At 38.4% G+C, this 103,773-nt stretch overlaps 1 protein-coding gene and 1 non-coding gene across 4 annotated transcripts; one reads left to right on the forward strand and one right to left on the reverse strand.

Moving 5' to 3' along the window:
* Positions 1–3,151: 3,151 nt before the first annotated feature.
* LOC149080805 (uncharacterized) lies at positions 3,152–82,830 on the reverse strand. 3 transcript variants are annotated; one of them, XR_016193390.1, is made up of 13 exons: positions 82,360–82,805; positions 22,986–23,976; positions 22,701–22,887; positions 21,383–21,546; positions 21,153–21,178; positions 17,800–17,849; positions 17,537–17,666; positions 17,219–17,378; positions 16,875–16,927; positions 15,248–15,333; positions 8,001–8,044; positions 5,857–5,894; positions 3,152–3,895 (listed from the first exon to the last, which is right to left on the reverse strand). XR_016193390.1 is itself a non-coding variant. In XM_089237480.1 (12 exons), exons 2-12 carry the CDS (start codon positions 23,962–23,964, stop codon positions 3,873–3,875), a joined length of 1,854 nt encoding a protein of 617 aa, XP_089093606.1. In that variant the 5' UTR covers positions 23,965–23,976; positions 82,360–82,830; the 3' UTR covers positions 3,152–3,872. The 3 variants fall into 3 exon arrangements, 2 of the variants coding, with proteins under 2 accessions (XP_089093606.1, XP_089093607.1); XM_089237480.1 differs by lacking the exon at positions 15,248–15,333 and having other exon boundaries at positions 82,360–82,830; XM_089237481.1 differs by lacking the exon at positions 15,248–15,333 and having other exon boundaries at positions 17,537–17,645; positions 82,360–82,827.
* On the forward strand, positions 26,509–26,580 carry TRNAA-GGC (transfer RNA alanine (anticodon GGC)). Its single transcript has one exon. It is a non-coding gene; the product is annotated as a tRNA-Ala (tRNA).
* Positions 82,831–103,773: the final 20,943 nt, after the last annotated feature.

The raw sequence follows: 103,773 nt of genomic DNA on the forward strand, positions 1-103,773 counted from the left end.
TTCCCGGGCTCATGAACACTAAAAGCATTTAATTCGCCGATCATTTATTCTGATTTAAACAGTGTAAACAAATCTCAACAATGCATCATAGCAATCTACCCACATTGGATGTTTTCAAACGCCAGGATCACAGTATCATACGATTGTCTAATGTGATGCGTAACACTTGATTTTAGTTAGTGCCAGCTTGATTTCTGCGAATATGTGTTTCACGTTTTTCAGCTGGGTTTATGAGTGTTTGACGACGAGGAGGAGGAGAAAGAATAACTCGAGTATGGAGAGCAAAGCAGAAGACATTGGGAATATAGAGAGTCGTGTAGAAGAGATTATGAAGATCGATCTAGACAAGAAGAAATCTGGATGCGAGATCCAGTTGAATACAGGAATGGCAGTCGAATCTGAAGCTACCGCGGGACTTGTGAATCAAAGAGCATACGGAGTTGATTCGAATACAGAGGGTGGCCTTGAAGCGGAGACTTTCAGAGAAAACTTCCTGCAGAGGAAACGGCGATAAACGTCGCTTGACGATCGCCAAAGGCCTTTACTACGAGTTTCGTCAAGTCTTCAGCTTCGTTACGAGGACCGTCGCCTTCGAAAAATAACTGGCGAACGGACACCTTCTAGAGCTTTAGAAGGCATTGGAACGGACAGGCAAGATTTGGAAATAGGGGATTCGTCCAAGAACTCGAATCTCGATAAACCTGCCCCTACGAACAACTCAAACATGATCGGAGTCTCGATTCTTGAAGAAAATACACATGTACGGGAAACGATCGGAGCCACGAACCCGGAAAACCAACAGGACCTCGACTCCCAAAAAACGATCGCACACATCGGAAGGCACGAATTCCGAGTCAGTTGCTGTGCCTAGGATCCCACCCCCGCCGGATTTCAAACGTCGAAGGAGACATTGGCGAGACGAAAAAACTATCGAAACCGACGGAGAAGTGGCATCTGTAAACCGCGGGGTCCACGTGGCTACCGAAAGTGTCCCTCAGAGCAAAGACGCGACCCGTGCAGGGAGTAAGAACCGCGTCACCGGGAATGAGTTACCAGACGTTAAAAGCCTCGTAATCCAAGTCCTAGAAAGTTGTGAGGGAGCAGGGAGATTCGGATGAAGTCGATGCGTTTCTTCAATTTGAGGACGTTCTAAGTGAAATGTGGACTGGTGTAGGTGAAAGCACCATAAAATGACTGGAGAGATTTTCAGTCTTTCAAAACATGATTTGAATCTGATAGCCATCATTTTTATATGGTTTATTACCTATAATTTTTGTTTATTAGATTATAAAATAATGATCTATACCGATACAAGATTGGAAACGTTTCTCTTGTTTGTGCTGAATGCATTCAAGTAGTCGAATACAATGTATAAGGTGGCCATAATAGCCTCATCCTCACCATGCCGATTTACTACCGATCTAGTTGGGTCAGAAATTTTTCTCTGTAGAGTAAGTCATGTTCTACTTCTGTCCTCATCTTGAACGTATGAGATGTCCGGAGATGGTATATCAAAGCTGCATTAAGAGTCTTTCAAGCGGGGCATATTCAGGCACCATCTGCCGGTGGTAGCCTCAGAGGTTCAGTACACTTAGGAAAATAAGTTATCTCTGTCCTTCCCAGGAATCGGACCTCACAGTAGCCGGTGGTAGACGAGTATCTTGCCACTCACGTACTTCTTTTTTCGTGAAGGCGGCATATCTTAGTTCGCTAATATTTAGTTACATCTTTCACCAGGAATGCTAGGGTGGGTCGGAGGTGCATCTACCAGATTACCATAAATGTTTTTTATATATGTTTAAAAAATAGTAGTTATATACCAGTTATGATGTCAGTGTCATGCGAATTACGTGCTTCGGATGAATATAAAATGAAATACGCTCAAGAGAGATTCAATTAATGCCGAAGCACGCCACATTGACGTGACGTGATAATCACGTCACGTCAGTGTATTGTGTTTTGGCCTTAAGAGACATCACCTAGTGGTATACAAAAAGGGCGCCATGAGCAGCTCGTGACCATTACTGACATGCCGGAAATAAAGTGGTTGCTGAGCTCTTTACTCTGTCCGGTATGCATGCTCAACCCATGGCTGGCAGGCCGAATGTGGCCCTCGAAGTAATCTGATGTGGCTTGTAACCTTAAACATGATTTTGTGAGAATCAACTAAGCGGCACATTTCCAGATCGGTTAGGTGACCCGCAGCGCAGTTCCACATCACTTGGGTGGCAGGTGGAAAATTCCCAGATCCCTTGAGTGACTCTCGGCATATTTACAGATCACATAAGAAGCCCACGGCAAACTTGCATTTCACTGGAAAGGTCCACGGCACATTTACAGATCCTTCAATTAAGTTGCCCGCAACACGTTTTCAAATCAATAAAATGCCCCGCCCTCTCTTAAAGGTTGAACACTCTTGCTGTATGGGAACAGTCATAGTTAAATGCATCATGAGCAAGATGAAGGATCTAACGGCATTTGATCGCGGGCAGATTGCCGAGCATGACGTAGGGACCCCGGAACGCATATACCACTGCGTCATGGTCACTCTATCCTCGAAATCCTACAAGCACTGGGATTTTTACATGCCATGGCATCAACGGTCTGACGTGCGAAATCAAATTTTGCATATATACCAAACGGGACCCGACTTGAACAATAGGCTATTTCAAAAGATAGTCAGAGCTGGCCAAATGCCTGAAATGGAAAAAAAAAACTGTCGGGCAACGATGGTTTCTCAGCCTAAACAATCACTTTCGGAATATTTACTTTGGTTATAGTTTTTCCCTAGCACAATGCGTTTCAGACATTCATATACCTTTACAATGGTTTGTCACTTCTTTCATGCTACCCGTATTATGAATAATAGTTTATTCCTTTGCAATTGGTTTGTCACTTTTTCAATCCTCCCAGTAATTGAAGAAAACACGGGCAGCACCAGGAATTGTAGCTAGTAGATCAATAAAAATGTCCAGGGACATCAGAAGTGTTTCTAGCCTGTGAGTGCTCATCTTGAATTTCATGTAGGTGATATTGATTTCTCAAAACCTGGGAGCACTCAAGCAACTGCAACTTTGACGCCACTGAAAATGAGTAAAAGAATGTCCATAGACATTTAAGCATATGTGAATTAATCAATATCCTTCAAAAGTATCGAATAAAATTTTTATTTCTCATATATTTACTTGATCATAGATATAAATATCAATATAAAGTTATGTTGTTGTTAGACTAGAAAAATACAGCTGTATGCAACCAGAATATGGAAGATGTATGTAAACATTATTCAAAAAATACATCTCAAAAAAGAAATGTAGATTCAATAAACATGCAAAAACATGAATGTCAAATAAGGAAATTTTTGAATGTGCATACATGTGTATGATATCAATGTTTGCTTAAAATATGGAATCTATATGACATGTTGAATACACAGTGTACATTCATCAACATATTACATATTAAAAACCATGAAAATTTCAATTTTTGCAGAAATAACATTTAAAACTTCAATTTTTTCAAAACTTTATCACTTCTCTCCGAGAAGCCTCCACTTGATATTAGTTGCAATCATAAAATATTGCATTAAATGCACTTTACTACCATTTGAAGAACCAGCAAAACGAAGTTTGTACTTCAATTTCCATGTTACAGTAAAAAAAACACTCATTTCAAACAATAAATAAATTCAGAGACAACATATCAATGAAAAATATGCATCTTTCACTACAAAAATACATAGTTCGTACGTTTTAAAAACCGGAGAATCGACCATTCGTATAAATTTTTCTCGACTGTGGGGTAAGCAAAATATATTAAGCGATTCAATTTGTACAAGATGATGACTCGGGTATGAATTCAGCCTTTTCTTCTCAATATGTGGTTTCATAAATAGCTGAAAAGAAAATGAAAACAATTAGTAAAATGAGAAGAAGCTGATGTGCTCATAAAATACTGTAATGTGTTAACTTAGTTTTATACAGCGGAACTTGTTTAATTCAAATTTTGGGTAATTCATAATTTTATGAACTTCACTTGAAGTTTCTATCTAATGTAATGTTAAAATTTCCTGTTCAAAGCAAATTTTTTTCCAAATTTTTTGTATAGTTCAAAGTTTGGGGGGAAAATTTTGTGGTTTTTGTACGATCAAATTTAGTTTGGAAAAACTTTATAAGCAGTCAGACTGTTTCTCTCAACAAGTTGTAATACAACAAATCTTTGAAAACCAAAAAATACATAATTTGAAAATTCTGACAATTTCAGCATACTACGGACGCTGTTTTTTAGATCCTGACTTCTGTTACGAGCTGCCATGCTGCTAAGCTAAAGTGAAAAGAAATTTGGGGGTTAGTCCTGAAGATATGCTCAGGTTTCATGATAGACAAAAAATGAGTACTACTTTTTCTGAAAACTGCACCCTTTGTGTGCTAAAACGTATGTAAGAATTTAATTTGCATTTTGCATTCGATTTATCTCTTAGCAACTCAGTTTGACCAAAAAAAAACCACAATTGTTGATCGGAAAAAGGCAAAACTCTGTGATCTAATTTCATAAAAAGCCAATCTATGCTGAATGAATCAAAACGTGCTAAAATGACGAGTGAGCTATTTAAAATAAATGAATTGTCAGTACAGGAAATGACCAAAATGCTAATTTATAAATTTTAAGTGGTTTTTTTCTTTAATAATTTAAAAAATGCCCATTTTAACATTGTTCAACCTATGCCTCAAGGTGTTATATTCACAATCTGAAACTTTTATCATCATTTTAAATATTTAAAAGTACAAAAAAATTACAATTATCAATTACTAAAATTTGGGAAACAGTTTCGTAATTGATAATCAAATATTAATAATTGATAATTATTATCCTACGAGAATACTGATGCTTATACGGGGTGATTATAAAAAAAGTATCCCGACTTATGGGCCCCTAACTATCATACCATTCACAGAAACTGAATGAAATTTTGGCATAAAGTATTTTGAGGTATGCACTCAAGAATGATATGGAAAACAACAGTGTCACTCTAACAGTTACGGTTGCAGTGAGAAAATTTCGAAAATATCAAATGGCAACACCAAGTTTTTGTATTGGAATGTGATCTCCATTGTGAAAACCCCTAAATAGCGTTCAAACGGCAACTGTAGCATGAAAATCACCAGCGGTAGATAGGCTAAAAGTGAGGACAACCATAAGGACAGAGAAGCAGCATAAAATAAAGCATTTTATTGTGTTTCACAAATTTTCCACATGACCTTGTGGATCAGGCTGGGATCTCAGCCGAAGAAACGGTGTGACGAATGAAACGAACATTAATGCTCTGGTGCACGGCAAAGTCCTTTTTACTTTTTCCTTGCCTAGCTCCGTGGTTTTTCGTGCTACAGGTGCCATTCCAACGCTATTTAGTGTTTTTCAGTATGGAGATCGCATTCCAATACAAAAAACTTGGTGTTGCCATTTGATATTTTCGAAATTTTCTCACTGTAACCGTAACTGTTAGAGTGACACTGTTGTTTTCCATATCATTCTTGAGCGCATACCTCAAAATACCTTATGCCAAAATTTCATTCAGTTTCTGTGAATGGTATGATAGTTAGGGGCCCATATGTCGGGATAGTTTTTTTATAATCACCCTGTATATAAGTTGTGTTTTCATTTTCCATTTATAGCCATTTTACGCTTCCAGGTGACCTTTTTCGAGGTGACTTTGGACTTAGTTAATTCCAAGTTTAACTGTATAAGTATAGATATTACAGGAAGTGGAATAAACTTGGAATATCTCTACTATTTTTTAAATCGAAAAATTTGGTTTCATATAAAAGTTTTCTGTGATGAGAATTAAATGACACATACCTTCTTGTTCTGAATAGGCTTCACAATAAAGTTCCTCGCTGTTAAGAAAAGAAAAATATGAATCATTCATGATAACAGGAAATTATCAAAAAAATTTCTACCAAGTACAAACTCATTGAAATTTATCAACAAATTAGAATTGATGTAATAATAGCCTTGTTTAATTTGGAACATTGAAAAGGGGCCGTTCAAGTATTGCGTCATCATTGATGGGGGGGGGGGGTTCCGATTTGCTGACTTTTGATGACAAGGGGGAGGGGGGTTTGGATAATGCTTACGTCCTCAACCACCCTTTATGAAAATATGAGTTAGGATTCAGAGGGGCAGAGCTGATGACGAAATTTTGCTGACGGGGGGGGGGGGTCAAAAATGGCTAAAAATTTGCTTACGTAATACGGTCAAACCTCGTTAGTGCGTCACCCGGTTAACACGTCACTTCGCTTACCGGGTCACTTTCTGGAAGTCCCAATTGTCCTATGGCAGGAATTGGCACAGCTATGGCTTACTCCGTTTAACGAGTCACTCCGCTTACTAAGTCATATTTTTTTGCTCTCCCAAGAGTGATGCATTAACGAGGTTTGACTGTACTTGAATGGCCCCAAAGTGATAGCGATGTGATCAGTTCCATTTAGAAATTTATTTACAGTGTGCGTGGTTATGTATCACTTTTAATTTAAACCAAATGTTGAGAAAAATTTGAATTTCCAAAAACAAGGGTGGGTTTCGATGTAACAAAAGCATGTTTTCAGTCATGCATAACAAAGTAACTTTGACTGGTTTTTTTTAGCATGCAAATGCAATATTTGCAAAAGTGCATCACCATTCATAACATTGAACATTGAAGGGCTGGACACACCCTGCTTCCTATCTCAGAGATATATCAAAGCGTTCCTGGAGGTAGGGCAGAGGTGGATTTAATGGTGGGCACACCGGGTACTGCGCACTCAAGGCCTTGAAAAACCTGAAATCACACTTTTTTAATTTAAGGGGGCCCAACATTTGGGCCCTCAAAATTGACATTAACCCACCACTGAGGATGGGTGCATCATCATTCATGACAGTAAATAATGATGACCACCACTAATTAACAGTACATGCACCTCAAATAAACATTCCTCTACGGAATTTCTAACAAACTGGTACATGCCCAGCATGAACGTGCACAACCCTAACCTATTTATAATGTTGGCGGTTGTCCATGTTCTATTGGGGCTGGCCATCTGTCTTCCACAATAAAAGTGAAAAAGTCAGATACCTGAATTTTTGTGTTAAGTATTGTGTTGATGGTCAGCCTGCTTTCTACCGGAATCATGATGAAAGCAGAAATGTTAATTTTCACTTTGAAAAATTTGCTCAGTGAGTGAATATAAAAAATTACACTTAAAATAAGCAAACCAACCTATCTCAATCCTTAACTGGCATGGTGAGGTCGTTTCGTACCCCCACACATCTTGCCATCCCTTGAGAAAGAAATATATTTGGTACATCCTGCTATCAGTACCTTTCAAGCTAGTTGTTACTCGTGTTTGACAAATTTATGTGAGGTTCTTCTGGTTTGTCCTTCCTTTATAGCATTGGCCAAAGTTTCCCTAAGGTATGAAGTGACCCCACCTGACCAATTACATTAGCCTTTTTTTGCCTGACCATCTAAATATTCAGATCGGAATGGCATTTCGGAAGAGCATTAATTATTTTGGTAGCGATTTCAAATTAATTGTGAGACATTGGATATTAGAAGTTCAGTATAACGTTAGTGCTGTTAGTGAATCATATGCAAGATCTTTGTGACCAACTTGTCATGGTGTTGTTTGTGAGGACTGTATTTTAGACTTGAAATATGACTAACTTTGGTGCTAGTGAAAATATGGTAAATATTATTTAAATTTCTAAATTTTATTTTATGGGTAAATTTCAAACATATCTTTTAATAGTTTAATCATGAAAATTGCAGTCAAATGCTCAAAGAACTTAATGTGAAAGAAAAGTATGACGTCATATCCAATGTTCATGTTTCCAATTAAGTTTTTTCCGTCGCACCAGATGCCCTTTACCACAGACATAAGTACAATGATAGATTTTTTTATTCAGTTTGCAAAGATATTGTGCAAAATAATGCTCAATGCTAAATTTAAAAAAGTTAATACCTGTTACAAGAACTTATCACTGAGGCTCTTCGCTCAATCATCACCTGCAAAATAATTGGAATAATCAAATTATTAATAAAGTAAACATACTTTTTTATATAAATATTTGCAATGAAACCACTGATTGATTTTGAAGCTATAATTTATAGAATAATTTAAAAAAAAAATTGGTGGAATTCATGAATCGTGTGCAGCAAAACCTCTCATAAGGGTCATTACTCTCCGAATAATGGTAACCTTTGAACAGCAGCTGTATTTTCTTATACAAATACAAGGTCACAACAAGTAAAATGCCCAACAAGGTGGCTGAAAAAGATGCCTATAACAAATATGGATGTCATATATGTATTTCACAATACAGCAACCCAATTAAAAATTCAAACAATTTCCAAATAATGACGACTTTTGTAAATCAAAATGAGAGAAAAAGTATTCATTTTATCACATGAGAAAAATAACCCTCAAGCTTTGCCATGGATAAAAAAAAATAGCTGATTGCATCGGAGGATGAATCTGATCTGCAGAATGCATGTCCCAGAATACAAAAATTACAGCGTAGCTGTATGCATTTTTACTCATAAAATTTTGGAATTAAATTAACAATAGAAAATCAAATAGTTTATGAAAAATTCACATATATTCAATACAAAATATTGTTGTCTTGTGCTACAAAAACAGCTTTTTCTAATGAATTATATAGCAGGGATTTTTATAGTTTTACAAGCAACAAAAAAATTTAATCTGTTTCAGAAATATTAAACCTATTAACAACTGTAATTTCCCAATAATGGCCACATTTACTCAGTCCTGTTATTGGTCATTGTTGAGAGGTTTTACTGCATTAAATGTTTTGTGTTGTCACAAATTGATATGAAACATTTATTCAGATGCTGAATGCGAGAACATAAGGGAGTTAACTGTTGTTTGTGATAATATAGCAGTTGATTTTTTTAAATTTTGATTTCTAATACTTTAAACCTCAAACATTCAATTTTCAAGGAAGTTTTAATCATAATATATCTTTAGATAGTTCACATTAAAATTTATTGAAGCAATTTTTTCATATATTTCCTTGTTTCACACATTTAATTTGTATATCAAACTTTTAACCCTCTTATCTGGTATTCACTTACAGAGGGTCAACTATATATTCTTTTGATGAGCCGTAATTTAAAATGAGTTATTGCACACAATGCCATATCAACATTATATCACATAAAAGAATTAAATCAAAATGTGTGAAGTTTATCACGTTTTACTTCAATTGAAATTCATTGCAATTTATATACATAATGTCCGTATACATAACATAATACAATAAATAAATACAAAACATATAGTTTTACTCTAACCATGAGTATCTGGACGTCCCTGAAATTTAATGGATTGATCAGTGATTATACAATTGTTTTTCCTGGTATGGGCTCAACCCCTTGGTTCCTGGGCCATGAAACTTTCACTATAGTATCATATTGTGACATTATGAACAGCTCTGCTGTCAAGGAAACAGTTATTTTTCGGATATTACACTAAGGTGAACTCGGAAAGAAAAGTCATCATGTCTCCGCCAGGACTCGAACCCAGGCCCTCTTGCATACCGGGCAAGCACACTACCATCTAACCATCTACACCACTGGAGACATGACCCTGCCTTCCGTATTTCATGAACTGTGGCGTGAGGTGCTGAGATAGAGGCATTAGTACCCTCTCTTAACTTCAGGAAATGGCCCCCCCGGGGGGGGGGCAGTTTAGAGATAGCTTTTTCTCAGCTCGAGATATCAAGGAAACAGATAATTTCCGGATATTATGCTAAGGTGAACTTGGAAAGAAAAGTAACCATATCTCTGCCGGGACTCGAACCCAGGCCCTCTTGCATACCAGGCAAGCATACTACCATCTACAGCTCTGCTGTGCTCACACTATGGCAAACAGTTCCACATCAGCCTGTTTCTGTTCATCAGCCCATACCGCTCATGTCATACGAAGCTAGATTTCTTGAAAAATGGGTGTTTGGGAATTCGGTTGGCTTCATCGAAGACCGCACTCAAAATTCTATTCAGCACCTTCTAGATAAACTAATTACTTGGCTGTAATACTTAAATATACATTCCTCTACAGAATTTCTAACCAATTGGTACATGCTGCAATATGTCGTGTGCATATGAGTGGCCCTAATGTATTTATGTTGTTAGAGTTTTGCTAGTTTAGTGCTCTTGTTGCCACCATCTGTCCTCCATGATTTGAATTAAAGGTGGCAAATACTTGAATTTTTCATTTTATGCAAGTATTATGTTACTTACAGGTCTGCCTGTTCCTCTGCAGAAATTATTTTTTGATATGAACTCAACTGATAGCCAGACAACATCAGCCTAAGGTTCAAAATTGCATTAGGGATGGGAGCCTGGGTGCATCTGGTTGTTCAGGAATGGTGTGTGCATGTTCAGACTATATCAGCCAAAATCTGTGCCAGAAATATTGGCTATTTTTTAGGATTAACAGTGGTGTTCTTTGATTTCAACATTACAAAAAAAATTGTATGCATAATTTTATAAAAAAAATAAATAAAATGTATATTATAGCCTTCCTGAGTAAGAGGAAACTAACACTGTCATCAATTTTTGCTGTACGGGCCCTGAAACATCAAACTGTACAAATACTAATAATTAGATAGTGTAAAAAAAAGTATGGAGGAAAACCCTATAGGTACACTGAATTTTAAATTAACATAAATGCTGGAATTTTCTTTTTCTTTTAAAAAACATGAATATAGTCAAAAGGAGCATAAATTTTTTTTAAGTATTGTACATTCAATTTCATTTACTGAACTGTTTTTGCAGTTCAATACCATAACACAAAAGAAAAGTCACTATAAAATCTAGAATTACATAAACAGACTCCGCAAAGTGACAGTAGACAGAAGAAAGTGAAAGTGACAGAGTACAGACTCCATATTAACATAAGCAAAGCAGAGATGAAAATCCTTGAAAGCATGAATTAAACAAACTAGCCTTGATATCATTCACTTGATACAGAAGCCATACTTACACAATATACATGCAAAGTACTCTCATATTCCAACATAATAAATTTGCCAACTAATGCATTGGAAGTGCTGTATGAAAGAATAATTACGGATGCATCGATATTTTTGCGAATGAAGATATAAAGTATAAGGGTTATTCGGAAAGTAATGATGTATAATGTATGAGTAGAAAAGTAATATTTTATTGCATATGTTCGCAATGCTGATTTTGACTATGATCCTTTAGCATTTCCTTCATGGTGTTTTGCCATTGCTGACGAAAATTCCTTGCTAAAGTGGCAAGTTTATAATAGCAGTACAGAATCCTGCCAATTGCGAGTGTGCTCTGTCTCATGTTTCTTCAAATGCAAGACTCAGTGGATATTCACAAAGAAATTGTGTCTGTTTATGGTAACAAAATCTAACAATGTGGTGCTGTGAATTCTATGGAGGTGGGACTAGTGTTCATGAATCCAAGCAGTGATCATCAGTAATGGTGGCATACATGTTCACAAAAAGCCAAGAAGCTCAAAATTTCAATAAAAAAGAGACTTATGGAAGATGATTTCTGTTTTTGAGACAAAAGACATTATTCTCATTCACTTTGGATCTTCCATAAATCCCAATTAATATACAAGTGTTCCTTCTAACTTGGGTCCTGATGTAAATAAAAGCAGGTGTGGGATGCCCAAAATGATTGGTTGAAGAACATTTCACCTTTTCTTACTGCGCACATTGTCGTTTGCCCCTCATACCATAAAATACCTCATAATTTTTATTTTTTTTAAAATATTTATTCCATATTATTTCAAAGTTATCTGGAAGACAGGAAAAAATATTTTTTAAAAGATCGGTCAAAGCTTCTTGCTGCTATGCCTTCAGGGTGGGTGTTGACAGGATACACCTTTCTCATTCTCACTCAAACATTACCATCCCCTTCTTAAAGGGAGAAGTTTCATTTTATTATTATTATTCCTATTGGCACACAGATTTGATATACACTTGTATATGCTTCTTCAAGAGGTCTTGCAAGAAAAAGAGTTTTCTTCTTTATCTTTGATGACATAAATGAAATATGGGTGTCTATCTTTTTTGCAGAGCCATTTGAAAATGCATTTCTTTGCAGCTGCTCTGGACTCCTATAAACAAAGTTTCTGTCAACAAGATTTTTTTTCTCACCCACATGCTTTGACATACACTGAACGGGGGGGGGGGGTCACTTATCATTCCTGGTGAATGTACACATTTCAAAAGAATTCTCACTCCTGCTTGAGCAGCTTGTTGGGAGGAAGTAATATTGGTTTCATCTAAGGCCACCAGCCCAAGAATTCTGAGGATTATCATATAGACATAAAGGTAACCTTTTGAAAATCAAGGTCGAAAGAGTAATGCTCATTTTTGATTCAGTTAGCTTCATTATGACAGACACTTTAAAAAAAAAAAAAAAAAAAAGTGGATAGGAACTTTGAAATAATATGGAATAAATATTTAAAAAAAAATAAAAAGGCCTGGGGGACCCATTAAAGATTCCAGTCCAGGGGCTCCTGCTGCTGGATGTTGGGGTCATGGCTTGCAACCTACGCACGGATAAAAAACTGAAATTGTCAGCAAAAAACAGGATATCAACAACAGGTTGAAGTAAATGTGGATGACTCTCTCATCAAATTGGAACTTCTACAGCCCGTGGATTATTATGAAATATTATACAGACCCGCAAGAAAAATAAAAAAGCGGCAACACAATGGTAAGTTGCTCATAATTTGTTTCACGTTATAATAATTGGTAGCATATCCGGCCCAGGAAAATCATACGGCGTAAATTAGCTTGGAAATAAAATTGTAAAATTCTGAAGAAAAAAAAGTAATAAGAAAAAATGAGGATTTTTCTTTCTCACTATCTGCCATAAAATAATAAACAACTAGCACAAACTTTTGTAACGACCATGGCCCCACATCCTGCCGCAAGACCCCCCCCCCTCAGGCTGTGTCTGGGCTGGAGCCCTGTCATCCCAACTCTTGAGGAGTGTGCCATGATAATGACAGAATACGTTATCGAATTTTTTTTTTGGGAGATATATATATATATATACCTCTTTCTATTATAATTAGTGTTATCAACAGTTTTTATTTCAAAAAAATTTGGAGAACAGTGAAAAAAAAATTCCAGGAAAATTCTTCATAAATTAGAATCATGATTTACAATCTCGTGCTTGAGGAAAAAACGCACGTGTTCGGAACACATAATGAAGGGGGTGGGTAAAATTACAACCAATAGAGATAAAGGATGCGGAGTGATATCAAAAATTGGTACAGCGGTTTATTTACATCAGGACCCAAGTTAGAGCAAACAGAGTATAGATGCGTAATTCACAACCAAAATTCAATTTTACTACTTTAATTTTACTGAGGAGTATAAATACTCCTTCAAATTTTAGATAATTTTCTATAGAGTTTTATCTCTCTCTGTTTTTTTTATTTTAAAAAATACCCCTCCGTTTACAAAACTACCCTTTAAAATTTTAGAGTATAATTACTCAACAATATTATTTTTTTGGATAACACTTTGGTCCCCACATAGAGGGTGTTAGTGAACCAACCTCTGGGTGAGTATAAAGGAAAGGCTGCCGTTCGGAATTGGCAATAAATTGTAGGTCCTGGTCTAATTAGCCCTCGTGTGCAGAAAATGACAGTGGTGCAACAAGAATGATCAAATGATCACAATTAATACTACTGCATCATTGCTAAACCTTCCAATGGCTTTGACAAAGTAAGAAGATTTCAACAGCTGACTGATGCAAAGATGAATTCAGGAAAGAAAATTCAAACGCTCAAAATTCCTTTTATAAGGAATCAAATCCCCGCCTTCTCTCGTCTGGTGAGAGCGCTAGAACACTATGCTCTCCCCAGCATGACCCATCTCACACTATAAAAAAACACTAAGAAAAACACTATAACTAAATAAATTTTGAGACAATTGTAGCAATCGTATAGAAAAATAACATGAACTAGTGGGCCTAGGTCATGTCTGGTCTGACAGACCACTATGCTACAAAGTAAATGAACCTCTTTCCTTAAAGCTCAACAGGACCATACTGACAATCTGCTCAAGTCTGTATCTTTGCATCAGCCCTCTGCTGAAACTTTCATATGGATATTTGAGAATTACATCATCTTTGGATACTCATTGTTTACTTTGACTATCGGAATATGATGTCACTCTCATAGGGTATGTTGAATGGGTAATGTTGAAAAGTAATGTGTGTGTTCTACTGCTCTAGTTTTCCACAGCGAATGCCACCAATGTACTTCTCAAAAAGATTCAAGTAGGAAGTTTCAATCATACAGCCTCAAAATTGTGTTCACAGACTTCCATTTGTTTCATTAACTGGAGAAACAAACATCTTAAAGGGCAGACAAAACATCCATGACAATAAAAAGAAATGAAGTTACAATATGGTTCCGGTAGCCTGCTGCAGATTTACATGATAGTGAGGTACAGAAATTAGCACTATAACTAAATAAATTTTGAGACAATTGTAGCAATCGTATAGAAAAATAACATGAACTAGTGAATAATTTGTGATAGTTGCTTTGTTGAAAAAAATGTTTTGAACAAATCACACGCCTGGAAGAATACTGTCATAACTCGCAAATTCATGAAATTGAGTTAATTCCATACTCAAAACACCAATTTTTTTTCTCTACAAGTGGGTAATAGTGACATTCCTCTAGCTACAAATCTGGCCTCTAAACAGCAGAACTTTCATTCCAATAAGTAGCCTTGCGTATTAAAAAAGTGAAGTTAATTTTCGTTATTCTGTAGTTTCAGATTTTTTTGAGTTGTGACAGTATTAGTCTAGGTATGTGAAATATTGGCTGTTGTATCTACTTTCCGAACACCCCTCATATTTTGAAAGTCAGAATGAGAAACAGAAAAGAGATTTTGGTTGCTCAAGCAAATATATGAGTGAGATACACAGTTTGGATCAAACATAGCACATACACTGCCAAACTGTGACGCTAGCAGAATCAATATCACTGCAGGAGAAAATACACTTTTCAGCCACATAAATAGGGTTTTCTATACGCCACGAATGTGTTTCAAGCCATCACTAATGTCAGCACTATACAGATAATCAAGAATAAAAAAGCGCTGAAGCTATCTATATTTTTGGGCACCTAGTTAGCTTTCTCCATTCTCAGGAGCATTTAATGAAATAACTTGCCTCATACAAGAAGTGAATTTAGACAACCACGTTTCTCCTCTGTTTGTTTCGAGATTATTTTCAACAGAATCTGAAGAACTAAAAGACTAACAAACATAAAAAATTGTTAGTGGTTAAAAACAAAACAAAAGTTTTATATCCATCTAGTTTTCAATGATTGCATAGAAATGGAAGTCCCAGTCAAATGCTTGTAATTACAATGCACAAAATATAAATGAAAAGCGGTATACATTTAGACACTAATTTTGACATGCGTGGAAATAGGTAGTATGTTCTTCAGTATTCAGAATTAGTGAAAACATGCATTACATTGATTATTTGAGAGTCAAAAAATCTACACAATCAGCGTAAGTTCATTATGACCACCTCAGAATTTTGTGTTTATCAAATAAATCAGGGACCTTTCAGGAGCTTTGATAATAAGGATTTTTCATAACCAGGATCACATAACCAGGATTTTTTTGTGAGAAGAGGACAAACATGATTATTCTGCACTTTCCATTGTAACTCACCATAAAACCTGATTTTATGGGTTTTTTTTTTTTTTTGTTCTTTAAAATTTGCTGCCTTTGGGCAGTTCCCCCCCACCCTCCCAAGATCTAGCCCTATCTTCGTAATATACAAATTAATGTGTGTGTGTATTCATTTGTGTGTCTTTGTTTTAATATGCCTTTCTATTTCTAAAGTTTCATGTTTGTGTGTTTTTTAATGTATATCACTGTTTTAGTTCCATGTGAAGAAATAAGTAAAAATTTTGATTTCCAGGGCTGCAACTAGATGCTTGGTCAGCCAGGCCAAGCACACATTTTGGCATCCCCTTGTAATGTTGAATTAGAGGTTAAAGAGTGAAATTTGTGCCCTGTATAGTATGGTGCCTGGGTACCAGATCTGCCTGATACCCCCAGTTGCGGCCCTGGCAATTTCACTAATTTTGAAAATGGAATGACTGAAGTTATCACACAAGCATCAGTTGGAAAGGTTAACACGTGAAAGTGAGAGCAGCAATTATTTAAAGATAACGGAGTGATTTACTATATACATAACTATGGGTCTGAATGAAACGTGTGTTGTTAAATTAATAATCAAGACAGAAATGAAATTGTGAGATATTTCCACACAAAGAAAAAGACAAGGGTTTTCCAAACGTCCGAAAGATAACAGCTAAATCAGGAAAGAACTGTGATGGCCTTTCTGCTTCGTATATTAGAGCTGGAGGCAGGTGCAAAAGCCTTTGCAGCTAAGATCATGTGTCGTCAGTTCACCAAAAATCATAGGAGATGGATAGTTAATGATTTGAAGAAAGTGATATGGTACAATGTATCACAAATTACATAATGCAGATGACCAAGTGTGAATCTAACTAAAATAGCAAAAAAGCAGGAGCCCAATGTGCATTGCCACTGCACTTCAGAGTGGAGTAGGGAGCATTGAAATTTAGGAAATATTTTCCTGACATTGTTTGGTATTTCCCTTTAACTCAAATAGAACCACATCCGAGTATTCAACATTATGACCCCCCTCTACACCGAACATCAAAGCAGGTGGTCATAATAAATTTCCCACTTACTGTATAGTGTAATGTTAAATGGATATGCTTGTAGAATTTTAATATGAATGCAATACTCACAGATTTAACAGAGTCTGGATCAACTTCGATGTTGGTCAGCTCCACATAACCGACTATAAATAGAAAATAAGAAATTTTCATTACAAAAAAATAATAGAATATACATAATTATATACAGGGGCCTCTGAAGTTTTCTAGATACGGGTGCTTGACTTAAGATTTATGAAAGAAATTTCCAAATTAATTCTGTGGGTGTTTTACAAAATTGCATGGGTACTCAGCACTGTAATTATAAGCGCTGTACGTAATAGCTTATATGTTAGGCGTTGTATTTGTATTTGTATTTGTAAATATGAGAATATGAAAAATATTTTTCAGCAAAGAATTAGTTGAATGTCACTAACATTTGCCTTTGCTGTTTCTGACTAGCCATTTCCCAGCAGGATTGCCTTCAATTCTTAGTATATACACTTTCTCTCCTCTGCACACTTGGAGATCACATCTCCCACCTCTGCTGTCTGATTTGACGATTCCAGCATCAATTGGTATCTCATCTCCTAATATCTAAATGAGATGAAACATTCGTGAAAAGAATGTTCAAAGATCATTACATTGTGACGTCGTCAACAAAATGAAATAAGTACTTAAGAATTCTATGCATAATTTTTGAGATATACTCATTATTTTTAGGATATACTAGTATACTCAATATGCTCCATTACCCCAAATTTCTTTTTGACTTTCTCCATTTCTTTCTCTTTCTTCTCCTTCTCTTTGTTCTCCTTGCGAATCCTTTTCTGCTTCTCTCTTCTGAGTTTCTCGAGCTCTTTCCTGTTATTTATGTAATGATTCCTGCGTGAGCGAATATTTAAGAATTTTTTTCATGACAAAACTTGTAGCATGCATAACATTCATATGGTTCAGAAATTATTAACACAATAGCATTAAAATTTTATAACATATGTTGAAAACACAGGCAACTTACTCTTCAGGTAAGTCTGTGGGCATTTCTTCATAGAATTCTTCATCGGAAGCCTACATTAAATAATTAAAACAATAAGATGATGAGATTGGGATATAATTTATTGCTATCAATAAATATCAGGGAATTGTTTCAGAAGTTTCAATTATAATCAATGTCTATAATGAAAGTCATTAAATTATGAATTTTATAGTCCTAGTTTGAAATCTACGATCTTGGCTCAGACTTCAGTCACTACCACTTTGCGATAAGATAAGCCAATAGAATTATTGCTGGCCACTATGAAGAGATATCAGACTTCTGGCATGGAGACTGCAATATATGTATATGCAAGTAAATATGAAGGCTGAGTTATTGGCAAGTCATAATTTTTTTTTTCTGCCAGACTGAGTGAAATTTCAATACCTATGCATATGAAAGAGGTGTAGCATGGGCGCAGATTCAGGGCAATGTGTCTGAAAGGACGATTCATTGGACAGCCTGATCAATCGCTATATTTTACAGGACGAAATTTTCCCATATTATTCTGCACTTGGGAAAACTGAACGCTCCTCTGGATCTGGGTGTACTGTTGAATACAGATAAAACTATGTTTTCTGCATGCATAAGGGAATAAGTAAGGAAAAGAAAAAAAAGCCATAAAAAACATTTGTAATTGTTGTCTCAGAGTTCTACAAGATATATTTTTGTACCACTGCTGGGAGACAGTTTTGGACAAATAAGACAGAATAATTACCACGAGACTAAGAAAATGAGATATTAAATTAACCACTTTCAGGGTTCACAGGGTGATACATATGCAGTTCTTGTTATTGTGTTGTCAATAACTTGTCTTCTGAGACCAGAGAAAGCCATTTCAATATATGCCACACCTCAGCATGGTCTCTAGCAGTGTTAGAAGAAAATAAAATTTTTAAGAGCAATTTCACTCCTCTCCAAAATTTTAAGGGGTATTTTTTTATCAATAAGAAATAACTGTATACTTGAGTCAAAACTTGGAGTGTTTTGACTCAATGAAATTTGAGGGGAATATTGAGTTTTAATGAATCATGCATCTAAATGAGTGTTGGGAGGCACTGGTGTGGGGAGGTAAGTCATTTTGCAGGGGTAAGGCAATAATTACTTTGCTTAGCCAATTTAAATAAATTGTGACATGCGAGTAGGGGCCCCCGAATACTTTATTCCACCCAGGGATAAAAAAGCTAAAATGACAATGCTAAGAACTTAAATATGATCATTGCAAAATAATAAACTTTGATTTTCCTTTGATGCTTCCTTGCCCGAGAAACTTTCGCTTTCAACTTGTTCATATACACACAGTGTGTCCTATTAATGGTTAAATAGTTCAAAAATGCATAAAAAAGTTGAAATTGATATATTTGAGAATGTGTCTTGAAAAAAAGTTATTCTCACAAAGGGGGATCTTTTTATTTTGGTACAAAAAAAAAATTTAGTTAAAATTTTTGTCAACAGTAGACCAGAAAACCATTCTGGCACGAGTGATTGGCCCTGAACTAAACCTTTCCTCAATATCTTCTGTGACTGAAACGTTAGTAAAGTTTCAACTGGTGATTCTTGGCTGAAGTGAGCTTCACAAATAGTGCTTCATCAACATCTCAATGAAAAATTCTATGTTTGGATCAGAAACAGACAAATTCAGATACCAGGATGTATTTTTATTTGTGTGTATTGTTTTGCCTGGTTAACTGTGAGCCTTAACTTTTATCAAGCAAAGGAGAAGGGAGTAGGATTCTAAGAACATTTTCAAATAATAATTCTTCGTATGATTTTGATATTCTGCTCTCTTCATCTGCAAAGTTTTCATTTATTTGTACAATTGCACTGGATACTGTTGATAAAAAAATATTTTAGTTTCTAATGTGCATTAGAATTCCGTACAATGTTTCTAAATATAACCTAATATTCATTTTGGCTCTCAAACTTTTTTTGCATACAGTATTTTTTGCAAGGCTAGCCGGCACAAATGTCCAAATTGTCAAAAACAGCTAATTCATTAGCTGTTACATCGCAAATTTTTTAAAATAAGTTGCTCAATGAAAAAACAGTTTTTATAAATTTTAATTAGATTTTAATTTTTAACTGCCTTCAATTTTTACTTTTAATTTTTTATTAATTTTTAAATAATAACTTTTATATTTTAAGTATGTTTGGTGTCTGCGGACACTAGGTTGGGTCCCACTGATTGACACCTCACTGTAAAAAAGCGCCCCCAGATACACCCTGGATCTGCGCCTGACTTGAGCAGATATCAAGTTAGTGAGGTTTCATTTGATCTCTTCCTCCCAATTTTTGAACATTATTTGTGCCAAGTAAATGTACTTATACATATAGTTGAAAATTTTCATTCAATCACCTACTAATTAATAAAAAATAATTATCTGCATTTCTACAAAAAGTTTCAGAATATTCCCAAATGAGAGGGAAAAATACATGTGTCTCAAAAGAAGTATAATTGCAGAAAATTAGGAAAAACCTTTCTTTTTTTTTTTAACTTAAAAAAAGTCTTTTTTAGATCAAAAATTCTAACTCATTCAACTATCTCTCGCTCAAAAATTCCAAATATCTCATTCGTGCTTATTTATGGTTTTGGTCTATAGGTTGAGTTCTCAGGCTCCAAAAAATTGAATGTTTTGCATAAAATGGGAACCCTACCCCTAAGGTATGAGGAAGTATTTTCGATCAGCAAATGACAAAAAACAACGAAACAAAGAATTGAAATATACAAGAGAAATGTCATGAAAATTTATTAACTGGCCAATCCACAAGAAATTTTGAAAAATTAGTTGTGATAGAGCATCACAAATCATAGTCGACTTAAGTTGGGCTTAGCTACCTTGTATCGAGTTGAAGAGGTTTCTTCCCATTGAATCTAGTATTATGCCAGCAACAAGAATAACAATTGTTGAGTTATCCGTATCTTCAGTTATCAAGATTCTACTCTACTTTCATTTGTGTTGTGACAAGCTGTCAGGAATTATTGAACGGTTTTGAAAATTTCTCAAAGTTACTTTTTTTGTTTAACAAAAATTTTTGATAATGATTTATATATTTTATCTGGAAAAAAATTTTCCCAGTTTGAAACAAATTCGTAATATTTATGGCATAAAGTTTTTTAACGTCAGTTACTGATACCATCATTTCATGATATTTCACATCATTCTCGTTATTTATTGTTCATATCATTAAAAGACTTTGAAATACCATGATTTTTTTTATTGATGTCATTTTAAAATAATAATCATGCCATATTGACGTCAGGTGACTACTTGGGATACGTCTCAATCTTCCCATACTAACATCAGTAAAGCAAATTAATAAGAATTTCTTTTACTTACTTCAAAAGCATCCTGATAAAGTTCTTCTGAAAAATGAATGAAAATGGATTATTGATATAGATCTATTATGGAATATATCTTTTATGTTAAACTATTAATTTTGTAATTTCACATATCTGCAAATTAACTGTTAACCTGTGCAATCGTTTATAGAATTTCATCAAAATATTCAACATCATATTTATATTCAAATGCTGTATGTACATCAGTACAATAGTAGCACTACATACCATTTATAGCATTCCCAATAGGATCCAGATATAATGATGGCGGAGGAGGGGGTGGGTTCCTTGGCTTCGGGGGACATGGGGGAACACTTTCGAGCTCCCTACTGTCTATAGCATCATCGTACAGCTCTTCAAACTCTCCTTCTGCTTTTGTCGGACTAAATGATCTGCAAAATTTGAATATTTATGACATTTATAATTTTAATTTTTCAACAGCTACTATACTACGTTATATAGTACTATCCAAAGATGCGTGGTGTCGCTCTCCGCTGTTCATACAAAGGTCTCACAACAGCTGGCTGATGCCAAGGCGAGTTGAAAAAAAAATTCTACAATAGAACGCATTTCCTTTCACTTGCTTGAGCGCACTAGACTATAACACTACAAAGGCAACAAACCTCTTTCCTTAGAGCTTGTGTTCACTAAATAAAACTATACATGGACAGTCAGACATAACTCAGACCAAAGCAAGTGAGAGGACATGGGTTTGATTCCCCGTAGTGGCAGTTGATTTTTTCCCTTGAATTCATGTTCACATCAGTCAGCTGTTAAAACTTACATATACAGTACAGTAAAACCCCTCTTAACGGACATTCCTCAGATATGGTCACCTCTCTTTTGCGGCCAAATAAAGGCAAAGAAAGAATTTGGGTTCTCACTTCTCCAGAGTCTGGAGCGAGCACCAGAAACTCTTCACACTTCCCTAGTTTCCACCCTGGGATCCTTGAAATAGGTACGAGAATGAGAAAGAGGGAAAAAACTATCTTCGCTGTAATTTCTGCTGTGCGCACAATCTTATACTACCTAAAAGGTAAATCTCTCTCTCTCTTTTCCCTTTCGTTATCAGACTTTGAACAAAAGTTGACTCCACTTACTGCAGTTGATTGACAGGTTGGATGGGGGAAGGAAAATTTGTTATCAGGAAAAGAAAACTTACTATATTTGTGCTCGTTAATGCCAAAATGAGAGGGTTTTAAGAACCCAAGATATTTCAGGATTAACAAAGTAAAACGGATCAAGTTAGACGCAAAAATCCCCAGGATTGCCGTCATAAGGATTAAAATTTTTCATTGCAAAAAATTTCTCATATCTCACATGAATCGCTAAATGATAGTCATTACTACTTACAGACTTCAAATACACTTTTTAAACGTTCCTCTGAGGAAGTTCTAATGAATGTGCTGCTATCTAACTTTCCATATTGGAATTAACTTCAGATGATGCTTGAATTTTTGTGTTGTAGATATGCTACCTGCTCTCTTTGTAGAGATTTCATGAAATGTGCAAGAATGTAAGAATAAAAGCAAAGAATGTCTCTTACGTGTGAGATGTCTTCTCCCCGGTCCTGCCCAGCAAAGTATCCTCATACAGCTCCTCAATCTCTTCTACGAATGTTTTCTCATGCTTGATGTTTTCGAAATTCGTGGCACTGTTACTGAAGTGAGACTGTGATGATGATATTAGAGATGGCGGGACTGGAGGTGCTGTCGTGGGTCTTGGTGGGCAAGCTAGATAAAAGAAAAAATTAAACGTAAGAACAAATCTCACCACACACTTAATATTTTCAGCACAGCCTTCAGTCCTATTAAAAAAAAGACTAACGCACCAATGGTATTTCTTGGCTGAAAAATATTATTTCCATGAAATTGAGATGGTGTGTTTGGTTTATTCCTTGGAGGCAGATCCAAGATGGGTTTCTCGGACTCTTCCCTGGGCAAAAACGGAGATAGAATTGGCAGTAGCTTCAGATGTGGTGGCTTTAATGGCTTCAGAGGTGCTGGACCCAACTTATCTTTTGGTGGGAGTTTATTCCTGATCAGTTTACAGTTACTTTTACAGATGTAGTTGTCCGAATTTATGAGGCTCAGCTGACTCATTGCTTTGGCATCATTCTCAAACTTTGAGTCCTGATTATGGCCATTAAGATTTCCATTTACCTGGAATTTGTTCGTCGATGAATTACTGTGATTCAATGTATATCCTGGTGCACCACCATTCTGTATAGCACTTGCATTTGGAAGCCGGTCACTAATCACATGACCGTTGCTGTAAGGATGGTGGATTGCGAGAGATTCGATGCATTTCGATGCTGTGGAAGCTTCGTTCAGCTTCTTCAAGGGAGAGTTACGTTTAGGTTTAGGTGGAATTACCTTGTTCGATTTGACTTCAGTCACTGGTGGACTAGTGGTTGTGGTAGGAGTGACAGGTTCATGCTTAGTGTTCAACAAGGCATTCCGGCACTGTTGTCTTGCAAAAATGGGTTTCGGTCCTATCACTGGTTTCTGAGGTACTGTTCTCACGGAATCAACACCGTTGAGTTGGTCTTTGACCTGCACATCCCGTTGCTGTAAAAGCTTCAGGATGGCTGCTTGAGCGTTATGATTAATAGGTTGAACCTGCTGCTCTGTGCTAGACAGTGAAGTTTCAGGGCAGTCTTCACTAAGAGAGGACATAGATCTCTTCCAAGGACGGGATCCAATTCTGCTATTTGTTGAGGGCAGGAAGCCCATCACCGGACTGTCTTTCTGAGCGAACATGGCTCTTAGAGTTTGTACTTTTCCTAGAGAAGTGTCAGCCATCTTCATTGATTCAATCACCTGAGAAAACAAAACAAAAATAATTGAATCGATACCATAAATATCATCAATTACTGTACAAACAATTTCTGTTTCACACATTTATGCAGATGGTTTGAATTCTTATAACAAACCGAAGTGACCAGAGATTCAGAGCCATAGCCAGAAATTTCTTTTGAGGGGGGGGGGGAACAACTTCTATTTACCATGTTATATGATATTAATTTATGTGTCATTTTTTTCACATTTGCGGCCACGCCTCTCTTGTTATGGTCTTGCAGAGCGTTGTAATCTCGTTCTGTATTTATAGCGGTGGCATATTATCCAGAGCCATCTTAACAGCATCATAGGCCCTCAAGCAAAACGAGTTGCTGGCAGAGCCATCTTAAGAGCCTAATACGTCTCCGGACAAAGTGGTTATTTTACTGAGCCCCCTCTCCCCAACCTGGCTAGAAATGAATGCTTACCTTTTAACATGCTTACTCTCAAAAAATGGAACCTGATATCACTTTCACGATGCTTCTCTGCACTTGAGGTCCCCGGGTAGGCCCAAGCGTTAAGACGGCACTGGTTGCCTCTTAATGCATGGCCTCTGCCTGGTTAGAAATAATTTCTTACAAAATTTTCATAGTTACTTTCGAAAATTGTAACCAGGTCTCATTGTATTGAGCCCTCCTTCCGTCAGAATATACGGGTGGGTCCATGGCTCAAGACGACACTGATCTTGTAACCGAAGAGGACAGACAAACAGTGAGCCAACCAAAAAGTGACCATAGAATTCAAATGTTTTCCCCTTGTCCTCATACTTTCCGTGGTCATTTACTTCTCACACTTGTATGAACTAATTATTCGACATGCAAACATGATTAATTTGTTGTAAAATAGGTGTTTTGGACACCACTGCGGTGTTCACGGAGGCTCCGACAACTCATCGGCACCTTAATCGCAACAACTCAATTTAAGTCACCTTCAAGGATTAGCATCATATTGGTTTGACTTTACATACACGAATATCAGAACTACCATATGGATGACGCGTGTAGACTACTCACGTCGTCGAAGACGAATTGTAGTCGGGACCCCCATTTTTTCATGGGCAAGTGGGACATTTGCCGGGCCCTCCCCTAAAACCAGTGCCGTCTTATCGCATGGGCCCACCATCTCAAGAGGTGGGGGGAAGGGATAGGGCTTCACAAAAATGAGATCTAGTTGAAATTTCCGAAAATTTGGTAAGGGATTCAGAAAAAAAATCACTTGCCCCGGGATGGGGGGGGGGGGGGGGAGAGCTCATGATGCTTTGAAGACGATCCTGCCCAAAACAAACAAAATATACTCATCGACTCATATTTGACTCCAATCGCAGGGACCCGGGAAACTAGATAAATTTAATGCCAAGCCTTCATTTAAATGAAACTTGCTGCTATATTGCAATCTTAATTTTCATTAAATAGCTGTTTTTTATATATAATTTGAAGTATTTTTGAAAAAGTACAAGGTTGTGCATTTTGATTAGATGTGTGAAAAAATGTTTTGCATTTTTCAGGAGATATTAAGTTTCAAAATTAAAAATACGTATATTTTGATAATAAAAAAACGATCCCATTAAATATTTTCAACTTAAATTCTGCAAATAAAATGTTATTTATGTGTGTTCATAATTCACCATTTAAAATTAGAAACTAAAATTTATTTCACGGAAATTTTATAAAGAGGTGCAATAACAGTAAGACATTTTATAGCGTGTAATATTGCAAGAGAGTATGTATACTAGTACTATCCGATCATTATCATTTTCACACATCAATAAATTTGAACATTAAAAAAAATTTATGATAATTCTTAGAGCAGCAAACAATTTCCCTCTGAATTTGATTGATAATATGAATGTAGTTCAGTTAATAAAAAATATTTTAATGACATTGTTGTTTTTTATTTATTTTTGTACATTGCCTGTGTATCCTTTTATTTTAACAAACAAGTTAGACATACAAGATTAATCGAAAGACTGGTTATTTGTGGAGATGAAGATTACAAAAAAGACAATTCATCACTGCCCCCACGGGGACTCGAACCCCGGTTTCTCGCTTGCCGGACGAGTGCTCTACCATCTAAGCTATGGAAGCAGATATATATATGCTCCAAGGTTGAAATATTCTATGTTGAAAGGCACCGTACATGGACGGCGTCAACAATCAACTAATAGCTCGTGAATGACAAAGGCCAACCAGATGGCCATATGCATATAGAAACGTCCTCTCCACTTGTCAATACAAGATTAATCGAAAGACTGGTTATTTGTGGAGATGAAGATTACAAGGAAGAAAATTCATCACTGCCCCCACGGGGACTCGAACCCCGGTCTCTCGCTTGCCAGTCACAAATAACCAGTCTTTCGATTAATCTTGTATTGACAAGTGGAGCAGGACGTTTCTATATGCATATGGCCATCTGGTTGGCCTTTGTCATTCACGAGCTATTAGTTGATTGTTGACGCCGTCCATGTACGGTGCCTTTCAACATATATATACGCTCCAAGGTTGAAATATTCTATCTGCTTCCATAGCTTAGATGGTAGAGCACTCGTCCGGCAAGCGAGAGACCGGGGTTCGAGTCCCCGTGGGGGCAGTGATGAATTTTCTTCCTTGTAATCTTCATCTCCACAAATAACCAGTCTTTCGATTAATCTTGTATTGACAAGTGGAGAGGACGTTTCTATATGCAAGTTAGACATACTTCTTCAGGGATGCTGGAAATCAAAAATGTTTGGTATTGCTCCAGTAATGAACATAATGTTCACTTGGATATGTATAAAGACCGTACGGCACATTCAACAAAAATGTCCCGCTTTTGGTAGATCTCTCATCGCCCGAACTGGGGGAGGGGGGGGGGAAGCTATATTTGAATGATGATTGGTATTGCTTTAGAAACATGAGCATATATGTTCTGGCGTCCCTGTACATATTTTTGAATTCTTGAGAGAGATGATTAGAAAGAAATGGGCTGCCATAAATTTCCATCTCTCATATTTTAATTTTCTCAGCATCATGCAATCTATTTCTTTATAACTCTGGTCTTTAACAGTTGAAGGATATTAAAACTATTTCCTTGAATTTAAATTGTCATTTGATATGGCAATGAACAGCTTGTAAGTATAAATTTCAGTGTAATATAGAATAATTAAATTCTTATTCAGAAGGTAAGTGAATGCATGTAAAGTTTTTCATTTAATAAACAGTATATAGAAGTATTGGCATCAAATGAAAGTTTTATTGCAATGAATTAATGCACCATTTATCCTAGAATGTGTAATATAAACCACATTCTGTAACTAAGTGGTGGGAGTATCATATCTTTCTATGAAATTTTATAGCTACAATTTCTATAAGAATCCGAGTTTGTAATATAAAAACCTATACAAATAATACAGTCTAAAATAGGATCTTCTGCAGATTCTATGGGATTCTGTATAAAGTTTCTATAGAAAAATAAGCCATAATATTGAATCACTCTATAATAATGGAAACTATGAAGTTTCCATAGAAAATGCATCATTTTTTCGGAATTCCATAGAGCTTCTATAAGAATCTATAGAGCAGTTTTTTTTTTTTTAGAAAAATGAGCCATAATTCTAAAGAATTCTATAATACTTTTTTATTGAGTTCCTATAGGAATCTATAAAAGTTTCTACAGAAAACAGGCCTGAATGAACGCCAGAACTGGACTTATCCCGTTGCCGAGATCTCTTCCAGCTCAGCTTTGTGGCAGAGTCCAGAACACTTTATTTTGTACGAGGTACGAAAGCCTGGATAACCAGGCAGAGATAAAGAAGCTGAAAGAGTAGTTGTATAACTCTGTGCAGATAATCTGTCATCTAGCCCTGACAGTCCTTCCAGTACGATGCGCTGTGCGCAGATGTTATAGAAATGGCGCCCACATTTTGCAGCAGAATGGGCCCGATGACCATACAAGCATGAGCGGAGATACGCCCCCCCCCCCACCCAGCGTCAAAGGTGGAGTCAACTGATCTAATGTATATATGAATTGACATCATCGTGCCCCCCCCAGCAATAATGACCGTGCTCCCGACAGTGCCGTCTTAAGGCATGGGCCCACCCGGGCACGGCCCGGGGGCCTCACAAAAATGAGATCTGGTCTAAATTTTTGAGAATTTGTTTGGTAGGGCCTCTGAAAAATCAATTGGCCCGGGGCCCATGATTAAGACGGCCGTGACTCCCGAGACTTCCAAGTCTATCTCCGCCTATGTATACCAGAGAATAGCATAGGCATCGGAACCAGGGGGGGGCCGAGTCTTATTTCAGTCCCACCCCCCTCAAGGATCGGGAAAAATAATTTCGGTGGGCCGCAAAGCAGTTGATTTCGCACCGGGCCGCAAAGCTCGTAAGGAACATATTGAAGATTCCCTACTATAGGATAACGCAATAATCGGCTTCTCAAGCTCACGTTGAAAAAAATACTCGTATCAATAATCCCACGCCGTTTGAGCACTTATTTTCTTCTGATTCGTTCATATTATCGAAGAAAACCATCTTTGGTCGAGCTATGACTGACCCGGATATGACTCTCACGTGACCCCTTACCAACAGGATGTCCGTCTCGAACATTCAGGAGGGGAAAATAGAACAAGAAGTATTAATCTCATCGAGGGCGATCACGAGTTGGGCAACTACCCTCATATAGCCAGCAGCAACATACTATTATTGAATTAACGACACCACAGGAAGTAGAGGCCAGCCTAGACGAGAAAATTCACCAATTGACTCACCCCTCTTCCGAAACGAAATAGATTAGGCGTAATTGAATTCGTCGCCGTCGAGCTTCTTGTGAGAATCATCTTGAAGAGATGACGTCATTAGAAATGGGAAACGAAATATATATAATGCCCCCCCCCCCTCTCCGAGCCTGAATTTGGTTTCACCAATTACTCGGGAATTTACTGTATCAAAAAGTTCATGCCGCTTGTTGACCTTCAAGACCTTACTGGCTTTCTAAACGACTTTTTCCTAATGGGGACACTAATTATCCAATTTGTGATCTAGATTAGAATACTACTAAGCGTTAGCGCTCTCTCTCTCTGGTATGGCCGCAACTGGGGGGGGGGGGAGCACACAGGTCTGGTGTCCCAGGCTCTGGACTTGAGTGGACAGTTCCTATCGGCTACAGCCAATATCGGTTAAGTCCATGTCTCTGCTCCAGACCGACGTATAACTGAAGTAGCTTGCACCGAGCACAATCGAGTCAACAGAAGCTAGACGAGTCATTAGATGAGCAAGCGAGTCCCGAGAATAAATTGTGTAAAATGTCCTCAATAAGAGTAGGGCTGTCCAACAAAACCACATATGAAGGTTTTTACAACTGGCTGTTGCGAAGATGAATTTTTGGAAAGAGAAAATTCAACTGCCTTTGCGGGGAATCGAGCCCAGCTCCTTTCACTTGAACGCCCTAGACCACTAGACTACAAAGGCAACGAATCTCCCAATCTTTCCTTTAAGCTCGCGTGAACCATGGATCCCCATAATCATCCAGCACACGAAATTCTCAAACGGAAATGTAGTGTCGCCATCTATCGTTAGAAAAACGAAAGTAAAGAACGATAACATGGGATGTTGCATAGTTCAAAATGCCAGGCATGATGGGAACCACAAAACAAACCTTCTCAAAAAGAGTTCTCATCACAGAAAAAGGTTTATTAACCCATACCCCTTCCCACCGAAGAATTTCACATGTCGGTGTATCTTCAATTCATCAAGAAAAGGCCATAAGTCATCAAGCTGCAATTATCTCAAGTGGTGGGGTGGGGATGCACAGAGGCCACTGAGAAAATATCTGCAATTCAATGGCTTTCGGGTCACGTGACAAGGGCCATAACGAGTATGATGGAGTCATCAGCCTCGCACTCTTTTCCTTTCCTAATATAATATTCCCATCGTAACACATCGAGCATGAAATTCCATTCCCATTGTGTGAGTCCGGATGCGTTTCGCTACCTCCGACAAACACCAGACCCGTCTGTTTTTTTCCCCTAAACATATAAACCAGCGGCCTACTGACAGCTTAATTTTCCACCCTTAGATCAATGTTTTTAAACCAAGATCCCGCGGATCCCAGGGGGGTTTTCCGAAACGTCACGGGCAATAAAAATGAACTGCGGTGAAAATATTTGTGGTAACGTTGTAAAACAATATTCTCCAAACGCTAGTCAAGGAATGCGGAAATTTTCTCTCTCTCTCTCTGTCTGTCCGCAAAAAATGTCGCCTAATCTGTGTAGGCACTGCAGAATTCATACATAATCTCAAAATTTATTTTTGCCGTCAGCCAGTCTGCAAATTATTCTTCCGGCTTATTTGTTCTTGGTGGACCGCAAATTATTCCTCCTATTCGTTTATCTCCTGCCGGTCCACAAATTATAATTGTTATTTATTAATTTCAACCGGTCCGCAAATTGTATTTTTTTTTTTTTTTTTTGGTCTTTTACCGGTCCACAATTACCTTTCTACTTATTTTTCGCCGGTCCGAAAACCATTTTTCTTATTTATATACACTTTTGACGGTCTGAATTCGTTTTTCTATTCATTTTTTTTTCCAGTTTGCAAATTACTATTTACACTATTTATTACTCTTCATTTACCGTTTGTCAGTCCGCAAATTACTCTTTTCTATTCATTTTTTTTTCCAGTCCACAAGTTCTTTATTTCCTATTTATCTATATTTTGCCGGTCCGCAAATTATTTTCGTATTTATAATTCTTTGCTGGTCAGCAAATTACTTTTCTATTTACAAATTTTTATGCCGATCCGTAAAGTGTATTTCCCATTCCTTTATCGTTTGCCAGTCCAAAAATTACTCATTTTTATACACATTTATTTTTTATCGGTCCGTCCGCAAATTATTTCTCGCATTTCTGCCGGTCCGCGAAATTGTTTTCACAGTCCGAAGGTGTAAAAAAGAACATATAATCCTGAAAATATCTTATAAATGAAAAAAATGTTGAACAATTTTATGGAGAATAGGGATATTTTTTTTTTTTTGGCGGGATCCTCAGAACAGTGGTTCTCGGCTCCAGAACATAACCCGCCTCTGTCGCGCGGAGATATTTAAGCAGGTGGTCAAAGACCTGGCCCATTCCAGAAAATCTTAGCTGTGTCCCTCGCTGTTCTCGACCCCGGGGCAATCGAGATATTTTGAGAAAGAGTGGGGGGGGGGGACACACAGATGGAAAACGAGCAAAATTAGGAGCCATGAAACGAACGGAGCCATTAACGAACTTGCAGAAAGTTGCGATGTATAAATAATCAAGTAAAATATATAAATCAAATTTGGCAAAAGGAATTGTGACTACTTTCAAAACCCATTAATACCCCCCCCCCCCCCCACGCAGCATCCTCATGTAGGGAGGGGATTCCAGTCCAGGGTTCCGGAGATCTAAGTAAATTATGATGATGTACAGTGAAACCTCACTACAACGACACTCGATATAACGACAAATCCCTCTGCAACGATATTTTTTCGAATCTGTTTTGGAATTGCCTGTAGTCTAATGTTGCTCCTCTCGATACGAAGATATCCTTTGCTGCGATAAATCCCTCTATAAGGATATCTTTTGAGGGTATTTCGAAACTACTCTACAACGATATTTTTTATATCTCCCTTTAAAAGGAAAAAAACAAAAAAAGTCAAATATATTTTTTAAATGCCTCACCGGTGTTTTCTCAAAGAGTATAACAACATTGGTATTTTATACAAATACAACGCCACAACAGGCAAAATGCCCCAACGAGGTGGCTGAGAACATCGATCTACCCTTAAAAAGTGTTAATGAAGTGGCCGTGACGTTACTTTCTTTGTAGCAAACGAAGGTGTTGTAAGAGAAACTACTTTCAGCAACTGAATTTAATTCATTTAATTCATCAATTACTTAATCAATTAGGATTTTTTTTTCTTTGCTGCGAATAAATACTCATACGTTCATTTTACGTGGTACAAACAGCGCCAATTTAGAAGAGATGCCAACAACAACTACAATAACAACAGAATAACTTTTTCGCAAATCGCATTCAAATAAAGGAATTCCTACAATTTTTATGAACTATTCAAGATTATATGGGGCACCTATCCGCTCCCTACGAAACCCTCGAAATGATATCCGTATTCTTTACAACTGTTCCCATCCTTCTTCAAAACTGTAGCAAGGTCCCTGGTAAACCCCAGACCTAGGCCTACTTCATGGACGATGCAATTTTCGCTGCTTCTAATGACGGTACACGTAAAATCCTGAAAGAGGTCATTACTTTCAATACAAAAAAATAGAAGACATGGCCAACAAAACAACCTTTCCATATAATTTCATTTCTAACTAGATTTCATCATTCGAATAACTTTCCTGCTGGATGACCTTGACTGTAATGGCTACCGTGCGTGCAGATATGCGTCCCACATTATAACAAGAACTATACACAAAAGGCGTACTCAAAATACACACACGAATAACAATGCGCTGCTGCTGCTACTGCTTCCGCGTATTTGCGCAAGTTGATGTCATGGAAATCCGAATGAATAAGGGACAGAACCTATTATCTCCATCCATATACATTGTTCAATTTGTAGAAAATGGTATTTTAGAGTTCATGTTAATGTGTACGCAGTGGCGTTCAATTCAATTTCGATAACATGCGGGGGTCACTAAATGACCATTTTTCTTGGCTACCAGCCATTATCAACATCCTGTTTTCATTTCGGCTTTCAACGAAAATTCCATGTAAAAGTATATTTCGTAATATGCACGTGAAATAAAACAAATATACCATTAAGAAAGCCGCGAAAGTTAATTTACCAGTTCCTAATGGTCATAAGGTCATTATTGATGAAACACCAAAAATATTCACTAAATTGAATTCCGTTCTCTATAAAACGCGTTTCGTTCCACAGTAAGCGTATAGCTCAACGTACGGTGTATGGATTTAAATCAGGGGGGGGGGGTCTGCAATGCACGGCCCCGGAGCTTTTTTCCCGTGGCCCATGAGATTCACCAGTAGTGCTGTTCATTTGATAAATTATAAAGTTGGGATACCGCGAGGTCAAAACTGTATTTGGGGGGCTCCTGATCTCATACAGAAAACTAGAAACCTTGAGTAAAACCCCCCTATTACCCCCCTCTTTTACGGCCAAATAATAATTTTCCCCCTTGTATAATAAAAGTATACATTTCAAACCCCTCATTTACGAACGAATCCCCCTCCGGTGTTCACAAAAGAGAGGTTTTACTGCACTTTAAAACAGAAATATCGGCATCAAAAAACACAAAAATTGTAAAATACTTTAACGGAAAAAAAAAATAACTCAGAATAAATGAAAAAATATTTGTGGAATAATTACAATCATTTCGTAATCGATAAAAATCTTTAAATATTGGAAAAATAAATCTAGAATTAATGCGAGAAATAATATAAACCCAAATAAGAAATAATTTTAGAATTTTTCAAATAAATAAAAGAATTTTTGAAACAATTTCAGAATCGGTGAAATAAATGATTTGATATAAAAGGAAAAAATAATTTTTCGGCATCAGCGATAGATATTATTTCGCAATTAATAAAAAATAATAAATGCACAATTATTGAAAGAAATGTCTCATTGAATATTTAATAATTGTTATTGTCATAAATATTGAAGGAAGTAATTTCAGTATGTGGGGGAAAAAATTCAGAATTACCGAAACAAATAATTGCAGAATCATTAAAAGTGATTTTAGAATAATTAAAAGAGATTTTAGAATAATTAAAAGTGATTTTAGAATAATTAAAAGTGATTTTAGAATAATTAAAAGTGATTTTAGAATAATTAAAAGTAGTTAATTAATCAATAACTTTTTCGGAACTGGTGAGAGACGTTATTTCACAAGTAATTGGCATTGATAGCTATTAAAAGAAATAATTTCAGAACATATGAGCCTTCAATCATTGTTTCCCCCCGCATTTTGACCAGTGTTCCACATCCTCGATCGGTGCCCCTAGGTCATTTTTCGCGGACAACTTCTAATTTTTCTAAATTCATAACGTAAAAATTTCAACAAAAAGAAATCACAGTTAATGCTTATTCCAGGCCCAACAGGCTAGAACTCGGTCAACCTGCTTCTTGTAGGGGCATGCTTCATGTCTCATGGGATATTTAAATTTCATTATAATTTAGGTATCCCCGTGGCTCCCTTAAGGGTGGGCTGATATCGCTACACTCAAGACAACAAATTTGTGTGAAAAAAGATAATTATTGGCACGTGACAAATCTGATCAAGGGGACTGTCAAAGATCCTAGCCTTACAGTAAATGGGATCATGGATCCCTTATGTATCAGATGTTTTGTGGATTAAATATTTTTTTGCAGTATCAACATGAACAAACTTATAAGCTTGAATGTTCAACGCTTGAATATGGGTTCATGATAATTATGAGCCCTCGGTAGGTGCCCCACCCCCCGTTCATCCAGAAATCCGTTCAATCCAATAAAGCAATAATTAAATAATATGGGAGGGGGGAAGCTTACATTTTATTCATTTGTTTTCTCACTATAGTGAAGCATCGTTACAACTGGAGTGACCATATAACCAATATTTTTGACAGTATGGATTTTTTTCCCTTCAAATAAATGGCCAATGTCCCGTTTTTTCTCCAACAAAGTTTACTTGAACTCGTGATATCAACCGAAATCGTGAATGAAAGTAATTTTCTCATCGCATATAAATTACACTATTTGCCACATGAATTTTTAGTATCGGGAATTTTTTAAAATTTTGATATCTGGCTTAAGTTTCCTCCAAGGTTCACCCGCTTTCCTTGAACCCCCGCTTTAACCACGTGTGTAGTTCCAGACTGTCGTCATGCAAATGGCTGTTATCAACAAGATAATGGGCTCCCTTCACTACACGAACACCGTTGGCACACTGTGAAAGTGTATAGTCATTTCTTTAGCTAGCACACACCACACGGACCCTAGATACATTCCCCACCCCCTTCCAGTATAGGAGTATCTATGAACTTTGATGTTGTACGTGTTTCGAATTTCTTAAAAAGCGTTAAAATTTTTGAGGGGAAATTTACGGAAGAAAATATTCTAATAATTCTAGGGCTCCAGACGTATAAAAGATGGCATTTAGGCCGGTATTACACTGTAAAAGTTTGATAAAATCCCTTTTATAAAACTTGAAAAATCTGACCAATAAGGTTATTGGTTACATTCTAGAAAATGCAATCGGTGACTTTATTGGCTGCATTTTTCAAGTTTTATAAAAGGACTTTTACCAAACTTTTATAGTGTAATACCGGCCTTAGGAATGCGAAGGTGTTGGGCATCCGGTCGCCAAAGAAAATGATCGTTAAGGTTCTTCAACATTATTATCACATTATGTATCATCCACGAACCATATCTCTCATCCACGCAAATAAAAATTCCTTTCACAAGGAATCATCATTTCGTGCATCGCGATAAAAAAAAAAAGTGATGCATTTAAAGAATCCCGCCAACACTCGGCAAGAAAGTGCAATTAATTATCAACCCTTGGTCGCTCGGACGGAAAAAGAAAGCAAATATACAGGGGGAAAAAATGTTTTTGTATGTATGTGTGGTTATCCCACCTTTTCGGATGCCCACGTTTTTGTTATCCCAGGTCTTCGAACTCAACCCTTTCTGGAAGATTCTTTGGAAATGACCTCTAAGAAGGGCGGAGGAAATCGTTACATAAATTCTATGAGTTAATTTGATGTTTTACGAAAGTTATTAATTCTCTTTTCATGGATTTCTGAGTGTGCAATCAAACCCCTCTATAGTGAAATTGCAGATATAACGAACGAAATAATTTTGTCTCTTCTCGCATTATGTTCTTGAAATGAGATCGGATATTGTGATGATACAGATATACATTTTCGCTTACTGCGAGTTCGAAGTAACTATTAGTCCGACCGAATTTCATTCGAGGTAAATACGGGACATGCCCATTTCTCTCCGAACATTACTCAAAATAATGCAAATATGATTATTGTAATCAAGGAGTAGTAGCATAAAATATATGTACTAATTTGTAAGTGTGAAATTTAAATATATTCTCATATATACATTGTTTGCTATAGCTGTAAATAAATAATATTTTAACCTGACCTGAGGATGTAATGATTGATTCATGCATTGGTAGAAATTGGTATTACACGTATACGATCATGAGCCAGCCCAGGCACTGAGAGCAGCTCCGGGACAATGTAATTGCTAAAAAAATTGTCAATTGTCGCCAAAAGGGGAGTAAAGTGAATTAAAATGCAAAAAAAAAAAAATGTTGAATGTTCTGAGCGGGGGATATTGTAAGATATTTGAATTCCATGAAGGGAAAACAGGAAATTAAAAAATATAAAATAATAATAAATAAACGAGGGTTATATATTATATCAGTTAGAAATAACACTATCAAAAGAATTATCTAAAATCTGAAGGCGTATTTTCACTCGCGTGTGGATGCGTATTGGAGAACACTAGATGCTGTTGAGACGGCAGTAGGAGCACTTTCTTTTGGATAAATATTCAAAAATCTATTTCAGTTCCTGCAGAATAGCCTTATTATCATCAAGGGTTCCGTGAGAAACTTTACGTTGGAAAACCCCTGACTTGGAGTACTACCCTACCAGGCACTTTTAACGTCGACAATATTATAAAGAATTGCTTATTTGACACTTTAAAGTGAGAAACGGTGTATGGATTTTTCTTATGGCACTTTACCACCGCAGCATCGTTTACCACTTTCACCCTCCAATTATGGAAATACTTCCTTTTGAAAATAAGCTCCTCGTTTGCAATCATAATGGCTGCATCACGCTTTCGAGATATACCTTGACGGTGGAGATGCTGCAAAAAAACTTGAGGGAATAGACAGGGCCTACTCGTGATACCAGAAATAAGAATGCACTCTGTCCAGGGCCGCAACTACATATGAAGAATTATTCTTATCACCAGGAGCCAATTTAAATTTCAGGGCCCCCTTCCACCGTAATTTCGAACGAAAAAACAGTAAATTTAGATCCCATCCTGATCCCGCACCTGGGAAGCGAGAAACGCCTGCCCTCCCTTAGTTACGGATTAATCAATTCTAGATTTATATCAACTCTAGAATTATTTTCCTAATTACGCTTCGCATTAATATTCTGGAGTTATTTCTCTCATTGATTCTGGATTTCCCTAATTTTATTCTGGATTTTCGTCCATTTCTGGAAAAAAAAAATTTAAATAATTTTTCTGTTCGAAATTTTCATTCATTTCTGTGTTAATAGTTTTATGGGTATTTTCAGTATTCCTATATATTCTGTATTTATGTTTGAATGCTGATTCCCCACCTCCAGAAATATACAAAATCGGTGCTAAAGGTGCCCCCCCCCCCCGATATTCTTTAAACAACCCTGACCGAACAATTATTTTCGCACCAGGACCAGCGTATGATAGCGGCAGCCCTGGCTCTCATTGTTCGTTGGAAGACTTCTTGAATCCCCAAGGCAGATCGGTTGAAAACCACTACTCGATTGCATGTGGATTGGAAATCTCAATTCAACATTATGTATTTTATACTGGAAAAGAGAAGAGGAAATCGAAGACAAAAGAAAAATTCCCATCAACCCTTTCGATGGTGATGATTCATATCACAACGAAAAAACAAAAACCGGAATTCGAACCGCGAAAAAAGACCTCGTTTTATGTAAGAGTCGAGACAAGTTGCAATACAAGAGCCTTACTTTTATATATATATATATATATGAAGGTGTGGCCGTAGTATCGATCATTTCCATGGGCCCCTCCGGGGCAGTTGATGCTTCTGAAGACCCCATTACGGGGCCCTAGTTAAGGAGCTTTCTTTTTTGTTTTTGCTCTCTTCCTGCGTCATACCCGAAATAGGATTGACCTTGTGATGTTTATGCTGCTATATATCAAGTAACACGGATCCACGTTGTTCTCTGAAGAAACAATATCCGATTTTCACAGAATTTGGCTAGACAATTTCCTTTAGTTTCTTCAAAATTGTGAAATTTTTTTTCTTATCAGGGCGATGGAAAAAGTCATTATTTCATTATTTCGAATGAACGGTATTAACGCTGCATGTTCATGGACAAAAAATGTAATTAAAATTAATAGGTTGAAATAATTTCAACGAGTAATACTGATAGGTCAATAAATTTCCAATTAGAATATAATGAAGTAAAACCGAATTGGATTCAAAATAAAATAAGGTAAATGTGAAAAATGTTCGCATAAGATAAAGCTAAGATAAAATAATATAAGAAAAACATAAGTATAAAAAAACTATTTAAATCTATATATATATGCATATATATTTGTCTAATTGCATTCTGATATTACGGAAAAAAAACGTATTTTCAAGTGCAGTTTTTGGAAAACAAAATAATTTGATTTAAAATAGATAAAATTGGGGGGGGGGGAAAACTAGATGAATTGAAAGATATAAATGAAAAAAAAAATAATTCGCAGATAAAACTAAAAAATTACACAAAAATTTGGTGATAAAACAACTAAAGCTAGAGGAATTTTATTATTAATTTTTTCTAATTTATGGAACTGAAAACACTGGATAAATTTGGAGATCGAACTTAAAAATAAGTACAGTGAGATAAAATAATGTAGATAAATAATGTACATAAATAAGTGTCGATAAAATAAATCGAAACAAGGTAGGCCTACATTAAACTTTTTCTTTCTTACACTGTACTCTGTTACTATAACATAGCAAAATATACCTTTAAATGCAGAATAATAAAACAAAACTAGATAAAACAAAAAACAAGATAAACATTTTACCTAGTGTTTTTTTTTTTTTTAATATTATTCTATATAAAACTTTAATATAGCAAAAAACAAAACAAAAATATACATATTTCTAAATTTATATAATTTTATTTTGAATCATTTTAATAAATTTCATATTTTCTTCAAATTTTATCTAGATTTATTTCCCCTTCTATCTCAGTTTACTCATGAAACTGACCGTGACGCGTGTGACAATAAGTGTCTCTTGCTGTGACTTGGCATCCAATGTAAGGGGGGAAAAAAACACACCGATTTATATAATTATACAAATTTCCATGGAACTTGAAATGTCACATCGAAGATTGGTTGCCACAAATTTTTCGACAATTCTGTCTTTTCCACCGTCACAATCAAGTCTCACTCCATAACCAGAACAACGACTTAAACAAGCACGAGAGCATGAAATTACAATCATTACAGCTATCACAACAGCACACACGACTATGTCAAAAACTTAAAACTGCCTCAAATTGATCAATTCATGACAAAAAACCAGATTTCTATCAGCTCAATCGAACGCAAAATTTGTCGTCCTAATATCGAACAGATAACCTGATAAACACCACACACACACACGTGCCAAATCCCCAACTGTTATAGGATAAAAAAAAGACAAACAAAAAAATGCATGATCTGATTCTGGCTAAAATCCAAAAACACCATAATACCGTCTACATTAAAATTCACGGAACAAAACAGTTATTATAATGCCATACAAGTATCTCATTGAAAATTCAGCAGCCAGTCTTGAATCCATTGAAATTACCAGAAAACCACTTGAAGGCTAAACTACTCGGGCATAACAATTTCCAGTGACAGCGATAACGTCATACAACCCGTTAGATAATAATGGACAAGATTTCATTCGAAGAAAATAACAATAACCGAAAAGTCAGGTCTGGACGGAACCAAAAAAAAAAAAGTAACAAATACTTGAAAATACGTGTCATTTCGGTCTTGGCACCGAGGTAAAAATGGTTTTCGTAAGCGCCGAAAATATACCCGTGTTTTAATAGAAATATCCTTGTTGAAGAGAAAAGACAAACTCATGCCATCCTTGAAAAATATCCAATGTCCTTGGGGCCCAAAACAATATCATCAAGCAACATTACCCAGAATCGGAAACGGGAAGAAGTAGAAGAAAAAACGCAAAATTCTGCCGAAGTGGCGGATGTAAGTGGTATCCTCTCTTTGGCCTCAGTTCGTAACGGCTACGTGCCTTAAAGCCAAGTAACCGTGTTACGTGTGACGGGCCATTTTTATTTATTTTTACATATGTCCTCATTATTCACAATTCAATTCAAAACAAGTTAATAAATCCGAGTGCAAAAAATACAAAACAAATGTAAATAATAAATGTTTGTAGAGAGCCATCTGGTGGCCAATTTTCGCAAAATTCCATTACGATATCGAATTTTGATTTTAAAAACGATGACGAATGCATCAGAAATATAGAATGATGATCCGAAATCAATACAAAAGAACTAAAAATGACTATTTTTTTCGTGATTTTTATCGAAAATTATTTTTGTTCGAATAAATCATGGAATTTACATAACGAGGTTGTACCCAAATATACCGAATTTGAGTGCACGTTCCTATGAGAATATGGGGAGTGGATTTAACACAGTGGTGCACAACATTTCCAGTTTGCGGGCCAGACGTGCAGCATTTCTGCAGGTCAGAAACTAGTATACATTATATAAGGCGACCATATGATCCGTATTTTATGGGACATTCCCGTAATTTCGGCCATGTCAACTTTTTTTCTATAAAATATCCCCTTATTTTCAACGAGGTTCATATGCCCTACCTCACATCCTGGAGCTGGGACCTTTCGGCCAAAGGTCCTCAACCTCTATCATAAATTATATTATGATTATGACTATCAAAAGTAATTTTAGTCATATAAATAATATACTTAATATATTAGTATTAGTATAACATATTAGTCATATAATAATAATAATCTGCCTCCCGGTAGAGGCAGAGATGAGTTGTTTCCTTTCTTAAAAAATTAACATCTAAAATAATAAATATCTTCACAACATCCAGTCTTCCGTATATCTTGTATTAAGTGGAGAGCGACATTCATGTCATAAATAATATATATTCATCTCATTATATGCACCAACATTTTTTTTGGTCAAAACTGGTAACTTCACTTCCCTTTGGCAATTTTTTGGCTATAATTGAAAGGGTTAATTTAGATCAGGGGCTCTCAAATTTCTTCCACGGCGCACAGTTTGGGAACCCTTGTCTTGAACAGTTTTTTTTTTTTAACTTGGCTACTTTAATTCCATTTAAAATTTTTTTTTTGGCAATAATTGATAACTTTACTTGCATTTGACAATTTTTGGGCTGTAATTGGCTACGTCACTTGCATCTGATGATGTTTTTTTTCTTTTCTCTGTGATAATTGGCAATATCGCGTATTTTTTTATGAAGGAAATATGGTCAGCCTAATATTTATCGTGTTGTGTGCACCGATAATTTTCTAGCGGAAAACCTTTCGCGGTCCGGATGGAGCCCCTTGTCGGATGATATTTGGCCCGAAGCCTGAGGTTGTACACCCCTGATTTGATGGGTTAGGTATTATTTGACCCACTTAGTTGGCATTCCGTGGAATGAATAAAGTTCCCAATGAAATCTCCCAACAGCAGTGTTATAAAGCCGTTCCTACACCCAATCGTGGTCAGTGCACGGGACTTGATCAGCAGCGCTACACCGCTCCGAGCCGCGCAAATCCGATTATCGATGACAAAATCAGCTTAGCCACATCTTACAAACCGGTACTCGTGCGGAATAGCGCTGCGGGTGCAGATCAGGTCCCGTGCATGACCGCGCTCAACAATAACAGTTTTCACGCATACAGAGTATATGCCCCGCACAGAAGAAATTCACTATATGTTGTTTTGTTATCCCGAGAAGATGTGAAAATTCTGCAAGTAAATTGATAGGTGGTCCGTGCAGATAAAAAAAAAAGAAGTTAGAGGGCACTTGGAACTCCTGAATGTAGATGACCAGCTGAACATCAAAAACGAACATAATCATTGAGACAATAAGGCAATTTCGTTGCAATAAAATTTGAAATGAATACGTCTTCTACATTGGCTACCACACGAAACCGGCTTCATTTCCGACATATAGACTTTAAACGCTCGTATCTCGAGAAATATAACGCACATATACAGATATCTGATGTGTACTGATAGATCTCGGTCAGTCAAATTCAACGACACCCCATTGATGTGAAAAAAAAACTTATGGTATAGATACCATGCTCACCTTATTGAACTACGAGATGTAGAGGACGCAGTGTCTGTTTAACCCATGAAGCGGTTTTTAAAATTTTCCTGATCCGCATTGTAACTGCCACATTTGAAATTGCGAAACCTTTTTAAATTGCCCCGTTTTTTAAGAATTATTTTTCCGATTGTGAGCAGATAACTGCTTTTCACCCCAGTAAGAAAATTTACTCCGCCCATCGCTTTTATTTCCCTGACTATGATACAAAAACACCTGCCATGTGTTGTGGTATTCCAAGATGATGATGCTGCTTTTTTTTTGCATCATTTGTCCCGACCGTATATTTCTGTATTTTTCTCGCTCCTTATATAACGCTGAACAAGAGCTGACTCCACCCACTGACTGTTGATTGGTTGGGGGAGATGGAAAACATGTTTTATTGTAAAAACAGTTTCATTGCGTTTTTAGAAGGCGAAATATCTCGGGGTGAAAGAGAAAAAGCAGATCAAGTTTGATGAAATATATATAGATCGCCACTGAAATGGTTAAAACTTGTGTCAGGGAAGTCTGGCGAGCACGGTAGCGTCCGAGGGCACAGAGTTGTTGGATCAATACTATAATAAAATTGCCCATTTCGAAGGGATTTAAGGTATAGGGCCTACCCCTATATATATATATACAGTAATTAGGTTACTAATAAGGCTGCTTTCTCTTTTACTTTAAATAAATAAATATACATATTTTTCAAGGATTGTGAATGTTACTGTTGGAGAGTTGGGGTTGAACTCCCAAAGGTAAAAAAGAATATCTACAGCAAGAAAAAACGATTAAAAAACAATCCTCGCGTTTTCATTAGCTCTGGGTCTGAAGCTGTTATAGTGGAGCTCCTCGTTAACGGACACCGTGTCAAGCTACGACGGTCGTTAATATATGTCGAAATATATTGAGGCTCCATTTCCCAGACATCGAAAGTGTCCGTTATCGGGAGGTGTCTGCTAACAGAGTGTGTCCATTATGGAGGTTCCGCAGTATCTCATGAGTACGGATATTTCTCATAATTGCCAGAGATATGACATGGGCCTCAAAATTCTACATCTATTTAGACTCTATTAGACATCCATGATTAAGACTCTTAGGCGAACTAATCAACAAACAATAAGCAGCCGGATAAAGAAGGAAATGTGACGACGTGTGCTAAACTACGAAATCAGCAGATGTTTCCAGATACGGAATGGAAAGAAAACATTTCGCGTATAACATTGTACGCGTAAACATAGTATACAAAGCAACATGAGCAAACATTGCTCCTGTAGTTCAGTCTCAAGGTTCGTTTCTTGAGTCTGTAAATAGGATCTTGCATAAGACATTTTCTTTTCCGTTTTCAAGGAAGTTTAAACAAGTACTATGTAAACTCTAGGTTTACAAGAGAACCGCGCAATACAAATGAAAACAGACAGCGAGGCACTGCGTGATTTTATCTCGCGGTTGCCATTACGGTGGATTGATTGAGAAAAAATTGTGCAAATTTAAGTATCCGATGCGAATTTAAAAACCCTTGGATGAGACTATGCCTTGACAACTTTCAGGCGGCAGGTCAATATGTCGACCAGAAAATATCGGTATAGGTGCTGAAATTTTTTTGAGCATGATCAGAAAATAGGAGTCAAATCATCACAGCGTGTCTTCCATCATGAGTAGGGGTCATCAAGTCCTATCTAAAAATTAAAAAAAAAACTTATTTAGGACCGAAAAAAGTTATGCTTAGCTCCTTAGGAATTTCACCGACACCTAAACTGTTTTTGAATTTGTCCAACCCCGATATATAAGGTACGTATTTAACAAGGCTTCCAGTGTTTGTCTATGCAATGTTGAATCTATGCTACTCGTGTTCAGGTTTGTACATGGTTTGACTCGCTCAGCGCGACTGTAATATGGACGAGAGGAAAAATCACGAGGCAAGCAACGGTTGCCAGTCGAGTCTGTCAATAGCTTGAATTGCTTTCAGCATAGAGCCTAGGCTAATATTCTTCGAATTTTTTTTTATACTTACGGACTAGTGAAATTAAATAAACAATTTTGCGGACTAGCATTAATGGAAGAAATAATTTGCGAGAATGCGAAACATTAATACTATTTATTTAGGGAAAAAAATTTCCCAACCTTCTCACTGGTGTTATACATATATTTCATATAATATCTATATTGTACTATTGTGCAAGCGAGAAACAGCGTTGAGGTAGGTAGCATTTGGGGTTCTATCAAATAAAAACAAAACTGTGTGTTACGATTCCTGAAGGGAAATTGGTTATTGTGTCTAAAACCGGTATGAAGCATGAAAATGACCAGTACCTGGTATGATATCGGTGTAAATTTTGTACGCCGTAATACTCTGGTTATGATTTTATGTTCGCCGTAGGATTTCAGCAATTACTATTCGGTGTTCCGAATGTGAATAAAACTTAAACTAACGAGCAACAAGATATTTCACAGTAGACAACGCATTACGATGCTCATCTTTTTTTTTTTTATATATATGACAGCATGAATTCTAGCAATATGCTTAAAACATTATACAAGATAGAAAACTCTTAAGTTGGAACTTCTGTCATCTCTCGATTAAAAACAAAGCCATTTGATAATTCTTAAAGTAAAATTTAAGGTTTTAAACCGGAGTGAGGCTTGAAAATGAAAAAAGTATGGTATAATAGAATTATAATTTTGTGTGTTATAATACCAGTTACTATGTTTTTTTGTTTCTGAAGAATATAATCAATTACTTGATTTTAACAAAACGTTTCGTACACCGGTGATAATTACTACCTAGACCGTTTACGTTTAGACCGTAAATGGTATTCGTACACCCATGCCTATTTAACGAAATATTGATGTGCTAAATCATACGCGCTCAACCCATGGCCTGCGGCCTTCGGAGTCGCCTGATATGTGACGCGTGATAAACCTAATATTGTAAAAAATGAACAAAGCGGCACATTCCCTGATCTCTTGGCCCGCACACTCTTCTAAACGTAGAACATCCTTGTGCTGAACACTTATATTCTAGACGGCTATCGCAACGGCATCAAAAGACTAGGATATCACTTCCTAAAATCGTATTTTCGAGGTGTTAACAAGCCCTAGCAAAGCCCGTAACAAAAGATAATAAAAGCAAACACAACCAATTATAAACGTTGGATCTTCTACTTAAAGGATGGCGATGACCTTGTGAAAATTAAAAACCTTCTGTCTAGTCGATGAACTGCAAAAAAAACTGCGAATAAAACAACTCATGATTCCGTCTCGCTTAGACACCGGCCGCGCTCTTATTAGACGCAGTCAACGTACGCACCTGCTCCGACGACGACGACTAAGAACTCATGAATGTAACCTATTGCATCCTTACTACTACAACCGGCGCATGAGAAATGCCTGCAGTGACGACGAGATTTGTTTTTGCTTGCCATCCGTTGGGATCGTGATTCGAAATCCTTTTCCTAGAAGGAATTCCTCGCGATAGATAAATAAATAAATAAATATATAAGGCACGCAAATCGCCCCCAACCTCGGCACATAAAGCAAACATGCACTACGCGCAACATCTCCTGGAACTGGTAAATGTGATGACAATGCACAGCTGGATTGCGTAAAAAAAATTCCAAACATGTGTTTACCGGTTCAAGGAGCAGCGGAGCAAGACCCTCAACATTCCTCAAGACACGGAATCCGCTAAATCATCAGCTTGCATGTTTTTTTTGGCGGCGAATAATACATAGTAATGAAATGCTCGGAAATCGCTGCTTAACTGAGTAGCAGCGGGATTTTGTGATGTAACTTAAAGGTGAGGAATGATCTAATGAAACAAATATCCAGAAGGGGAACTCGGGTGTCTTTATCAAACCATAGTGTTGCAGATTGCGCAGCATAGGATAGCAAAGAGAAAATGTAGAGCAGTATTTCTTGTCGTTTTTTTTCCCGCAATCTTTGGACCACATTTCTTCTAGTGTGGACTCCTTTTATTCGGCTCCCCCTTACCCAATTCATCCAGGAACAAGATCATTTGAGTAAATTTGCAGTAAACAAAAATTTTATAAAAAGGTTAATCTCCGGACCCATGACTCAAAGTGAGTGTCTCCAAAGTGTATGTGCTCCAGTGCAGTGTTTCTCAAAGTGTACGTCGCCAACCTCTGTCAGGGGGATCGCAGTGAACCGGGGATATTGATTTGTGTGACTATAGCTTGTGTGCTTAGAGAAGTGGTTCTTTTATAGGTGAAAATATCTGGAAACTGAAATTTCATTTACTCACACACAGACATATAATAAAATACATAAAAACACAGATTAAATACAGCACGACACATATGCGAACATACACAAACAACATACATGGTCCACATTGTTGCGCCTGTATCAGTGCGATCAGTCCAAGGCAAACTATATAAAATATTTATGTTGACGGCAAACACACCCATAAAGCAGAGTGAATAAAGTAGCCTTAAACATGATTTTCACAATCAATCCAATCACGTTTAAATTTCAATTTTATTATAATTTCAAAATGGTTTCTTAAGCTAATTATTTTCCATTTAAAGTATAGAAGTTGTATTTTATTGGTTATTTATATAATGGGCAACAGATTTCCGAAAGGAGTTTTAAATTTTTATAATTTTTTAAATCACGGTTAAGTTGTAGTTTGTGGGGGCGAGATAATGAAACAGCTTTTGGAAAATGGTTTTCTTGAGTTTGTGAACGTCATAGGAAATTCCCCGTCTGCTTTCCGGGTTTCGCCCAGTTTTGATTTCAAACCAAGAGGGGTTTCTGTGTGTAAACATTAATATTTTAAACATATGTAATTTGCTGAGATTGAAAAGAAAATCAAAACGAGCTCTATTTATACAAATACAAATACAACGCCACAACAGGCAAATTGCCCAACGAGGTGGCTGACTTAAGAACATCATGGATCCCCGAGCCATTTTTTGGAGGCCCTACCTACTACTGCTACACCACACATGCACCCCCCCCCCGCGGAAACCCCCAACGAATCGGTACATGCGGGAATGTGCGTGTACGTGTAGTGAAACCTGACGAAGTTTTTTTGTTTCTCTGTAATGCTTGTTATGTGTAGTGCTGCCATCTGCCACCAGTTTTTCTAACTATGAGTGAAGTGTTATGATTGAATGATTTATCGTTGTAGGACTTGCTCTCTGTGGCGAGACTTTTTAACGGGGAGATCGGCTCGCATTTGCGCCTTGAAGTTGGGAACCACAGAAAACCAACTTCAGCCGACCACCGTTGAATGGAACATTGTACTTAATATTTTATTTAAAGAAATATTAATCGTATTTAAATTTGTTGCTCTCTGTGGCGAGACTTTTTAACGGGGAGATCGGCTCGCATTTGCGCCTTGAAGTTGGGAACCACAGAAAACCAACTTCAGCCGACCACCGTTGAATGGAACATTGTACTTAATATTTTATTTAAAGAAATATTAATCGTATTTAAATTTGATTCACACACAGTCTCCTCCCCAGACGCAAAGGACATACTGAATTAGCGAAAGTACCCAGGCATAATAAATTGTTAGGAGAAAATCCATAGAAACTATATTTTTTAAACCAAAAATTCGAATATTAATGTAGTTTAGTCTATTGCAGATCGTCAGGGGCATGGGTCTTCCATTTTAAATTTTTATCCATAGTTACACCAAGATATTTTATTTCTTCAGTTTCATAGATTATGGAACACAGGGAAGGTTCACTTGTAAACACTCCTTATTATGACAATGAATTATGATATCAGTATTGTTTTTATGGGTATAGAGTTGAAATTGTATATGTTACCGGCAAAGTATGAAATCCAGGCATTCTATAGAATGCCTAGGCATTGTATAGAATGCCTGGTCGTTTCAGGCAAAGTATGAAATACCGGTTTTATTCTATACTTTGCCTAGGCATTCTATAGAATGACTAGTCATTCTATAGAATGCCTAAACACAATCCAGGCAAAGTATGAAATATCTTCTTCCAACAAATCTCTTTAGGGGCGGTATAAAATATTACATAAAATTAAAATTTCATAGAATTTTCTTTTTTTCCCGGAAACGTTTCCCTTTCGCTCTCGTGAAAAAGGATCTGTTGAGGGGCGGTATAAAATATTACAATTTCTTCGAATTAAAATTTCGCAGAATTTTCGTCATTTTTTCCCGGAAACGTTTCCCTTTCGCTCTCGTGAAAAAGGATCTGTTGAGGGGCGGTATAAAATATTACAATTTCTTCGAATTAAAATTTCGCAGAATTTTCGTCATTTTTTCCCGGAAACGTTTCCCTTTCGCTCTCGTGAAAAAGGATCTGTTGAGGGGCGGTATAAAATATTACAATTTCTTCGAATTAAAATTTCGCAGAATTTTCGTCATTCTTTCCCGGAAACGTTTCCCTTTCGCTCTCGTGAAAAAGGATCTGTTGAGGGGCGGTATAAAATATTACAATTTCTTCGAATTAAAATTTCGCAGAATTTTCGTCATTTTTTCCCGGAAACGTTTCCCTTTCGCTCTCGTGAAAAAGGATCTGTTGAGGGGCGGTATAAAATATTACAATTTCTTCGAATTAAAATTTCGCAGAATTTTCGTCATTCTTTCCCGGAAACGTTTCCCTTTCGCTCTCGTGAAAAAGGATCTGTTGAGGGGCGGTATAAAATATTACAATTTCTTCGAATTAAAATTTCGCAGAATTTTCGTCATTTTTTCCCGGAAACGCTTCCCTTTCGCTCTCGTGAAAAAGGATCTGTTGAGGGGCGGTATAAAATATTACAATTTCTTCGAATTAAAATTTCGCAGAATTTTCGTCATTTTTTCCCGGAAACGCTTCCCTTTCGCTCTCGTGAAAAAGGATCTGTTGAGGGGCGGTATAAAATATTACAATTTCTTCGAATTAAAATTTCGCAGAATTTTCGTCATTTTTTCCCGGAAACGTTTCCCTTTCGCTCTCGTGAAAAAGGATCTGTTGAGGGGCGGTATAAAATATTACAATTTCTTCGAATTAAAATTTCGCAGAATTTTCGTCATTCTTTCCCGGAAACGTTTCCCTTTCGCTCTCGTGAAAAAGGATCTGTTGAGGGGCGGTATAAAATATTACAATTTCTTCGAATTAAAATTTCGCAGAATTTTCGTCATTCTTTCCCGGAAACGTTTCCCTTTCGCTCTCGTGAAAAAGGATCTGTTGAGGGGCGGTATAAAATATTACAATTTCTTCGAATTAAAATTTCGCAGAATTTTCGTCATTTTTTCCCGGAAACGCTTCCCTTTCGCTCTCGTGAAAAAGGATCTGTTGAGGGGCGGTATAAAATATTACAATTTCTTCGAATTAAAATTTCGCAGAATTTTCGTCATTTTTTCCCGGAAACGTTTCCCTTTCGCTCTCGTGAAAAAGGATCTGTTGAGGGGCGGTATAAAATATTACAATTTCTTCGAATTAAAATTTCGCAGAATTTTCGTCATTTTTTCCCGGAAACGTTTCCCTTTCGCTCTCGTGAAAAAGGATCTGTTGAGGGGCGGTATAAAATATTACAATTTCTTCGAATTAAAATTTCGCAGAATTTTCGTCATTTTTTCCCGGAAACGTTTCCCTTTCGCTCTCGTGAAAAAGGATCTGTTGAGGGGCGGTATAAAATATTACAATTGCTTCGAATTAAAATTTCGCAGAATTTTCGTCATTTTTTCCCGGAAACGTTTCCCTTTCGCTCTCGTGAAAAAGGATCTGTTGAGGGGCGGTATAAAATATTACAATTTCTTCGAATTAAAATTTCGCAGAATTTTCGTCATTCTTTCCCGGAAACGTTTCCCTTTCGCTCTCGTGAAAAAGGATCTGTTGAGGGGCGGTATAAAATATTACAATTTCTTCGAATTAAAATTTCGCAGAATTTTCGTCATTTTTTCCCGGAAACGCTTCCCTTTCTCTGTCGTGAAAAAGGATCCATTGAGAGGCGGTGTCGTCAAATTAAAATTTCACACAGTTTTCAATTTCAAACGTTTTCCTTTAACTCTCTTGAGAAGGAATCCCTTGAGGGGCGATGTCGTCAAATTAAATTTTCACACAGTTTTCTTCGATTTTTCCGGGATACCTTAACGTCTGGCTCTCTGGAGGAGGGATCTGTTTATAGGATCGGTATAAAATATTCAATTTATACGATTACAATTTAATATAATTTTTCCTAATTTTTTTCTGTAAACTTTTCCTTTGGCTTTCTTGACAAGGGATCTGTGGATGGACGATATAAAATGTCACATTTTCGTCAAATTAAAATTCATTCGTCAAAATAAATCACAACTGAATTTAAGCGTGTAATTTCTTTTTGGAATTTCAAATCGGATACGGACAACATTTTATCGCTTTCGGACGTTTTTCGTGGAATACCTTTTATACGTTACCGTAAACAAAACGGCATAAATCTGTAATTACGCATAATCACCGGATTTATATCGATTACTATGCATAATCACCGATCAAAACGGATGAAATTATTGTGCATAATAACCGGCGATTATGCACAATCACCAGATTTATCACAATTACTGTATTTTATACATGGCACCAACCTGTAAATGTTGTCAAATTTAGTGCTCAATGATAACAATTCTGAAAAGTGCCCCGCGACGTAAAATTTTTGGAACCAGTATTCTATCACTTTGGTCCCTCCCCACGAAATGAAAGTGATCCCCCTTGGAATGAAATTTCTGGCTAGGGGCCTGATGAGACACATAACGTCAATTATTTCACCACTGACGTAAGCTCCCAAAGCTGAAGTAAATTGCTATCCAAAGAATTCTCGTAATTTTGGTAGATTGTAAAAACCGTGTCACTAAGTTTTATTGCACATTTAGGCTAACAAATTTCTTCGAGAAAAATACCGGAACTCAGGATTTCAAATACGGGTAAAATACGGAACATCGCCAATCATCGCCATAAATGACGACGAATGTAAGCAAAGTGGAAAACTTTTGCAGAAATCCCTTAAAAAACACCAATGGCAGGAAACAAACATTACTCTGAGAGAATTGCAGTGAACAAAACTGGATTCCACGAAGTACATTGTAAAATAACGAAATAAAACGTTTGAAGGGGCAAACAATTAAATCAACGTTTAGTATTTGCCGTCTTGCAGTGGAGTAGTTTGGGAGCTAGCGTTTTACTGTGGAAGTGTTGGTTCGAACCCTGATTCTCTCTGGCATGGATGTTTATCAACATTAACAAATTCCCTGGACAGATCATACAGGATCTCTTGAACATATTTGAGGATCACTTTATCAAGAAAGTAAAAAAACCATGACGTACGTGAGGTGAATATTCTTATTCATAGTTGTAATTATAGTGATATAATTTATGCGTCGAAAAATAATTTCAATAGTTGATTTTAATAAAGTATAAAACTATAAGCGTCTTTGCCGCTGTAGTGGTCGAGTGGTTATAGTGACGGACTCGCGTTGCGAGGATCCGGGTTCGAACCCCACAGTGGTGGTCGGCTGAAGTTGGTTTTCTGTGGTTCCCAACTTCAAGGCGCAAATGCAAGCCGATCTCCCCGTTAAAAAGTCTCGCCACAGAGAGCGACAGTCCTACAACAATAAATCATTCAATCATAACACTTCACTCATAGTTAGAAAAACTGGTGGCAGATGGCAGCACTACACATAACAAGCATTAGAGAAACAAAAAACTTCACGTCAGGTTTCACTACACGTATTTCTGTTTTTTTGCTGTCCCGACCATCGAGGAGAAATAAAGTATTTTATTTCTCCTCTAAGGTCCCGACTTTTTTGCAGAAATGTCCTGAGTTTTCAAATATTTTCAACGAAGTTAACTTGACTTTTTATTCTTCAAATCAACGATTAAAATGATCTTTCCAGCTTAGAAATTACATCACGATAATGAGGCTTTTGGAATAGACATCATAATCATCATCATCATTGGCGTACTCAAAGGGAAAAAAGGTAAAACTCCCTCAGAAGGTAAAAAAATCTCAATTCCCCCTCGAGAAAATTCTGCGTACGCCTATGATCATCAGTATCACTTGGAAGGACAAGCACAGCATGTTTTTCCCATGGAAATCAATGTTAAAATTGCCGAATTTACCGTTGAAATGTGGAAATTTAGTAGGGTTTTCCGCCTCATCAATAATTTTAAAAATTGAACTGAATTCTCGATTTTAGAAAAATTGAGTTCGCTTAGAAATATAAAGCACAGAAAATTAAATATGGAAATAATTATCCGGACCTACTTTTGAGTTAGATATTCATGCAATAACATTGATTTATATCTTCTCAAGCACAAAAATGAGAATTAATACTTCTGTATTGTTTTATAATATCCAATATCATCAATCTATATAGTTTAGGATGTTTTGAAATTAATTATGGGCCCATAAATTACACTGAAGAAATTCCGCAGCTTTAATCAAGCATTTTTTGAAGCAAAAGCAGGCAAATCGATAACTTGAGCTTCAAGAAAATTTTCGAAATATCTAGCACCCATCAAAAAGTAGAAAAAAAACCAATTCATTTCTACGTTTCTTTAATTTTGATTTATGTCTTTCATGAGTTGCGCAGGAAGTCGCCATATTGGTTACCATGTATGTCTCTCCAGAAAAAGGGAAATATCACGTGATTCAAAAAGCCTCATTAAGAGACTAAAAACAAGAATATTCATCTCACACATTTGTCATGTTTTTTTTTAATTCACTTTAATTTGAAGTGGCACTTTATTTCTCACGATTGGCGAATTTTCAGTGATTTTAGCACGAGTTAACGATTTCGTTTACTTTTGGCATCATTTAGCGATAATTGACATTGTTCCACATTTTCCCGTATTTCGAATCCCAATTTCACGTATTTTTCTCAAGCAAATATCGTCGACCTAACAATAAGCAATTCTTTACTTAGGATCTCTATCTCCCGTATTTCCACCGATAAAATATGGTAAACCTACGTATACCAATTTGTTTTCCGTGACCGACATACCACGGTCACTTACCCTCGATTAGATGAGTTAACGGGCGCTTTATACATTATATTTTTTGTTCATAAATCCGTAGAGGAAAATTTCGGTTCTTTCAAGACAAAATGATATCGCATAATCCGCATTTGCAAGTTCCATTTATCAATGATGAAATATTAACAGTAGAAAGACGGAACGGGTGTCTTTTTGACCCTGCACGCTGTTTAAGCTTCCATATCTCTGCTAAGAACAAACCGAACCACTTGGAATTTCTGGACTGTTCCTGAATTAGCACGTTCTTATTGTATACCAAAGCTTCCTTTCGTTATCTTTTTTAACAACGAAGCTACGAGCGGATATACCTAGAAAGACCGAAGGGGGGGTCATAGTGACCCTTCCTTATATTCTAGCACATTATGCGGTAAATACTACTATCGTCGTCACAATTGATTTCTAAGTAGGCTATAATCCTTCTGAAAGTCTTTTTTGCGTTTGACCTTGTGTGTGACCTTTCTTTTCCTCTCATTCTTATCTGCAAGTGTCGTCAGCAGGTGTGTCATTTTTGGTTTTTGTCAAGCATTCTTGCCATATTATCCGTTAAATTGTTTATTCTGGGACGTAGAAAATTTGAGTGCATGTGATCTTTTCAAACAGTTAGTTTAGAACATAGTTTCCCAAACTTTTTGTTCCATCGCCCCCTTCTTCAGATAAATTTTTCCCTCATCACCCCCCTCCCCCCCACTCAAGCGAACCCATATATCCTATGTTATACCTGTGGCTTCTATCGCTCCCTTGGTCCTTTCTATCGCCCACCAGGAGGCGATTGCCCACTTTGGGAAACATTGGTTTAGAATGACGAGAAAACGTATATTTACTGAAGAAATACTCCAGGAGATGCAAAGATTAGATGAGAGAAACTCTGGAAGCAGTTATGATGAAAGTGCAGAAGAGCATACATCTACCCTATGTCGAACTGTAGTGAAGAAAGTAGCGGTTCTGATGACGAATATTTAAATCAATATAAAATTATTTCTCGGGCGCGGTAGCCCAGGTCGATAAGATACTCGCCTAAAGTACCAAAGGATGTTTAGAGGTGTCGTGAGTTTGATACCCGGTTCGTCTTTGTCAGAAAACTTTCCTGGCACAGGGGTACAACAGACACTGCGACTTGACCGCATGAAGTCCCCCATTGAGGAGTTAGTGCACCAACCTCTCGATGAGCTTAGAAACAAGCTTGCCGTTCGGAATCGGCAATAAATTGTAGGTCCCGGTCTAATTAGCTCTCGTGTGCAGAAAATGACCGTGGTGTGACTCATTATAACTCGTTGAAGCCACAGAAACGATCTAAGAAACTGCAGCAGATGGGAGCATATGGAAAATCATAGAACCTTCCTCAACTTTAGGATGTCGAGGATCGCAAAATATATTGAGAGGAAATCAAGGCCCCACATTTTATGCGCTCAAAAAACATAAATGAAAGTGTTTTGGGTTCGTGACGCCTTATTTTCTGCGACAAAATGATTCGACATATACAGAAGCTGAAGCCCATCTTGGTCAGTTTCTTTGCTTGAACTGGATGCAACAATATCCATTATGTATGCAAGAGGTGCAAAAAACTTCCTACTGAATTCATTGTGGTCGTCCAGATTTGGGGTCCTCTATTTTTTCCCCAAACAATGACAAGATATCGTTTCAAAGAAATTTTGAAATTCATGCGATTCGATCTGACCAATTTTCTCTTGCATGTTCACTATGGATTTCATTCATAGAATACAGTGCGACGTGCTACAAACCAGGGCCCAATCTAACTGTGGACGAACAACTTCTACCCTCAAAAGCAAGATGTCCATTTACACAGTATATCCCAAGTAAGCCAGACAAATTTGGGACAGAATTCTGGCTTCTTGCCTGCGTTGATTCCAAATATATTCTGAATAGACAGAAAATCAGTTTCGATTACACTGGGACAGATAACACCAGACCAGCAAATTAACTTGTCTATGGACATGTTATTCGATTAGTCAAACCTTACCTAGGAGAACGTCGAAACAAAACAACAGATGATTATTTTACATCACTGAGATTATGTGCATTTTTGAAAAGGACAAGCTTGGTTGGGACCCTTCAAAAAGACCGTCGTGAGGTAACTCCAACTGCAAAAACAGGAACACGGGATCTATACTCGTCAATAGTATTCAAAACTGGAACTGATATCACGCTGACATCTTATCAGAGAAAAAAAAAATTAAAAATGTTCTAGTTCTGAGTTCACTTCATACTGATGTAACTATCAACGAAAACGTGAAAAAGACCCCAGAAACAGTTGCCTACAATAACGAAATTAAATATGGAGTCGACATCGTGGATCAAATGGTGCGATTATACACCAATAAGAATGGAAGTCGTCGCTGGCCAATGCATGTTTCCGGAAAAAATTACGAACTTCAACAGATCCTTTTTCACGAGAGCAAAAGGGAAACGTTTCCGGGAAAAAATGACGAAAATTCTGCGAAATTTTAATTAGAAGAAATTGTAATATTTTATACCGCCCCTCAACAGATCCTTTTTCACGAGAGCGAAAGGGAAACGTTTCCGGGAAAAAATGACGAAAATTCTGCGAAATTTTAATTCGAAGAAATTGTAATATTTTATACCGTCCCTCAACAGATCCTTTTTCGCGAGAGCGAAGGGAAACGTTAACGGGAAAAAACGACGAAAATTCTGCGAAATTTTAATTCGAAGAAATTGTAATATTTTATACCGCCCCTCAACAGATCCTTTTTCGCGAGAGCGAAGGGAAACGTTAACGGGAAAAAATGACAAAAATTCTGCGAAATTTTAATTTGAAGAAATTGTAATATTTTATACCGTCCCTCAACAGATCCTTTTTCGCGAGAGCGAAGGGAAACGTTTCCGGGAAAAAACGACGAAAATTCTGCGAAATTTTAATTCGAAGAAATTGTAATATTTTACACCGCCCCTCAACAGATCCTTTTTCACGAGAGCGAAAGGGAAACGTTTCCGGGAAAAAATGGCGAAAATTCTGCGAAATTTTAATTTGAAGAAATTGTAATATTTTATACCGCCCCTCAACAGATCCTTTTTCACGAGAGCGAAAGGGAAACGTTTCCGGGAAAAAATGACAAAAATTCTGCGAAATTTTAATTTGAAGAAATTGTAATATTTAACACCGCCCCTCAACAGATCCTTTTTCACGAGAGCAAAAGGGAAACGTTTCCGGGAAAAAATGACGAAAATTCTGCGAAATTTTAATTTGAAGAAATTGTAATATTTTACACCGCCCCTCAACAGATCCTTTTTCACGAGAGCGAAAGGGAAACGTTTCCGGGAAAAAATGACGAAAATTCTGCGAAATTTTAATTCGAAGAAATTGTAATATTTTATACCGTCCCTCAACAGATCCTTTTTCACGAGAGCGAAAGGGAAACGTTTCCGGGAAAAAAAGAAAATTCTATGAAATTTTAATTTGAAGAAATTGTAATATTTAACACCGCCCCTCAACAGATCCTTTTTCGCGAGAGCGAAGGGAAACGTTAACGGGAAAAAACGACGAAAATTCTGCGAAATTTTAATTCGAAGAAATTGTAATATTTTATACCGCCCCTCAACAGATCCTTTTTCACGAGAGCGAAAGGGAAACGTTTCCGGGAAAAAAAGAAAATTCTATGAAATTTTAATTTTATGTAATATTTTATACCGCCCCTAAAGAGATTTGTTGGAAGAAGATATTTCATACTTTGCCTGGATTGTGTTTAGGCATTCTATAGAATGACTAGTCATTCTATAGAATGCCTAGGCAAAGTATAGAATAAAACCGGTATTTCATACTTTGCCTGAAACGACCAGGCATTCTATACAATGCCTAGGCATTCTATAGAATGCCTGGATTTCATACTTTGCCGGTAACATATATATTTAGTTTTAATCGAATTCAACGATAATTTCTTATTTCTTATCCAACTATTTAATATGGCTAGGCCATGTTCAGCGTGATTTTTTAATGTCGAAAGATTATTTTCAGGAATTATGAGGGCTGTGTCATCAGCATAGCTTATGACATTACCATGTGTGTGTGTGATTCAAGATATTTTTTATTATTGACATAAATTAAAAACAATATGGGGCCCAACACAGATCCTTGAGGGATGCCATTCTTTATAAATAGAAAATGACTTAGTTCAGTATCAATTTTTACGGCCTGCATCCGATTTGACAAATAACTTTTAAACCAGTTGTAGGAAAAAAACCTCTAATTACTGCGCAAAACAATTTCTTAAGGAGAATTATTAATTATCATGATTAACGTTCTCAGCCACCTCCTCATTGGGCATTTTGCCTGTTGTGGCGTTGTATTTGTATGTATCAAATGCTTTTTTAAGTCTAAGACGGCTAGAGCTTGTTTGCCATCGTTGACTGCTCTATTGTGTGTCTGTAAAGTAAGAATTCGACTGTAAGGAATGCATAAGCTTTATTTTAACTAAACGTTCAATTACCTGGGAAAAAATAGGAACAAAAATTGGACGATAATTATTGAGTTCTTTCAGGATTGTTTGGTTTAAACCATGGTTTTAACCAAGTGGTTTTTTTCAAAAAATCAAATAAAAGTGGCCTAAATATAATTTTTTCCTTGAAAAATATCATATTGGTTCATTATATTAGCCAAAATTTCATTTTACCACATTTTAATGGTATATCTTTAAATGGCATAAGATGGTATAAGTGGTTTTTTTTTTCAAAAAGTCTCATAAGTTTCATGTGCCGCTGTGGTGGTCGAGTGGTTATAGTGACGGACTCGCGATGCGAGGATCCGGGTTCGAACCCCACAGTGGTGGTCGGCTGAAGTTGGTTTTCTGTGGTTCCCAACTTCAAGGCGCAAATGCGAGCCGATCTCCCCGTTAAAAAGGCTCGCCACAGAGAGCAACAGTCCTACAACGATAAATCATTCAATCATAACACTTCACTCATAGTTAGAAAAACTGGTGAAACTGGTGGCAGATGGCAGCACTATACATAACAAGCATTACAGAGAAGCAATAAACTTCACGTCAGGTTTCACTACACGTACACGCACATTCCCGCATGTACCGATTCGTTGGGGGTTCCGCGGGAAGGGGGGGGGGGTGTATGTGTGGGGTAGCAGTAGTAGGTAGGGCCTCCAAAAAATGGCTCGGGGATCCATGATGTTCTTAAATCAACCACCTCGTTGGGCAATTTGCCTGTTGTGGCGTTGTATTTGTATTTGTATAAAAGTGGCCTGAATATATATATTTTTTCATATGAAGTATCTTAGTTATTTAAAGTGATAGAAGCCAAAATTTATCATTCTTACCACATTTTCTAACTTTTGGCTACATTCTGATGCTCTATATCTTTAGCAAATTCATGAATAAGGATTGCATCACATGTCTAAATGTAGTGGTGTATGTATTATCTCACAGGGTTTCTTTTTCCCTTCACAAAGAAGCAGCTACAGTAGTGACACCATCATGCTAGGGGCAGGTGGTCCTATAAGCCAATAAAGACACCAGCTGTCCCTAAAGGACAAAGACTAGTGTACTAGTAGTTACATTACCTCACAGACATTTTAATTTTCTTTCCTATAAGAAGTAGCACATCTCACTGTATATCACCCATCCTTAATATTCAAGTTTTTTTTTATAATTTCATGGTTAAGCCCAGTTAATCAAGGTTATACTGTATAGTAGTAACAGATTTATGAAAAATAATCAGCTATATATAGGGTGATTATAATTAAAGTTTTGATTCCAAAACTATTTAATAAGAACTACTGGTCAGAATGACTTGAAAATTTGCATGGATACTCCTGAAGCAATGAAAGTTTCTTTCGCAAAAGAAAAAAAAGTGCAAAATGTGCAAGTAGATGATGCTGTACTTAGCCAGCAGTATAATCTATTTTGTGCAACCACACCATTTCGGCACTTCCACAGCATCAGTGTGTGGATAGAACAATTTCTATCAAGATGCACATTGCAATACCAGCGAAGCAGCTGCTGAAGGCCCATTTTGACAATAACGGGATGGTCAATTCACTTGACCTTAACCCTCGCAACTTCTGGCTGTGGGGGAGGGGTTGAGGGGTTACTTCAAAATGTTATGAACAGTGGTCGGATTGCAAACTTTGGTGAATTGCAAGCTTCACGCATCCCCTATATGTTAGGAGTTCCTTAGGAATATTAACGTGAGGGAGCGTTTGGTTTAACAAAGGTGAATTGCAAGCACATCATGACCATAGCATACTCTGATCTGCTGTTGAACAAGAATTTTTGTGCTTTCACCTTATAGGCAGAACACGGTGGACAACATATTTAACATTTAAGTAAGTTATAGTTATTTGTTTGATTACTTCACTTTTTTGTGATGTTTTCGTGAATTATGTAATCGTGTAATGCTATAATTAAATTATAATTTTGCCACGACTGCCTATTGTTTCCAATCTATGAGCAAATTTCCCACTAGTTGGATGTCATTAATTTTACATTTTAGTCTTTTTTTTCCCCCCTTTACTTAGTAAAATTCCATTTCTTCAGGAATATTCATGTCAATTTTCAAGTCATTCTGACAATCGTTCTTTTTTTAGTGTTCTGAAATCAGAACCTTAGTTATAATCACTCTGTATATCGTAAATCATCGCTAACTAATTTGCATTACTTATGCTTCATTAAATACATTATATTCACCTAATTTTTATTATAGTTTTTGCAAAATAGCTTCCTAATTAAGCATACTGAAAGTAACTGGAGAAAACATCTTTATATTATATGATTAATAATAACATTAAAAGAATTTTTTCAAACACAAAGTAATCCATTGAGTTGAGGAAAAAAATAATTAAATTGGAAAAGATGGTTTTTGTTAAAATGTAAGAAATATTTATTGATTAATTAATATGGAAATGGCGTTAATTACATTAATAAACATTTTATTTTAATTAATTGTTAGAAGTTTGAATGATTTTTCAGAAATTTTATTGTTTTTAATGTTAATACTATTTCAAACAAAAAAAACCTGGTTTAAACCAAAAAACCCCGGTTTTGTGGTTTTTTTCATAAAAACCTGTTTTTTTACCAACCCTGAGTTTTTTTACACTGCCAGATTTGTAGATGGGAGTTATTATAGAATATTTAAATTTTTCAATGAATTTTCCCTCACAAACTTAAGTATTTATCAAATGTTAGAAAACAAATGATATTTTCAACATTTTAGGTGAAATACCATCATAACCTATAGCTTTATTATTATCCAATTTTAAAATCGTTTTACTAACTTCAGTTTCATTAAATAGAGTTAAGTCCATAGAATTTTGTTGGTTAGGTGTATATATTGATGGCCAAGGTTTTCACAGGGTTCATCATTGTTCAGATTTATAAAGAATTCATTCATTTTTTTTCAGCAATAGTTCAGTTTTACGACTTTGATCAGGAGGGAGTATTTTTTTAGAGGTTTTCCCACTCACGTAGTTATTTTTTTATTAGTTTCCATTGTTTTTTTTTTTTTTGTCTTTTTTTTAATCTTTACCACAGTTGAGAAATTTTGTATGGAAATATGTGCCTCCTTTGTTCTTTTCAGTTTTCGTTTCAACATTTTGTTGAAGTGTTTTATGTCTCTCTGATATCAGTATTGTCCAGATTTCGCTTCAAGTTCTTAAATAATTTTTCTTTTACAACAATCAATGCCTTTAATTCGACGGTAATCCATTCAGTTTTCAACTTTTTAGTTTTCCTATCATTTTTTGGTGAAATACCTCTCCAAAACTAAAAATATTTGAAAGCCATATTTAAACAATGTTGCCATATTTAAACAAGAACAATGTTGTGGACATTAGAAAAGAAATTCTAAAAGGGCATATGACCACATTTAAAGCAATTTAAATCCGTTTATTTGAGACTCACTGTGTCTCCTGATTTCTCAGAAAAGTGCAATAAATTATCCCGTAAGTCTTCACTTTGAATTGTCCATAACCGGCTCAACGCGTCTCTGTCAACCTAAAATTTATGGTTTTCAGTGTTGATAATACGCATGCAAAACCGATTCAGCAACGTATTTTCACAATCTGCAAAAACTGCGTGGATTTGATAGTTGGAAATGGTCTCTAAATGCCAAAGATTTGGAGTTCGAATCAAAATGAAAATGTCAACTAATTGAAATTGTGCTTCGTATAAATGAAATATTTTAATATTGAAAGCTATATATTGAGGTTAATCGTAACTATAGTCAAACGTCTCTTAACTGTGAAATAAATTTTGTCATAAAACCGGGAGTGAGGCGCGCATCCCCTTGCGCACAAGTGGGATTTCGAGGCATTTACGCACAACCGAGTCCCTCTTGGCTCTTTTTCTTTTTCCTTCCCACCCTTTCTTCCTTTTGTTTCCTTCCTAAATTTATAAAAGTAAAAAGGACATGATCATTATAAAAAGGACTGTTTTCAGATCAAATTTCCGAAGTTCAATTATTTTAGTGTAAAAATGTTAGATTGTTTTTGGAGGGAATACAGTCAACCCCCATTATAATGAACTCCAAGAGACCGGAGAAATCACTTCGTAATAACAAAATTTCGTTACAAAGGAATTCCAGATTTTTATATTGTTCCTATATAAACTTAACCGGAGAATTAGAAAATTTTTCGTTAAAACAATATTTTTTTTCCGTTATAACGGTATTTGTTAAAACGAGACTCCCCTGTATTTCGTCTCAAACTATTTTTTCATATGCAGGCTGCATGGGTAACAGGACGTATGGCACTTTACTGGCTAACCGTTAGTCTTAGAGACATACCCAACTAGAAAAAGTATCCAAATCATGTGTCCATGTCATTCATGTTGTAAGGGGTTGTAGTTATTAAAATAAAAATAAAATTTTTTTTATACCATCCCCGTGTGCCAAAGAACCCAATTAAGAAGTTGTTGCTTTCTTTCCTGATGCCAACTAAAATAATTTCACGTTTCTAAGTGCAATATTCACCGCGATTTGCGAATTCGAAAAACTGAAGAAATTTAGGAAAAAACAGCGTTAAATGACGGTAAAATGGTTTCCCCACATTTAATGCTGTTTTTTTCCGACTTTCTTCGAATATCTCAGTGAATATTGCACTTAGAAACGTTAAATGCTTTCGTTGGAGACGGGGAAAAACTTTCCAATTGGGTTTTGGGGCACAGGGTGTCCGCATAAAAAGTTAACATTTGTATTTTAATGACTTTGTAACCCCTGGCAACATGAATCAAATATCTGAGTACTACACATTATTCGGGTACTTTTTAAAACGTGAAGTATGCCTCTAGGACCAATGGTTCGCCAGTAAAATGCCATATGCCACGTTACCTATGCGCCCTGTATATGAAATATAGTACGGATTGTTATGTGAAATATTGTGTTGTGTTTAAGCCAACACGCACGTTGCTTCGTTCGCCTGCGAGAGAGCGGTCACATTATGAACCAAAAAGCCACTTGAAGGCAGCTTGTCATCCAACGAAATATCAGATTTTCACCGTATCGAAATTGAAGTCAACAAACTGATAATTTTCTTATTTGAAAATCTGATTATTTATATTTTCCGATGGGCTTGAAGTCCTGATAAAGAATCATTATTATGTTCGCATGAACAGTTTTGTCACTGCGTATATGATTTCTCTGGAATGAATGGTTCAAACAAATATTAAAAAAGTTTTCGCACTTATTTCAGTTTTTTTTTTAAATTCATAGTAGGGCTACAACATGAACTTATATTCTTGATACATGTATTATTGTTGAAAACAATGTGGAAGGTTGAACTTTTCAATTGTGATTCATTTGTGTATGTACTCCCTCATTACTACTTTTATCCGCATGAAGAGAATAAAATTAATAAAACTGCTTGCTACCACTTTTTGCGATGTTTATCATTTTAAGAATGCGTATTTTGGAAGCTACAACTGACATTTATCAATGAAACCATAATCATTTACCCATTTTATCCAGAACAGTAATTTGATGACATTGTGCCGTCTTTAAGCGCAGAGTTTACATTGATTGAAAATAATTTATTCTATTTTTTTACTGTATTCTGTTATGTTTATATTGCTTTTTTGTTATTCTCATAAATCAAAAATTAATCAAATTAAATTCAAACATATTTATACTTCAGACAATTTTTGAATAACTATCTTCTAATGGAAAAACGGGAGGAAGGAGGGGGGAGTAGAAAATTATTCATGTTCGCAAGGGGGGGGGGGCTCATTAACGAGAAATGGTTGAAAGGGGGGCCATGGACAAAAAAAGGTTGAGAACCACTATACTAAACTATTCTGGGAAACAGCAGACGAGCCATAAATTGGTCAAGGGAGACGTGGAGACAAACGTCTGAGAACCATTGGGCTAGAGCAGCGTTTCTCAATCAGTGGTCCACGCCGATGGCATAGGTGGTCTGCAGGCAGACTTGATAATTCGATTCCAACTGAATGAAAAATTATTCAGTTGTATAATTTGTATTACTAATACAGTGGAACTTCGGTTAACGAGCTTAATTCGTTCCGTGAACGTGCTCATTATTAGAATAGTGCGTATAACGAAACAAACATCCCCATAGGAAATATTGTAAACTTGGGCGATTCACGTTCCACAATTATTCTCATTCACATAAAAATCTATATATATAAAATTGATTTTCTGTCTCTCTCTGCATGTTCTCTATACAAATCTACAATTTTAGATCTATCGTCGCCAAATTTTGCATATATATACCAAACGGGACCCGACTTGAACGACAGGCTACTTTAAAAGTTATTCAGAACTGGGCAAAAAACTGTCGGGCAACAATGGTTCCTGGCCCTCAGCAATCACTTTCGGAATGTTTACTTTGGTTATCGTGATTCCCTAGCAATGCGTTTCAGACAAGCTATATGCCTTTACAATAATTTGTCTCTTTTTTTAATGTTGTCAATATATATGTATAGTGCCCGAGTGGCATGGTGGTAAGATGCTCGTCTCTCGAGGCGACCACCGATAGACAGCGCTTTCGCGACCGTCACAGCTGCTCTTCTACTTGATTAATACTCGTCGCCCCCTTCAGAAAATCCCAGTATCGCGATTGGGGCCCAGGCATGATCGATAGAATTGAAATGTGCGTGTGTGGGAATTACTGTATACATTTTCTGCACATTCTGGGAAGGTCTTTTCTTGTTTCAGGCTTCTAAGGGTAGTGTTGTCCTGTGTGTGCATTGTATAACATGGAAAATCATGGGTGTGTTTTCAGTTGCATTTCATCATTTTTGTCGCACCACAGTCATTTCCGGCACACGAGAGCTAATTAGACCGGAACTTACAATTTATGGCCGATTCCGAACGGCAGCCTTTCTTTTCTTATCCTCACCGAGGTGTTTTGAATTGAAATCTGGGGAATATTCATTTTCTGCATATGCCTGAGGTGGTGTTTTCCCGAGTGTGGCACGTATGGGGTGGTGTTTTGTTGAGTGTTTTTACTACCGGACTTTCATGCGTGCGTGCGGTACATAATTTTCTTTCATAAAAGAACCACTTCAAAGCATTAACAGGTTAACACACAAATCAATATCTATAGCTCGCTACTACACAACACTTTAAAAACACTTTTCTATGGAATTCAATTTATAGGCACATGCATTTCCTGCACATTCCAGGAGGGCGTTTTCCTAAGTGTCACATATTCCGGAACGGTGTTTTCCCGAGTGTTACACGTCTGGGAACGTCTTCACCTGGGGTGTCTATACGACCAGAAACATAACAAGCACGTTCGACAGAATTGGTATCTTGGGGGGGGGGGGGGGAGAGAGAGAGAACATGCATTCCTTACACACTTTGGGGTGGTGTTTATGTCCTACTGTGTGTCGGAAAGCTGACAGGACTACACCCAGATGGACAATGACCCCCACCCCCGCTCTAAACAAAATTACAGATCTGCAGCTCCGGTGCTAAGAACGAATCTTATTTTTTGTATTATACAGGTACCACCGGGACCTTCGTGATTTTTCCCTTCTTTAAGAAGGGAGAAACGAACATCACGAAGGCCCCGGTACCACACACACACAGCTCCGTAAGAAATTCTGCCACAGTGTCCCGCCAAACATTTTTGTTTTGGAGCCAACTTCATCATTGAAGACCTTGATACCCAATGTTTTTCTTGCACTTGCTGATTCTCGCACCAGGGGCAGAAATTTGGTTGCTCCCAGGCCACTGTCATGAAACGTAGTCAAGATGAAAAAATCCAGATATCGATGGATTTATCGTGTCCGTGTTAAACATCGATTCCACAAGTACGAGTCACGGCTTAAAAAAAGAAAACAATCGTGACTCATTAAAAAAACACAATCAATGTTCGATTTCACTTCCGTTTGGCGATAATCCTATTAATTTTTATCTCTCGTAGAGAGAGGACGGACCGTGAATCCAAATAATCATGAAAAAAAAGTAACATGTTTGTGTGTAAATAAACACTTATCTGGATGATAAGCAAAGTGTACACATAGCTAATCTCTGCTATGATAAACTCGGAAACGGTTAAAAAATGTTCGTCACAGATACAGACAGACAAACAGTTTGAAATCGCTTGATATGATGACGAAGAGTTATTTCAAGTGCCAGAGAATCTTTTTTTTTTTTTTTGGATGAAAAGTATTGCTATTGCGTAGAATGGAGGAATTATTTTTTCCCTTATATTATGCCGAGGTGAACTCTGAAAAAAAAGGTCAATAGTCTCCGCCAGAGATCGAACTCGGTCCTCTTACAATCCGGGCAGCAAAGCGCGCTATCCATATACACCACAGGAGACATGACTATTTCTTACTTATTCAAGCTCAATAGCGTGATCCGCTGATGTAGAGACACAGTAGGCCCATAGGCGGAGATAGACTTGAAAGTTTGGGGGGGGGGGCACGATGATGTGTATACATGTATACATTACATGCCGCTGTGGTGGTCGAGTGGTTATAGTGCCGGACTCGTGATGCGAGGATCCGGGTTCGAACCCCACAGTGGTGGTCGGCTGAAGTTGGTTTTCTGTGGTTCCCAACTTCAAGGCGCAAATGCGAGCCGATCTCCCCGTTAAAAAGTCTCGCCACAGAGAGCAACAGTCCTACAACGGTAAATCATTTCAACCATAACACTTCACTCATAGTTAGTAAAACTGGGGGCAGATGACAGCACTACACATAACAAGCATTACACAGAAACAAACTTTACGTCAGGTTGCATTACACGTACACGCACATTCCCGCATGTACCGATTCGTTCGGGGGTTCCGCGGGGGGGGGGGTACATGTGTTGTGTAGCAGTAGTAGGTAGGGGCTCGGGGATCCATGATGTTCTTAAGTCAGCCACCTCGTTGGGCAATTTGCCTGTTGTGGCGTTGTATTTGTATTGTATTTGTATTAGATCAGTCGACTCCACCTTTGACGATAGGGGGGGGGGCAATGCCCCCACGGTCCCCCCCCCGTATTTCCGCCCATTCGTAGGCCTTCCCCCTCCCATTAACTCCAGAAAAAAGGCAAGAACCATGTCAATCTCACTACTGCCGCCACCTGGAGACCATTTGCTGAAGTCGGGGGACTACTACTACAAAAGTTGCCTATACTTCAGTGCGTCACACTATTGCACGTAAATAAGGAAAGAATGGTCATGTCTCCTGTGGTGTATGTATATGGATAGCACGTTTGCCCGGATCGTAAGAGGAACGGGTTAGATTCCCGGTGAGGGATAGTAGACGACTTTTTTCACGTTCACCTTGGCATAGTATAAAAAAGTAATTCCTTCATACATTGGGCTGAGAAAAAAACCAAAAATCTTCTCAGTCCTGTATCGCGTAGAATGTTATAGAAGAAATCACCACTGTTGTTGGAAAATACGAACAAAGACGGATGCATTGCACCAGAAAGGCACAAATCCTAGGTGGGATAGGTCACCTTGGTGACTCAAAAGTTGGCATTCGGTGCTAAAACGTTTTTACATCTTCGATAACGAAATTGTCTGAGTCCAGCTCGAAATTTCCTGATAAAAAAATTGAAAGTGTGTCTGCTAACATGGTAAAACGCGTCCCGAGAGAGAGAGGTTCTCGACTTCTTTCAAAAAATACATATTTTGGACCGTTTCCCCAAAGATATATGCTCGGCTACGATGACATTTCTGGCACCTATCCCCCCCCCCCTCCCCATTCCGATTTGTCATGCTCATTACACCCATTGCTCAGTTTCTTCTTAAGCATGTCAAAACGGTAGAAATATTTAGTCAACACACTTCACTCACAATGAAAAATATAGATTTGCCGCACTAAAAAATTCGGACAGGACACTAGATACCCACTCAAAAGTTCTCATTTTTGGCACAACTCTCTCGGTAGAAAATTACCCATGGAGATGGACCGTAGTTGTCGCACGGTTTGAAGGAAAAACGTCATTTTGTTCACGAGCTCAGCAAGTCCCAAGATGAGCAACGCTCGTGAAACGATAGGTTATCGATTCATCCAAGTTCGTGTCGAGCGGAAAAAAAGTCATTTGGACGGTGTTGAGCACGAGGCGACCTAACGGTACATGTGTCCAGTAATGTACGTGTGGCGAACTCTTGCACCTGCTTCTTGCTCGCACCTGGCTAGTCCAGCAAGCGACGAAGGACGAGAAAAGATAAGAACACACACACTTCCTTAACTGTCTGGAGACCAGACGGTATCATCAACCAGCTCTGTATTATATTTAAAATGTTTAATATCATTGCAAATGAATTGTGTTAAAATTCAACTTGATAAACGATCAATATTAATAAACCTTCTCGAACAAATCAGACATAAAAAATGAAACTTGATGGTCCATGTCACTGACGTATCCACTGGATATGTACTCACTCCAGCAGTCGAATCGGAGGTTGATGCACCGGTGAGGCGACCCACTCGACCAACAGTCCATAATCAAACACCAATTACTAATTAACACTTGGCCGAACCCCACTTTCCTCTGTCTATATTTCACATCACCGTTGGCCATAAATATCCACAATCCAAAAAGCAGGTTGGCGGGAAAACCTCCGTAAGATTCCATATAAGTCAACAACAACAAGTCATAAAGACGACATCATACGTGGGTCAGACGTTATTATCAAATGATCATTACCCCCTTCGTCACCATTACCATATATTTTCATTACCATTAACATCGTCCTCGTTCTATAACGAGCACGAAAATAGTATCAAAAACATACATGGGGTGTCTAGCAGCAGCTAATTTTAGTTTATTATAATTTCGACAAGCGGCCGTTAATTGCCATGTGGCAAAATTATATACGGCGGCGGAGACACGACATCTGGTAAGTGTGGATGAGGAAAAGAGAAAAATTTATAAGCCGGTGTTATGACCTCGCCATCCGGTTATGACGACATAATATAGATGTCGCTAGGCTAGAACATTCTTTCTCAACAAAAAATCACATTTGACGTCACAATAGTATCGCAGCTTGTGACAGGTGGCTTCCGGCACAAAAGGAACGTCCCGCACCTACAATGGAGTAAAATGCACTCGGTGATTCATACAAGAAATAATAGCTCCCCCTCGAATCCAATGAAACGATATTTAAAAAAATGTACACTGTATTGCCAAAAATCATCAGAAATGTATTGCCAAAGATTCCGAAGGCACCAGTCACGTGATTACTAGGATGTCGAACCTCTTCTGGTGTTATCCCTTGGCTTTTTATCACGTTTCAGTGAATTTATATAACTTGATTGTTTTTATTTTCCTTTTCGTAGTTGTTGCCAAATTTTCATGCTTAACAGTCCCTACACTGGGGACTTGCACCTTCCCCCCCCCCGGGAAATTTGAAAGAGGCACGCGTATCCCTTAAAATGAGCGTAAGTTGTGCTTACCCCCACCCCCCCCCCCTACAGAAATTAGTAAGACGCTTGCTGTGCACCACATGAAACGCGTGGTAGTGCTTACTCCTAGAAATGTGTGGTAGTCATGGGCACCGAAATCTGGGGGGGGGGGGCTGAGATCATTTGAACCCCTCCCCCCCCCCAATAATTTCTGAAAATCACAATGCAATGCACTTTCTTTCTCCTGTGTATGACCAGCAATTTTCAGCCACGGTCTCCCCCCCACCCCCCAATGTTTTCTTCATGTCGGGGCCTCTGGTGGTGGATCTGCTGAATTCCTATAAATGTGTGGCAGATGTGCTATTCCCATAAATGCATAATATCTCCTAGAAATGCGTAAAAGTGGCTACACACTGACGTGATCTGATCCTACGTCACAGAACTCCCACGAATCAGAATTCACGTCGTCATGTCAGAGTAAGTGTGTAGCCACTCTTTAGAGCAATGATTTCCAACGTGGGCGTTAACGCCCCCTTGGGAGCATAGTTCCCCAACCTTTTTTGACACATCGCCCCCTTCAGAAATTTTTTCCCCCATCGCAATCTAACCCATAGGATCCTATGTTATAGCCGTAGCTTCTACCGCCCCCTGGAACGTTCCATCGCCCCCCTGAGGGCGTAAACGTCCACGTTGGGAATCACTGCTTTAGAGCATTCGTAAGCTTAGAAATGTCCCCTCACGAAATGTATGTGAGATGTGCTTATCCAAGTTTTGCGTAGGAAGCATTGTGCGCGCGACATTGAAATGCACAAGAGCCGTGAGTAGGGCTTACTCCTAGAGTTACGTAGCAGGCCTGAGTGCTCTTAGAAATGCATAGGGGGCTTGTGTTCCCCTAGATATGTGTAAGAGCTGGGCGTACTTTTAAAAATGAGTGGCAGAAAGTTTCCCCAGAAATGAAAGATGTGTTACATACTCATAGAAAAGTAAACGTGCGTTCTGTTAGTTATTTGAAGGCGGCGTTCGTACTCATATAAATGCGTAGAAGACACGTGTATCCTTCAAAATGCATATCGGACTTTCCTCGAAAGACGTACGTAGGAAGTTTTACGTGCCCATAGGAAGTCTGCTTCCTCCATGTGTACTTTTATTATCAGACGCGTCCGGCTCCCCATCCGATACAGACAAAAGAGTGTTTCCGAAGGTCGGACACGCCTGGAAAATCCAGCCAAAATCCTCCATGTGTACTGCATCTCAATTTTCAATTGTTTCTTTTTCACCAACATTTTTGACTATCGGGAGAAAGTTTTCAGAAGGGACGGAAGCTATGAATTTGTCGTAAGAAGGGTGGGTGGGTGGGTGGGGGGGGGGGCATGGAAAAAAATTCGGAAGGGGGGGTTGACAAGGCAAAATAATCGGTGATAAAGACTAGGCCGGTTTGAAAGTACGTAAAAGAATAGGACGAGTTCAGACAAATGAACTTAGGCTATTCCGCCTTGAACCAAAGGTGCCCAGTGACAAAGGTCACCAAGTGGGCCTACAGTTCGAGATGCACCGATCACAAGACGCATTCTGCCATCAATATTTCTTGAAACCCGTGGCAACCGACCCGGAACATTCTTCTCATCACCTTACTTTCCATCTACGCACCGTCCGGTAGCCATGAAACAATGAGCCATTATGTGTCCCTAGTTTGTGTGACCTCATGGCCCCCTTTACTCATTATATTTCAAAGGCCAGAAGAAAACACACGTGTGAAAGTCTGCTCTGGATTCTCGGTATCGTATTGTTCCTTTGCAAGAAAAAAGCTCAAAATGACACGCAATTCTCAGCTAATTAGGCCGAATTTCGGCCCGGTAAGTCCATTGTGTACGACATAACTTTCTCGTCGATCTTATAACGATTCATAATTGATGCAAATTAAGGGATAAGAAACTAATTAGGGTCATTAATATAGAGATAATAATACCGATGCATCACGTGAGTGAGCCAACTGCAATGACGCCACCGCTGCGCATTACGTTGTGCTAGACAGTGGTGTATATTATGGAAAATGGCGGTTATACACAACCAAATGAGAATTTCAATATTCCTGCAAGTCACGCCACTGCTAGTTATTGTTTGTTTTATGTGTGCCGTGCGGAGGAACAATCCGTCGCGTGCTAATGTATGCCTGTCTTTTTTTTTTTTTTTTGTAAAGTCTAAATCATGGTGTGGAGGTCACCAGTTACACAATGTGAAGTAGTTATGTATAAATTGCACAGGTAGATGGGTACGTCTAGATCGAGTGACCAGAGAAACCAGCTTTCTTCTAGACACAATTGAAAGGAGACACAATGGGATTGTGGTCACGAGTGGAGGATTACAGAACCAGAGGAGCATTTAAGGTTTTGCCACCAGTGGGCTACACGAATTTTGCCGTCCTTCTCTCATTCTAGTCTAATTTTCTTGACCACTCATTTCTCGAATTCGCCGCCCCGTGGAGGCCCCGCTGGATCCCCCACCCACCTGTAAATACGGCTGTCTCTAAGTCTTTTTGGTCGCTCACATACTTGCGTACACTTTTGGACATTCACATGCTTGCGTACTCTTCTGTTCACTCACATACTTGCATACTCTTCTGTCAGCTCACATGCTTGCGTACTCTTTTGGTCACTAACATGCTCACAATCTCTCAAAGTCATTCTTCACAAACTTTCTAGATCACTCTTGACCATTCATATGCTTATATGCTTGCAACTGCTTCAAGTTATCCACGTGCTTGCACACTGTTTCGGTCATTCACATGCTATGCTTGCGCACGCTTAAGGTCACTCTTTAAACCATTCACATTGCTTGCATACACTCTATTATTTCACTCTTTTTGTCATTCCCCCCCCCCCTAATAATTCATACTTGCCCACCCAGGGTCTGAACTTATGATGAATAGGCTCTGCCCATTCGCCGGATACAAGTTTACACTCATGCCCGTTTTTAATCCGCCCCGGAGACCTTCCTCCCAAGCGTTTACAAGAATTATTAATGGCTCTCTTTCCGTTAACTTACCCTGACCGTATCACGTTTCTCGAGCAATAAGCATATACTGATATGAAATCATAATCATATCCGATAGTTGATCGGTCGAGGAAATGGTTATCCCCGTTTATCTTTTCATCCCGTTTAAAATGGAAATCGAAAATTCTCACACCTGCTTCCGTTCGCGGAATGTCCGACAAGAACAAAGATTCAGCTTCCCACGAGAAAACACAAATCGATTTATAACAAACACCGGTGCGTGCGTGCACCGATTCAAAGTTCAACATCACCAAACCACCACTTAATTATGTATTCATCCAGCGACGAGACAAAAAAACCAGTAAATAAATAAATCATCGTAAGAGGTCCTCCAAAGAGGCCAATTTTTTTTTTTTCGGCGTTCAAGCACGCAATGGAAGACACATCCATCCTAATAATAAGAGGATGGGGGTATAAAAAAAACGGGTCACGATGGATATTTAGAGCACCCACAATGTTACGAGCTGATGTAAATTGGGCACGTGTTTGTTCAGGTTGGTAATGGCGACGATAACAGCTGTTTTGGTCATTTTTCTCTGTTCCGTTATAAATGACGTAAACTTATTGCTATCTACAAATGGACGATTAGTATAATCATGAGTATATTATCCTGAGGTCATGAAACAAACAAGTCACCAGATAGAATCGGCTTCAATTGATGATTCAATTTATTCTTAAAATCCCCGTTTTTTTTTTCCGTTTGTGGCATTTGTACAAACATAAGTGACAAGTGGAGGACTTAAACCAATCAAATTTTATGTTTAAAAGATTGAGAAGAAAGTCACCATCACTTGAACATCGTTTCAAATCGATTAGAATCGGAAAAATTACTTCACAAATTAGATTTATTCAGAAAAAAAAAAAAAAAAGAGGCGAGTGCTTTTCAGAGGAGCATTTATGGTTTTAGGCTATACGAATTTTGCCGCCCTTCTCCCAATCTATTCTAATTTTCTTGACTACTCTTTCCTTGAATTCACCACCCTGTAATATAACCCACTTGCTGTGTCCCCCCCCCCCCTCCCTCCCCGATACCGCTCCTGCACGTACAACTGTCTCTCTAAATCAGTGTTTCCCAAAGTGGGCAATATCGCCCCCTGGTGGGAGATGGAATGATCCAGGGGGGCGATAGAAGCTACGGACTTAACATAGGATCCTATGGGTTTACTTGAGTTGGGGGGCGATAGAGGAAACAAATTGCTGATGAAGGGGGCAATGGAACAAAAAGTTTGGGAGACTATGCTCTAAATGCTCTCTTTTGGTCTTGGTCACTCCCATGCTCACACACTAAGACAATCTTTTAGTCATTCACATGCTTGCACACTGTTTTGGCCACCCACATGCTCGCACACAGTTTTGGTCACCCACATGCTCGCACACAGTTTTGGTCACCCACATGGTTGAACCCTGGTCACAAGGTCACTTTTGGTTGCTCACATACTTGTACACACTCTAGGTCATTCTTTCGGTTGCTCACTGACATGGTTGCAGGCTTTGTGGGTCACTCTTAATCATTTACATGTTTACTTACACGTGCTCTAAGATCAGTGTTTCTCAACCGCCGGACCCTAAGTGACACCCGGGCCGTGAGTGTGATTCGCAGTTTCATTTTTGCCGTTATTAAACTTATTAATTTCTCGTTAGCTGTATGACCGGGCCTTTCACTTGCACAAAAGAGATTTGCTGGGCCGCGGGCTTCCAAAGATTGCGAACCACTGCTCTAGATCACTCTTTTGGTCATTCACATGCTTTCACACTCTTTTGGTCACACTGATCTAGCTGTCTGGGCAAATGTGAATTTATCATGCCCCCTCCCCCACATTCTGTAGCAGGGCTCCTAAGTTGGGATATTTTTTGGGGTACCCAGGCTGGGCTTTTTACGGCCCCTTTATAGTGAGTTTGAAGGATGGGATTACAAACAAATGATGAAAATCATTTCGGGCTGCAGGACTGGAGCACTGTTAGCCCACCCTTGTGTGAACCATGGGATTTATTAAGGGGTTGTGTAAGTTTTGCAGCGCTTCTCCCATTCTACTAATGTTCTCGACCCCCCCCCCCACATTCGTCAAATTTTCCGCCTCTGTGAACTTACCACCCTGGGCTAGCCTGCTAAGCCCCCTCCCGTAAATATGCTACTGGTGCTTTTATTCTGAATATCCTTCCCTAGGCTACTTTTTTGTGCATTGCGCAAACGGGGGGATATTGCATTTTACTGGTGAACCGTTGAGCCTAGAGGTATACTTCCAATTAGATAAGGTTTCCAAATAACGTGTAGCACACAGATATGTCATTCATGTTGCAAGGGGTTGTGTATTTATTTAAAAAAATGCCCCACAACCCAGTTTGCCCCGTCTCCTCTAATGCCATAAAAAAAAAAATTCCATTCTTCTAAGTGCAACGAGATATTCGAATTCAAAACACGGAGGGAAGTTGGGAAAAAAACAGCGTTAAATACGGAAAAACCACCTTACCCGCATTTAATGTAGTCTTTACCCAAATTTCCTCCGTTTTTCGAATTCGGATATGTCAGTGAATATTGCACTTATATCACGGAATGTTTTTGTTGGCAACAGGAGAGACAGGGCAACAACTTCCTAATTGGGTTTCGGGGCACACGGGGACTGCATAAAAAGTTAATTTTTTTTTAAATTTTAATAACAATACAACCCCTTGAAACATGGAAAACATATCTGAGTACAAACTTTACTGGAAACCTTTTCTAACTGGAAGTATACCTCTAGGATCAACGGTTCGCTAGTGAAATGCCACACCGTCCTGTTTGCTATGCACCCTGTATAACTGAACATTATTTTCACTTCACCACGTGTTTCCAGTTCGGAGAGACCTGTATTATTTATGGAAAGCACATGTTTTCGACATGCTCGATTTGTTTTTTGTTGTTTTTTTTTTGAGTGTTGCAAAACATACAAAAATGTCTCTCTCTTGGCATCAGGTAAGACTTAAATTAAAAAACTTTAAAACTTAAATCACAAAATAGAGGGGGGACGAGATAAAAATTCTAAAGAAATCCAAATTTCTTGACTGCAACATCAAACTGCAGTAAAGTTTCATCTGAAGACGTTGCTTTGAGAGTATCACTCGCGCTCAAGCAAAACAAAAAAACAAATTATAAATCGGTTGTCCCTATGAAATTGACGGGACAAAAGAGCGAGAAACACACACACAAAAAAAGTAAAAATGTAGTTGACAAAACAAATTTAAAAATGTTGAAAATGTGCTACTAAAACAGATAGAATATGTTGTTTCGCTAGTGTCAAGAGTAAATACCAAATGCTGAAAAAGGCAAAATGCCAGGTCGGATTCGCCTATCTCTTAACATGGCTAAACTCAATTATTTTTTTTTTTACCATGAATTTTGAACAAACTTCGCTGCTGACTGCATTTATCAGCAAGTAAAATTTCGTGAGAATGACCACAGGTACCATTTCAAGGATTTCTTATCAACATGGATATCGTTTCCAGGATTCCTAAAAGAACATAGGTTTCCGACCGTTCGCGCGGAACCCTTGACGGTTACGAGACTGTACCAATGGAACCCAAACAAACAAGAACACTTCTGATAGCAGTATTAACGAAAATTTTGGCAGTTTTTCGTACCGCAGAACCCCGACACCAGCTGGAATCATATGCCTTAGGTCGGGATTACACTATAAAAGTTTTCTAAAAGTTCTTTTATAAAATTTGAAAAATTCAACCGATAAGATTATTGGTTGCATTTGCTCGAATCTAACCTATGAGCTTCATTGGCTAGATTTTAAGTTTTATAAAAGGAATTTTATAAAACTTTTATAGCGTAATCCCGGCTTTAGAATTTAAAACAAGAAAGTGATTTTAAGAGTACAATTAACGAACAATATTCATAGTTAGGCTGGGATTACACTATAAAGGTTTGATAAAACTTGAAAAATAACACCACTAAGATTATTGATACAAGAGTCATTGAAAGACTGGTTATTTGTGAAGATAAAGATTACAAGGAAGAAAATTCATCACTGCCCCACGGGGACTCGAACCCCGGTCTCTCACTTGCCGGACGAGTGCTCTATCATCTAACCTATGGAAGCAGATAGAATATTTCAACCTTGGAGTGGATACAGTCAAACATCGTTAGTGCGTCACCCGGTTAATACGTCACTCCGCTTACCGGGTCACTTTTTGTAAGTGCCAATTGTCCTCAGGCAGGAATTGGCACAGCTATGGCTTACTCCGCTTAACGAGTCACTCCGCTTACTAAGTCATATTTTTGCTCTCCCAAGAGTGACTCATTAACGAGGTTTGACTGTGTGTATATATATATATATATATATATATGTTGAAAGGCACCGTGCATGGACGGCGTCAACAATCAACTAATAACTCGTGAATGACACGAATAATAGCTTCTATATGAATAAGATTATTGGTTGCATTCTAGAAAATGCAACCGATTATCTTATTGGTAGCATTTTTCAAGTTTTATAAAAGGACATTTATCAAACTTTTATAGTGTAATCCCGGCCTTCGCCTCGGAAATGCATTTGCAAACGCTAGGTTATGGAGTTTTCCATGGGAAAACCGCAACCACAAGGAAAAAAAACCAGTCTGAGTAGAAAAACAATTTTCCATTAAAAAAAAAAAAAAGTTTCGAAACCGCAAAACTCACTTCAAAAAGGTCACATTATTGAAATGCAAATTTTATGTCGGATAATATCAATATTACCAGAATAAGAAAAGGGGGCTGGTTACTGCGCATTACATTACAAGAACCTGTATTTTTATAGCATAAAATGAAAAACAAAAAAAAAACTGGTAATAAAAATAACAGAAAAAAAAACTAGAGTTGGAAAATGTGGACCACGACGGGGGAAGGGCGCCCATAATGACGGAAGTACAATGATTTTTCTTGTTTCAGGTTAAAGATATGAAGTTCAAGGCTTCGAAGATGGATGACGGTAGATGCCGCAGCAGCCAACCCTTATGTGTGTGTAGGTTACTGCTTTTTTTCATTTACTTAAGTTTTGTTAAACAATGGCTGATGTTAAGAGGGTAGAAACGTGTCAGTTACGAATGATATATAGTGGTGTTTCAGATCTGAAACATAACGGGCTATTCATGCAATTTCTTGAATTCCGTATTCTAAGACAAAAAGATGAAGCAAGATTCTGAATGCTTTTTTTCCATTCCCGGGGTAACACCCACTAGATAACAAACATACGGTAAATATTCTCAATGTGTTGGCCAGGGCCGTACCGTTGGGTGAAGTGTCCCAAGGAAATCCAATTAACTCACCTGTTTACTACCCATCAAGATCTATTTTCCCTCCACAACAGTTTCTCAAAGTGTGTGTGTCGCGGCGAGATGAGGATATTGATGTGTGTGCTTATTTATGCTTTGATACGGTTCTTTTACGCCCCCCCCCCCGGGGAGGGGGATGGCATGGTAATAATAGTAAATCTAGCTGAATGTATATCATGGGATACATTAAGTATTACATGGAATGTATTTCATAGCTTGACAAATCGAAAGAAAATCCAGGCGCCAGCAAATATCTTAGGAGCTGAGCATGAATTTGTTCGCACACAAGCAAAACAGGTTTTTTTTTTCAGACTTTTCAGAGATTTTACATATTCTTATGTTCGGGGAAACACTGTCATGAAATCAGAAAATTATGTGTCATCCATAGACTCCAATTAAGCAATCAGACAGAAAATTTTAGGCGCCAATACAGATTATATAATCGCCGTGGCAACCTGGGAATGCGTCAAGCCCTGATGGGATTTTGTAGGTCTGTCTTTCGCTGTGACGAGATCTTTTCTTGATAGAGTCGCATTCGCACCTTGAACCATAACCACTTAATTGCAAACAAGGCAATGTCCTAAAATCTCGGTTAGACGTAGGAAGATTGGCATCCGGGAGACCCAGAAGTTATCCTTTCTGAGGTCACCACAGTGAACGTTACGACCCTGTTTGCACGTCGTCGCTGAAAAATACACGATGACTGACTTATTCACTTGCTGGTGAATAAGCTGTCAAGTCCGGAAGTCAGTCAAGGCATGAGAGTCGCAAACGAAAGTCTTTCTCAATGTCACATGTCAATCTATCGGTCCACAGCGGTGGAAAACATCCAAACTATAGATGCTAACTGCCGATATAAATGTCATTATGCAATTATCGACTATGAGGATCTGGAAACTAAGTCGATTGTGCAACAAGAGATAATTTCTTAATCGATATCAATAAATTTAAACAGCGCAGCAGAAATATCGCGGCGCGGTACAATAGATGAGGTCCATCCGACCGAGACAAGGGTCAAGACCTTGCACGGAATCTGGACAACCACCCCTCCTCTTTATGCAAGGCTTCTGACCGGTTGACCACGTGTTGAGCGTGATCAAATCCTACTTTATCTAACCAAGCATGTCTAGTAATGACCAAAGTTTGTTCAGCACTCAACTACAGCAGACTTAAGCCGAGAAGTGTCGTTCTGCATGGCTTGATGCATCTTACTGTGATACCAGTTGGGATCTTCCTGGTCCCATGTGATAAATACTAATGGAGCAGCTCTATCTTTCAACACTTTGGAGAAAAAAAAATCGAGAGTTTTGTCTTCGGGCTTCGTTGATTCCAACAACGAAATTCTCCTCATTAGCTCAGTTTTCCCTGATCCTTGATGGACATCGGTGTGCTTGAACAACGGGTGCGATGACCGCAATTTGAGTCTATTTTTAAGGTCCGATTTGGTCTATACTCGTGCATTGTACCGAGTCTTGCAGACAAGCGCGAATCCAGAGGGAGTGGGGCGCGATCACCCCTCCCAAGAGCCGAATAATATGAGGAAAATGTATCTGTCCCGTAAAATACGGGATGATCCTACACAATTAGTCACTTCTCCAACACATCGCCCTAGATCAGCCTGCCTCAGCTTCATTCGCTGCTGAAGATGCCTGCCTCCGCTCCATTGACAGCTGAAGATATGCGGCTCTGCTCCTTCACAGATGAAGATGCTTGCCTTCACTTCATTCGAAGCTGAATATGTCTGCCTCGACTTCATTCGCAACTGGAGAAATCTGCCTCCGCTCTATTCGCAGCTGAAGATGTGTGTCTGCCTTCACTCAGGCGTGGATCCAGAAATGGGGTGGGGGGGGGGGGTGAGAACGACCGTCCTTTTCAAGAGCCGAATAAAATGTATGGGAAAATTTGTCTGTCCCGTAAGATACGGGACGATCAAACGAACTTGCACAATTCTCCCCCTGCCGACACCTCGTCCTGGATCGACGCGTGTTTGCAGAATTCAATCCAACTCTGTTATAACCATTTCGAAGAAATTTTGTCGTTACAACCAAGGTTGACGTTTTCAAACCCTTTCAAAAAAGAAAAAGTATAATCTGATGTAATCAAATACTATGAATGGAGTTGTTTCATTATAATTACGGTGACCATATTCAATCGAAAAAAATATGGGACATCGCTGATTCTCGCCAAACGTGTTAATTGTTGCCGAGAAATCGTCAAATATTGCTTTTGAAATAATTCAGTGCTACAGCAAGTCTGATAGAATTTACTTTACGGGAACAAAAAAATAACATGGAAAAAAAGTGAGGTGAGTATTCACATGTGAATGAAAACATATTTTATATATTATGCAAATTACCTTCATCCCCGATTCTGTAGATAAGGAAATGAAATGAAGTAAGGTATTTTCGATGAAATGGGAAAAAACGGAACATTTCTATAAGGAAAATGTCCTGTATATACGGGCCATGCCAATGAGCAAGTGGAAGCATCATACATGTAATAAATCTTTTCATTCTTTCAGTGTAATCGACTCTAATGCTCATAGCTAATGAATCTCATAGCAAAATGCCATAGAAACGATGGAAAATTTGTCTTTAGGTGTGAGGTTGTTGCGTTTTCATGGACGTAAAAAAGCAAGGTTCGTTAACATTATCTTCTGTGGAGATCATTATGGACCTTAAATCATGGACGCTATAGCAGAAATGTCGTTATAACCGATTTTGACTGTAAATCCACTAAACTCGATGTGAAGTCAAATCCCGACCCCACACAAATGTTTCACTCGTGGAACAAGAGGCCTCAAAATAGGGACCTCAACTCCCCTCCACGACCTACGTAATCCTCTTATTATGCTGGAAGTTAGCTCTCATCCAAGCTGTTATTCCCATTTGGAACCCCCCCCCCCCTCTATTCGTTTCTCTTGAAGAGAGAAAAAGCCCAGATTAACCTCAGGGACGGCTGCATTATTTCTTTGTCAATAAATTTCCCAAAAATATCTTAACCAATTTTAAGAGCTTTCTGAAGTGGGCGATACCACCCCTTTGGGAGACACAGACAGTTTAGGCAGTAGAAGCTATGATAAAATGCAGGACATTGTAGGTTGGTTTAAGATTGGGTAAGGGGATGCCAAGGAAAAATTATATAAATTCAATAAAATTGAGTAAGGACAGATTGGTTTTTGGTAGGCTGTTGTAGACCCTATCCTCAATGGCGGATTTATTTTATCACTACTTGTGGGCTGTACAAATTTTGACACACTTGTCCCATTATTCCAAATATTCTTGACTTCTAATTTACCCATAGTAGGGCGAATTAGAAGCCAGGAAGGCTGAGCAGCCTATAACCCATAGTGGCATTCAATGTCCTTCAATCTATTGCTTGCTAATAATTCCTGAAAAAAACGTCTCTGCCTGTCCATCCGTTTCTGAAAATTCTAACGCTCTATTTGCGAGGTTTGACAAATCTCAGGCGCCAGCCAGGTGGTCATGGCGACTAAAAAGTCAGTGTTGGCACCTAAATTTTTTCCGTGCGATTACTAGAAAAGCTCAGCAAAGAAATACGTTTGGCTCTTAAGGAAAAAAAAGGGGGGGGGGGACATCACTGTCTGAGGGGCGGGCTTAGTGTTGTTAAGACGGCGTACTGTTGGATGATGGCCGATGCTGACTGACATTTAGGGCACGCATGGTAGTATATAACGCGCTTGACAAGTACGTCTGGCGATTCCCACTGATCCTCCCCATACGAGCCTTGTTCAATTTTCATACTGAATTTGCTCAAAACCGCCAATACAGTAATTAATATTAAAGTATTAATCTTGACCAACCAAATATCTTTGACCTTAGTGACCTGTGGACAGGAATGAATTTCGGCAGTCGTGAGTGCAGCAACATCAGGCTACCGCAAAATATTAGACGACGTATGACAAAAAAAAAAAGTTAATACTGCCCACAACATGCATTCAACTTCAAAAGCTTAACAAAATCTTGACATCGTGTATAGGCCTGTACTTTCAAAAGGTATTCCGCGGACCTCAGGAATCTTCGAACTAAAGAATTCACAGCATGTGTTTGCGGACAAACCATTCATGTAAAAGTTTCTTAGATCAGTTTTCAACGTGTGTTCCATGACAGAACCCCGGGGTTCCAAGCTATCAAGAGCTATAAATTATCATTTGCAGCGAGATGGAAAAAATATTTTAGAAACATCCATGTTTGTTTGGGTTCTGTGAAACGGTATCCTAACCTGGTTCCTTCTCTACACTATCAAGGACCTTGCACTGAAAGTACCAGCTTACCAATTTACATAATTTCGAAAATCAAAGTATTAGATATCATTAACATAAGAGTACCCCCCCCCCACTCCTCCTCTGTGGCCGGGTGGGCCATACATTAAAACCCGGCTCTGCGGTAATCGTGAAGGGTTCCAGGTAACGTAGTACGTGAGAAACCTCAGGCCTAGAACCAGGAAATCATTATTAGACGGGTTCCGTTACGCAAAAAAGTGTTGCCCCACAGGATGTGGGGCATGCCCCCACAAGGATGGGTCTGACAGCTCTGAATCTTGGGTAAGGCTAGGAACGATTATACCCCTCCCATAAGTTTACTAAGTATAAAGGGGGGGGGGGGGGAACCCTTAAAATAATTCTGGGTTGAGGCCTACCAAAGCATCCCAGTCTTAGGGGCCCGCTGCAGGATGTGGAGCGGGCTCAAAAAGAAACCCTACACAATACAATTGGAATAATTTAAAATTTTATCAAATTAAGTAGTATAATGAACATCTGTACCTTTTTTGTAATGGATGTCTGGGGGTCCCAAATCAAACTAGAGCCCATCCTTCGAAATTAATGGAAAAGTTTTAACAAACAAAAGTGTTTTTATGATATAAATTCGGCTCTCAAGCGGAGAAACCGACATGAAGAAAACATTGGGGTGCTGAAAGTTGCTGGCCGTCCCGTATATACGGGACTCAAGCGCGTACGCAGGAGAGGGAAGGTGCATTGCATTTTTTCAGATTAATTACTGGGGGAATCAAATGACCTCGTTTCCTAGGTTCCGATGTCTATGCTCTCAAGGTGCCCCGGACCCCGACATAATTGATTGAATAAAAATTTTAATTTTAAAAAAAACTCACCTCTTCACACTTCAAATATATTCCAGATGATCACACACTTCCCTGGACACACAAACAACGCAAATCACACAGAGATATGTATCATGAAAATCCATGTAAACTTCTCGAACATGACAAGAATTCGTGTCACACATAATTACACCACGCACGGCATTGTCACATCATCGTCGTCACCTGGACACTAAAACCAACTTTCACACATTTCCGGGTAAATGCACCCATAAACAGTCTCTCTCTCTCTGTGGAGACGGAAATGGGGCCACAGAAAAAATATAAAAAAAAGGAGAGCTTATAGTAAAATATTACTAAAATATTAAGGTTTTTTTTCCCCTATTGAATAAAAAAAGAGGGTCCCGTGGGAAACGTTTGTTACATGTTTTTTCGATCTTTGAGAGAAGGAGAAGCGAAGGGACACTTCTTTACTGGAACGCACGCACAGCTGCTTTGGTCTTTTTTTTGCATCACTACCACACGCATCTACAGCGTGAGGAGGAAGTTCGTTTCTCGGGTTGTAATGAAGATCCAATCACGCCAAATATCTCGCCAAAACACTTTTTATAGCCAAATTTATTTTGTGTGTGTATGATTTCTTCATGAGTGGGGAGAGATACTGAAAATTTTTCGCTTAACGATTTCCCCAAATCAGAAATTTCGCATTTATTCGTGAAGGTAAACAAATAAAAATTCTCGACTTGATAATTTTGTATTCATTCGCCAAAAAAAAAAAAAAAAAATTTATCAAAAATTTTTCATTCGTCTGCAAGAAAAAGAAAATTAATTAAAAAAATGCCCATCCGTGAGTTTTTTTCTTTTTTCTTCAAATCAAAAATTTTGCATTTACTTGCAAAAATATTTCTCAAATTGAAAACTTTGCATTCACTAGCGAAAAATTTGAAACCGAAATTGTGCGTTCATTCGTAGAAAAAAAACTTAATTCCAAAACGTACCATGGACTCGCACGAAAATTTTGCATTCGATCCAAAAACACTTTCACATAAAAAATTTTGCAATCATACACAAAAATACTTCAGATTAAAATTTTTCATTAATTCGCAAAAAATATATATATTCGAATCAAAAATTATGTTTTCATCGCAAAAATATCTCTCAGATATTTTCGAATGAAAATATTTGCATTCATTCACAAAAAGAAATTTAAAGTAAAAAAATTTGCATTCACTCGAAAATGTTTTTAAATCAAAAATTTTACATTCGCCCGCAAATAACTTTTCCAAATAAAAAATTCTGCATTCATTCACAAAAAAAAAAAAAAAAAAAATCAAATTAAAAATCTTGTATTCATCGGCAAAAAATACTTGAAATCGAAAATTTGCATTCATTAGCTAAAAAATTTTCAAATTAAAAAATTTTGTATTCACTGCCAAAAAAATTAAATAAAAAATGTTTGGGAGACCACACCTACAGAGGAACCTAAACTTGGTTAAAGGCGTGTAGAGAAGAGCTACGCGTGCTCTTGTTGGCACACAAGGCTTGAGCTATGAAGAAAGACTTGATTTATTGAATATGTTTACATTGGATGAACGTAGTCGGGGGAATGTGATCGAAGTGTTCAAAATTCTGAACGTTATGGATAGGGTGGACCATGAGTAACTAATACACCGTCCATCAAATGTATTTTATAAAACTTTGTGATAGAAGTAATTTTAAAATTATTTTAACAAAAACATTTCGGAACTAATGAAAAAATAATAATTTAATAATTAATGAAATAAATAATTTTAGGCTTATTGAAAGAAATAAACTCAGAATTGATAGAAAAATTTTCAGAATTATTAAAAGTAATGTTTTCAGAATTAAGAAAATAGATATTTTTTTCTGAATTTTTATGCCAAGGTGAACTCGGAAAGAAAAGCCATCTGGTGTCCGCTGGGACACGAACCAAGGCCATCTTGCATTCTAGGCAAAGCATGCTGAGAACCATTTACACCACTGAAGACACACAACCCTGCCCTCCATATTTCACTCACAGAATTATTGAAAAAAATGTTTCAGAATTGATGAAATATTTCCAAAATTATTTTAAAAATTTTTTCCCAGAATTATTGAATAAATGCTTTTAAACTGATGATTATTTTCATATTTTATGAAGAATATTGTAAGATGAATGAAAAGTCATATTTGATGTTAAAATATTTTAAGAGTTAGCGAAAATTCTTATTTAGAGAAAAAACTGATTTCAGAATTGATGTAAAATTTTATTCAACAAAAACATAATTCAGGATTATAATAAAAAGTCATATTTCATGAAAAAAGATTTCGAAATTAATGAGAACTGATATTCAGAGTTTCTGTTTAATCTCAGAATACATAAACCTCTCCAATAATATGGGGCCCCTGAGCACGTTAGGCCCCACCCGTAAGGATGCCACTGTGTGAATCTGGACACCTCAGTATGACTTGTTGGCGCTCGGGTTTTTCATAGACATGTTTTTTTTTTGTCCTGAACATTTACAGAGAGCTTAAGTGACCCGTATCACATTTACAAATCACTTTAGTAGCCCGCAGCGCTGTTCCAGATCTCTTGATTAAGTGGCCCACGAACACGTTTCCTAATCAATGAAGTGGCCCGCACTCCCCTAAAGATTGACCATCTTCGACGTAATCTATTACTATTCCCGTCCAGACCATAGTCTCCCAAACATTTTGTTCCATCGCCCCCCCCCCCCCCCTTGTTTAAAAATTTTTGTATTTCCATCGCCTCCCAACTCAAGTCAGTCCATAGGATCCTATATTCATCGCTCCCTAATAATATTGCTCGCTTTGGAAACCGCTGATCCAAAAGCAGAGACGACGATCTAACATCCGAAACTTCTACTACTACTACTAAACCAGACATGCACCTCGTCCATATTCCTCTGCGGAACTTCTAACGAATTGGTACATATTGGAATGTGTGTGTGTGTGTGTGTGTGTGTGTGTGTGTGTGTGTGTGTGTGTATAGTGAACCTGACATGAAGTTTGTTTCCGTGTAATGCTTGTTGTGTGTAGTGCTTCCATCTGCCACCAATTTTTCTAACTAACGAGTGAGGTGTAATGATTGAATAATTTCATTGGTGTAGGCCTGTTGCTCTCTAATTATTGCTGGGGGGCACGTTGATGATGTCAATTCATATATACGTATATACATTAGATCAGTCGACTCCACCTTTGACGCTGGAGGGGGGGGGGGAATGCCACCTCCACCCCCCCCCCCTCTATTTCTGCCCATGCTTTAACGGAGAGATCGGCTCGCATTCGCGCCTCGAAGTTGGGTAACATCTGAAACTACGTTTCAAGCCAAATCGGTGAAAATTCGCCAAATGCTGTGTTATCTTCACTTGTTGCTGGTGGTGAATGGAAGCGATGACGTCATCCTCTTTGTGAGCTGAGTGTCAAGAGCTGGAAAATGACTGAACCCACAAAAGAGACAAGACAAACAATACTACATAATAACTTGTTTTTCCCTCTGGAACCCATATTATAATTTATCTTTGTTATTATTCAAAGTCAAATGTGTATTACCTCTATATTTCAAAACACGTTGGCAAATAATCCCCTGATCGCACTGCCCGCCCTTACCAGACGCATGGCCCGGTGCGAAAATAATAGCTGGGCCAGAGACGTCTTGATAATTTCAGGTTCCCCGCTCCCTCTTAGCCCTGAATTTTATATTAAGAGAATATTCTGTGGGAGAGGGGGAAGAATCAAAAATTGAGAAAATGAGAAAATTCTGAAAATTCAGAATAAATGCGAAAACAATTCCAGCGCCATAAATGCAAATACAAATTCAATGCCACAATAGCAAAATGCCTGACGAGGTGGCTGAGAAAAAGATGCCCATGACATGTCATGTACTACTTAAATACAGCAACCCGATTAAAATTGCAATCAAAAAATTCTAGGAACTGATAAAAATTCAGAATAAACGAAAAGAAATAGAATCAGAATTGAGAGGAAATAATTCTCCATAAATCTTAAGACGGCCCTGCCCGTGGCACACCCTTAAGGGCGGCCCTGCCTGCCCGACTCAAGGCCATCCTTACCAGAGGGTACCTGGTGCGGAAATATAAGAGCAAACCCCCTTCAAATACAAATACAACGCCACAACAGGCAAAATGCCCAACGAGGTGGCTGAAAAAAAGATGCCCATAAGAATATGGATGTCATATATTTCAAAAATGTAGCAACCCAATTAAAAATGCAATTAACAAAAATTGTAAAAAATATATACACATGATAAAATATTATGCAATGCCCATAAGGAATACTTATGGTTGTCTTAATCTAAGTATGGATAGAGCTTCTCGATTTACCCCAACATGTTTATCGTATTTCTTTTTAAACTTGTCAATTGTGTTACAATTTACTACCTCCGGGGGTAAGCTATTCCATTTATTAACAACCCTATTAGAGACAAATTCCCTGCGACACCATAACCTTGCATTGTCCCTCACCAATCGATACTGGTGTCCCCTTGTAAAAGCAGTCGATTGGCGGTGTACTAAAAGTTCATGGTCCATCCTATCCATCCCATTGAAAATTTTGAACACTTCGATCGTATTTCCTCGACACCTGCGTTCATCCAATGTAAACATATTCAAAAAATGAAGTCTCTCTTCATAACTCAAGCCCCGTGTGCCAATAAGGACACGCGTAGCTCTTCTCTGCACCCCTTCAACCAAGTCTATGTCCCTCTGAAGGTATGGTCTCCAAAACCTTACAGCATACTCCAGTCAGGACGAACCAAGCCTTTAAAAAGCGGAAGAATAAATTTAGGAGAACGCGAAGAGACCTTTTTGAAAATGAGACCAAGCATTCTATTCGATTTTTTGACCACCGCTGAACAATGTTCAGAAAACCTAAGCCGCTCGTCAATGAGAATTCCCAAATCGGTGACCCTAGTTGCTTCAAGAGCAGCAGCAGCATCTTTATGGGCGAGTTTGTGGAGAGCGGTCATAGGGCCTCAAAATAAGTAGGAGGGCTTCAGAATTTTTTAAAGCTTTCTGAAATTTATTTTAAAAATTCTGAATTTTCATTAATTCAGAATGATTATGATTTTTATCAATTTTGAATTTTTCTTGAGATTTTGGATTTTCTCATTATCTCGATTATTTGTTTTGAAATTTTATTACAGTAGTTTTGAATAAATTCTGAACTTTAATTAGTTGTGGGGAACTATTTCTTTAATTACTTTTTTTTAAAAATCGAATTAGAAAAAATATTAATTTTGAAGTAATTCCTCATTAGTTCATAAGCATTTCTCAGTAATTTAGAATGATTTCTCACATTAATTTATAAATAATCATTTCTCACATTAATTTATAAATAATCATTTCTCACATTAATTTATAAATAATCATTTCTCACATTAATTTATAAATAATCATTTCTCACATTAATTTATAAATAATCATTTCTCGCATTTATCTCATTGATCTATCTCACAATAATCTGTAATTATTTATTCTATCAGTTCTGAACTTTCCGTTAATTCCGAATTTTGATTAGTTTTGGAATTATTACTTTCATTAATATCAAATTTTATTATATTCATAATGTATATTAATTTTTGTGTAAATTTACATTTTTATGTGTGAATTACAACTGAATTGTGCCTCGTGGTTTTGTTTTTCCCGTATTGTGGGCAAAAATTGGGTAAAAGAAACATTCAAGCTATTCACTATTCACGACTATGGTCAGAGATGTTGAGACTAAATAAAGTTGTTAATTTGAGCTTACGTAGGCCTGTAAACTTAAATTATAGGAGCCTCGTCAAATGCCCCACTTGCCCATCTTGAATGGTCTTGCGCAGTTATGATGTTATCGTGCGTATGAAAAAGATCCCAAACAGCCTACAGCACCGTATGTAAGTGGGCGTATATAATCAGACAATGAGTATTGTGTCCCATAAAAGTTACAAATTTCCATTGATCATCACGAACGATAGTAATAATTGACTGACTAACGGCCGTATTCACCCCGACAGAGTTTAAAAACTACAAATCGCAGGTTGAAGCATGGGCGGTGATACGGGAGGGGGGGGGGCGGCGTGGGGGGCATCCTCCCCCCCCAGCATCAAAGGTGACGTCGACTGATCTAATGCATATATGAATAGATGAATTGACATCATCATCATCTTGCCCCCCCCCCCTTCAGACTTCCATGTCCAACCCTATGGGTTGAAGGATTAGAGATTGACATGGATTGGTTAAAATTCTGAATTTAACCAAAATCCGTGTCGATCTCCAATCCTTTCACTTGCACTTGTAGTTTAAACTGTGTCGGTGAATACGGCCGTGACTGAGGCAAATGCATTTTCTAAGCGTGTACCGAGTCTTTAGCATGACCCCCACAACTTGCAGCAGGGCCCCGAGGCTGGGATCTTTGGCGGGCCCCTTGTCAGATGTTTCACGGGCCCCAAAGTAGTGAATTTGTTGCATGAAAAACAAAAAAAAAGGTAAGAATCGTCCCTGTCTGCCCAACCCTTGTTGGGGCCATTGTCTCTAGACTTCCATAAGCTTCCACGTTCGATGCTGCTCCGTACAAGCTGGATGGAGAAGATAAATTGTTTGTATGTGATCGTTGCTTGTGTGAGTGTACGTGTATAAGGGGTGTGTCAAAAAAGGTAATAAAATTTACAGCGCCTATATATGCCGTACTCAGTCAAATGCCGTACATGTCAAATTAATTAATATCATTTTAGAAAATATACAATATGATTTCAATAAGTTGTAGTTTACTTATCACAGAAATTTGGAATTTACAGAGCTAAGTCCGAAGGAGGTGAAGTACCAAAATTCAAAAACGATATGCAATTACATAATCTACCTACCAATTATCTGCGCTGATAATTGGCAAATAAGTAATAATTGTTGTTGCCGTTGCTAGTTGGTGCGAAGTACCGAGCACTGAGCTCTCGTCTTCTCCGTCTTGGTTTCTTTACTTAGGTAGAGATATTGATCAGTCAATGGCAAGATGGTTGCTTAAAACCAACCATCGGTGATTTTTTTTTTAATTATATAAAACCCTTTATCGAATAAAATATTCTCACCCCTACAAAACAATATCAGTATAGTGATTTACATTGTCAACAGTTTTCAGGGGTTAAAACATCTTTTACCCCATCAGATTACACATACGGTCGAAAATAAATCTCGAAGATTGCAAATATTCTCAATATGTACAATATTAAACAATTCAATTTCACTAAAATGACCTTTGCCACAAATTGCGAAAATTGCCCCAATGTTTTACAACATAAGTTTACAGAGTATTTCACAATATATTTCCATTCAGAGAAAAAATGATTTATGTGTATACATGAAAACTCCAACAATATATGTCACCAAAACCATTCAATGTGATTTTTAAACATTTGACAAACGTATTTAAAAAAGAATAGAACAATGGAATTGAATTTTTAAATTCAACCTTGTTGGGATTTCGACTTGCCGGGATTTTGACCTGTCGGGAATATGATCCAGACCCGTTGAGATTATACGCAGAAAAACAGGTCAATGCAGGAAAAATAAAAGACATTATGCCCCAATCTGGAAAGAAACAAAGTTAAAGGGCACATTTCCCATGTAGGAATAAAAATTTTCCTTCCCCCTTGTGCATCTCTGTGCTCATCATGTCCCCCCCCCTCATCTTGGAGCCAGCCCCCCCCCCCCCCAGACTGAGATCTTTAGTGGAGCCTCCTCAATATTGAGTTCATAGTATAAAAAAACCGACAACTCAGATAAACACCCTATAGTTTAATAATTAGCTTCATGATTAATTCAAGCATTTTCATGATTAATTCCAGCATTTTCATGATTAATTCCAGCATTTTCATGATTAATTCAAGCATTTTCATGATTAATTCAAGCATTTTCATGATTAATTCAAGCATTTTCATAATTATTTAAAGCACGTGCGAGAGTTCTTACACGAGCTTTCTGGTGATGGTTATAATAAACGCTCTTGATTCGTGAATATGCCTCCAATAGGAAGACAGGGCTCTAACCTCTTGAGTCTCAATATGCTCAATCGGGCACGGCACGGAGTTCCTCCCCCCCTCCCCCCCATCCTGCAGTATGGCCCCTAAGCTGAGATCTTCGGTGGGCTTCCGGGTAAGACTCTCCACGGGCCCCTATCTGTGATGGAATTATACAGGCTGTTCTAAATTGTTTGGCAACTGTTGATTTTAGAAACATACTTTCAGTTGCAAAAAGTTTTCAAATGCCGTGCAGTTACTCAAAATCTCGAAATTTCTTTGAGGGGTCGTATACATGAAAAAATAAAGAATGTGAGTTTTTATATGGACATCCTGTGCTCAAAAACTCAATTAGAAAGTTGTTCTGTCCATCCCGATGAAAAGAAAAAAAATTTCACGTTTTTAACTGCAACTCACTCGTCCAAACATTCACTCACTCACTCCCTCCCTCCGTCACTCACTCACTCACCCGTTCACGGACTCAGTAGCTCGCTCGCTCACTCACTCACTCACCCACTCACGAACTCAGTAGCTCACTCACCCACCGACGAACTCAGTAGCTCACTCACCCACCGACGAACTGAGTAGCTCGCTCACCAATATTGCTCACCCATTCGCTCGCTCACTCACTCACCGTCTCAGTACCTCGTTCGCACCCCCAATCACCCATTCACTTGCGCACTCACGCACCTACGACTCAGTAGTTCGCTCGCTCGTTCACTCGTCCGACTATTCCACTCATTCCCTCACTCACTCATTCACGGACCCAGTAGCTCGCCCGTTCACTCACTCACTCGCTCACGGACTCAGTAGCTCACTCGCTCATTCAATCACTCACCCGATTACGGACTCAGTAGCTCGCTCGCCCAACCACTCGCACACTCACTCTCTCTCTCTCACTCACTCTCCCGCTCACGGACGCAGTAGCTCACTCACCCACTCTATCACTCCCTCACTCACCCGTTCATGAACTCGGTAGCTCGTTCACCCAACCACTCGCACACTCACTCGCTCACGAACTCAGTAGCTCAACTCACTCACACACTCGCCCAGTCGCTCACTTACACGCCCAACCACTCTTCCATTCACTCGCTCCCTCACTCTCCCACTGACGGACTCAGTAGCTTTCTCACCCACTCACTTGCTCATCCACTCGCCCGTTCACTCACTTACTCGCTCACTCGCCCTCACTCATTCACTCATTTACTCACTCACTCGCCCTCACTCATTCACTCACTTGCTCACTCACCCACTCACTCACTCGCCCCCAGTCATCCACTCACGAACTCAGTAGTTCGCTCACCCACCCGCTTGCCCAATCACTCGCTCCATCATTCCCCCGCTGACGGACTTATCAGCTCGCTCACCCAAACACTTGCTCACCCACTCGCCCGTTCACTCATTCCTCCACTCACCCGCTCACAAACTCAGTAGCTCGTTCGCCCACCTACTCGCTTACTCACTCGTCCAACCACTCTTCCACTTACTCGCTCGCTCACTCGTCCAACCACTCTTCCACTTACTCGCTCGCTCACTCGTCCAACCACTCTTCCACTTACTCGCTCGCTCACTCGTCCAACCACTCTTCCACTTACTCGCTCCCTCACTCACCCGTTCACAGACTCAGTACCTCGCTTGTCCAATCACTCGCTCACTCCCTCCCTCCCCCCCCACTCACCCGTTCACGAACTCGGTAGCTCGTTCGACCAATCACTCGCACACTCACTCGCTCACACACTCACTCACACGTCAACCACTCTTTCATTCATTCGCTCCCCCACTCTTCCGCTGACGGAATCAGTAGCTTGCTCACCCAATCACCCGCTCTCTCACTCTCCCACTGACGAACTCAGTAGCTCGCTCACCCACCCATTTGCTTATCCCCTCACTCTTCACTCACTTGCTCACTCACCCACTCACGAACTCAGTAGCTCGTTCACCCCCGCTTGCCCAATCACTCGCCAATTCACTCGCTCCATCATTCCACGCTGACGGACTCACTAGCTCACTCACCCAACCACTTGCTCACCCACTCGCCCGTTCACTCACTCCTTCACTCCCCCGCTCACGGACTCATTAGCTTGCTCGCCCACTCAATCACTCACACGTTCACGAACTCGGTAGCTCGCTCGCCCAACCACTCGCACACTCATTCGCTCCCTCACTCGCTCGCTCACGGACTCAGTAGCTCACTCGCCCACTCAATCACTCACCTGCTCACGGACTCAATATAGCTCGCTCGTCCACTCAATCACTCGCCCGTTCACGAACTCGGTAGCTCGCTCGCCCAACCACTCGCATACTCACTCGCTCTCTCACTCTCCCGCTCACGGACTCAGTAGCCTACTCATTCAGCCACCCACTCGTCCGTTCATTTACACACTCACTCTCTCACAGATTCGATAGCTTCTAGCCGAATTGTTGTCGATGAATTTTAGCTGGTCGGTGAATTTTCCGGACACGATTTCCAACGGAGCCAACTCCACTGTTAATAATAGGAATAAAACCTCATCAACGAACAAGTGGTACTTCATTTCCGCCCAATGGCGTTGTGAGATTTTAGCGTCAATTGGCAACTTAGTTCACTCTTGGAATAATTTTTAGCGATAATTGGCAATATCCTGTATTTTCCCGTATTTAAAAACATGATTTATCGTTTTTTTTTCAAGCAAATATGGTCAGTTTACTAATAATGATACACAAGTAATACCCAATAGATGTCACTGCAAATAGCTTGTAGTCTGTAACAAATGTAAATAAACAAATCAACCTGCTACCAATGCCTAGAATATAATAAGAGCCCAATACATTTCTTTTGGTAGTGTTTATGTCTTCGTATACAAAAAGCCAATAGATGTCACTGCAAATAGTTTGTCGTCTGTGACAAATGTAAATAAACAAACTCAATCTTTTATTAATGTGTAGAATATAATAAAAGCCCGGTACACCTTTCTCAATACCGATGATGTTTTAGCATATAAAAACCCAATAGTAAATACGGGGTGATTATAAAAAAACTATCCCGACATACGGGCCCCTAACTATCACACCATTCACAGAGACTGAATGAAATTTTGGCATAAGGTATTTTGAGGTATGCGCTAAAGAATGATATGGAAAACAACAGTGTCACTCTAACAGTTACGGTTACAGTGAGAAAATTTCGAAAATATCAAATGGCAACACCAAGTTTTTTGTATTGGAATGCGATCTCCATACTGAAAAACACTAAATAGCGTTGGAATGGCACCTGTAGCACGAAAATCCCCGGAGCTAGGCAAGGAAAAGGACTTTGCCGTGCACCAGAGCATTAATGTTCGTTTCATTCGTCACACCGTTTCTTTGGCTGAGATCCCAGCCTGATTAGTCCTCCACAAGGTCATGTGGAAAATTTGTGAAACACAATAAAATGCTTTATTTTATGCTGCTTCTCTGTCCTTATTGGTTGTCCTCACTTTTAGCCTATCTACCGCCGGTGATTTTCATGCTACAGTTGCCGTTCGAACGCTATTTAGGGTTTTTCACAATGGAGATCACATTCCAATACAAAAAACTTGGTGTTGCCATTTGATATTTTCGAAATTTTCTCCCTGTAACAGTAACTGTTAGAGTGACACTGTTGTTTTCCATATCATTCTTGAGCGCATACATCAAAATACTTTATGCCAAAATTTCATTCAGTTTTTGTGAATGGTATGATAGTTAGGGGCCCCATATGTCGGGATAGTTTTTTTATAATCACCCTGTATTTTTTTATCTGTCATAAATATGAGTAAACAGACAGATAGACATGACCGCTGACCGCCCAGAGAGACCATCTTGGGATGGTTTGCGCTCTTTCCCAAAGGGATGGACGGTCTCGGAGAATATAAGTAAACACACTCGATCTTTTTTAAATGCCTGAAATGTAGTTAAAAGCTCAATACACTTCTCCCAACTTACGATGATGGTCATAGCATATAAAAACTCACTAGATGTCGCTGCAAAAAGTATGATAAATAATAAGAGTATATATAAATAATCAAATTTATTTCTGACCACACACACACACAGCCATCAATGCCTTATTCAGCTTCATTTCAGCTAATTTAGCTTCATTTCCCGCGTTTGACGACTTTTCTGCGATTTTCCCAATTTCCCATATTTTTATCGAGCAAATATATTCAGCCTAGCCGTAACAAACAATTGCGCCTAAAATTATTTACGTAAGGTTTTTTTTTTTAATTTATTTTTTTAAGACTTTTGAAAAACTTCTTGGAGCCACCTGTTTCGATTCACACCAGTTAGTGCTTTAAAACAAATGTGTTCGCATTTTTTTCTAATTAATCAATATAAAAATTTCACATTCCGTCTCCGTGCAGCGTCGTTTACTTCGGGAACGAGAATATACTTTTTGGGAACAACCCCCCCCCCCGGACTAATGCATTGAATATCTTTTACACAAATATTTTGTGTCTATGATAATATGATTGAGGCACTGCTGCTAGTCCCGTGTCAGTTAAGCCCACAACCAGCAGGGCCGGACTTTGATCTGGGAGGGGCGAACCGTGAGCAAAGCAGAAATCGGGTACCCTGCGAATGATGTCAGAGGTGTTCGTTAGTTAGCCAGTGAAAATATGTTACCTCTCTAATTAATTGTCTCATTTGTTTGGTTAGTGTTCTTCATCCCTCATCCCTCAAATTACCCGTCCTGGGTTATATGTCCTTATGCCTCCCCTCCCCTCCAAAATACACCTCTTGTCTCTAAAGTCACTCTTTTGACCACTCGTCATGTTTGCACACTTCCTTGGTTACATTTTTTGCTCAATATTTTGGTCGTTCGCTGACCTGATCCCTCGTCAGTCAGGTCACTCTTATATATGCGTACACACTCTCAAGGTTACTATTTTGGTCACTCCTATGTGATGTATTACACACTCCCTAGGTCTCTCCCCCATTCCCGTGCAATCTCTAGGTCGCTCTTTTGGTCATTCACCGAATTGGTCCATTGCTCTCTACGTCATTCTTTTCATCGATCGTATGACTGCTCACTGTTTTTGGTCGCCTACATGCTCTAGGTCACTCTTACGATCACTCACAAACCTGGTCCCACGCTCTCTTGATCACTCACATGCTTACAAACTCTTTGGGTCACGCTTGACGGCCCTGCCTATGAGTGGAGTCTTAAGAGCATCATGGGCCCCCAGGATAAGTGATTTTTCTGAGGCCCTACCTGACGAATTCTCGAAAAATTCAACCACTTCTTATTTTTCTGAGGCCCCCTCTTTCTTGAGGCCTCCGGGCCGTGCCCGGGTGGGCCCATGCGTTAAGACAGCACTGCCCATAGAATCAGAGCACTCCTTCAATATATTTGCCGACAGCTCCATAAGATCCTATACTTATAATGTATGTATGTATGTAATGTATCCCCCAAATGTTTTCAGTCCTCCCATTGTTTCTCTAATATCTTTGTCTCTGTATTAATAGCTCGCTGACCTGGTCGTTTGTTCTCTCAGCCACTTACATGCTGTCAAGTACACTGTATAGGTAACTCGTAAGGTCACTCACTCACTGGCACATATCCCCCTATGTCTCTAGCAGAAGCGGGGTTTTTTTTTTTGTTTTTTTTTTGGTTTTACCGCCCGTAAGCAAAACATATTTTGTCACCCTTCTCCCATTCTACTAACTTCCTTGGTCACCCATTACTCAAAATTCGCCACCTTCTGATTTTTGTATAGATGGCAACACTGTGTCATACGCATCATTGTATTCCCGTACTACAGTATTAAACGGTCCTCTGTTGGGTTACGAGATTCACAACTCGCCAGCGCAAACACCCTTGGTAACATCACTTATTCCAATTTTCCCAATAGATGGGAAAAATTATTGTTGTGGACGGTTTTATTGATCAGAATAGTGGTGCCAACTCTAAAACAGAACCGCTAAAAAAAAGCAGAAACAGAAAAAATTGTGGAAATTTCGACGGCTATTGGTGAATGCGTGTGGGAAAAAAAATCACAAAAACACTCATATCAATGAAGAAGCATGTGTTTTAAAGCGGAGAAAAACAAATTACCGGAAACCGCTCCCCCTGAAAAGGAGGACAAAATGGTGAATTTTCCGGATCGCAGGAGGACGCTTGAAATGGCATCGAAAAGGGGGGCGGTTGGTAACCTTATTCCTGTACCTTATTTCCCAGAAACAGATTATAATTATTGAAAGGAATAATTTCAGAGTTGATAAAAATTCTGCGTTAAATGTGGGGAATAACTTCAGAGTTGAAATTGTACTCACTCGATAGGATTAACGATGGTCCATCAATATAAGACATTCTATATAAAAATTCTTTACAATTAGTTCTGCAATTCTTTGTATAAAACTTTTCCATATAACTTATTTCTCGCCTCGCTTATTTCTTTTCCATATAACATGAAAATTCTGGTTTCATTGTAACGGCTTCTTTCGATTGAATTCCTCACGGCATTGAAAGGAATTGATTGCTAAATGCTACATTCTATTGCAAAGTTTTAAATTTTATTGCTAAATTCTAAATTCTATTTATAAATTCAGAATTACGTCACTGAATGCTAATCCTAAATTTCATTGCTAAATGCTAAATTCTATTGCTAAATGCTAAATTCTATTGCTAAATGCTAAATTCTATTGCTAAATGCTAAATTCTATTGCTAAATGCTAAATTCTATTGCTAAATGCTAAATTCGATTGCTAAATGCTAAATTCGATTGCTAAATGCTAAATTCGATTGCTAAATGCTAAATTTTAAATTCGATTGCTAACTGCTAAATTCGATTGCTAACTGCTAAATTCGATTGCTAACTGCTAAATTCGATTCCTAATGCTAAATTCGATTGCTAAATGCTAAATTCGAGATAGCTAAAAATGCTACATTCTTTTACTAAATTCTACATTCTATTGCTAAATTCTACATATACAGTGAAACCTCGCTACAACGATACTCGATATAACGATAAATCCCTTTACAATGGTATTTTTTCAAATATTGTTTGGAACAGCCTATAGTCTGCAATGTTAAACTTCTCTTGATACTATGATAAACCCCTTTAATACCATATTTTAGGAGGATTTTGAGAGAAACCGCTACAACTTTTATTTTATTTATTTATTTTTCGCTCTAAATATCCTTCAGTATATTTTTTAACTAATGTCACATGTCTCAGTTCTTCCGAGGACGTCTAATAACAATATTGGTAACAATATTGTTATTAACGAAAGGTTATTAGACATTAGGTGATTTTGTTGGGCATCACCTAATAACCGAAAGTGTTCGTTATCGCTACTTTTTGTCCGATACACCAAAGTGTATTTCGACAAACCCCTTTACAGGAACAATACACATCCAACTGAATTTCTTTTATCAGCTAATCAATTGAAATATTTTCCAGCGAATAAATACTCAAAAGTGCATGTATTGATGATATTGAAAACGTTAATTTAGAAAAGTTGCCAAAAGCAACCAATTTAGTGACACGTTCGTAAATTTGATGACACGTGATGATAATTTTGACTGTCGATTTAAAGGTAATTCCTCTCTACAAAGATATTTTTTCTTGGTTCAGTATCGGTTATGTTTACGGAGGTTTCACTGTATCTTATGCAGAAGTGGAAATACCAGATCATCCGATCAATTCCTTAATCTATATTATCCGGGATCTATTCTTTCTTTATAGCAAGTACTCTACATGTTCTTTCATCACATTTCTTTTATTTCCTCACTGTTGTTCTTCCGAATCTCAGAAGAAAGTATCATCAAAGCCGAAATCCTTTACCTATTCAGTAAAGATCATAGACTATATTTGTCTGGTTTCCCTTATCACCCCGGGAGCAAATTTTTAAATTGTCTCACCATAAACGGTGTAATTATTCATTCATTACACTTCAATCACTATGAGTTGATAAAAAACACATAATTAAAAAAAATTGATTGCAGATGGCAGCACTAAACATAACAAGCATTACACAGAAACAAACTTCATGGAAGGTTCACTATACGTACACACACATTCCAACATGTGTTCAATAGGGATACACGTTCGCGTTTCAGGCACATCCAAACATCTATTTAAAAAGAAAGGAAAATTTACGCATTCGTACTTCTGGCATGCGGCGGACGATATCAAGTTAGTATTTTACAGGGTTGACTTGCAGAGAATCACCCGATTTCAAAATTGTATATTTCTCAAAAATTAAGAACACAAAATAGAATGATAAGTGATATGTGAATATACGGGATAGGGGATGTGTCTACGTTTTATGAAAAATTTCTGTTAATGGTCGATTTCAAGTGTAGAATCATTTTGAAATCGGATGATTCTTTCTTAATCACCCTGTATATGAAAACCAAGGACCATGCACGTCGCTACACTTCCATCTTGCATAAGAGACTCAAAAAAAAAAGTAAATATTTATATGATATTTGAAAAAATTGAATACCGCTGGAAGTCAATATCGCCTAATTAAAACCGGAACAAGCACCAAATGGGAATGTCCCGGAAAACCAGGACATATGGTCAGCCTATGTAGGGGTCGCTGATAAATTTTTTTATTTTTTGTCAAAAAGGGAGTCGCGCTTCATAAAGTTGTAGCAGCTCTTTACTTTTCCGTCCTTCAATTTCAGCAATAACTTGCAAATTCGTCGTATACTGCAGTTTTTGGCTGCAATTATGTCCTGTATTTTTCTCGTTGAGATATGCCCGTAGAATAAAGTTCTAATTTTCTATGTTAAATCATAAGGGCATTACTGTACTTATATCAATTACAACAATTCAATAATTTTTTTGTCCGTTAGAGTTAAATTGCTAAATCTGCCTGCGTACCACCTGTACCATAGGTTAAGAAACATTACTCTCTCTCTCTCTCTTTGGTAACGATTTCTATCGTAGTGAAAAGAACATTGACACCGCCATTAGAGTAAAAGCATTTTTTAAAGCTGTTACCCTCGAGATACAAAGATAATCTCGCCTTAAAGACTCGTTCAAAAATCTTGGACAATCCCGGAAGCAAACTGATCGGGTGAAAATCATTCGCAAATAGACTTATCTCCCTAGTTTTTGAAATGACTTTAATAATGGCATGTTTCCAGCAAGACGGGAAATGACAAATTTTTAACATACCATTAAAAATGTTTACTAATGTGATGATAATATTAGATGGAAGTATCTTCAAAGCTGTGTTTGTAATATTACCATATCCGGGGGCCTTTTTATCTTTAAGGCTTTTAATTTTTTCGAGGATCTCCTCGCGATCAGTGGGAGCAACCGTCGAGATGTTGGTTGGTTGTTTTGTAGAAAGTTGTTAACCGCTTGTTCAAGTGTGTTTCTACAATAGGCGGTTGGTTACTATTTGGTGAAAACTGGTTTTCATATGAGTAAAGTTCCCCTCTTCTTCTTATCGGTCGTAGGTCCTCGGCTGTACCTCCACTACGATTCCAGGGCGAAATAACTGGATTCTAGACTCCCAAAAGGAAGAAAACAACACTTTATTTAATTTATTATCCAACACCTCCACGAAACCGTCCTGTCTCTTCGGTACAAACTTTTACACTACTTCTCTTTTTCGAATGTCTCAACTCGTTCTCGTTTCTCTCTCTCGCGACTCCTGTTTCTCCTCGGCCTTTTTCCAACCTCTTTTCTCCTGAACCTTACACGTCCCATCATCGAAAAGCACATCCATCATTTTTAAATGATGATGATGCTTCAAGAGCGTAACTCGGTTTCTCACTGCTACTGTGACAGGGCGTCGGCATTATCTTGCGTATCACCCTTTCGGGACCCCCAGGCCAACACATGACGCTATCCGGTAGGCGAGTGTTGTACCGTGCAGTAGCAGCTACTTTGGCGGCGGCCATACCACCCTTGAATGGCAAATAACGGTTGTTCATCCAAAAGTTTATGGGGTGGTGGTCACCACCGGCACAAGAGAAGGATGACCTTTCCCTGCCCTGATTCCTGGGTACACCGTTGTTGACGATTGAAGATTTAGCCGGTTGGCTTCTGGTTTTCTCGGTCTTCGACTGCCGGTTCGTAGCTCTGTTGATTCCTTTGGCAAATGGACACGAAAACAATCGCCAGTCCGATTGCTTGGACGTTTCCTGCCTAGCCGGGAACTGGTTCGTTGCCGATCTCCTCCTGTTGACAGCATGACCATCGTCGTATCGTTTCGAGTTCATCTCCTTGAGCTGCGAGGCCTTGCCCTCGGATGCGGACGCGTCCCGATTGGTCTTGCACTTGACGAGGGCGAGCGTCTTCTTTACCATGTTCCCGTTGACGTAGGGACAGCGCCTCGTACAGACATATGGTATCTTGGATCCTCGATTGACGACTGCCACGTCGACGACTTCTCCGTGTTCTGATATAAACTGCGACACTGACTCGGGTGTCATTCCCTCGGACGGCATGTTGCAGACCGGGGTCATTTTAGCGCATCTGGTCTCGCAAGCCGGTACGGGCACAATACAGCGCACTTTAGTGCCTCCTCCGTTGACTTGGAATTTGTTCGAGTTCCTGAGACAGTACCGGACGACCCTCCAGTCCTTGGTCAGAGTATTGACCTTCCTGAAAGATGAGACCAACCTCAAGCTGATGTAGCCCTCCTTGTTTCTCTGGATTTGTTTCAGCAGAAAGTTGTTCTTCATGATGTTGAAGTTGGTGAAGTAGCTCTCGACTTGGGGTATGATCCTCTCTTCAAGTTCTTCGTTAGGTATGCAAAAATCGTTGTTATTGCCGTTGTTGGCCTTCTGTTTGCCATCGGCAGATGAAGTACCCACACCGTCCCTACGGCTCGGCTCATTGATCGGACTTGGAACTGGTACATTTTCCAAGAGTGCGTCGTATGCCGTCGGGCATATTAACATTTCATTTATCAAGCGACTCGACACTGCGCAAGTAATTGGCACGTATCCGTGTTTGCCGTCGCTGATCTTCATCATACATATTTTGAGAGGGGCTATCTCACTTTCGCCAAATGCGGACTTGATCCTTATTCTCCCCTCGCCTTCACTGTCGTCGATCTCAACCAAATCAGATCTAACGACTGAGAATCAACTACGCCTCTTATTGTCTTCTGACCACATTTCAAACTCACGGTCTGCGGTGTGTCAATGTCCGCACCAACACCAGCTGCCGGCACCGTGATATGTGCTGTTAGAACTGTGGTTTCTTCAATCGTGTCCCCCTCTTCTGTCTGGACAGAGTTCACCTGGGCCCGACTCAATGGCTCCTGCTGGCCTCTTGCAGAACAAAACCTTGCTATATGGCCTTCTGCTCCACACGCGTAACAAGTGACTGCAGCTCTCTCTCTGGAATTCGAACCCATCGTCGCCTTAGGTGTGAAGGACTCACCCTGAATCCTCTGGTTTCCGCTGGCTTTCCATCTCGGATTTTGATGAACCGGTCTTGGGGTTCTCGTCCTGTCACTAGGAAAGGGTGTCTTCAGAGTCCTCTTCACATCATCGAATCTATCTAGTTTCTCCGATAGCTCACTTGGTGACACCATATCACTCCATTCGTCCAGATAGTCTTTAAAATCTGCTGGGACGCGTTTTTTCATTTGATCGGTGATGATTAAATCTCTTAGTTGCTCAAACGTCGTGACCCCCAAAGCCTCCGTCCATCCATCAAAATAGGTACACAGTTCGTGGTAGAAATCTCTCCAGGTGCCCTCTTGATTCTTGTGGCACGAAGAAAACATCTGTCGGAACTTCTCTGGGGTGAGTTTGAATCTCCGCAATAACAATTCCTTAACTTGATTATAGTCCTGTACTTGCTCTTCCGGCTCGCGGGCAATTAACTGGTTCATCTCGTAGGGTAGAAGTCCCAAGAGCTCAGCTAACCAATCTTCCCGTGCCAGGGCCGCGCGACGAGCTTGCCGCTCGAACAGCACCAGGTACAGACTTATGTCTTCTTCCATTCTGAACTTTTGCATCATGTTCTGGAAATCCCGGCTGGGGGTTCTGCCGCGCCCAGCTTGATTATTCTCCTCTCTTCTGACTCCTGTCTCGATCCTCAGTCTTTCGAGTTCATGTTCCATCTCCTTTTCTCTACGCCGCTCCTCCATCTCCATCTCTTTCTCTCTACGCCTCTCCTCTATCTCCATCTCCATCTCTTTCTCTCTACGCCTCTCCTCCATCTCTTTCTCTCTACGCCTCTCCTCCATCTCTTTCTCTCTACGCCTCTCCTCCACCTCTTTCTCTCTACGCCTCTCCTCCATCTCTTTCTCTCTACGCCTCTCCTCCATCTCCATCTCTTCTCTTTCTTTCCTATTGCCTATGATCGTTTTCAGCATCTCTCTGCACGTCGCTTCGTTGTACAGTTCACTTTCCTGTATGGTACTCACTAGTTGCATTAAGTTGAACTCCGGTCGGACTTCTACCCCCAAGTTGGCGGCCATGGTCTCCAGATCCTCCTTGTTCCCCTTTGCCAAATACGCCATCTTTATTTATCGTCTCGATACCGCCGTACAACACTTGCTCCTTTTTGCATGGGCAGGATTGCCCCTCTCAGCACCGGTTGTCGGGTTGACTTCACGAAAAAAAAACAGCGTGGGTGCTCGACGCTGCTACTATCCTTCTATACGAACCGGGTGGTTCCACCGTCGCTAGGACACTCTTCTTCGAATTCAGCTCGCAATCTTGAGTCGTTGACGCTACGACCTCATCCTACCGACTGCGCCAGTAAAGTTCCCCTCTTCTTCTTATCGGTCGTAGGTCCTCGGCTGTACCTCCACTACGATTCCAGGGCGAAATAACTGGATTCTAGACTCCCAAAAGGAAGAAAACAACACTTTATTTAATTTATTATCCAACACCTCCACGAAACCGTCCTGTCTCTTCGGTACAAACTTTTACACTACTTCTCTTTTTCGAATGTCTCAAATCGTTCTCGTTTCTCTCTCTCGCGACTCCTGTTTCTCCTCGGCCTTTTTCCAACCTCTTTTCTCCTGAACCTTACAATATGTGTTAGCGAATGACTCCGCTATCTCTTCATCTGTGTATACAAGACCATTTGTACCATGTATTCTGTTGATGCTGATGGCTCTGGGCTTACAAATTCTAATTAATTTCCATAGAGAACCATCCGATACATCAGCCTCGTCCAGAAAATCCTTCCACTTCTAAGAGTGATATTCCTTGAGGGTGTTTCTTATTTCTCTGGACATACGGTTCAGCATGTTACGGAGATTGGGGATGTCTCGAACGTTGTACTCGTCTTCAGAGTTGATTTTTGAAGTTAATTTTTACACTTCAACTCCTCAGGAATACCATGATTTTTAAAAGGCTTAATATTTTCCAATGTTGGACGGACGTTAGTCCAATCTGTACGAAGCATGTATGGAATTCGGTAAGTGATACCGCTGTCAATCCCGTTCCGTGTAGTAGGTTTTTGTCACGCCAGCGTCAAGTATGTCTGGCCTATGCTGAA

Source organism: Pholcus phalangioides, unplaced genomic scaffold, assembly GCF_987345545.1.
Source record: "Pholcus phalangioides strain wild (caught in Gottingen) unplaced genomic scaffold, Ppha-v1.0 ptg000010l_1, whole genome shotgun sequence".
Lineage (NCBI taxonomy): Eukaryota > Metazoa > Arthropoda > Arachnida > Araneae > Pholcidae > Pholcus > Pholcus phalangioides.

What these genes read in the sequence shown, in the direction of transcription:
- LOC149080805 (XM_089237480.1), bottom strand. Translation starts at nt 23,964, where the DNA reads ATGAAGATGGCTGACACTTCTCTAGGAAAAGTACAAACTCTAAGAGCC. An exon ending in TTTATCAGGATGCTTTTGAA is followed by an intron (nt 17,850 to 21,152) that starts GTAAGTAAAAGA and finishes TATTTAATGTAG; the next exon opens with GCTTCCGATGAAGAATTCTA. An exon ending in GTGATAAGTTCTTGTAACAG is followed by an intron (nt 5,895 to 8,000) that starts GTATTAACTTTT and finishes TTTTCTTAACAG; the next exon opens with CGAGGAACTTTATTGTGAAG.